Genomic DNA, 122,721 nt, shown 5'->3' with positions numbered 1-122,721 from the left:
TTCCCCCTCTTCAATTTGATCTCCACCGCAGTCCTTCAAACAAAAATACATTTCCTGCTAAGTGGCTTCTTATTTGTCTTTGTCAATCTGAGGTTACTGTGCTGTGTGATGTTTATCTCCTGGGCAACAATGGATTACACCACCGCAAACACTGTCAGCTGCTTTTAATAGTGGGGGGGTTATATTCACTTGTGTGAGGACATTTCTGCAGGACAAATTAAACTGTGTTATGATTTCAATCACTCTCTGGGCAGGTGGCCAGGCCACACCGGGATCTCTCTGGATTCTCTCTCTCTCTCTTTGAGTTATTACAGAAAGCTACAGGCTCCTTTTATGTGAGTCAATCGTCCCTACGTCTCTCTCAGGGGAAATGTGTTTTTACAAGTCATCTCCTGTGTAAAACACCTGTACTGAGCAACAGGCCTCATTGTTTTCCTCTTAGCTGTCGTAAAGACTGAGAGACCAGAGAGACAACGGCGCGGCAGGCTTGCTGAATCACTCACCCTTCCTGGCGCCACCCGGCTGACTGACAAGTTCCTGTCAGAAGCACTCCGTCAGGAGGTATGCCTCCCAAATGCCACCCCTATTCCCTATGTAGTACACTACTTTTTACCAGGGCCCATATGGCTTCGTAGTCAAAAGTAGTGCACTAGGTAGGGATTAGGGTGCAATCCTGGGCGGACTCAGTCGAGGTGTGTTTGACCAGAGATTCCAGATGCTAGTCATTCTTACTACCATGAGTTACTGGTGCTTTGTTCAGCTAAACATTGTTTAGAGAATAGCTTATAATATGTAAATATTGTATTCTATTAAATTCCAGCATTTTCATGAATTGGGATAATTATTTTGATAATCATATATTTAACCCCCCCATGTAGATAAATGTATCTGTATTCAGTGTCAATACTTTCCACTACTCTATATAGCTGGCTGACACTGTATAACCCATACCCTCTATAACCTATATAGCTGGCTGACACTGTATAACCCATACCCTCTATAACCTATATAGCTGGATGACACTGTATAACCCATACCCTCTATAACCTATATAGCTGGCTGACACTGTATAGCCCATACCCTCTATAACCTATATAGCTGGCTGACACTGTATAACCTATACCCTCTATAACCTATATAGCTGGCTGACACTGTATAACCCATACCCTCTATAACCTATATAGCTGGCTGACACTGTATAACCCATACCCTCTATAACCTATTTAGCTGGCTGACACTGTATAACCCCATACCCTCTATAACCTATATAGCCGGATGACACTGTACAACCCATACCCTCTATAACCCATATAGCCGGCTGACACTGTATAGCCCATACCCTCTATAACCCATATAGCCGGCTGACACTGTATAACCCCATACCCTCTATAACCTATATAGCCGGCTGACACTGTATAACCCCATACCCTCTATAACCTATATAGCCGGCTGACACTGTATAACCCATACCCTCTATAACCCCTATAGCCGGCTGACATGACATACTGCAGTGGTCACACAATACATATCTGACTGTGAGGGACATCAACTTCTCTGTATCTTCCAGACTGTCTAAGCACAATGTGACTTAGTTTCATTGCCACTTTCAGTCAAGCTCCTCTATAACCCATACCCTCTAAAACCCATACCCTCTATAACCGATACCCTCTATAACCCCATACCCTCTATAACCCCATACCCTCTATAACCCCATACCCTCTATAACCCCATACCCTCTATAACCCCATACCCTCTATAACCCATACCCTCTATAACCCCATACCCTCTATAACCCCATACCCTCTATAACCCCATACCCTCTATAACCCCATACCCTCTATAACCCCATACCCTCTATAACCCCATACCCTCTATAACCCATACCCTGTATAACCCCATACCCTCTATAACCCCATACCCTCTATAACCCCATACCCTCTATAACCCATACCCTCTATAACCCCATACCCTCTATAACCGATACCCTCTATAACCCCATACCCTCTATAACCCCATACCCTCTATAACCCATACCCTCTATAACCGATACCCTGTATAACCCCATACCCTCTATAACCGATACCCTCTATAACCCCATACCCTCTATAACCCCATACCCTCTATAACCCATACCCTCTATAACCCCATACCCTCTATAACCCATACCCTCTATAACCCATACCCTCTATAACCCCATACCTTCTATAACCCATACCCTCTATAACCCCATACCCTCTATAACCCCATACCCTCTATAACCCCATACCCTCTATAACCCATACCCTCTATAACCCCATACCCTCTATAACCCATAACCTCTATAACCCCATACCCTCTATAACCCATACCCTCTATAACCCCATACCCTCTTTAACCCATACCCTCTATAACCCATACCCTCTATAACCCATACCCTCTATAACCCATACCCTCTATAACCCATACCCTCTATAACCCCATACCCTCTATAACCCCATACCCTCTATAACCCATAACCCGTACCCTCTATAACCCATACCCTCTATAACTCCATAACCTCTATAACCCATACCCTCTATTAACCCCATAACCTCTATAACCCATACCCTCTATAACCCATACCCTCTATAACCCATACCCTCTATAACCCATACCCTCTATAACCCATACCCTCTATAACCCCATACCCTCTATAACCCATACCCTCTATAACCCATAACCTCTATAGCCCATACCCTCTATAACCCATAACCCGTACTCTCTATAACCCATACCCTCTATAACCCATACCCTCTATAACCCATACCCTCTATAACCCCATACCCTCTATAACCCCATACCCTCTATAATCCATAACCCGTACCCTCTATAACCCATACCCTCTATAACTCCATAACCTCTATAACCCATAACCTCTATAACCCATACCCTCTATAACCCATGCCTTTTGACACATAAAAGAGTGACTTGCTTTTTTCCTTCCCGTGTTAGATAGAAATGTTAGTGTTTTCCTAAACGGCCAGAGAATATTGTAAAGTTATGGATTAGTTGTCATGTTTGGCGGGCTGTTATTGATGGCAGGAGAATGTGAAAGTAGCTCTCGACCTGAATGTAAAGATCAGGATTTATTGCCCAGAATCTCTTGAACAATTTTATCAAAAGCCCATTCCACTGTGACATTCTTTTCTCCCATAAATCAACCGTGGGGAATCTATCAGTGGACAGTAGTGAGAGATAGATGAGCGCTGGGATGAGAGGGTCAGCACAGATTTTTCACAGGCCCTCCACGTCAGAGAGCACAGAGCGGTGGCTCAGGCTACTTCTTCACTTTTATGAATTGGTATTTTACTGACTGGCTGCATGGCGGCTTCTCTTTCTGCTGTGGTTTTAATTTGTTTAAAGCTCTTTCATAATACGGAGGGGTCAAAAATCCTAGATAGTTTAGACTTTTTGCACATAAAATAATGTATTGATTGTTAAACCACTGGTGCATTGGGTTCCTGGCTCCTATTCAGATAAACACAAACTTTTGAGAAATGACTCAGAAAAAATGTATCCACCTCTTGGGTATTAATATCCCTGGATATATACTTTGTTGGGTAGTAGACGTACACAGTGTCAAGGATCTTAACAAATATATGTATTGCATTTTACATATATTTTAGACCCCAGGAAGAGTAGCGGTTGCCTTGGCAACAGCTAACGTGGATTCTAATAAAATATCAAATACAACGGAGAGTTCTGAATGCATAAAACAAGGGATATATAAATTGTTTTATCATAGCCAGTTGATTGACATTCTTATCGTCAGGCAGAAATGCTGAAAAGATGAATTGCTCGATGGAAAAGAAGAGCGTACATGTAGGATCAACCCACTGGGGTTGTTTCCACGTCAACGTGGTGTACCACGTCCTTTCAATGAAATGATGTTGAACCAACATGCAACAGACGTTGAATTGATGTACATGGCGAGTGGGAAGGCAGTACTAGGTAAATAACTATGTTGAGGCACGGCCGTTATAATGGTCACATGTTGTTGATGTATATGGCGAGTGGGAAGGCAGTACTAGGTAAATAACTATGTTGAGGCACGGCCGTTATAATGGTCACATGTTGTTGATGTATATGGCGAGTGGGAAGGCAGTACTAGGTAAATAACTACGTTGAGGCACGGCCGTTATAATGGTCACATGTTGTTGATGTATATGGCGAGTGGGAAGGCAGTACTAGGTAAATAACTATGTTGAGGCACGGCCGTTATAATGGTCACATGTGGTTGTATAAATATGCAGATTGATATTGCTCAAATGTACAGTTGAAGTGGGAAGTTTACATAAACTTAGGTTGGAGTCAATAAAACTCGCTTTTCAACCATTCCACACATTTATTGCTAACAAACTATAGTTTTAGCAAGTCGGTTAGGACATCTACTTTGTGAATGACACAAGTAATTTTTCCAACAATTGTTTACAGACAGATTATTTAACTTATTATTCACTGTATCACAATTCCAGTGGGTCAGAAGTTAACATACACTAAGTTGACTGTGCCTTTAAACAGCTTTTGAAAATTCCAGAAAATTATGTCATGGCTTTAGAAGCTTCTGATTGGCTAATTGACATAATTTGAGTCAATTGGAGGTGTACTTGTGGATGTATTTCAAGGCCTACCTTCAAACTCAGTGCCTCTTTGCTTGACATCATGGGAAAATCAAAAGAAATCAGCCAAGACATCAGAAAAAAATTGTAGACCTCCACAAGTCTGGTTCATCCTTGGGAGCAATTTCCAAATGCCTGAAGGTTCCATGTTCATCTGTACAAACAATAGTACACAAGTATAAACACCATGGGACCACGCAGCCGTCATACCGCTCAGGAAGGAGACGCATTCTGTCTCCTAGAGATGAACGTACTTTGGTGCAAAAAGTGCGAAAAGCAAAGGACCTTGTGAAGATGCTTGAGGAAACAGGTACAATATTATCTATATCCACAGTAAAACAAGTCCTATATCGACATAACCTGAAAGGCCGCTCAGCAAGGAAGAAGCTACTGCTCCAAAACCGGCATAAAAAATCCAGACTACGGTTTGCTACTGCACATTGGGACAAAGATCGTACTTTTTTGAGAAATGTCCTCTGATCTGATGAAACAAAAATAGAACTGTTTGGCCATAATGACCATCGTTATGTTTGGAGAAAAAAGGGGGAGGCTTGCAAGCCGAAGAACACCATCCCAACCGTGAAGCACGGTGGTGGCAGCATCATGTTGTGGGGGTGCTTTGCTGCAGGAGGGACTGGTGCACTTCACAAAATAGATGGCATCATGAGGATGGAAAATTATGTGGATATATTGAAGCAGCATCTCAAGACATCAGTCAGGGAGTTAAAGCTTGGTCGCAAATGGGTCTTCCAAATGGACAATGACCCCAAGCATACTTCCAAAGTTATGGTGAAATGGCTTAAGGACAACAAAGTCAAGGTATTGGAGTGGCCATCACAAAGCCCTGACCTCAATCCCATAGAAAATGTGTGGGCAGAACTGAAAAAGCGTGTGTGAGCAAGGAGGCCTACAAACCTGACTCAGTTACACCAGCTCTGTCAGGAGGAATGGGCCAAAATACACCCAACTTCTTGTGGGATGCTTGTGGAAGGCTACCTAAAACGTTTAACCCAAGTTTAACAATTTAAAAGGCAATGCTACCAAATACTAATTGAGTGTATGTAAACTTCTGACCCACTGGGAATGTGATGAAAGAAATAAAAGCTGAAATAAATCATTCTCTCTACTATTATTCTGACATTTCACATCCTTAAAATAAAGTGGTGATCCTAACTGACCTAAGACAGGGACTTTTTACTAGGATTAAATGTCAGGAATTGTGAAAAACTGAGTTTAAATGTATTTGGCTAAGGTGTATGTAAACTTCCCACTTCAACTGTACATGGTTTGTTTGTTCCTTAGGAACATCTAGTTTTTTTTTTTAAATATTACAAAATACACTACATGACCAAAAGTATGTAGACACCTGCTTATCGAACATCTCATTGCAAATTAATGGGCATTAAAATGGAGTTGGTCCCCCTTTTGCTGCTATAACATCCTCCCCTCTCTGGGAAGTCTTTCCACTAGATGTTGAAACATTGCTGCAAAAGCTTGCTTCTATTCAGTCACAAGAGCATTAGTGAGGTCGGGCACTGATGTTGGGCGATTGGGCCTGGCTCCAATTCATCCTAAAGGTGTTCGGCTAGGTTGAGGTCAGGGCTCTGTGCAGGCCAGTCAAGCTCTTCCACACCGATCTTGACAAACCATTTCAGTATGGACCTCGCTTTGTGCACGGGGGCATTGCCATGCTGAAACAGGAAAGGGCCTTCCCCAAAATTATGCCACAAAGTTGGAAGCAAAGAATCTTCTAGAATGTCATTATTTGCCATAGCATTAAGAGTTCCCTTCACTGGAACTAAGGGGACTAGCCCGAACCATGAAAAACAGCCCCAGACCATTATTCCTCTCCCACCAAACTTTACAGTTGGCACCGTGTATTGGGGCGTTATCCTGGCATCCGCCAAACCCAGATTCGTCCGTTGGACCGCCAGATGGTGAAGCATGATTCATCACTCCAGAGAACACGTTTCCACTGCTCCAGAGTCCAATGGTGGCGAGCTATACACCACTCCAGCCAACGCTTGGCATTGCTTGGCATTGCGTTTGGTGAACTTAAGCTTGTGTGCCACGGCTATGGTAACCCATTTCATGAAGCTCCTGACGAACAGTTATTGTGCTGATTTTGCTTCCAGAGGCAGTTTGGAACTCGGTAGTGAGTGTTGCAACCAAGGACAGGCGATTTATAGAGCTTCAGCACTCGGCCATTCTGTGAGCTTGTGTGGCCTACCTGCGTCGTTGTTGCTCCTAGACGTTTCCACTTCACAATAACAGCACTTACAGTTGACCGGGGCAGCTCTAGCAGCGCAGAAATTTGACAAACTGCCTTGTTTGGAAAGGTGGCGTCCTATGAAGGTGCCACGTTGAAAGTCACTGAGCTCTTCAATAAGGCCATTCTACTGCCAATGTTTGTCTATTGAGATTGCATGGCTGTGTGCTCAATTTTATACACCTGTCAGCAACAGGGAATTCCACATACTTTCCACATACTTTTGCATATACTGTACAGTGTAATGTGTACAGGATGTAGTGATTCCCTCCACCATTAGTTGTGGTCTTGAATAAATATCTGTTTGTTAGAATATATAGATTTTCCCCTATTCCCTTTTCTCATTAATTGTGAGTGTATCAAATAATCCTGCGTTTCAAGAACATGGGACACATTGATATGCAACCATTTCAGAAATACTATTGTTCTGACCATGAGATTCCCTACTCACTTTTCCCTTGGTTTGATGGATTTATTACTTTCTCATTACTCTCAGTGCTCTGTTTGTTACGTCTGCACATATAGTCCAACCACCCAACCCTGCTTGATTGAAGGGCTTCATTTCCTATGCGGCCATGTAAAGTAGACGGCTTGAAATAGCACTGTGACCTTGTCTGATCAATTTCCCCCCCTGACAGACAGACACCCCTCACACAGATAGGATTTCTCTGATAGCTTCATCTCATAGGGAGACTTGGTGTGACGTGGTTCTGTACACTGGGTTAATACAGAGTGGCATGTTCATAAACCTAAACTACTCCTGCTACTGTTATCACGTGTAATGTATCATTGTCTTTCAACTTCTGTTTAGGCATAATGCACAGTATGCCACAAAAACTGTGAGTCAGATGTTTCTACGGTAGTCTTCGGAGAAATCCTTGGATAACACTGCAATGGTACACACGTGCACACAAACACACACACGTGCGCACAAATACATACACACACGTGCACACACACAAACAGGCGCGCCCAAACACACACACACACGTGCACACACACAAACAGGCGCGCCCAAACACACAACACACACAAGCAGGTTGACATTTATTGTCATGAATCTTGCCCTGGAGGCAGAACTGAGTTATTTTCCCTAGATGGGCCAGCTGCAAAGTTAATATTGTAAAAATGTATGAAAACAAATTAGGCATAAGGGTTAGCAGAGTGGTTAGGGTTAGGCATTAGGGTTAGCAGAGAGGTTAGGGTTAGCAGAGTGGTAGGGTTAGCAGAGTGGTTAGGGTTAGGCATTAGGGTTAGCAGAGTGGTCAGGGTTAGGCATTAGGGTTAGCAGAGTGGTTAGGGTTAGGCATTAGGGTTATCAGAGTGGTTAGGGTTAGGCATTAGGGTTAGCAGAGTGGTTAGGGTTAGGCATTAGGGTTAGCAGAGTGGTTAGGGTTAGCAGAGTGGTTAGGGTTAGGCATTAGGGTTAGCAGAGTGGTTAGGGTTAGGCATTAGGGCTAGCAGAGTGGTTAGGGTTAGGCATTAGGGTTAGCAGAGTGGTTAGGGTTAGCAGAGTGGTTAGGGTTAGCAGAGTGGTTAGGGTTAGGCATTAGGGTTAGCAGAGTGGTTAGGGTTAGGCATTAGGGTTAGCAGAGTGGTTAGGGTTAGGCATTAGGGTTAACAGAGTGGTTAGGGTTAGGCATTAGGGTTAGCAGAGTGGTTAGGGTTAGGCATTAGGGTTAGCAGAGTGGTTAGGGTTAGCAGAGTGGTTAGGGTTAGGCATTAGGGTTAGCAGAGTGGTTAGGGTTAGCAGAGTGGTTAGGGTTAGCAGAGTGGTTAGGCATTAGGTTTAGCAGAGAGGTTAGGGTTAGCAGAGTGGTTAGGCATTAGGGTTAGCAGAGAGGTTAGGGTTAGGTTCAAATCAGATTTTATGACTTTGTGGCTGTGCCAGCTAGATACCACTCTGCAGAGCTGCCTCCAGAACAAGATTCATGATGAAAAACACTAACCTGCCACACACACACATCCTGACCCATCCTGTAAAATGCAACAGTGGTAAAATGGCTCCAGCAGTGTTGTCAGGTGACATTGTTGGCATACTTGCTTCCTGAGCCAGAGGGGACAGAAGTGGAGTGGTGCACTAGAGGGATGAGTGGGCCGCCTGGTGTCGTCTACCTGTCTGATTTACTGTTCTGCTGCATTTGAAGTGGGACAGGAGGAATTCACTCCACTGCTGTCTCCCTGTGATCAAGGCTGCTAGATCACAGCTCAGGTGAGGCCCCTCGCAGAGCCCATCAACTACTGTCTCTGTCAGACTGACCTGGGTCTCTCACTGCCGCTGGACACTGCCGTGTGTGTGTGTCTGTGTGTGTGTCTGTGTGTTAATCCACAAATCCATGAATTAGAACGCACACACCAGACACACACAAGCACACAAGCACATTAGGATGTGTAGTCCAAAGAGCCAAAACAACCAGATGTGAACTGAAACACCATAGCGGAGCTGTAAAAGGTGAGTGTGTGTAGTGAGAGAGCAGCCTGGAGCGTTTAGTACTGTAGTGTTTTAACCTGCTGTGAACTGGGAGACCAGACAGAGGGGGAGAGCCTGGCGTCAGCCATGTTTCTCTCTGTTGTCAGACCTGTTCTCTTCAGCACTAGAGACACAAGCCAATACATGCTGCTACATCTAGAAGTCTTTCAGAATGACGTTTTCTTACCACTTGGAGCTGTGTGAATTTCCCTTCTGAACGATTAGCTACATAGTTAACAACACTCCCACATGTTCTTAGTGTAGCTACAATGTTTTGGAATTAGGATATGGGATAGCATTACCTGTTCTGAGAACAAAATATTTCACCTGATTCGATTTATAATATGTTTAATCCTATTGCGAAACACAAATTAAATTCCTTCAGAATATTATTGAAATATTATTAACAGATGTACCTAAATGATGTTCTGAAAGACCTCTAAGCTGTTATTTTTCATAAAGACATTTTTTAAAAGAAATATACATAATCATATATATTTCCATTGGTGAATCATTTCCTAAAATGTATCTTCACTCCAAGAAGTTTGTTGACATCCATCATCACATCGTTAAATCTGCCAGCGTATTTTTACAACCTGTTTCTGACAAACCCATCGTAACATGACTCCTTGATTCTTCCGGAGCATTCACACACATTTGGCAATGTATTAGACAGCCAATCAAATCAATCACCAATGGACATATGTTTCCAGACAGCCTGATCTGGGCCACAGTTTGGTTGATTTGACTCAATCAACAGACACATGGGTCGAAGCCTGCAATCTCTTCAGTCTCCCTCCAAACAAGCCCACAGAGAGACGCTGTCTGAGCTGTCTAAACCAGGAGATCAGATCAGCTAATGGCTAATAGACACGTTATTTCATAGTGGGCCGGATGAAAGGCTGTGATTGCAGGGAGAGCATTTCCATTTTTGTCTCCGAGCAGGAATTTCAGCCACACTGATTCAGAGCCGTTAGATACTGAGAGAAAACAGACAGAATACAATCAACAACATCTCTAAAACTTTCACAGGAAATGAACATCTAATTGACTAACTGATTGGGAACAAGATGCTGGAGTAACAGAGCTGAGCTCTCTTAACAACTTTAATAGCAAAGAACGGTGAATAAATTCTGTTTTACCGTAACCAATCAACTGAATGTCCTGTGGATTGTTGGATCATCAGCATTCCTATCGGAGTCATTGTATCTATTTGCATCACAAATATGATGTAGGGGACAGGGTAAATAAGATGATTAACTTATGTGACGTATTCAATCCCATTCATCATGACCTATTTGCTTGTTTGATGCATTTGCACGCAGAATTTTGCTTTATCCTTCTTAACAAATAATCCCCCAAACGCTAAAAAGACAAACAGACCAGATTAAAATAAAAAACATTTCTCAACAGTCTTGATATAATGTGTCTGAATTCATGTAAATGTATAGTAATTTCCAGTAAGTCATTCATATTGATCTAAATTAGTCATGGACTGTAGTGAGACCGGTCTCCAGGCTGCTCCGTCTTTCTCTTGCTCTCTCTCTATCTCTCTCTCTGTCTCTCTCTCTGTTTCTCTCTCTCTCTCTATCTCTCTCTCTGTCTCTCTCTCTCTATCTCTCTCTCTGTCTCTGTGCTGCCTCAGCCTGTCTGTCTACTGAGGGGATATGACATTGGAAATTGCCAAGGGGAAACATTTGGGATTAAAGAAATGACTGTGAGATTGATTAAGAAAAGCAAACACAGTCTTGTAAAAATGGTGGCATAAAGGTGATGCCATAATAACTTATGGTTGGTGGAATTAAGTGATTGCTTTAAGGTCATTTCTTTTGGAGGTCTGTATGTAGGAAATGAGTCTAGAGGCGTGAATTCTTCCTTAATATGGCATGTTTCATCCTAAATCCTGATCATACTACACTGTTGCTACTACAGAATAACTCAAAAAATGTCTCTTCCAGTAGTGAGGGGGATTTTATAATTCTCTTCCAATACTTTATTACTGCTGTGGGTCTATGGTGGGTTAGTGAAGTGTGTAATGCAGGTAGAGACTGATTACAGACGTCTCTGCTGCTTGTCGTTTGGTGTCACCACCACAAAGTGTTACATTACTGCCGTCCTCTGGAACGTATTTTGACACAGGTTTCTAAGCAACTGCTTGTTGTTGTGTTGTACTTTTCCAGTTCATAATGTACACATGTCTGGAATGCTGTTTCAGCCAATCAGCATCCAGGATCCAAATGACGTTTTCTATGTATTTTAAATCTGTATTTGTTACCCCACCCTACACGTCCCCCATACTGGACTCTCTCTAGCTAGCAGTGAGGAGGAGAGAGGAGTGGTGGAAAAAGTACCCCATTGTCATACTTGAGTAAAAATAATGATACCTTAATAGAAAATGACTCAAGTAAAAGTGAAAGTCACCCAGTAAAATACTAGTTGAGTAAAAGTCTAAAGTAAATGTAATTGATAAAATATATTTAAGTATCAAAAGTAAAAGTAAAAGTATAAATCACAACAACAACAACAATTCCTTACATAAAGCAAACCAAACGGCACCACGTTCTTGTTTGTTTAATTTACAGACAGGCAGGGTGTCACGTTCCTGACCTGTTTTCTGTTGTTTTTCTGCTTTTGTTTAGTATGGTCAGGGCGTGAGTTGGGGTGGGCATTCTATGTTATGTGTTTATATGTTGGGTTCATGTTAACTAGCCTGATATGGTTCTCAATCAGGGACAGGTGTTTTACGTTTCCTCTGATTGAGAACCATATTTAGGTAGGCTGTTCACACTGTTTGTTTGTGGGTGATTGTTGCTGTGTCTGTGTATGTCGCACCACACGGTACCGTTTCGTTTCGTTCTTTAATTTATTTTTGTGTGTTCCTTCCTGTTCGTGCGTTCATGTTATATGTTCTCTAGTTCAGGTTTGGTCACGTCGTTTATTGTTTTGTAGTTCAAGTGTTCTTCGTGTTTCGTCTTTGTTTAATTAAATTCATTATGTATTCATCACCCGCTGCGCCTTGGTCCACTCATTCACCACAAGACGATCGTTACACAGGGGCATGGTCCAACACTTTAACCTTTTATTTTATTCCACAGTATTTTTACTGAAGTACTTTACATCACTGCGAGAGAGTGACAGTATATGTAGACCCTGGGATGAATTGGTACCAAATGTATTTTGAGTGAACCATAAATTAGTCTGTCATATCAAAACAGGATTGAAAGCTGGTGATTTTCTTGCCCTGTAACATTGTTAGAGAGAACAACTTGGCCCCTGCCACGAGCAGGCAGCTAGTTTGACATACTCTTAGGGTCTGCTCCTCAGGAGACCAATAGACACTTTATGTGGGGATTTGAGGCACTGACTTGATAGCTCTACTGTACAAAATACACTGTAAAACATTCACACAATATCCGCTCAGAGCACCGAGCAGGAGTTGGTTTTCTAATTAACACCACCGTACCTCAAAAAGAAACTCACTTAACTGAGTGACACCAAGAATTTTCAGGGAACGAACAGAATACCAAGTTGTAATTTTAGCAGGGCTACTGTCACATTCCCAGTGGGTCAGCAGTTTACATACACTCAATTAGTATTTGGTAGCATTGCCTTTAAATTGTTTAACTTGGGTCAAACGTTTCAGGTAGCCTTCCACAAGCTTCCCACAATAAGTTGGGTGAATGTTGGTCCATTCCTCCTGACAGAGCTGGTGTAACTGAGTCAGGTTTGTAGGCCTCCTTGCTCACACACGCTTTTTCAATTCTGGCCACAAATGTTCTATAGGATTGAGGTCAGGGCTTTGTGATGGCCACTCCAATACCTTGACTTTGTTGTCCTTAGGCCATTTTGCCACAACTTTGGAAGTATGCTTGGGGTCATTGTCCATTTGGAAGACTCATTTGCGACCAAGCTTTAACTTCCTGACTGATGTCTTGAGATGCTGCTTCAATATATCCACATAATTTTCCATCCTCATGATGCCATCTATTTTGTGAAGTGCACCAGTCCCTCCTGCAGCAAAGCACCCCCACAACATGATGCTGCCACCCACGTGATTCACGGTTGGGATAGTGTTCTTCGGCTTGCAAGCCTCCCCCTTTTTTATCCAAGCATAACAACGGTCATTATGGCCAAACAGTTCTAATTTTTTATCATCAGACCAGTGGACATTTCTCCAAATAGTACGATCTTTGTCCCCATGTGCAGTTGCAAACCGTAGTCTGACCTTTTATGGCGGTTTTGGAGCAGTGGCTTCTTCCTTGCTGAGCGGCCTTTCAGGTTATGTCGATATAGGACTCGTTTTACTGTGGATATAGATACTTTTGTACTTGTTTCCTCAAGCATCTTCACAAGGTCCTTTGTTGTTGTTCTGGGATTGATTTGCACTTCTTGCACGAAGGTACATTCATCTCTAGGAGACAGAACGCGACTCCTTCTTGAGAGGTATGACGGCTGCGTTGTCCCATGGTGTTTATACGTGCGTACTATTGTTTGTACAGATGAACGTGGCACCTTCAGGCATTTGTAAATTGCTCCCGAGGATGAACCAGACTTGTGGTGGTCTATAATTTTTCTTGTCTGATTTCTTTAGATTTTCCCATGATGTCAAGAAATGAGGCACTGAGTTTGAAGTTTGGCCTTGAAATACATCCACAGGTACACCTCCAATTGACTCAAGTTATGTCAATTAACATATCAAAAGCTTCTAAAGCCATGACATCACTTTCTGGAATCTTGCAAGTTGTTTAAAGGCACAGTCAACTAGTGTATGTAAACTTCATACATTTTCATACAGTGAATTATAGGTGAAATCTTGTCTAGACAATTGTTGGACAAATTACTTGTGTAATGCACAAAGTAGATGTCCTAACCGACTTGCCAAAACTATAGTTTGTTAACAAGACATTTGAGGAGTGGTTGAAAAACGAGTTTTAATGACTCCAACCTAAGAGTATGTAAACTTCTGTCACGTTCCTGACCTGTTGTCTGTTATTTTTTGTATGTGTTTAGTTGGTCAGGGCGTGAGTTGGGGTGGGCATTCTATGTTTTGTGTTTCTATGTTTAGGCCATTGGTAATTAGCCTTATATGGTTCTCAATCAGAGACAGGTGTTTGTCGTTTCCTCTGATTGGGAACCATATAAAGGTAGGGTGTTCACACGGTTTGTTTGTGGGTGGTTGTCTTCCGTGTCTGTATTGTATGTTCGTACCACACGGGACTGTAGCGTTTTGTTTGTAGTCTATTCCTGTTCGTGAGTTCTTCGTGTTTTATGTAAGTTCTCTATTTCAGGTCTGTCTTTGTTCGTTTTGTTATTTTGTAATTATTCCAAGTGTTGTTTCGTGTTCGTGTTCGTCGTTTAATAAATTCATTATGTTTTCTAAACCTGCATGTTGGTCTGATCCCTACTCCTCCTCTTCGGACGAAGAGGAGGAGAACAAGCGTTACAGAACCACCCACCACCGAAGGATCAAGCAGCGGATTAACGGACAGCAGCAGGTGTTCAAGGAGGAATGGACATGGGAGGAAATCCTAGACGGAGAAGGTACCTGGGCAGAACCAGAGGAGTGTCGCCGCCCCAAAGCGGAGCTGGAGGCAGCGAAAGCGGAGAGGCGGCGATATGAGGAGGCAGCACGGAAACAAGGCTGGAAGCCCGCAAGTCAAACCCAAAAATTTCTTGGGGGGCGGCTCTCGGGGTATATAGTTGGGTCAGTCAGGGGACTTGAGCCAACTCCTCCTGCTTTACATAAGGAGCCGGTGAGGGCGGATTTGGAGTAACGCAGAGACAGTAAAGGAGCTAATGGAGAAATTGAAGGAGAAAGATATGAGGGATGTACTGGTTTGGTGCATGAGGCACGGCATCCGTCCGAATGAACGTATTGGTGAGTTAATGTCACTGGGAACAGCTCTCCATACTCGTCCTGAGGTGCGTGCTAGCCGTCTGGTTAAGACAGTGCCTACACCACGCACCAAGCCTCCTGTGCGTCTCCAGAGTCCTGTGCGTCCTGTTACTACTCCCCGCACTAGCTTTGAGGTGCGTGTCTCCGGTCCAGTACCACCAGTTCCGGCACCACGCACCAGGCCTACTGTGCGCCTCAGCAATTCAGAGTCGGCCGTCTGCCCTAAGCCGCCTGCACTGCTCGTCTGCCCAGCGCCGTCTGAACTGCCTGCACTGCTCGTCTGCTCAACGCCGCCTGCACTGCTCGTCTGTCCAGCGCCGTCTGAGCTGCCTGCCTGCCCAGCGCCATCTGAGCCATCCGTCTGCCCAGCACCATCTGAGCCATCCGTCTGCCCAGCGCCATCTGAGCCATCCGTCTGCCCAGCGCCATCTGAGCCATCCGTCTGCCCACCGCCATCTGAGCCATCCGTCTGCCCAGCGCCATCTGAGCCATCCGTCTGCCCAGCGCCATCTGAGCCATCCGTCTGCCCAGCGCCATCTGAGCCATCCGTCTGCCCAGCGCCATCTGAGCCATCCGTCTGCCCAGCGCCATCTGAGCCATCCGTCTGCCCAGCGCCATCTGAGCCATCCGTCTGCCCAGCGCCATCTGAGCCATCCGTCTGCCCAGCGCCATCTGAGCCATCCGTCTGCCCAGCGCCATCTGAGCCGCCCGTCTGCCCAGCTCCATCTGAGCCGCCCGTCTGTCCCGAGCCATTAGAGCCGTCCGCCAGTCAGGAGCCGCTAGAGCCGTCCACCAGTCAGGAGCTTCCAGAACCGCCAGCCAGTCAGGAGCTGCCAGAGCCGCCAGCCAGTCAGGAGCTGCCAGAGCCGCCAGCCAGTCAGGAGCTGCCAGAGCCCGCCAGCCAAGATCCGCCAGAGCCCGCCAGCCAGGATCCGCCAGAGCCCGCCAGCCAGGATCCGCCAGAGTCGCCTTCCAGTCATGAGTCGCCTTCCAGTCATGAGTCGCCTTCCAGTCATGAGTCGCCTTCCAGTCATGAGTCGCCTTCCAGTCATGAGTCGCCTTCCAGTCATGAGTCGCCTTCCAGTCATGAGTCGCCTTCCAGTCATGAGTCGCCTTCCAGTCATGAGTCGCCTTCCAGTCATGAGCTGCCCTCCAGTCATGAGCTGCCTTCCAGTCATGAGCTGCCCTCCAGTCATGAGCTGCCCTCCAGTCATGAGCTGCCCTCCAGTCATGAACTGCCCTCCAGTCATGAGCTGCCTTCCAGTCATGAGCTGCCTTCCAGTCATGAGCTGCCTTCCAGTCATGAGCTGCCTTCCAGTCATGAGCTGCCTTCCAGTCATGAGCTGCCTTCCAGTCATGAGCTGCCTTCCAGTCATGAGCTGCCTTCCAGTCATGAGCTGCCCTCCAGTCATGAGCTGCCCTCCAGTCATGAGCTGCCCTACAGTCCGGAGCTGCCCTACAGTCCGGAGCTGCCACCCAGTCCGGAGCTGCCACCCAGTCCGGAGCTGCCACCCAGTCCGGAGCTGCCACCCAGCCCGGAGCTGCCACCCAGGCCGGAGCTGCCACCCAGGCCGGAGCTGCCACCCAGGCCGGAGCTGCCAGCCAGGCCGGAGCTGCCACCCAGGCCGGAGCTGCCACCCAGGCCGGAGCTGCCACCCAGGCCGGAGCTGCCTCTCTGTCCTGAGCTATCTCTCTGTCCTGAGCTATCTCTCTGTCCTGAGCTATCTCTCTGTCCTGAGCTATCTCTCTGTCCTGAGCTACCTCTCTGTCCTGAGCTACCTCTCTGTCCTGAGCTACCTCTCTGTCCTGAGCTACCTCTCTGTCCAGAGCTACCTCTCTGTCCTGAGCTACCTCTCTGTCCTGAGCTACCTCTCTGTCCTGAGCTACCTCTCTGTCCTGAGCTACCTCTCTGTCCTGAGCTACCTCTCTGTCCTGAGCTACCTCTCTGTCCTGAGCTACCTCTCTGTCCTGAGCTACCTCTCTGTCCTGAGCTATCTAGGGGGGACCGGTGTGAAGGTTCCTAGACCAGGGTTGGGGGCGAGGAGAACAAGCGTTACAACTTCTGACTTCAACTGTATGTATCAAAGCAGTTTCTTAGGAATATTTTGAAGCGAATTTGGAACAGTTTACTGATTCTAAATCTATTATTGTAATGCCCGGGGTGTAGTGGAGGAAGGAGTCAGACGCAGGAGACAGAGAGTTCAGAGTAGCGTAACTTTAATCACCACAGAGGTGAAACACGACGCCACTAAAACCAAATGCCCCAACACACAAGGGGAACTAAATAGTTCCGACAATATAACGTACACGAACCGTGACATACAAGCATGTACAAACAGTACACAAAACAATCCCGCACACCCAGCAGGCCCGCCTGCTGTAATAAAGCCCCACTAATCAACCTAACAACAAACAGGTGTAACCAATAAACACACAAGGAGGGGGAGGAAAAAATCAGTGGCAGCTAGTAGGCCGGTGACGACGACCGCCGAGCGCCACCCGAACAGGAAGGGGTGCCACCTTCAGTAGGAGTCGTGACAATTATGTGATATCTGTCCTACAGTATTTATGATAATATACACTACCATTCAAAAGTTTGGGGTCACTTACAAATGTCCTTGTTTCCCTTGAAAACAGACATGAAATGTTGCAAAATGAATAGGAAATATAGTCAAGATGTTGACAAGGTTGTAAATAATGACTTTTTAATTGAACTAATCATGTCCTTCAAACTTAGCTTCCATCAAAGAATCCTCCATTTGCATCAATTACAGCCTTGCAGACCTTTGGCATTCTAGTTGTCAATTCTTTGAGATAATATGAAGAGATTTCACCCCATGCTTCCTGAAGCACCTCCCACAAGTTGGATTGGCTTGATGGGCACTTTTTATGTACCATACAGTCAAGCTGCTCCCACAACAACTCAATAGTGTTGAGATCCGGTGACTGTGCTGGCCATTCCATTATAGACAGAACACCAGCTGACTGCTTCTTCCCTAAATAGTTCTTGCATAGTTTGGAGCTGTGCTTTGGGTCATTATCCTGTTGTAGGAGGAAATTGGCTCCAATTAAGCGCGGTCCACAGGGTATGGTGTTGCAAAACAGAGTGATAGCCTTCCTTCTTCAAGATCCCTTTTACCCTGTACAAATCTCCCACTTTACCACCACCAAGGCACCCCCAGACCATCACATTGCCTCCACCATGCTTGACAGATGGCATCAAGCATTCTTCCAGCATCTTTTCCTTTTTTCTGCATCTCACGAATGTTCTTCTTTGTGATCGAAACACCTCAAACTTAGATTTGTCTGTTCATAACACTTTTTTTCGGGACTTCCTCTGTCCAGTGTCTATGTTCTTTTGCCCATCTTAATCTTTTCTTTTTATTGGCCAGTCTGAGATATGGCTTTTTCTTTGCAACTCTGCCTAGAAGGCGAGCATCCCGGAGTCACCTCTTCACTGTTGACGTTGAGACTGGTTTTGTGGGTACTATTTAATGAAGCTGCCAGTTGAGGACTTGTGAGGCGTTTGTTTCTCAAACTAGACACTCTAATGTACTTGTCCTCTTGCTTAGTTGTGCCCCGGGTCCTCCCACTCCTCTTTCTATTCTGGTTAGAGATAGTTTTCGATGTTCTGTGAAGGGAGTAGTACACAGTGTTGTACGAGATCTTCAGTTTCTTGGCAATTTCTCGCATGGAATAGCCTTCATTTCTCAGAACAAGAATAGACTGACGAGTTTCAGAAGAAATTGCTTTGTATCTGGCCATTTTGAGCCTGTAATAGAACCCACAAATGCTGATGCTCCAGATATTCAACTAGTCTAAAGAAGGACGTTTTATTGCTTCTTTAATCAGGACAACAGTTTTCAGCTGTGCTAACATAATTAATAACATAATAATAACATAAAGGGTTTTCTAATGATCAATTAGACTTTTAAAATAATAAACTTGGATTAGCTAACACAACGTTCCATTGGAAGACAGGAGTGATGGTTGCTAATAATGGGCCTCTGTACACCCATGATGATATTCCATAAAAAATCTGCCGTTTCCAGCTACAATAGTAATTTACAACATTAACAATGTCTACACTGTATTTCTGATCAATTTTATGTTATTTTAAATGAACAAAAAAAGTGCTTTTCTTTCAAAAACAAGGACATTTCTAAGCAACACCAAACTTTTGAATGGTAGTGTATATGCATGGTCTGAGATGGAAAGCATATAGAACAGAGTAGAATATAATAGAGTAGAGTAGCGTAGAATAAAGTAGAGTAGAGCAGAGGAGAATAGCGTAGAGTAGCGTAGAATAAAGTAGAGTAGAGCAGAGTAGAATAGAGTAGACAATAGTAGAGCAGTGTAGAGTAGAATAGAGTAGAGTAGAGTGCAACAGAGTAGAGCAGATTACAGTAGAGTAGAAGAGAATAGAGTAGAGCAGAGTACAGTAGAATAGGGTAAAATAGAATAGAGTAGAGTAGAGCAGAGTAGAATGGAGTAGAGTAGTGCAGTGTATAGTAGAGTAAAATAGAGTAGAATGGAATAGAGGATAATAGAATATAGTGGAATACAGTAGAATAGAGCAGTGTAGAACAGAAATGAGTTGAATAGAGTCGAGCAGAGTAGAGTAGAATAGAGTAGAGCAGAATAGAGTAGAGTGCAACAGAGTAGAGCAGATTACAGTAGAGTAGAAGATAATAGAGTAGAATAGAGTAGAGCAGAGTACAGTAGAATAGGGTAAAATAGAATAGAGTAGAGTAGAGTAAAGTAGAGCAGAGTAGAATAGAGTAGAGTAGAGCAGAGTAGAATAGAGCAGAGTAGTGCAGTGTATAGTAGAGTAAAATAGAGTAGAATGGAATAGAGAATGATAGAATATAGTAGAATACAGTAGAATAGAGCAGTGTAGAACATAAATGAGTTGAATAGAGTCGAGCAGAGTAGAGTAGAATAGAGTAGAGCAGAATAGAGTAGAGTGCAACAGAGTAGAGCAGATTACAGTAGAGTAGAAGATAATAGAGTAGAATAGAGTAGAGCAGAGTACAGTAGAATAGGGTAAAATAGAATAGAGTAGAGTAGAGTAGAGTAGAGTAAAGTAGAGCAGAGCAGAGTAGAATAGAGTAGAGTAAAGTAGAGCAGAGTAGAATAGAGTAGAGTAGAGCAGAGTAGAATAGAGCAGAGTAGTGCAGTGTATAGCAGAGTAAAATAGAGTAGAATGGAATAGAGAATAATAGAATAGAGTAGAATACAGTAGAATAGAGCAGTGTAGAACAGAAATGAGTCGAATAGAGTAGAGTAGAACAGAGTAGAATAGAGTAGAGTAGAATAGAGCAGATTACAGTAAAATAGATGAGAGTAGAATAGAGTAGAATAGAGCAGATTACAGTAGAGTAGATTAGAGTAGAATAGAGTAGAATAGAGCATATTACAGTAGAATAGAATAGAGTAGAGCAGAGTAGAATAGAGCAGAGTAGTGCAGTGTGCAGTGTGGGGCGGCAGGTAGCCTAGTGGTTTGAGCGTTGGACTAGTAACCAGAAGGTTGCAAGATCAATTCCCCGAGCTGACATGGTAAAATCTGTCGTTCTGCCCCTGAACAAGGCAGTTAACCGACTATTCCTAGACCGTCATTGTAAATAAGAATTTGTTCTTAACTGACTTGCCTAGTTAAATAAAAAAAGAGCAGAGTAAAATAGAGTGGAATAGTGCAGATTACAGTAGAATAGAGTAGAGTAGATTAGAATAACAGATACACATTTGTGAGAGGAGCATCAACAGAGTGTTGAAGGCTTCCCTTTCTGTTCCGGCTACCTGCCGCTCCACACTGCACACTGCACTACTCTGCTCTATTCTACTCTAATCTATTCTACTGTAATCTGCTCTATTCTACTCTCATCTATTTTACTGTAATCTGCTCTATTGTACTCTACTCTATTCTACTCTGTTCTACTCGACTCTATTCGACTCGTTTCTGTTCTACACTGCTCTATTCTACTGTATTCTACTCTATTCTATAGGGAAGTAAAGCCAATAGATGACAGTGACTTTGCATTAACATGTGTCAGATAAGAGACTTTCAAGTGTCTGGTGAGAACTAAATAATTAGCTATTGCTGCTTTTAGCATTTGAATGGGCCCTTTAACTCTGAAAGCTCTCATTGTTTTGAGTAACGGCTCGAGCCCTATACCGTCAGTATCAGTTAAGTCTCCTATTGAAGAGGGAATCAGAAGAGAAACGTTTAAATGAAGGATAAGAGGTCCTGGTCTCTTTGTAGGTCAAGAGGCAGCGGGACCTGTTTTGTTGCCCATCACTAGATTGTCATTTCAATGGATTACTGAAAGGGCAAACAAAGTAATGCTGATAGCACCCTCACATCATGAATAAGATCAAATGTGTCTCACAAGTGCACATAAGCTCTTTCCCCAAACCCTCATCATTGATCCCAGAATAGCAAGATAGGCATTTTGACAATCCAAAATGAAGTGTCAACGTGCTACAGTCAACAGCACCCTGGAGTCAACACTCTAAACAAGCTAATGAAGTGTCAACGTGCTACAGTCAACAGCACCCTGGAGTCAACACTCTAAACAAGCTAATGAAGTGTCAACGTGCTACAGTCAACAGCACCCTGGAGTCAACACTCTAAACAAGCTAATGAAGTGTCAACGTGCTACAGTCAACAGCACCCTGGAGTCAACACTCTAAACAAGCTAATGAAGTGTCAACGTGCTACAGTCAACAGCACCCTGGAGTCAACACTCTAAACAAGCTAATGAAGTGTCAACGTGCTACAGTCAACAGCACCCTGGAGTCAACACTCTAAACAAGCTAATGAAGTGTCAACACGCTACAGTCAACAGCACCCTGGAGTCAACACTCTAAACAAGCTAATGAAGTGTCAACGTGCTACAGTCAACAGCACCCTGGAGTCAACACTCTAAACAAGCTAATGAAGTGTCAACACGCTACAGTCAACAGCACCCTGGAGTCAACACTCTAAACAAGCTAATGAAGTGTCAACGTGCTACAGTCAACAGCACCCTGGAGTCAACACTCTAAACAAGCTAATGAAGTGTCAACGTGCTACAGTCAACAGCACCCTGGAGTCAACACTCTAAACAAGCTAATGAAGTGTCAACGTGCTACAGTCAACAGCACCCTGGAGTCAACACTCTAAACAAGCTAATGAAGTGTCAACGTGCTACAGTCAACAGCACCCTGGAGTCAAAACTCTAAACAAGCTATTGAAGTGTCAACGTGCTACAGTCAACAGCACCCTGGAGTCAACACTCTAAACAAGCTAATGAAGTGTCAACGTGCTACAGTCAACAGCACCCTGGAGTCAACACTCTAAACAAGCTAATGAAGTGTCAACGTGCTACAGTCAACAGCACCCTGGAGTCAACACTCTAAACAAGCTAATGAAGTGTCAACGCGCTACAGTCAACAGCACCCTGGAGTCAACACTCTAAACAAGCTAATGAAGTGTCAACGCGCTACAGTCAACAGCACCCTGGAGTCAACACTCTAAACAAGCTAATGAAGTGTCAACGTGCTACAGTCAACAGCACCCTGGAGTCAACACTCTAAACAAGCTAATGAAGTGTCAACGTGCTACAGTCAACAGCACCCTGGAGTCAACACTCTAAACAAGCTAATGAAGTGTCAACGTGCTACAGTCAACAGCACCCTGGAGTCAACACTCTAAACAAGCTAATGAAGTGTCAACGTGCTACAGTCAACAGCACCCTGGAGTCAACACTCTAAACAAGCTATTGAAGTGTCAACGTGCTACAGTCAACAGCACCCTGGAGTCAACACTCTAAACAAGCTAATGAAGTGTCAACGTGCTACAGTCAACAGCACCCTGGAGTCAACACTCTAAACAAGCTAATGAAGTGTCAACGTGCTACAGTCAACAGCACCCTGGAGTCAACACTCTAAACAAGCTAATGAAGTGTCAACGTGCTAGAGTCAACAGCACCCTGGAGTCAACACTCTAAACAAGCTAATGAAGTGTCAACGTGCTACAGTCAACAGCACCCTGGAGTCAACACTCTAAACAAGCTATTGAAGTGTCAACGTGCTACAGTCAACAGCACCCTGGAGTCAACACTCTAAACAAGCTAATGAAGTGTCAACGTGCTACAGTCAACAGCACCCTGGAGTCAACACTCTAAACAAGCTAATGAAGTGTCAACGTGCTACAGTCAACAGCACCCTGGAGTCAACACTCTAAACAAGCTAATGAAGTGTCAACGTGCTACAGTCAACAGCACCCTGGAGTCAACACTCTAAACAAGCTAATGAAGTGTCAACGCGCTACAGTCAACAGCACCCTGGAGTCAACACTCTAAACAAGCTAATGAAGTGTCAACGCGCTACAGTCAACAGCACCCTGGAGTCAACACTCTAAACAAGCTAATGAAGTGGAGGATGTGTCGAGGTGCTTTCTCCCAGCACTGGGTCTAATGCAATTCAATAGACAACACTATAGAGTCAACACACCCTAAACAACAGTCAGCAAGCAAATGAAATGGAGGAAGTATCAAGGACAAGGTGTTTCCACACATCACTAGATCTACGAAGGCTCCAGCGATACTGTACAGTATAAGGATGCAGCCATGTCCAGACAACTGTAAAGAATAACAACAGACAGCCATGTCCAGACAACTGTAAAGAATAACAACAGCCATGTCCAGACAACTGTAAAGAATAACAACAGCCATGTCCAGACAACTGTAAAGAATAACAACAGCCATGTCCAGACAACTGTAAAGAATAACAACAGCCATGTCCAGACAACTGTAAAGAATACCAACAGACAGCCATGTCCAGACAACTGTAGAGAATACCAACAGACAGCCATGTCCAGACAACTGTAAAGAATAACAACAGCCATGTCCAGACAACTGTAAAGAGTACCAACAGACAGCCATGTCCAGACAACTGTAAAGAGTACCAACAGACAGCCATGTCCAGACAACTGTAAAGAATAACAACAGCCATGTCCAGACAACTGTAAAGAATACCATCAGATAGCCATGTCCAGACAACTGTAAAGAATAACAACAGAAAGCCATGTCCAGACAACTGTAAAGAATAACAACAGCCATGTCCAGACAACTGTAAAGAATACCAACAGACAGCCATGTCCAGACAACTGTAAAGAATAACAACAGCCATGCCCAGACAACTGTAAAGAATAACAACAGCCATGCCCAGACAACTGCAAAGAATAACAACAGACAGCCATGTCCAGACAACTGTAAAGAATAACAACAGCCATGTCCAGACAACTGTAAAGAATAACAACAGACAGCCATGTCCAGACAACTGTAGAGAATACCAACAGCCAGCCATGTCCAGACAACTGTAAATAATAACAACAGACAGCCATGTCCAGACAACTGTAAAAAATAACAACAGACAGCCATGTCCAGACAACTGTAAAGAATAACAACAGCCATGTCCAGACAACTGTAAAGAATAACAACAGACAACCATGTCCAGACAACTGTAAAGAATAACAACAGCCATGTCCAGACAACTGTAAAGAGTACCAACAGACAGCCATGTCCAGACAACTGTAAAAAATAACAGACAGCCATGTCCAGACAACTGTAAAGAATACCAACAGACAGCCATGTCCAGACAACTGTAAAGAATAACAACAGCCATGTCCAGACAACTGTAAAGAATAACAACAGACAGCCATGTCCAGACAACTGTAGAGAATAACAACAGCCATGTCCAGACAACTGTAAAGAATAACAACAGACAGCCATGTCCAGACAACTGTAAAGAATAACAACAGCCATGTCCAGACAACTGTAAAGAATAACAACAGACAGCCATGTCCAGACAACTGTAAAGAATAACAACAGCCAGCCATGTCCAGACAACTGTAAAGAATAACAACAGCCATGTCCAGACAACTGTAAAGAATACCAACAGACAGCCATGTCCAGACAACTGTAAAGAATAACAACAGACAGCCATGTCCAGACAACTGTAGAGAATACCAACAGCCAGCCATGTCCAGACAACTGTAAATAATAACAACAGACAGCCATGTCCAGACAACTGTAAAAAATAACAACAGACAGCCATGTCCAGACAACTGTAAAGAATAACAACAGCCATGTCCAGACAACTGTAAAGAATAACAACAGACAACCATGTCCAGACAACTGTAAAGAATAACAACAGCCATGTCCAGACAACTGTAAAGAGTACCAACAGACAGCCATGTCCAGACAACTGTACAGAATAACAACAGCCATGTCCAGACAACTGTAAAGAATAACAACAGACAGCCATGTCCAGACAACTGTAAAGAATACCAACAGCCATGTCCAGACAACTGTAAAGAATACCAACAGACAGCCATGTCCAGACAACTGTACAGAATAACAACAGCCATGTCCAGACAACTGTAAAGAATAACAACAGCCATGTCCAGACAACTGTAAAGAATACCAACAGCCATGTCCAGACAACTGTAAAGAATACCAACAGCCATGTCCAGACAACTGTAAAGAATAACAACAGCCATGTCCAGACAACTGTAAAGAATACCAACAGCCATGTCCAGACAACTGTAAAGAATAACAACAGCCATGTCCAGACAACTGTAAAGAATACCAACAGACAGCCATGTCCAGACAACTGTAGAGAATACCAACAGACATGTCCAGACAACTGTAAAGAATACCAACAGACAGCCATGTCCAGACAACTGTACAGAATACCAACAGCCATGTCCAGACAACTGTAAAGAATACCAACAGACAGCCATGTCCAGACAACTGTACAGAATAACAACAGCCATGTCCAGACAACTGTAAAGAATAACAACAGACAGCCATGTCCAGACAACTGTAAAGAATAACAACAGACAGCCATGTCCAGACAACTGTAAAGAATAACAACAGACAGCCATGTCCAGACAACTGTAAAGACTAACAACAGACAGGCTTGTTTGCACACAGTAGTTGAAGTCATTTAACAACATCACATTACTAGATTGCTGGATCATCATGGTTCGGTCATCCTGACCGTGATAACCAATCACATCACACCTGCTGGCATGGTTCTGTGAGCAGGTGGTCTACAAATGAGACGACAGGCGTACAGGCTGTACAATAGCTTTTAACAGGTACCTGAGCAGTCATACAGCCATCTGTACAGCCTGGGGTCCTACAGGGTATTTCAAACATGTACATGGACAGAGACTGTGTCCGCATCCCAAATGGCACCCCATTCCCTATATAGTGCACTACATTTGACCAGGGTCTATAGGGTACCCATGGGGCTCTGATCAAAAGGAGTGCACAATATAGGGACTAGGGTGGCATTTGTAACGCAGCCTGACATATTGACAGGTAGTGTAACTTAATGCTGACCCTCACTCTGAGGCAAAAATATGACAGTATTTACAGTATAGCTGCTATAAATCACTGGGGTTGTGTCAGTGAAATGTCTTCTGCAGTGCAGGGCCATACGTGGCCTTACGGGGGGGGGGGACAGATTAGGTGGATTTGTTTTGCCTAAAGTGTTAATCAACCTCTAAACCTGTACAGGAGGTCAACGACAGGGTCAAGGCTGTTTGGGAGTTTTTGGAGTATAGTGTGTCCCTGTCGAGGGTGGTGTGGTTGATCATCTGTTCATCATCTGTTCACTCATAAAAAAAGGGTTCCAAAATGGTTCTCTGGCTGTCTCCATAGGAGAACCCATTCTGGTTCCAGATAGAACTCTTCTTGGTTACATGTAGAACCCTTTTGAGTTTCATGTAGAACCCTCTGTGGAAAGGGGGGGTTCTACATGGAACCGAAAAGGATTCTACCTGGAACCAAAAAGGGTCCTTCAAAGGGTTCTCCTATGGGGACAGTCGTAGAACCCTTTTAGGTTCTAGATAGCACCTTTTCTCTAAGAGTTTAGTTTGGTGATAAAATCAGATGGTGTATAATGGCATCCTTAATACTGTAGCTTTAGCTGTACTGAACATGCTGCTTCCTTTTCCCCACAAATAATCAACTAGTGGCTGGTTTTTAGCTGACTAGATAGAGCAAGAGCTCCTAAAGACAGAGACGGGGAGAGAATACAAAAGTTGAAGACGAAATTAAAAATATTAAGTCAGACTGATAAGTTCCCTGTAACCAAGGACCCAGCAAAGCCACATACTACAGCTGATCTTATCATCTTATCATGATCTTATCATATCATTGAGTCATAGGTACAGATACAGGAACTGCAGAGGGTGTCATAAAGCTTACGTGTCTCTCCTGTCCTGTCACACAGCATTCAACAGAACACAATGATGTCAGCGGTGGCAGACTGGTTTACCTAATTCACTCCTTTCCTCTGTCTCTACCATTAGGACCTTGCCTGAACTTCCATTGAATTGACAAATCTTCACTTGGGGTAACTGGGTCGGAGCTGCGGGGAGCCACAAATTGAATTACATGCACATTTCTCAGTCACAAAGGAGAGCTATCACTAATTAAAACATGTGATTGATGAGACTGACGGTCCATGCTGGAGGAGGATAAATCACGCTCTTCACTTTGCTGCATTGGTTTCTATCTCATCTATCTACAACATTACCCACTGGTTGAGTCAGTGTTGTTTCCCTGTCATTTCAACAACAAAAAACTCAGTCTTTCCTTTTGATGACGTTGAATCAACATGGAAAACTGATTGAAGTCATCAACGTGATGGATTTTGAAGAATTTTCCTCCTTAATTCCCACCCCCCAAAAATATATTTAGGTATTTTATACATGATGATGTGGCTGTTGACACGTTGCTTCTTGAATGCCCAATATCTTAAACACTTGACTGCTGACATGCAACACATGTTGGGACTGTATGAACAGTGGATTAATAAAAAATGAATAAAATGTTGTTGTTTTTTTTTTTTGACTGGGTTTTCCCTTTAAATCTAAATCCAATGACATGGTACACATTTTTGTTGATTTCACTTTTTAATTCATGTTAGTTGACAAAAAGGTAATTTTTAAAATCAAAACTACATCTCATGCATTGGTTTCCATCTCCTCTTCTTGGTCAAAATAGAGCCAAACTACTGAAAAAGGATCACTGTGTATGTGCGGGTGAGTGAGTGCAAGAATTCAGCGCAAAATACACTGAGTGTACAAAACATTAAGAACACCTGCTCTTTCCATGACATAGACTGACCAGGTGAATCTAAATGAAAGCTATGATCCCTTGTTGATGTCACTTGTTAAATCCACTTCAGTCAGTGTAGATGAAGGGGAGGAGACAGGTTAAAGAAGGATTTTTAAGCCTTGAGACAATTGAGACATGGATTGTGTATGTGTGCCATTCAGAGGGTAAATGGGCAAGACAAAGATTTAAGTGCCTTTGAATGGGGTATTGTAGTAGGTGCCAGGTGCACCGGCTTGTGTCAAGAACTGCAATGGTGCTGGGTTTTTCAGGCAGCACACATGTCAAACTCATTCCACAGGGGATGAGTATCTGCTGGTTTCGCTCCTCGTACTGTTTTCGCTCCTCGTACTTAATTGATGAATTAAGGTCACTAATTAGTAAGGAACTTCCCTCACCTGGTTGTCTAGAGATGAATTGAAAGAAATAAACAAAAACCTGCAGACACTCGGCCCTCCGTGGAATAAGTTGGACACCCCTCCTTGTAGAGTCTATGCCCCGATGAATTGAGGCTCTTCTGATAGAAAAATGTATGTATTCTTCAGTGAGACAACAGAAACAAATAAACCAAATATGATTTGAAACTTCTCTTGTGTAGGTTTATACTGAGATAGTTTATAAAGGAGATACACGGGAGAGTCCATTGTATATAATAGTGACCTGCTTTTCTACACCCATGCTCTTAATTATGTTACCCAACAGGAACTCTGACCCAGTAAAAAGGCAAGCTGTCAAACCACCGTCCAGGGACAGCACTTAGTGTGTAATCACTGTCTGTCTAATGGCTTTAGAACTGAGCTAATGGCACACATAAACACATTCACACACACACACACACACACACACACACACACACACACACACACACACACACACACACACACACACACACACACACACACACACACACACACACACACACACACACACACACACACACACACACACACACACACACACACACACACACACACACACACACACTTCCTATTCTCTGTACCTGCTGCTCTCTGATCAATGATGTCTGGATGTGTGTCCTCTGTACCTGCAGCTCTCTGATCTGTGATGTCTGTCTGTCCTGTTCTCTGTAGCTACCTGCAGCTCTCTGATCAATGATGTCTGTCTGTCCTGTTCTCTGTAGCTACCTGCAGCTCTCTGATCAGTGATGTCTGTCTGTCCTGTCCTCTGTAGCTACCTGCAACTCTCTGATCAGTGATGTTTGTCTGTCCTGTTCTCTGTAGCTACCTGCAACTCTCTGATCAGTGATGTTTGTCTGTCCTGTTCTCTGTAGCTACCTGCAACTCTCTGATCAGTGATGTTTGTCTGTCCTGTTCTCTGTACCTGCAACTCTCTGATCAGTGATGTTTGTCTGTCCTGTTCTCTGTACCTGCAGCTCTCTGATCAGTGATGTCTGTCTGTCCTGTTCTCTGTACCTGCAACTCTCTGATCAGTGATGTCTGTCTGTCCTGTTCTCTGTAGCTACCTGCAACTCTCTGATCAGTGATGTTTGTCTGTCCTGTTCTCTGTAGCTACCTGCAACTCTCTGATCAGTGATATATGTCTGTGCTGTTCTCTGTAGCTACCTGTCACGTTCCTGACCTGTTTTCTCTTGTTTTGTATGTGTTTTTTGGTCAGGGCGTGAGCTGGGTGGGCATTTCTATGTGTTGTGTTTCTATGTTGGGTTAAAGGGTTAATTGACCTTGTATGGCTCTCAATCAGAGACAGGTGTTTTCGTTCTCCTCTGATTGAGAGACATACATAGGGAGGTTGTTTCTCACTGTTTGTTTGTGGGTGATTGTCTCCTGTGTTGTCCGTGTCTGTACCATACGGGACTGTTTGGCTGTTCATTCGTTTGATGTAGTCTGTTCCTGTCCGTGAGTTCTACGTGTAGTTATGTAAGTTCATGTTCATGTTTCGTCTACGTCGTTTTCTTATTTTGTAATTTTCCAAGTATTTTCGTATTCGTCTTTGTCTTCCAATAAATTACATTATGTCATCATACCTTGCTGCGTATTGGTCCACCGATCCTTCTCTCCTCTCCTCGTCCGAGGAGGAGGAGGACGACAGCCGTTACACTACCTGCAGCTCTCTGATCAGGGATGTCTGTCTGTCCTGTCCTCTGTAGCTACCTGCAGCTCTCTGATCAGTGATGTCGTTCTGTCCTGTCCTGTCCTCTGTAGCTACCTGCAGCTCTCTGATCAGTGATGTCTGTCCTGTTCTCTGTACCTGCAGCTCTCTGATCAGTGATGTCTGTCTGTCCTGTCCTCTGTAGCTACCTGCAGCTCTCTGATCAGTGATATATGTCTGTGCTGTCCTCTGTAGCTACCTGCAGCTCTCTGATCAGGGATGTCTGTCTGCCCTGTCCTCTGTAGCTACCTGCAGCTCTCTGATCAGTGATATATGTCTGTGCTGTCCTCTGTAGCTACCTGCAGCTCTCTGATCAGTGATGACTGTCTGTCCTGTCCTCTTTAGCTACCTGCAGCTCTCTGATCAGGGATGTATGTCTGTCCTGTCCTCTGTAGCTACCTGCAGCTCTCTGATCAGTGATGTCTGTCCTGTCCTCTGTAGCTACATGCAGCTCTCTGATCAGTTCTGTCTGTCCTGTCCTCTGTAGCTACCTGCAGCTCTCTGATCAGTGATGTCTGTCTGTCCTGTCCTCTGTAGCTACCTGCAGCTCTCTGATCAGTGATGTCTGTCTGTGCTGTCCTCTGTAGCTACCTGCAGCTCTCTGATCAGTGATGTCTGTCTGTCCTGTCCTCTGTAGCTACCTGCAGCTCTCTGATCAGTGATGTCTGTCTGTCCTGTCCTCTGTAGCTACCTGCAGCTCTCTGATCAGTGATGTCTGTCTGTCCTGTCCTCTGTAGCTACCTGCAGCTCTCTGATCAGTGATGTCTGTCTGTCCTGTCCTCTGTAGCTACCTGCAGCTCTCTGATCAGTGATGTCTGTCTGTCCTGTCCTCTGTAGCTACCTGCAGCTCTCTGATCAGTGATGTCTGTCTGTGCTGTCCTCTGTAGCTAACTGCAGCTCTCTAATCAGTGATGTCTGTCTGTCCTGTCCTCTGTAGCTACCTGCAGCTCTCTGATCAGTGATGTCTGTCTGTCCTGTCCTCTGTAGCTACCTGCAGCTCTCTGATCAGTGATGTCTGTCTGTGCTGTCCTCTGTAGCTACCTGCAGCTCTCTGATCAGTGATGTCTGTCTGTCCTGTCCTCTGTAGCTACCTGCAGCTCTCTGATCAGTGATGTCTGTCTGTCCTGTCCTCTGTAGCTACCTGCAGCTCTCTGATCAGTGATGTCTGTCTGTCCTGTCCTCTGTAGCTACCTGCAGCTCTCTGATCAGTGATGTCTGTCTGTCCTGTCCTCTGTAGCTACCTGCAGCTCTCTGATCAGTGATGTCTGTCTGTGCTGTCCTCTGTAGCTAACTGCAGCTCTCTAATCAGTGATGTCTGTCTGTCCTGTCCTCTGTAGCTACCTGCAGCTCTCTGATCAGTGATGTCTCTCTGTGCTGTCCTCTGTAGCTAACTGCAGCTCTCTAATCAGTGATGTCTGTCTGTGCTGTCCTCTGTAGCTACCTGCAGCTCTGATCAGTGATATATGTCTGTGCTGTCCTGTGTCTAACCTCCATCAAAGCATGCTTTGAACTCTCTGCTCTAATTGGCCAGCTAAGCTGAGGCCTTATGTGAGAGAGACCACAATGAACCTCAGGGGTGCTATTTGAGACACAGCCTATTCCCTATGTAGTGCACTATTTATTGCACTACATAATAGTGCACTACATAGTCCCATAGGGCTCCCTGGTCCAAAGTCCAAAATGTACTCTATATAGGGAATAGGGTGTAATTTGGGACACAGACTCAGTAATTATCTATCTATCTATCTATCTATCTATCTATCTATCTATCTTGACTGAATTATAAACAAGGTGACAATCTTTTCCATTCATGTGGGGTTGAGGCCTATAGATTTCCCCAAATGTATATAGCATCTGAATTATGGACTCAGCTCAACTTTAGACCCCTTTTGAGGGAGGAAAGTGGCTGGATAGCTGGAAAAACCTTTCCTGGAATTCTGATTCTTTCATCAATGTGGTTTTTCAGTCCAATTCATCAAAATTGTGTTAACATGGTTGAATGCAATGTACTTTATCAACACAACACTTACATTAATTTACCATAAAGTACCGGAAGTGATTCAAAAGTCAATTTTCAGAGGTGGCTATTAAGTAATCAACAATCTGTACTCTCCTGTAATAACCTATGTCATAACCAGAACAACCTCACTAGTCCATTCTGCCTAATTCTCCTTGCTAGCCTCCTGCCTCTCCTAGGTGGACCATTCCAGTGGTGGCTATCTAGCTAGCCTCCTGCCTCCTACTGTAGGTGGACCATTCCAGTGGTAGCTAGCTAGCTAGCCTCCTGCCTCTCCTAGGTGGACCATTCCAGGGGTAGCTAGCTAGCTAGCCTCCTGCCTCTCCTAGGTGGACCACTCCAGTTGTAGCTAACTAGCTAGCCTCCTGCCTCTCCTAGGTAGACCACTCCAGTGGTAACTATCTAGCTAGCCTCCTGCCTCCTACTGTAGGTGGACCATTCCAGTGGTAGCTAGCTAGCTAGCCTCCTGCCTCTCCTAGGTGGACCACTCCAGTGGTAGCTAGCTAGCTAGCCTCCTGCCTCTCCTAGGTAGACCACTCCAGTGGTAACTATCTAGCTAGCCTCCTGTCTCCTACTGTAGGTGGACCATTACAGTGGTAACTAGCTAGCTAGCCTCCTGCCACTGCTCTTTCTGTCTTTGGACCCTCACAATAATTTGGCACCTCTTTAAAAGCGGCATGCAAGTCTGATCCTGTCAGTGGGGTTGGTTTTGTTCCTGCGGCCAATTAGCGGGTCCTGCCTTAGCCTGCAGCTAAAAGGAGTCTAATGGCCTGGGTATCCACCTGATAGGTGCAAGAGACAACTACCCACTGGGCTTTCATTTCACAGGAGGGAGTGGAGGAGGGGGAGACTTCTGAGCTTTTCACCATTACACAGGACTTCATTGTGACTGCTGGCCGTTTGATCTTAAAATAATTTACTTAATGATCTCACCGCGGGAGCAATTGGTGCTGCTCGATTAGTCTGCAAGGTCTAATGGACATGGGAAGAAATAGGAGGAAGGAGGGAGGGAGGGAAGGAAGGAGAGAGGGAGAAAGGGGGGACAGCACAGTGAAGGGCTAAATGCTTCCATTTTGAAACCTTGGGGAGCGATATTTTCTAGCGTCATGGAGAGACTGAGCTTGTGACTGTGATCAGGGCTTCCAGGTACATTTCTCTTCTTCTGAAAATAAATGTTAATGTTTTTTAAATATCTAACAGGAAGACAATGTGTAGAGTCAAAGCAGTTTATTAATGATCAGATTGAAAATATTGGAAATATGTGGCTTCCAACCTGGGTAAAAATAATCACCGTTTAGAGAAGATCACCAAAAACCATGACCTGTGTGGTGTCTAACCTGGGTAAAAATAATCACCTTTTAGAGAAGATCACCAAAAACCATGATCTGTGTGGTGTCTAACCTGGGTAAAAATAATCACCTTTTAGAGAAGATCACCAAAAACCATGATCTGTGTGGTGTCTAACCTGGGTAAAAATAATCACCTTTTAGAGAAGATCACCAAAAACCATGATCTGTGTGGTGTCTAACCTGGGTAAAAATAATCACCTTTTAGAGAAGATCACCAAAAACCATCATCTGTGTGGTGTCTAACCTGGGTAAAAATAATCACCTTTTAGAGAAGATCACCAAAAACCATGACCTGTGTGGTGTCTAACCTGGGTAAAAATAATCACCTTTTAGAGAAGATCACCAAAAACCATGACCTGTGTGTTGTCTAACCCTGACATAATACATTCCACATTGACCTGTAGAACATGTCTTTGTTTGATGGTTCCCTGCCCTGTTCCAGCCCAATACATTGTCAGAGGAGGATCTTGGTTGGGTTTTGTCAGGCTACAGCGATAGTGAATCACGTACGGTAATGAGGGGGATAACTAGTACACCGGCGCCCCCGTTATTAAAATAATTACATTTATGATCAGGATTTCCCCTGACGATTCCCCCCGTTTTATGGAATTGAATGAACAGCAATTAAGTTTAATGGGGAAGTTTAGAACTCATTTTAGTTCACAGGGGCAAATTGAATTAAGAGCGCCACATAATTGCAATAACACTGATTCGTCTCCCTGTTAACAAGGAACACCGGATGACTTAATAGAATATTAAAACACTGTAATTTAACCTTTCGCTGTGTTGTACATACAGTGTGTCTAACTTACCGGTAGGATCCGGTCTTTTCTTCAGGAGCACTGCAGAGCTGGTAATGAATACTTCCACCTATAGAGACACACAAAGGAATCACTATTAATAAAGACTTCTCACCTTTATTGTGCAACGCATAAAGATAATATTATTTTACATTCATTACAGCTGGGCTAAGAGCAAACATTTATTCAAACGTGAAAGGAAAAACAAGAGAGAGAAACATAGAAGATGATGACCTCAAGCACTAGGCGTTTGGGGTCACGGAGGAGAGAAGAGTTGAAAAGGTCATTGGACTAGTACTGTCCAATGAGGAACCTGGAACTATGTATCTGCCACGGGGCCAGAAAGGCCTTCTAACTGACCCCTGTCCTTGGTCGGAACAGGCAGAGGGAAGGGGGAAGGGTTGGAGAGACGCACCCATTACAAGATGGTTGGACTCGGGTAAATTGGTGCAGTTTATAGCAATCCCTCTGGCAAAGAAAGAAGGAGAGAGAGGGGTGGGGGTGGGGTCTAACATAGATGACTGTTATTAAATCACTGAGGAAAGTTGTTAGCGCACGTCAAGTTGTTTGCAACATGTCATGACAAAACCCAGACTCACTCAACCCATTCATTTGCACTAAAGTCTCCACAGTCACATTTTCTGAATGGAATTTTTTTGATAGGCACATAATCTGATGACATCACATTTGATCGACATTAATGTAATGTGGAAGTTGCCAGTTGACTGACTAGGTTACCGTAGCAATAATTCATAGACATTGACAACGATTTATAAATCAAAATGGTTTGCCTGCACAAAGGGGTTGTTTTATGGCAATGTACAGAAAAATGTGAACGTGTGTACATTTTTGTACAATATTGTTCTGTTTCACAGTTGTAATATCTAGGCTGCTATAAGGACTTAATAGACTAAGAAAGTGGAACAAGTTCATTAAAAAAGAAAAGGATAAGTCAACAACACAGTAACAATAAGTCAACAACATAGTAACAATAAGTCAACAACACAGTAACAATAAGTCAACAACACAGTAACAATAAGTCAACAGCACATTAACAATAAGTCAACAACACAGTAACAATAAGTCAACAACACAGTAACAATAAGTCAACAGCACATTAACAATAAGTCAACAACACAGTAACAATAAGTCAACAGCACAGTAACAATAAGTCAACAACACAGTAACAATAAGTCAACAGCACAGCAACAATAAGTCAACAACACAGTAATAATAAGTCAACAACACAGTAACAATAAGTCAACAACACAGTAACAATAAGTCAACAACACAGTAACAATAAGTCAACAACACAGTAACAATAAGTCAACAGCACAGTAACAATAAGTCAACAACACAGTAACAATAAGTCAACAGCACAGTAACAATAAGTCAACAGCATAGTAACAATAAGTCAACAACACAGTAACAATAAGTCAACAGCACAGTAACAATAAGTCAACAGCATAGTAACAATAATTCAACAGCATAGTAACAATAATTCAACAACCTAAGCACACAAATGGTGCAGATTTGTTTTTTTATCACACATTATGAAACTCACACATTGTTTTTTTAAAGTATTTTGAACTGTGACTACTTCACCTATAGAATATTGTGGATGTTTCCATAAAATATATGTACCTCAGTGAAATATTGCAGTAGTCTTCTGCCAAAACACTCATTCACAAAAACAATCGTAAATCTTACAACAAAGCCGGAGGGGAATTTCACCACAATGGAATCTTTATTTCTCAACGCCAATTCTCCAGTTGAAGCTAAAGAGCTAAAAAGACCTAGCTCTGCTTTGCATGACAAAAGGGATGTGCTCTCCAAGCTTCAATTACCTTTTAAAGTAGACACCAAAGCAGCATAAGTGGTGGAGAGGGCAAACACTAGAGCTGTGGAAAAAACCTCTCTCCGTTTTGCCTTCTTGATTTTATGTTGTGACTTTCAATACAAATCGGGGGCAAAGGTCAGCTGGGTTACTCCATAAAGAGAGGAGAAGCTAAGCGGTATGTTGAACACTAGCCTACACTGCTTATCAACAACACTGCTTGTCTAGTTCTGGAGGTGTAACATATTTATTCTCCAAACTAATTATCTACAGTATGTAGACAGGCACTCTTTGATATAGTTACCGATTGGTGATGAACTGTGCTGGACTTAGATCCAATTTTTATGTTATAAAAACAAATAACAAATGGTCATTTAACTGTGTTGATTATGTGATATAATTTACAGAAGCTGAGTTGATCCCAGATCATCATTTTATCTGATTGGTTGATGTATTGTTGATCCCGGATCGTCATTTTATCTGATTGGTTGATGTATTGTTGATCCCGGATCGTCATTTTATCTGATTGGTTGATGCATTGTTGATCCCGGATCGTAATTTTATCTGATTGGTTGATGTATTGTTGATCCCGGATCGTCATTTTATCTGATTGGTTGATGTATTGTTGATCCCGGATCGTCATTTTATCTGATTGGTTGACGCATTGTTGATCCACAGACAACTAAATAAGGACGATCCAGGATCAAGCCTCTCTTGGAGAAATCAGGACGTTCCCTACTACATATAGCGATGTATATACAGCTGAAGTCAGAAGTTTACATACACTTAGGTTGGAGTCTTTAAAACTAATTTTTCAACCACTCCACAAATTTCTTGTTAACAAACTATAGTTTTGGAAAGTTGGTTAGGACATCTACTTTGTGCATGACACAAGTAATTTTTCCAACAATTGTTTACAGACAGATTATTTAATTTATAATTCACTGTATCACAATTCCAGTGGGTCAGAAGTTTACATACACCGAGTTGATCGTGCCTTTAAACAACTTGGAAGATTCCAGAAAGTGATGTCATGGCTTTAGAAGCTTTTGATATGCTAATTGACATCATTTGAGTCAATTGGAGGTGTACCTGTGGATGTATTTCAAGGCATACCTTAAAACTCAGTGCCTCTTTGCTTGACATCATGGGAAAATCAAAAGAAATCAGCCAAGACCTCAGAAAAAAAATTGTAGACCTAAACAAGTCTGGTTCATCCTTGGGAGTAATTTCCAAATGCCTGAAGGTGCCACGTTCATCTGTACAAACAATAGTACGCAGGTATAAACACCATGGGACCACGCAGCCGTCATACCACTCAGGAAGGAGACGCGTTCTGTCTCCTAGAGATGAATGTACTTTAGTGCGAAAAGTGCAAATCAATCCCAGAACAACAGCAAAGGACCTTTTGAAGATGCTGGAGTAAATAGGTACAAAAGTATCTATATCAACAGTAAAACGAGTCCTATATCGACATAACCTGAAAGGCCGCTCAGCAAGGAAGAAGCCACTGCTCCAAAACCGCCATAAAAAAGCCAGACTACAGTTTGCAACTGCACATGGGGACAAAGATCGTATTTTTCCCCCCGGATGAAACAAAAATAGAACTGTTTGGCCATAATGACCATCATTATGATTGGAGGAAAAAGGGAGAAGCTTGCAAGCCGAAGAACACCATCCTAACCGTGAAGCACGGTGGTGGCAGCATCATGTTGTGGGGGTGCTTTGCTGCAGGAGGGACTGGTGCACTTCACAAAATAGATGGCTTCATGAGGATGGAAAATGATGTGGATATTTTGAAGCAACATCTCAAGAAAGTCAGGAAATTAATACTTGGTCGCAAATGGGTCTTCCAAATGGACAATGACCCCAAGCATACTTCCAAAGTTGTGGCGAAATGGCTTAAGGACAACAAAGTCAAGGTATTGTAGTGGCCATCCCAAAGCCCTGGCCTCAATCCTATAGACAATTTGTGGGCAGAACTAAAAAAGCATCTGTGAGCAAGGAGGACTACAAACCTGACTCAGTTTCACCAGCTCTGTCAGGAGGAATGGACCAAAATTCACCCAACTTATTGTGGGACGCTTGTGGAAGGCTACCCAAAACGTTTGACCCAAGTTAAACAATTTAAAGACAATGTTTCCAAATACTAATTGAGTGCATGTAAACTTCTGACCCACTGGGAATGTGATGAAAGAAAGAAAATCTCAAATAAATCAATCTCTCTACTATTATTCTGACATTTTACATTCTTAAAATAATGTGGTGATCCTAACTGACCGTAGGGACCTATATGCATTTTAAACATGTATTGTTCCACCTCCCGGTACAGGTAGGCCAGAAGGCACTAATCCTTGTGATGTTGCTGTGCCTAAAGACCACGAGGTGTGCATATTCAAACTTTGTACTGGGGCTCCAGCTCCTCAACACCTGCAATCCCCTCACCATTGAGCGCCCTGCAAACCGCAAGGAACATAAATCACTGTTTGTGAGCGGAATATCTCATCGAGGGCCAGCATTCCACAGCTTGTGCTGCGATTAGAAAATCAAAAGGGCACACGCTCTGACAAATGCTTCTACGCAAGGCCCCGAAGGAAGCCCGGAGTGTTGAGAGTCAGCCAAGGAGGCTCGCTCAGCTCTGTCATTTATAATGGGGTAGGACTGACAGCCGCCCCCAGGACATTACCGCTACAACCTCCAAACCACAGTGCCATCCCAATAACTACAAATGATGGCCCGAACAGCAGCGGAAGAGAAGAGCTCGGGCTAATTGCAGGAAGCAATGTGACACCATGTCATATCTTCATTATCTTGTTGGCTTTCTGAGATACATATATATAAATATATATGTTTTGATCGTGACGATGCCTATGTATGTTCATTGAAACGTTTTTCATCAGTTGTTTTACATGGTAATGCAGCAGCATGTTATGCATGGTGTGGTTTGTCTCTGTCTGTGGATGGATCTGATCTTATGATGATACTGGAGGGTTCGGAGATGATAGGAGTCAACAATGTGATTGAAAATGATTGTTTTGTGTGCCCACTGTCCAATCCATCTGTGGGTGCAAAGCTGTGATAAGTATAGTATCTAAGTCTGTAGTAAAGTCCTACTGTATCAATCACACATTTGACAAGAACGTGAACAACGATGTAGGTAGGGAACATGCAAAGACATGACTCAATCCTCTCCACCAGCGACCCAATATTGTCCTGTATGTTATAGTAAAATAACTCTTCCTATGGCCCAATATCGTCCTGTATGTTATAGTAAAATAACTCAGCTACGGCCCAATATCGTCCTGTATGTTATTGTAAAATAACTCTTCCTATGGTCCAATATCGTCCTGTATGTTATAGTAAAATAACTCAGCTACGGCCCAATATTGTCCTGTATGTTATAGTAAAATAACTCAGCTACGGCCTAATATTGTCCTGTTAGTTATAGTAAAATAACTCAGCTACGGCCCAATATTGTCCTGTATGTTATAGTAAAATAACTCAGCTACGGCCCAATATCGTCCTGTATGTTATAGTAAAATAACTCAGCTACGGTCCAATATGGTCCTGTATGTTATAGTAAAATAACTCAGCTACGGCCCAAAATCGTCCTGTATGTTATAGTAAAATAACTCAGCTACGGCCCAATATCGTCCTGCATGTTATAGTAAAATAACTCAGCTACGGCCCAATATCGTCCTGTATGTTATAGTAAAATAACTCAGCTACGGCCCAATATCGTCCTGTATGTTATAGTAAAATAACTCAGCTATGGCCCAATTTCGTCCTGTATGTTATAGTAAAATAACTCAGCTACGGCCCAATATCGTCCTGTATGTTATAGTAAAATAACTCAGCTACGGCCCAATATCGTCCTGTATGTTATAGTAAAATAACTCAGCTACGGCCCAATATCGTCCTGTATGTTATAGTAAAATAACTCTTCCTATGGTCCAATATCGTCCTGTATGTTATAGTAAAATAACTCAGCTACGGCCCAATATTGTCCTGTATGTTATAGTAAAATAAATCAGCTACGGCCTAATATTGTCCTGTATGTTATAGTAAAATAACTCAGCTACGGCCCAATATCGTCCTGTATGTTATAGTAAAATAACTCAGCTACGGCCCAATATCGTCCTGTATGTTATAGTAAAATAACTCTTCCTATGGTCCAATATTGTCCTGTATGTTACAGTAAAATAAGTTACCTACGGCCCAATATCGTCCTGTATGTTATACTAAAATAACACTGGAGAGATTTAATTTGCATTTATGGAGTGAATAATTACACAAGTAAGTCAGGTTAAGTCTGATTGACAGAGCCATTGTCTCCGTGGGCCTCACTTCATTTGGACTCCTCCACAGTGACCCCATGCAGGTCTTATGACCACAGGGGTAGCGCCAGTCTCAGAGGATGCTGATTAAGTGGGATAAACCATCCAGCCCTTCAGACACAAGTGGACTGGGAATCCTCAGGAGTCCCAGTCCCGGCCCCACAGGTCTCCTCCACAGTCTGGTCCCCCTACGCCACCCCACCCCTCCTCTCCCCTCCGTGTACTACGCCACCCCACCCCTCCTCTATCCCTCTCTTGTGTCCCACCCCTCCTCTCCCCTCCCCCAGTGTACTACACCACCCACCCCACCCCTCTACCCCTCTCTTGTGTCCCACCCCTCCTCTCCCCTCCCCCAGTGTACTACACCACCCACCCCACCCCTCCTCTACCCCTCTCTTGTGTCCCACCCCTCCTCTCCCCTCCCCCAGTGTACTACACCACCCACCCCACCCCTCCTCTACCCCTCTCCTGTCCCACCCCTCCTCTCCCCTCCCCTCAGTGTCCCACCCCAGACCTCCTCTCCCCTCCCCTCAGTGTCCCACCCCTCAGTGTCCCACCCCACCCCTCCTCTCCCCTCCCCTCTGTGTCCCACCACTCCCCTTAGTCTAAGTCCTCCACACCCCTCCACACCCACTACACACACCAAACACTCCCCTGTGCACTAACGGTGCTACCATGGGTCACTGTGCAGGACCGGCAGGCCATGTCTTGGAAGGGTTGCTGTACAATAAATTATATTAGGCTATTACTTATGGCTCCATTTGATCAAATATTTTGCCAAGTTTATGGTCTCGCTGTTTAAACACACATACACACACTTTTTCTTGGGTTTTGAGATACAGTTTTCAGTATTTAATTTGATAAAAGAGAGCGACATGGAGTGATGTGAAATTCTAAGCGAATAAGATATGCATGTATCTTTCAATATTCTAGACTATTAAATAGTGAAAAATGGTTTTCTGTGACTCACATTAACGGACAATATACTGGTTAGGTCCTAATTATAGAATATTATGGCTTTAATATACTTAGCTTATTTTGATTAAATATTAAATTATAATTTGCTGACATTGTTTGGTGGGATATACCTGCAATAAAACAAATTTTGAAAGCCTGTAAATAAATACTAAAACCTGACATTGTTTGGTGGGATATACCTGCAATAAAACATATATTGAAAGCATGTAAATAAATACTAAAACCTGACATTGTTTGGTGGTATATACCTGCAATAAAACATATATTGAAAGCCTGTAAATGAATACTAAAACCCTTGAAGGCCCAATGCAGTGAAAAAAGTGATTTCCAGTGTTTTATATTATTCCACACTATGAGGTTGGAATAATACTGTTGAATTGTGAAAATGATGACAATACCCTTTTAGTGTAAGAGCTGTTTGAAAAGACCACCTGAAATGTCTAACTGGTGGAATGGAGTTTTGGTCTGCCTGGTGACATCACCAGGTGGTAAATTAGTTAATAGACCAATAATAAAGAAAGTTCCAAACCTCTCTGCCAATAACAGATCATTTTCTGTAACGACTGACGCTCTCCTCATCCTCGGATGAGGTGAGGAGAGAAGGATCTTCAGACCAAAACGCAGCTTGTGGGAAATAAGCCATCTTTATTATAAACACGATGGCAACACGAAACGAAACAAAACAATTTCAAAACTACAAAACAAGAAAACGACGTTGACGAAACCTGAACATAAACTTACATAACTAAACATAAACTTACGTACAGGAAACAGACGACATCGAAACGAAACAAACAAACGCTACAGTCCCATGTGGTACGAACATACATACGGACACAGGAGACAATCACCCACAAACAAACAGTGAGAATGCCCTACCTAAATATGACTCTTGATTAGAGGAAAACGCAAACCACCTGCCTCTAATCAAGAGCCATACCAGGCAAACCAAAACCAACATAGAAACAAATAACATAGAATGCCCACCCAACCTCACGTCCTGACCAACTAACACACATAACAACTAACATAAATAGGTCAGGAACGTGACAATTTTCAGTTTTCCCCTCCCACTCAGACAGTCCGAGCAAATGATTGCTTGAGAAAGCTCTTTTTGTTTATTTTTCAACATTTTAATGTAAAACAATCACAGTAAGGTACTTAATTGTTACCAAGAAATGTTTTGATATTGAGATAAAAACGGCTGAATTGGATATTTAAGCAGCAGACATATGTCCAAACTATCAACTGTGCACGTTTAACACAAAACCATGGGATTATACCACAATAGTCAGGTAATGGGTGTCCTTAAATCTTTTGTATATTAACAGAGGAACACTTAAAACAAGCCTTTCAAGATAAGCGCCGGCTGTTGTACTGGAGCTTTACTCTGTCCCCCAGGACAGCGTATCCATCAACAGATGCCCTCGGGTGTGGGATAACAAATTTGTTCATTCGGGGGTTTACATAACACAGCAGTAGCCTCATGGGAAACCTGCATGGGGCCGGATTTGACATGCTAGTCTCTTTGCTGTAACACAATTCCAGCGGTATAAGAAAAAAATACGTGTTTGTTTGTTTGTTAGTTTATCAATATGGATAATTTTTTAATAAATGCATCGTTGATTTTAGACTATTAGGTTTGATGTGGGCTCATATCTGCATTCATATCTATCGAGATGTTTTGCTTGTTTTTTTTGTTGGTCTTTATAGACCCATTTAAAAAATAATATATAATATGGGGGTATGTAAGGAATTACATGATAAAATAAATAACCTAAATAAATGAACAAATGGATACGCCAACATTAGTTTATACTAATAAATAATACTCATTCAGGTTGTTTGTAGGACTATTGACTTTATGCTGTTCAAATTGTACGATATTCACTTATTTAGCATTTCAAAATACATCCTACATTTCTACATTACTAAAGTTACACAACCTGTGCGTGTAAAGATCAACTATTTCCATCGATAGCTATGGGCTTGCCGACAGCCACATAGCCGTTACCATGTTAGGCTCCACTTTGAGATTGATGGAATAGCGTACAACTATGTTTGTGTTGTGTTGTAGGCCTATCCGTCGGCCCTATTCATGTCATCACTGACGTTGTCTTTATTCATTCACACATGACACAGTGATGCAGTTTATTATGGTATACGTTTGGCCTACATTTGACTGCATTTTAGTGGCACTGCTGGAGTATAGACGTTTGCCTAATTGCTGTAAAAAATAGACGAGGCTACTGAAAAACACAACTCCTCAATGTTGAAATCGCACAATCTGATCTAATAGGCCAGTTCTTGTCAGGATGACATGTTAAAAACTCACCGTTGTATTTCACTCTGTTGCATAATGCGAGGGGAACCCAGAGGCATGAAAAAGTCAAGCGTTGTCTTGAGAGAAGTCTGCTAAAAGAGACAAAGCAGTGCCCTCTGCAGGACATGATAGCTAACCTACCCAATGCAACGTCATAGTTCTACATAATCAAATGTATAATCGTCTTGAGAGTCAAAAAACTGTAGGCTTTTATTTCCCTTCTGACGTGGTGACATGCCGTTCATCAAGAATAGGCCAATTTTATTTCGCAAAAATTAATCACTGACATTTGGAGAGCACATTTCTTCCAACTACACTAAAGTTTGTTATTATTTTAATTCATTTGATTTCAGTGATTATTTTTTGCGATTCAACTGTTTTGTCACTTAAAAATCGAGTTAAAACCCATGAGACAAAGCCCCCTGATTCTCGAGACTGTTCAACACCCAGAACGTAAATAGAAAGCTCATAAAGAAAACAAGGTCATGCGCAGTCTATCCCGCTGGAGAAGAACACTTGTGTGAAAGGCCGATGTGCCCTTGGTAGGCTGCCTATATCCTGCAGGGGGCATCCTTAACATGCTGTCTTACTCTAGCTATCTAGCCAACATCAAAGGTGAGGGTTGGTCTACTCAACACTACCACGTGTTGAGTAGAACCGAGTTGGGAAAACCCTGGGGTAGTAGGTAGCCTACTCTGTAGCCCAGGGGTAGGCAACCCCGTTCATGCAGTGCCACAGGTATTGCCGGATTTTGTTCCAACTAGGCACCACACCTGACCAACTGAGCTAAATGATCAGTTCAGTGGTTGCCTAAATTCAACACACCTGGTCTTCCAGGTTGGTTAAATCAAACAGGTGAAGTGGTTGCAGCCCTCCAGGACCAGGGTTTTCTCCCCCTAGTGTAGCCTGTGCAAGAAAGGAAACACAACATAGGTCAGGTTGCTGTAATCTGGAAGTAGTAATGTTAATAATAAGGAACTGTAGGCAAAGTTGACAAAATGTCTGTCATTATTTGCAGGTAATTGCATTATTGGCCACATCTTAAGAATTTAAGGAGACAAGTTCCCACATTCGTCATCCTCCTATACAGGACTCTTTATAATTCACAGTGCTGCATTTGGAGATAATGGCAGAAACACATTTTCATGTTTGCATGATTCATAATCGCATTATGAGGGGTGAAGGTTCTTGGGTACATTTGTCTTTGTGTTGTGGAAATTGATAATCAATATGGTTATATTAACCTTAGTGATCATCAATATAACTCTGAAATGCATCGGCTTATGGGTTGCTAACCTTATCTAAATATATTACATTTCAGCACAATTACTATATGGATGGACTCACCACATGCATGTCTACTAGTTCTGCACTCACGTGCTAGTCGGAAGTCTGAAATGACACTTCTCCGCTCCTCTCCTTATCTACCCTGACCAGTGTTTGGGCTTTAGAAGGCTGGGATGAGTTCAGCCCCTGTCACAGGACTGTCTGTTGCCATGGACATTGGACAGCATTGTACACACAAACCCCTAAAATGGAGATGATCACCCCCTGGGCCCCATAGTCCCAAAGGACAACACCTAGGTCTACAGTTGGGATCATCAGTTCAATACAATACCATTTTATTGCATTTAACAGTCCGATCTAGATGTTGAATATTGTCCAAACACAATTCTACATCAATGCAGGTGAATTTATTAAACAAATTTACCCTGGATTGCAATTTAGGTTATTCCACTACCTACATTTGCAATGCTCTTTCTGTAGTCAACTAGTAATTCTTATCAAATATTGTCAGGGTTGGGTACAGTAGGTTACTTTCTAAATGTAATCTGTTACAGTTACTAATTACTGTACCTGTCCAAAATTGTAATCAGTAACGTATATATCGTTATATCTTTACATTAATATATATAATTTATAAGTCCAAAAATGTATGTAGCAACTACAGATTGCCCCTTTAAGTCTATCAAAAGTGTGCAAGTTTGACCATGTGTCCATTAGGTCTATGGATGTACTTTTTTATCAGCATGAATTAGATTGAGCAATATAAGCCAGTGGTGTAAAGTACTTATATAGTACCTTAAAGTATTTTTACTTAAGTATTTTTTTTGTGTATCTGTACTTTACTATTTATATTTTTGACAACTTTTACTTTTACTTCACTACATTATGTACTTTTTACTCCATACATTTTCCCTGACACCCAAAAGTACTCATTACATGTTGAATGCTTAGCAGCACAGGGAAATGGTCCAATTCACAGCCTTATCAAGAGAACATCCCTGGTCATCCCCACTGCCTCTGATCTGGCGGACTCACTAAAGACAAATGCTTTATTTGTAAATTATGTCTGAGCGTTGGAGTGTGCCCTTGACTATACATAAATAAAAACAAGATAATTGTGCCGACTGGTTGGCTTGATATAAGGAATAAGAAATGATTTATATATTTTTTTACTTTTGATACTTAAATATATTTAAAACCAAATACTTTTAGACTTTAACTCAAGTAGTATTTTACTGGGTTATTTTCTCTTTTACTTGATTCATTTTCTATTAAGGTACCTTTACTTTTACTCAAGTATGACAATTGAGTACTTTTTCCACCACTGATAAAAGCCCCACTTTTATTCCATAGGCTGGGATCCGCACTATGCAGATGTGCACGAGCGCATTTCTTCACTGGCTGTCCACTGGTTTCAAAAACAACGATATATAGGCAGTTTAAACTTCTTGAATTCAACCATTATTGGGTTCAAATACACATTTAGATTTCCACAACAACCACAACCTATAAGGCGTAAATAGCTAAATGAGAGAGCAGCAGTGTGATTCACATCAATGCGCTATGTAGATATCAACAATAAGTGATATCCGTATCACCGTAGACTACACCACTGCTGTCATCCTTACCGCCAAGCGTTTGTTCAAGTTGTATAATCTTTGGATGCCGACAGCAGTCGCACCAATGGAAGACATAGCTTGGACTGTAGCCTACAAAAGGCTGTTGCTGCTCTTTTCCCGCGATCCATCAAACACATGTGGTGTGTCATCATAGTGGCCTCTGAGTTGTGGTCAGACTCGCTCAGGTGGTACCACCTTCAATTTGACATGTTTTTCAATGCTGATTTGAATGTCATTGAGAAAACAGAGGAGTGTCAAATATTTTTTTCGTAAACATCTTCAAAGTAATCCTCGAAGTAATCATCTAGTTTTTTCAAAAGTATCTGTAATCTGATTGCAATATTTTTGCTAGTAATGTAACGGATTACAGTTTCCATTTTTGTTATCTCTTACATGTAAAATATTACATGTAATCCGTTACTCCCAGAACCCCGAATATGGTATGAAAAGACCTACAACTACTGAGCAATTTGGGAAGATTTGTTTTTCCAGGAGTGGTTTTCTCTTTGAAGATACAAGGGAGTTTGAGCATCTGTATAATCGTCGGCAAGGAAACGAGACGCTACACCGCCCCCTAACATTGTACTGCAAAGGAACATCTCGCGCAGGAGCGCATGCATACCTCTCACGTCAATCATGACTAGTTCGTCAAATAGTGAGAAACTGTTACATACTTTCCCGCGGATTGAAGTAGCGCTAAATAGTGACACAAGTTTGAAGTTTAGTGACGAGGAATTGTCAGGAAGAAACATGTCTGTTGAGGAGAATGTTCCCTCCTTTTGGGAGGATGACAGAGTAAAGTTTATAAAAACAAACGTTTTGTCGGATTTTGGAAGTGAGGCAGGAAACCTGGGAGAAGAAGTGTGTTACAGTCGAGGATAGCCAGACAGTTCTGAAAGGTGTCTTCGAAAAGCAAAGTATTGTTTTTTACTATATCATCGACTGGTGCTCCCCGAGGTAAGGCCGACAGGTTACTTAGTAACTTTAGTACTTGAATGTGTTTTTACTGCTGTAAACACATTATTGTTTTGGGTCTATGAGCAAGGAGACATTGTCAATTATTTTATTGTAAATTAGATTTACTTGACTATTTTTTTTTACAGTGGAACATTGTCTTGGCTACTGCCTGTAATTTCTAACTCATTTGTAAATCAATCTTTAGGCCTTACCTGCTCCTAAAAACAAATAATGTTCTGTTCTCAAGAAGAGAGCTGTGTCCATCATTGCTGAAAACTGCAGGAACCTTACTATTTGGCTTGGTCTCCAGTGTTTTTTTTTGACCCAGTCACCAATCCAAATTACAATCAGTCAGTCCACTAAATAATTCTGACCTGAATTATGTTAAATAATTAAACAACTAGCATGAAATAAGGTTAGACCTACATTGATAGATTAAAGGGAATATTTGTCGCTGCTTGTTTATACCAAAGACCAATCAAGAGAGATTTTCTCTATTTGGTCAAGGTGACAAAATATCCACATGTAGTCATCGTATTAAGATGTAGTCAATGACTACAGTACATGCGTGTTTATCCCAAAGACCAAAGACATGAACCGATAGAGAAAGTCTACTTTTACTAATCTAGTTTGTCAAGGTGTGTGTGTGTGCCACTACTGTCCAACGAGAAGAACCATCAGACGTGGCCGCATTTGATGTCACAAGACGTGGTTGGCCATTCAGAGAACATGAGGAACAAGGTGTCCATGGTCAGGGGACAGTTCTTTGGGAAAACAGTCCTCCCCATCCCAACTGCTACAGCCAGGATAGAGGGCTCTCAAAGGAACATCAGAAGGTTCTCTGGGAAAACGGTCCTTCCCATCCCAGCTCCCCAGCTGCTTCTGAAGGGTCTGAACCCAGAGCCTAGTGCTGAGCTGCTTCTGATGGGTCTGAACCCAGAGCCTAGTGCTGAGCTGCTTCTGATTGGTTTGAACCCAGGGCCTAGTGCTGAGCTGCTTCTGATGGATCTGAACCCAGAGCCTAGTGCTGAGCTGCTTCTGATGGGTCTGAACCCAGAGCCTAGTGCTGAGCTGCTTCTGATGGGTCTGAACCCAGGGCCTAGTGCTGAGCTGCTTCTGATGGGTCTGAACCCAGAGCCTAGTGCTGAGCTGCTTCTGATGGGTCTGAACCCAGGGCCTAGTGCTGAGCTGCTTCTGATGGGTCTGAACCCAGAGCCTAGTGCTGAGCTGCTTCTGATGGGTCTGAACCCAGAGCCTAGTGCTGAGCTGCTTCTGATGGGTCTGAACCCAGAGCCTAGTGCTGAGCTGCTTCTGATGGGTCTGAACCCAGGGCCTAGTGATGAGCTGCTTCTGATGGGTCTGAACCCAGAGCCTAGTGCTGAGCTCCTTCTGATGGGTCTGAACCCAGAGCCTAGTGCTGAGCTGCTTCTGATGGGTCTGAACCCAGGGCCCAGAGCTGAGCTGCTTCTGATGGGTCTGAACCCAGAGCCTAGTGCTGAGCTGCTTCTGATGGGTCTGAACCCAGAGCCTAGTGCTGAGCTGCTTCTGAAGGGTTTGAACCCAGAATCCAGGGCCCAGAGCTGAGCTGCTTCTTAAGAGTCTTAACCCAGAACCCAGTGCTGAGCTTAACTTTTGGACCTCCAGGAAATACCATATACTCAGCATATCCCAGCAGGTACAGTGTCCCTCATATGAGATGCCATATTTCAACATCTGCTCTCTGGACTTCTTTGTGGAGAACATGAAGTGTAACCGGTGTGAAATGGCTAGCTAGTTAGCGGGGTGCACGCTAATAGCGGTTCAATTGGTGACGTCACTCGCTCCGAGACCTTGAAGTAGTTGTTTCCATTGCTCTGCAAGGGCTGTGGCTTTTGCTTCGCGGGTGTCAGTTATTGATGTGTGCAGAGGGTCCCTGGTTCGGGGCAAGGAGAGGGACGGAAGCAAAACTGTTACACAAGCAGTCTCACAATGTGAAAGTTTGACTACACTTTAGGACATTGTAAAGCTCTACAGAGACTAGGGTTGCAAAATTCCAGTAACTTTATTCAAAATTCCCTGTTTTGTCAGTAATCCGTTTTGGATGATTCCCGGATTTCCTGTTTATTCTGGGAATTTTCCAACAGAGATTTCTGGAAAAGCAGGGAATTTGGGGAGATCCACAGGAATGTTGCAACCCTAGTAGACATTTTAAAAGACTGCAATACAATACAAATACTAAATTTGTCACTAAATTAGGTGATTTCTAATTCAGTTTCTGCTTGATTTTCCAGATTGACTACTATGAAGCTGGAGGACTTTAGAGTGTTTGGGGAATGGTTCAGAGTAGATATCAAGTCATTCAAGATGAGTCTTCCGAACATCATTAAGAAGTGGAGCTGGATGTTCAAGGAACATCTTATGACATCACTGACAGGTGAACGTCTGTTCATTTATCTAGCAGAATTCAATGTGTGCTCCTCCCAAGTGTGTGTTGTTAGGAGGGGTTGGGTTCAGCAGCAGAAACATTTACATCGTAACAGCAAAACAAAAAACCTACATTGTTTATTGGTGGATTTCTGATCAGGAGAAAAACATTGTTTATTGGTGGAGCTATGATCAGGAGAAAAACATTGTTTATTGGTGGAGCTATGATCAGGAGAAAACATTGCACACACTTCAGAGGCTATTTACTGTTTAAGACTTGATCTCTAGTCAACACTATCTACTGTTTAAACATTCCATCCATGGTTCCCCTACCCTCCCAATCTGGATGAGCTGGAGCAGTTTGTGCGGGCCACAGACGAGGGGTTGAGGCAGGCTGTGTCTGAGGGCGACCATGGTGTCTTAGTGGAGGTGATGGGACACCTGCTGGCAGTCAGGGACAGACAGGTGGTCACAGACAGGCTGTTTGACCTGAATAACACCATAATATAACACCAGAGCTGTGGAAGCCCTCTCCTCTCCTCTCTCTCTCTAGGATAATACCATAATATAACACCAGAGCTGTGGAAGCCCTCTCCTCTCTCTCTCTCTAGGATAATACCATAATATAACTCCAGAGCTGTGGAAGCCCTCTCCTATCCTCTCTCTCTAGGATAATACCATAATATAACTCCAGAGCTGTGGAAGCCCTCTCCTCTCCTCTCTCTCTAGGATAATACCATAATATAACTCCAGAGCTGTGGAAGCCCCCTCCTCTCTCTCTAGGATAATACCATAATATAACTCCAGAGCTGTGGAAGCCCTCTCCTCTCCTCTCTCTCTAGGATAATACCATAATATAACTATATACTATATACTATATAACTAATATAATAATAAATATGATGTCTTCTAATTGCAGTCGCTGTACTCATAATATACAGGAGAACGATCGCCTTACGGCGAGAATAGCTGTGCTACAAGCCCAGCTTCAGACGCAATCGTTAGGCAAGGGTAATTTCAGTGTAAATTTCTTTTTGATACTGTTGCAAAGCTAACTAAAAAGCAGCATTCCCCAAGAGAGGATGGCTTTCACTTCAGCAGTAATAAATTAATGAACTTCTTTGAGGAAAAGATCATGACCATTAGAAAGCAAATTACGGACTCCTCTTTGAATCTGCGTATTCCTCCAGGGCTTAGCTGTCCTGGATCTGCACAGCTCTGCGAGGGCCTGGGATCGGGAGAGACACTTAAGTGTTTTAGTACTATATCTCTTGACACAATGATGAAAATAATAATGGCCTCTAAACCTTCAAGCTGCATACTGGATCCTATTCCTACTAAACTGCTGAAAGAGCTGCTTCCTGTGCTTGGCCCTCCTATGTTGAACATAATAAACAGCTCTCTATCCACCGGATGTGTACCAAACTCACTAAAAGTGGCAGTGATAAAGCCTCTCTTGAAAAAGCCAAACCTTGACCCGAAAATATAAAAAACTATCGGCCTATATCGAATCTTCCATTCCTCTCAAAAATTTTAGAAAAAGCTGTTGCGCAGCAACTCACTGCCTTTCTGAAGACAAACAATGTATACGAAATGCTTCAGTCTGGTGTTAGACCCCATCATAGCACTGAGACTGCACTTGTGAAGGTGGTAAATGACCTTTTAATGGCGTCAGACCGTGGCTCTGCATCTGTCCTCGTGCTACTAGACCTTAGTGCTGCCTTTGACACCATCGATCACCACATTCTTTTGGAGAGACTGGAAACCCAAATTGGTCTACACGGACAAGTTCTGGCCTGGTTTAGATCTTACCTGTCGGAAAGATATCAGTTTGTCTCTGTGAATGGTCTGTCCTCTGACAAATCAACTGTACATTTCGGTGTTCCTCAAGGTTCCGTTTTAGGACCACTATTGTTTTCACTATATATTTTACCTCTTGGGGATGTTATTCGAAAACATAATGTTAACTTTCACTGCTATGCGGATGACACACAGCTGTACATTTCAATGAAACATGGTGAAGCCCCAAAATTGCCCTCGCTAGAAGCCTGTGTTTCAGACATAAGGAAGTGGATGGCTGAAAACTTTCTACTTTTTTAACTCGGACAAAACAGAGATGCTTGTTCTAGGTCCCAAGAAACAAAGAGATCTTCTGTTAAATCTGACAATTCATCTTGATGGTTGTAAAGTCGTATCAAATAAAACTGTGAAGGACCTCGGCGTTACTCTTGACCCTGATCTCTCTTTTGACGAACATATCAAGACTGTTTCAAGGACAGCTTTTTCCCATCTACGTAACATTGCAAAAATCAGAAATTTTATGTCCAAAAATGATGCAGAAAAATGAATCCATGCATTTGTTACTTCTAGGTTAGACTACTGCAATGCTCTACTTTCCGGCTACCCGGATAAAGCACTAAATAAACTTCAGTTAGTGCTAAATACGGCTGCTAGAATCCTGACTAGAACCAAGAAATTTGATCATATTACTCCAGTGCTAGCTTCCCTACACTGGCTTCCTGTTAAGGCAAGGGCTGATTTCAAGGTTTTACTGTTAACCTATAAAGCGTTACATGGGCTTGCTCCTACCTATCTTTCCGAGTTGGTCCTGCCGTACATACCAATACGTACGCTACGGTCACAAGACGCAGGCCTCCTAATTGTCCCTAGAATTTCTAAGCAAACAGCGGGAGGCAGGGCTTTCTCCTATAGATCTCCATTTTTATGGAACAGTCTGCCTACCCATGTGAGAGACGCAGACTCGGTCTCAACCTTTAAGTCTTTACTGAAGACTTATCTCTTCAGTAGGTCATATGATTGAGTGTAGTCTGGCCCAGGAGTGTGAAGGTGAACGGAAAGGCTCTGGAGCAACGAACCGCCCTTGCTGTCTCTGCCAGGCCGGTTCCCCTCTCTCCACTGGGATTCTCTGCCTCTAACCCTGTTACAGGGGCTGAGTCACTGGCTTGCTGGTGCTCTTTCATGCCATCCCTAGGAGGGGTGTGTCACTTGAGTGGGTTGAGTTACTGATGTGATCTTCCTGTCTGGGTTGGCGCCCCCCCCTTGGTTTGTGCTGTGGTGGAGACCTTTGTGGGCTATACTCGGCCTTGTCTCAGGATTGTAAGTTGGTGGTTGAGGATATCCCTCCAGTGGTGCGGGGGCTGTGCTTTGGCAAAGTGGGTGGGGTTATATCCTTCCTGTTTGGCCCTGTCCGGGGGTTTCTTCGGATGGGGCCACAGTGTCTCCTGACCGCTCCTGTCTCAGCCTCCAGTATTTATGCTGCAGTAGTTTATGTGTCGGGGGGCTAGGGTCAGTTGGTTATACCTGGAGTACTTCTCCTGTCTTATCCAGTGTCCTGTGTGAATTTAAGTATGCTCTCTCTAATTCTCTCGTTCTCTCTTTCTCTCTGAGAACCTGAGCCCTAGGACCATACGTCAGGACTACCGGGCATGCTGACACCTTGCTGTCCCCAGTCCGCCTGGCCTTGCTGCTATTCCAGTTTCAACTGTTCTGCCTGCGGTTACGAAACCCCTACCTGTTCCAGACCTGCTGTTTTCAACTCTTAATGATCGGCTATGAAAAGCCAACTGAGATTTATTCCTGATTATTATTTGACCATGCTTGTCATTTATGAACATTTTGAAAATCTTGGCTCTCTCTAATTTTCTCCTTCTCTCTTTCTTTCTCTCGGAGGACCTGGGCCCTAGGACCATGCGTCGGGACTGCCGCCCGTGGTGACTCCTTGCTGTCTTCAGTCCGCCTGGCCTTGCTGCTATTCCAGTTTCAGCTGTTCTGCCTGCGGTTATGGAACCGCCACCTGTCCCAGACCTGTTGTTTTTCAACTCTTAATGATCAGCTATGAAAAGCCAACTGAAAATTATTCATGATTATTATTTGACCATGCTTGTCACTTATGAACATTTTTGAACATCTTGGCATAGTTCTGTTATAATCTCCACCCGGCACAGCCAGAAGAGGACTGGCCACCCCTCATAGCCTGGTTCCTCTCTAGGTTTCTTCCTAGGTTTTGGCCTTTCTAGGGAGTTTTTCCTAGCCACCGTGCTTCTACACCTGCATTACTAGCTGTTTTGGGTTTTAGGCTGGGTTTCTGTACAGCACTTTGAGATATTAGCTGATGTACGAAGGGCTATATAAAATAAAATTGATTGATTGATTGATTGATTGAACTCCAGAGCTGTGGAAGCCCTCTCCTCTCTCTCTCTCTAGGATAATACCATAATATAACACCAGAGCTGTGGAAGCCCTCTCCTCTCTCTCTAGGATAATACCATAATATAACACCAGAGCTGTGGAAACCCTCTCCTCTCCTCTCTCTCTAGGATAATACCATAATATAACTCCAGAGCTGTGGAAGCCCTCTCCTCTCTCTCTAGGATAATACCATAATATAACTCCAGAACTGTGGAAGCCCTCTCCTCTCTCTCTCTCTCTCTCTAGGATAACACCAGTGTGTTGCTGGTACCTTCAAAACGGTCCTATTAAGGCTCCCCATCCCCATTCATTCACTTGTGTATATTTATCTATGCAGTGCAGTGTGGAGGGACAATGACCAAGTGGAGGGAGATAAACATGGACCAGATAGGCGCAGAGCTCTGGAGGTTTGTCAAGGTGACATCATCTACCTACCTAACGCATCAACACACACACACACACACACACACACACACACACACACACACACACACACACACACACACACACACACACACACACACACACACACACACACACACACACACACACACACACACATCACCCTCCCCATCTCTTCTGCAGTATATTCTGTCATTATGCCCTATGTGTTAGCAAACAACTAGATGCCTTAGTGTTGAACCTATCAGTTCGACGTCATCACTATCAACCCTCTGTTTGTGTAGGACATCTGTGAACTGTACAAAGAGGCCCGTGTGAGGGACGTGTATCGTGGGTTAGATCTCTGTGTAGAACCTGTTGACGTCACTGCGGGCTGTCAGCGAGCTGCAGAACCATGCCATACGGCAACGCCACAGGGCTCAACTCATCATCACCACCAAGGTGACGGAGGGAACTAGCACTGATCTGACAAGAGATTCAATAAATAGATATGTGTCCCAAATGGCACCCTATTTCCAATCACTTTATAGTGCACTACTTTTGATTCGGGCCTATAGGGGTCTAGTCAAAAGTAGTGTACTATAAATGGAAACGTGTGCCATTTGGGACACATATCACAGGCTAGGATAGATCCATGCATCCCAATAGATCAATCCATTCATAAAACATGCTGTAGAAATGATGGCTGGATGAATGACATTTCTATGGGGAATTTCTTATTTTTCTGGGGTGCTTTGTCCTTGACCATTTTCCCTCCATGCATTACATGTCCGGCTAGTGGTGTGGCTCTTTTTAAATGTTTGAACATTTTGTCCATTTAACAGACGCTCTTGTCCAGCGTGACTTCCAGTCAGTGCATTCCAATGAGGTGTTGTGGTCATGGGTGTGAAAATGGAGAAGCATGACTTGATAATGAGGATAATGTTACTGATAGGAGGCGTGATGATAAACGCAGTTCTACCTTCCTGTCTGTGAAGGGGGACTTCACCATGACACCATGACAGACAGCATCACCCTTGGAAGACCTGATGGCACTGCAGCTTCATCTGTTTGAAGAGGAAGTTCGTAACATAGTGGATCAGGCAGTCAAGGAGATGGCCATTGAAGGTCTTGCGTTAGGAATTCTCCATCTATTTACTGCACTGTGATATAGTAGGAGTTTTATAACAGACACGATTCAAATGTTTTGTCACTGGCAAATCTGGTGCATTCCATGAGGAGGAGATGCAATGCAGGACGTAATGCAGCTGGTGGCCACACCAGATACAGACTTACTTTTCCCCCTTTGTTCAGGGACACTATTCAATTTCTGTTAGTCACATGTCTGTGGAACTTGTTCAGTTTATGTCTCAGTTGTTGAATCTTATGTTCATACCAATATTTCCACATGTTAAGTTTCTGAGAATAAACACAGTTGACAGTTTGAGGACGTTTCTTTTTCTGCTGAGTTCATTACACCATTAGAAAGAAATACTTTTAAGTTTCACCCTTTTGTTAATTGTTGCTCAAGTTTCTGAGAATAAACACAGTTGACAGTTTGAGGACGTTTCTTTTTCTGCTGAGTTCATTACACCATTAGAAAGAAATACTTACAGTGTTGTGATGCAAAAATCCTAGCAAAATGCTTGGCGCATAGAATAAAAAAAGTTTTGTCAGATATTATTCATCCTAATCAGACAGGTTTTTTACATGGACGATACATTGGAGATAATATAAGGCAAGTACTGGAAACAATGGAACACTATGAAATATCGGGGACACCAGGCCTGGTTTTCATAGCTGATTTTGAAAAGGCTTTTGATAAAGTACGACTGGAGTTTATATATAAATGCCTAGAATATTTCAATTTTGGGGAATCTCTTATAAAATGGGTAAAAATTATGTATAGTAACCCTAGGTGTAAAATAGTAAATAATGGCTACATCTCAGAAAGTTTTAAACTATCTAGAGGAGTAAAACAAGGTTGTCCACTATCGGCATATCTATTTATTATTGCCATCGAAATGTTAGCTGTTAAAATTAGATCAAACATTATTATTAAGGGATTAGAAATCCAGGGCCTAAAAACTAAGGTGTCATTGTACGCTGATGATTCATGTTTTCTTTTAAAACCACAACTAGAAACTCTCCACGGCCTCTTAGAGGATCTAGATACATTTGCTATCCTCTCTGGATTAAAACCAAATTATGATAAATGTACCATATTACGTATTGGATCACTAAAAAATACACATTTTACATTGCCATGTAGTTTACCAATTAAATGGTCTGATGGTGATGTGGACATACTCGGTATACAAATCCCAAAAGAAAGAAATGATCTCACTCCAATAAATTTTTATAGAAAGTTAGCAAAAATAGATAAGATCTTGCTACCATGGAAAGGAAAATACCTGTCTATTTGTGGGAAAATCACCCTGATTAACTCTTTAATCATATCACAGTTTACCTATTTGCTTATGGTTTTGCCTACACCTAGTGACCTGCTTTTTAAATTATATGAACAAAAAATATTCAACTTTATTTGGAACGGCAAGCCAGATAAAATTAAAAGGGCCTATTTATATAACGAATATGAATTCGGAGGGCAGAAATTATTAAATATTAAAGCATTAGACCTCTCACTAAAGGCATCAGTCATACAAAAGTTATACTTAAATCCAAACTGTTTCTCTAGTAGATTGGTACGAATGTCTCATCCTATGTTCAAGAAGGGCCTTTTTCCCTTTATTCAGATTACACCTGCTCACTTTCGGTTGCTTGAAAAGGAAATAATTTCCAAAATATCTTTATTTTTTAAACAAGCCTTAGAAAGTTGGTTGCAATTTCAGTTTAATCCACCTGAAAGGACGGAACAATTAGTACAACAAATCTTGTGGTTAAATTCAAATATAGTAATTGATAAAAAAACTGTATTTATCGAAGAAATGTTTAAAAAAGGTATAATTTTTGTGAATGATATCATAAATAGGACTGGTGGAGTAATGTCACACATGCAGCTAACACAGACATATGGAAATGTCTGCTCTACCCAAAATTACAACCAATTAATTGCGGCATTACCACAAAAATGGAAGAGGCAGGTGGAAGGGGATAAAAGTAAGGAACTTGTATGTCGGCCTTATATTAAAGAACATAAATGGTTAAAGAAAAGTGTGATAAATAAAAACATATACCAATTTCATTTAAGGACCAAAAAACTTACAGCTGTGCCATATAAATTGCAAAATAGTTGGGAAGAGATTTTCGATGTACCCATTCCATGGCACATGGTTTATGAATTGATACGCAAAACAACGCCGGATTCAAAACTTCGAATTTTTCAATTTAAATTATTGTACAAAATTCTTGCAACTAATAGAATGTTATATATATGGGGGATACAATCTTCCCAGCTCTGTAGATTCTGCTGTGAGGAGGCAGAGTCATTAGACCATTTATTTTGGTATTGTCCGCATGTAGCTCGTTTTTGGTCACAGGTCCAGGAATGGTTGAAGAATTGCAACATTTGCGTAGAACTAACGCTACAGATAGCAATACTGGGGGATTTGAAAAGCCATAGTCAATCAATCAATAATATAATAATTGTTTTAGCAAAACTGTTTATTTTTAATTTACAATCCGTGGAAGCTATGAGAATAGGAAGATTCAAATCTTTTGTGAAGCATCACAGCACAGTTGAAAAATATATGGCAAATAAAAATCCGAAATGGATGATGTTGGAAGATAGATGGGAAAGGTTGAGTGGAGCTGAAGGGTGGGACTAATAACAAGATAAACAATGTAGGGCATACGGGATCTGTGAAATGTGTATAGGTGCGGAGCTATTGTGAAATAGCACAGTTACAAGTGGAAATCAAACTGGATGGACAACAGAAATAGAGGAAGGACTAAGAACAAACAAGAGAGAACTATTATAAAGTAGACTGTGTCTGTAAAATGTGTATAAGATGTATAAATTGAAGGTAAAAACAGAAATGTTTATCAGTTTACTCCAATTGGGGGATCGGTGGTAGGGTTTGCGGGGAATAATAATAAAGGTATACTCTTTAAAAAAGTATGTATGTCTATGTAGGTATGTGTATGTATATATGTGTATATGTATGCATACGTGAATGGATATATATATTTACCCAAAAAATATGGGGGAATGGAAATGATGCAGACAATTACATTGGAAGCAACATTCTTTCCGCAATATTAAGCTGATCCACCCCCCCCCCCCCCCAAAAAAAAAGAAAGAAATACTTTTAAGTTTCACCCTTTTGTTAATTGTTGCTCAAAATTAACCCAATTATTCAGACATATGGAAAATCTTAAACAGTATCATCCACAATGGGGCAAAACTAAATTCAACTAATGAGCAACATAAAATAAAAAAAACGGGAAAATAATTTGGAGAAAATCTGATAAAGTAAGATCCCAAACAAATATTCCCAAACAAATATTACAGAACTGCTTCTCTCTTTTGATGCTTATTTTGTGGGTGGACACATCGAAGTGTACCTCCTATTTTTAAAGGTGGCAAAGCGGTCAATGACACTATTGTGGCTTAGTGGCACAAGCACTTCACCCTCAATGGACATGGCTGCAAGACTTGCAAGCCTTTTCTGACCCATTGTCTTACGTAACCAGGAGTGCAGCCGGCGCAGTGCACTAAAGGACCTTTCACAGGAGCAGCTGCTCACAGGAACTGTGAGGGCAACCTGAATGATTTCCTTCAGAGAAGGAAACACATCATGCAGGAGGTTATGTACAACAAGCATATCTTTGGGAGGACGTCCAGCCTCTCTGTTCCGGGCAAGAACGTTTCTGGCCACCGACTCTTCTGTTTTAACATCAATACCGCAGTGCTTGGCAAACTCAGTTTTAAGCATGATGTATCTAGGAAGTTTTTTTGAGTTGGGGCTGCATGCCTGTATGCCTTTGAGCAAACCTGTATCTACAGTCGAGAATCCAGAATGGTTCTGTCATAAAGTTCTGTGGCAAATGCATCTGTGCGTTTGCCTATCAGTGTGTCACATACAGCTTGTTTGCCAAAACAAGCTTCTGCCAGGTCTCCAGTCTCTTTCTGGAGGAACTTGTGTAATCCCTCAGTTATAGAAAGAAGGGACTGATCATCAGTAGCAAATACACGGTGGAGAACTTATGAAGCTTTGTTCTCAGACCAACAGCCATGGGGGATCCAATGGCAGATAGACAGTCAACAATAGCAGTTAACTCATATTTACAATAACTCAAGGCTTAATAGGTGATTAATCAGTTTAAGTTTTAATTTGTTTGTTTGAACTGGTAAAATCTTCTTTCTCAACGGATTGGCCTTCGGCAGAGCTGCTGGCACTGGCTCTCTTGAAGAATTTCCGTATATCCATTTAATGTTAGTCGTTAGCTAGTTCACAGTTGAAAAATTGAGTATAATACAATGACATTGTGATCAACACTATGTCACCTTCTCTACACATGACCTACTGATAATTGTGTTGCAATGACCTACTGAATGAAAGCAATTGAGTATGAAAAGATATGTGCATGATGTTACGTCATCTGTCTCATTTATAGCCTGGCACAGATAGCAAAACTACATTAAATTCAACATTAACTAGATATCATCGCCACATAACTTATGTTGAATTTAAAAGACACCGTTAACGTTACCGTTAGCTCGCTCGCAACATCTGTTACACTGTAACTTACAGGCAGCCTCACTTAAAAACGTATTGGTTAACAAAGCTTTCATTATGTGTCACGCCCTGACCATAGTTTGCTTTGTATTTTTCTATGTTTTGTTTGGTCAGGGTGTGATCTGAGTGGGCATTCTATGTTGTATGTCTAGTTTGTCTGTTTCTGTGTTTGGCCTGATATGCTTCTCAATCAGAGGCAGGTGTTAGTCGTTGTCTCTGATTGGGAACCATATTTAGGTAGCCTGTTTTGTCATTGTGGGTTGTGGGTGATTGTCTAGGTGTAGTGTTTTGTGTCAGCACTATTATTCATTAGCTTCACGTTCGTTGTTTGTTATTTTTGTATAGTTCGTTCAGTGTTCTCTTTTTAAATAAATTATCAAGATGAACACTTACCACGCTGCATATTGGTTCTCCGATCCTTCCAACTAGGGAGACTCAGGAGACTCGCCACCTGAGTCTCCCTCCTGTCCAGTGCCCCCTGAGTCTCCCTCCCGTCCAGTGCCCCCTGAGTCTCCCTCCCGTCCAGCGCCGCCTGAGTCTCCCTCCCGTCCAGCGCCGCCTGAGTCTCCCTCCCGTCCAGCGCCGCCTGAGTCTCCCTCCCGTCCAGCGCCGCCTGAGTCTCCCTCCCGTCCAGCGCCGCCTGAGTCTCCCTCCCGTCCAGCGCCGCCTGAGTCTCCCTCCCGTCCAGCGCCGCCTGAGTCTCCCTCCCGTCCAGCGCCGCCTGAGTCTCCCTCCCGTCCAGCGCCGCCTGAGTCTCCCTCCCGTCCAGCGCCGCCTGAGTCTCCCTCCCGTCCAGCGCCGCCTGAGTCTCCCTCCCGTCCAGCGCCGCCTGAGTCTCCCTCCCGTCCAGCGCCGCCTGAGTCTCCCTCCCGTCCAGCGCCGCCTGAGTCTCCCTCCCGTCCAGCGCCGCCTGAGTCTCCCTCCCGTCCAGCGCCGCCTGAGTCTCCCTCCCGTCCAGCGCCGCCTGAGTCTCCCTCCCGTCCAGCGCCGCCTGAGTCTCCCTCCCGTCCAGCGCCGCCTGAGTCTCCCTCCCGTCCAGCGCCGCCTGAGTCTCCCTCCCGTCCAGCGCCGCCTGAGTCTCCCTCCCGTCCAGCGCCGCCTGAGTCTCCCTCCCGTCCAGCGCCGCCTGAGTCTCCCTCCCGTCCAGCGCCGCCTGAGTCTCCCTCCCGTCCAGCGCCGCCTGAGTCTCCCTCCTGTCCAGCGCCGCCTGAGTCTCCCTCCTGTCCAGCGCCGCCTGAGTCTCCCTCCTGTCCAGCGCCGCCTGAGTCTCCCTCCTGTCCAGCGCCGCCTGAGTCTCCCTCCTGTCCAGCGCCGCCTGAGTCTCCCTCCTGTCCAGCGCCGCCTGAGTCTCCCTCCTGTCCAGCGCCGCCTGAGTCTCCCTCCTGTCCAGCGCCGCCTGAGTCTCCCTCCTGTCCAGCGCCGCCTGAGTCTCCCTCCTGTCCAGCGCCGCCTGAGTCTCCCTCCTGTCCAGCGCCGCCTGAGTCTCCCTCCTGTCCAGCGCCGCCTGAGTCTCCCTCCTGTCCAGCGCCGCCTGAGTCTCCCTCCTGTCCAGCGCCGCCTGAGTCTCCCTCCTGTCCAGCGCCGCCTGAGTCTCCCTCCTGTCCAGCGCCGCCTGAGTCTCCCTCCTGTCCAGCGCCGCCTGAGTCTCCCTCCTGTCCAGCGCCGCCTGAGTCTCCCTCCTGTCCAGCGCCGCCTGAGTCTCCCTCCTGTCCAGCGCCGCCTGAGTCTCCCTCCTGTCCAGCGCCGCCTGAGTCTCCCTCCTGTCCAGCGCCGCCTGAGTCTCCCTCCTGTCCAGCGCCGCCTGAGTCTCCCTCCTGTCCAGCGCCGCCTGAGTCTCCCTCCTGTCCAGCGCCGCCTGAGTCTCCCTCCTGTCCAGCGCCGCCTGAGTCTCCCTCCTGTCCAGCGCCGCCTGAGTCTCCCTCCTGTCCAGCGCCGCCTGAGTCTCCCTCCTGTCCAGCGCCGCCTGAGTCTCCCTCCTGTCCAGCGCCGCCTGAGTCTCCCTCCTGTCCAGCGCCGCCTGAGTCTCCCTCCTGTCCAGCGCCGCCTGAGTCTCCCTCCTGTCCAGCGCCGCCTGAGTCTCCCTCCTGTCCAGCGCCGCCTGAGTCTCCCTCCTGTCCAGCGCCGCCTGAGTCTCCCTCCTGTCCAGCGCCGCCTGAGTCTCCCTCCTGTCCAGCGCCGCCTGAGTCTCCCTCCTGTCCAGCGCCGCCTGAGTCTCCCTCCTGTCCAGCGCCGCCTGAGTCTCCCTCCTGTCCAGCGCCGCCTGAGTCTCCCTCCTGTCCAGCGCCGCCTGAGTCTCCCTCCTGTCCAGCGCCGCCTGAGTCTCCCTCCCGTCCAGCGCCGCCTGAGTCTCCCTCCCGTCCAGCGCCGCCTGAGTCTCCCTCCCGTCCAGCGCCGCCTGAGTCTCCCTCCCGTCCAGCGCCGCCTGAGTCTCCCTCCCGTCCAGCGCCGCCTGAGTCTCCCTCCCGTCCAGCGCCGCCTGAGTCTCCCTCCCGTCCAGCGCCGCCTGAGTCTCCCTCCCGTCCAGCGCCGCCTGAGTCTCCCTCCCGTCCAGCGCCGCCTGAGTCTCCCTCCCGTCCAGCGCCGCCTGAGTCTCCCTCCCGTCCAGCGCCGCCTGAGTCTCCCTCCCGTCCAGCGCCGCCTGAGTCTCCCTCCCGTCCAGCGCCGCCTGAGTCTCCCTCCCGTCCAGCGCCGCCTGAGTCTCCCTCCCGTCCAGCGCCGCCTGAGTCTCCCTCCCGTCCAGCGCCGCCTGAGTCTCCCTCCCGTCCAGCGCCGCCTGAGTCTCCCTCCCGTCCAGCGCCGCCTGAGTCTCCCTCCTGTCCAGCGCCGCCTGAGTCTCCCTCCTGTCCAGCGCCGCCTGAGTCTCCCTCCTGTCCAGCGCCGCCTGAGTCTCCCTCCTGTCCAGCGCCGCCTGAGTCTCCCTCCTGTCCAGCGCCGCCTGAGTCTCCCTCCTGTCCAGCGCCGCCTGAGTCTCCCTCCCGTCCAGCGCCGCCTGAGTCTCCCTCCCGTCCAGCGCCGCCTGAGTCTCCCTCCCGTCCAGCGCCGCCTGAGTCTCCCTCCCGTCCAGCGCCGCCTGAGTCTCCCTCCCGTCCAGCGCCGCCTGAGTCTCCCTCCCGTCCAGCGCCGCCTGAGTCTCCCTCCCGTCCAGCGCCGCCTGAGTCTCCCTCCCGTCCAGCGCCGCCTGAGTCTCCCTCCCGTCCAGCGCCGCCTGAGTCTCCCTCCCGTCCAGCGCCGCCTGAGTCTCCCTCCCGTCCAGCGCCGCCTGAGCCGTCCGTCTGTCCAACCTATTCAAGTAAGTAAATACATTTCGAAAATGTAAAAAAATTATGCATTATTAGCTACAGTGCAGGCTAACTCAAATGAGCTGCTAAATGAGCTAGCTAAGTTAGTTGGCTAGCTAGCCAATTTCACATACTGTATAGATAGCTAAGTGAATGAAATATCACCATCTGCCTAACTTCATAGTAGCTAGCTATCTTGATGTATTTATCACTGTAAAAAAAAACTCCAAATGCATTTGTAGGAAGCTAGCTAACAGCCATGTAGGAGGGTAAAAGGATAGCAGCCCCAACTGTCAGTGAGAGAGTAGGCTATTCTGGATAGGGCAGGAGCTTTTGTGTAGTTCCTGTCCCTAGAAGTGAGGACGGAGATAATAGTAACATAATATTCAGTGCGGTGTAATTTGACTAGAATGAAGTCTGTTTCTTGTGAGGTTTTCTGTCCTCAGTTAAAGAGAGCTATGAAAGCCTGTCTACATATGAAGAGGTCCTAATGGAGAGCAGTGGTTCTCAGTCTTCGTCCTGGGGACTCAAAGGGGTGCACATTTTTGTTTTTGCCTTAGCACTGCACAGGTGATTCAAATGATCAATTCATCATCAAGCTTCAAGTGGTATTTATGTATTAATTTGTGATGCTATCCTTGATATGATCGTGTTATTGTCACATGCTACACATGCACATATGTGTGCCCATGCATCTATCAATCCAATGTTATCATGATTTGTTATCAGGGACATTATACTTTAGTAATCCACAATGACCTGGTGATGTAAAAGTCTAATAATTACATTTGTCTTCCATATTCCTACAGATACCTTGTAACTGGAGATTCCTTCAAAATGATTGCTTACAGTTACTGTGCAAGGTTGGGTGACCAGGGCCATCTGGGACTGCCTCCTGGAGGAATGCAGGTGTGTGAAAGCTACCTGTGTCCTGCGTAACTTCCTGAGGATAGACACGAGGACCAGGAGGGGATCTGCAGCTCGCCGTCGTGTGCCAGAGGAGAAGTCTGCTGTTCTGCAGGATGTTTCTGTCACGCCCTGACCTTAGAGATCATTTTTATGTCTCTATTTTGGTTGGTCAGGGCGTGAGTTGGGGTGGGCATTCTATGTTTTTGTTCTATGTTTTCTATTTCTGTGTGTTTGGCCGGGTGTGGTTCTCAATCCGAGGCAGCTGTCTATCGTTGTCTCTGATTGAGAACCATACTTAGGTAGCCTTTTCCCACCTGTGTTTTGTGGGTAGTTGTTTTCTGTTTTGTGTTGCTGCACCTTACAGGACTGTTTCGTTTCGTTCACTCTCTTTGGTGTTTTTGTTATTTCAGTGCTCAGTTTATTTATTAAATTAACATGAACACTTCCCACACTGCGTTTTGGTCCACTCCTTCTTCCCAGGACGATCGTGACAGTTTCAAAGATGGGGTCCAACAACGCAGCAAGAGAGGCAATCCGTGTGCGGGAGATCTGCACCTCCTACTTCTTTGACGAGGCTGCTGTTCCCTGGCAACACCATAGACTACACTGTGCACAACCAAAGGCTCTTTTACAGAGCCATTCACTTTGCAAAATGAGTATTCTTCCGTTTACTTAGCTATGTCAACTGCAGTTATTAAAATCCCAGTTTCTCTCCCTTTGATTTATACTTATCAGGTGAGGGGGCTATTTAGGTACGGGTGGGACGTCTGTACAAAAATAAAACAGGCTATTTTAAATCACCCATATTGAAAAAATTTTGAACAATTAGACACCCTATAACCCACACACTCATGTATCAATCTGATTGATGGATTGTGTTGTGCAGTAAGCAGGCTCAGGTGTATAACTGTGGCTCGTTCCACCTTCAAAGAATAGGCAAGAGGGCCACCCATGGAGAATAGTAAGACTATTCATTATTTCTATAACTACGCTATATTGTTTGTTCGTTCATGTTTTTCAGCATAAAGTACTCTGCAGACACTTTCCCTTTGTCTTTTACACCTCTCTCGCTGCCTCCTCTTTCTTCCTCTGTTTTTATAATGCACAACAGAAGTGCATTGAAGTACAGATTGAACTTGTATTTATAATGCTTGTATTTAAAACACTTGGATAATTAACTTCTTTCAATAAAGCGTTTCACATTCTCTACTGGTTGAAATGAAGTCTCATTGCATGAGGTACTACACCTATCCTGTTATCAGATCAATGCAGATGAAGGGCATTAGATACTGAGATGAATTGGTTTTAGAGTATTTACATGATGAACAGGAAGAGTATTGTGCTGTTTTAAAAAAAATTGATTTCTGTATGTTTGAAGTACAAATCAGCCTTTAACTAGTTAAATCCTCTTACTGGTCTATTAGTTACAATGTGTAACCATTGATGTCCCAGGCCCAGGATTGGTAAACACTGCTGAAGTCTATAATTGTAATACATACACAGCATCGCCACATAAGACACAGCATCATACAAAGACTGGAATGTGATACTCCTGGTATTGGATATGACTGAAAAATTATCTCAAAGACATTCATACCTGAACTGCACCTTTATTGGCCAAGGTAGAGTACATGATCAGTGAATATATTAAATGTACAGGCTACAATGTTGGGATCTCATGCATGGTAATAACTACATGTATACACCACTTGCATCCTTGGCACAAAGTTATTATATTCCACTCAATCCATAGGCTTCATTAATGTCATTCAGACTGTTTTGAAGTTGATACAACTGGCTATGATAGCTGAGGTTCATAGCTAGGTTCTGAACTAATATGTATACCAAATGATTGGGTCCGTACACAGATCGGCTAGATAGCTAGCTACACATCCATAGGCATACAGATATTTTTATCCTCCACTTCACAATAAGCAAGAACATAGCTAGCTACGCTATTTCATCTATCTGCATTGCATGGCAAATATCTGCAAGGCAAGCTTACAAAATTGTACATTCAATTTGCAGTAAATGTTTCAGCTAGCTAGATCCTTTACATCCACTGTTTCACAAGACGACAGCTCAAAGACTACAACATGAAACGGGTGACGTGTGGCTCCATGTAGGATCCTTTTGATTTAGATCCAATATTGTCAACACAAAACATTTTGTTGTTAGAGCTCAACATAGATTGTACAGGTGCATTAACCATTTTAATGGCTGTCAAACTTGAAATGATGAAAGTTGTAGGCCTCAATCTTCCTCTGCTAGAAGACACAGACCCAGTAGTTATCATACCTTTCCATCCCATTATTACCTCCCAGAGGTATTATATTCTCCATCAGTCTCTGCAGCTGTAGTGGAGGTGGGGACAGGGACAGGTGGAGGTGTTGAATGTGGCTGTCAGTCAGAAACATGGACACCTGCTCTGTTATCTCCTTTCATAGAGAGCTGCTGAACTGACCATGTCTGAGGCCCAAATACCACTCTGTTCACTATGGCTATAGGGCCTCATAAGGCTTGGGTAGTAGTGTCCACAGGGAATAGGGTGTGATCTGGGACTCAGACGGTGTGTCTGTAGAGCCGTGTTGGGAGGCTCACAGAGAGTTGTTCTATATCAGTGTTGTCACTGTCGTCAGCAGTATGTGGTTAAGGTTAACACGTCCTTGGCCGTGACGGGCTGTTTGAATAATCCCCCCCCCTGCATCCCAAATGGCAGCCGATTTCCTGTATAGTGCACTACTTTTTACCAGGACTTCCATAAGGCTCTGGTCTAAAGTAGATCACTATAGGGGATAGTGTGCCATTTGAGAAGCAGCCCCTGCTCCTCTTCAACCTACAGACCCACTGCTGATTAGATCTCCTGACATACTAGACTGGTGATGAATGTAAGCTGCTGTCCCCTGGTGTTTTACACCACATAGGAGACTGCTGAGATTACTTCTCACTGGCTTTCTACTGTTACAAGATTTTACAATACGCTCTTCGCATGCACTGTCTATGGACACATAGATGCACGCACGCACACACACACACACACACACACACACACACACACACACACACACACACACACACACACACACACACACACACACACACACACACACACACACACAGTCTTGTGCAACTAATTTTGTGGGGACACACAATTCAGTCCCATTCATAACCCTAAACCTAACCCTAACCTGTACCTTAACCCGAAAACCTAACCCTAAACCTAACCCTAGCTCCTAACCCTAATTCTAACACATTCTAACCATAACCCTAACCCCTTAGATATTGTATTTGACCTTGTGGGGACTAACAAAATGTCCTCAGTTGGTCAAATTGTTGTTTGTTTACTTTACTTGTGGGGACTTCTGGTTCCCCACAAGTATAGTTAACACGTCCACACACACACACACGCACGCACGCACGCACGCACACGCACACACAGACACAGACTCCCTCACCCTTCAAGTCAAACACTTTGATCAATGAGGTGTGTTCTTATTTTACCGGTATTCTACTCCAGAGGTACAATGACCTTCCTATGTGAAAGCGGTGTACTGCCTGATGAAAATGTAAATTTAAACATCTATCCATCTATTAGTTTATCCATTTGTTTTGTAGATATATTTTCCTTAATTATTTTCCTCTACCACCCCTCCCCTAATTGGAGTAAACTAATGGACAACAATTAGGTTTCTACTTCCAGCTTATACATACTATATACATTTTACAGACACAGTGTATTTTACAGTAGTTCTCTTTAGTTTGTTTTTAGCTACACTCAACCCCTCCCATCTGTCTCTGAAGACAATCCAGTTTGGTCTTTGGCATATATTTTTCCAATGTGCTGTTTTTCAAAAGTTCCGAACCTTTCTATTCTCATAGTTTCTACAGATTGTAATTTTTTTTGTTTTTTTGCTAAGGGGTAATATTATATTATTGATCAATTGACTGTGACTTTTCACATCACCCATCAGTGCTATTTCCAGAGTTATCTCCAGGTAAATGTTATATATATATATATATATATATATCTATATATCCAGGTAAATGTTAAATATATATGCTTTAATATTTAATCATTTCTGCCCTCCGAATTCATAATCATTATATAAATAGGCCTGTTTAATTTTGTCTGGCTTTCCGTTCCAAATCAAATTGAATATGTTTTTACAGGTGAGCAACGGGTAGGCTTTCTACTGGCTGTCTCAGCTGAGGCATCGCTGGGACGAGCAGCAGAGACACTGCATGGCTAACATCTGTGATGTTCAGTTCTTCTACTCCTACCAATACCCGGGGAACACCCCTCGTCTGGTCATCACCCCCTCATTGACCGGTCAGTACCTCAACCTAACCCTAGCTTCATGTCCAGTTCAACCCTAGCCTCAACCACAACCCTAATCCTCAACCCTAAATCTAACCCAGTCAAGTCATCAGTCCCCTCACAGACTGGTCCATAACTCTCCCCCTAAATCTGCACTGTCATCTCTCAGCTTATTTTGTTAATCTTGTCATTAGGTTTATTTCATGTTTACAACTGGGTTGCTATCAATGCTGATTAGAATACACAATGAAAGCTGGTTAGGATACCAAATATTATCTCACTGTACTTTTATTTTGTGTCCTAAAGAAAGTTATTATTCAGTAGTCAGGGATAGAGAGCTGTGATTAATGACCACTTTGTTGTTCTCAGTGTGTGATGTTGTTGTTGTTGTTGTTGTGGTGGTCATGTGTAGGTGCTACATCACTCCGACCCAGTCTCTCCACCTGACTAAGAGTGGGGCCCCGGCAGGTCCTGCTGGCACTGGGAAGACTGATACCACCAAGGCCCTGGGAGGGGCCCTGGGCATCATGGTGTACGTCTCCAACTGCTCTGAACAGATGGACTACAAGGTTAGAACAAGGTCACATTTTTTGTTTTCTTGTCTTGACTTGTTTTTCAGTTGGAATATCACCAGTCACCACCTCCACAATATTGTGTTTTCATATTCATTGATGTTCAGTAGTTCTCCCTCTGCGCTTGAATAGTTCCTTGTGTATGTTGTATAGCACCCAGGTGGTGTTTGTAATGGTGTCATCCCCTGTCATGTCCAGTCTATAGGGAACATCTTTAAGGGCCTAGACTGGAGCCTGGGGCTACTCGATGAATTCAACCGTATCTCTGTGGAGGGCCTGTCAGTGGTGGCTGTGAAGGTCAAAACCATTCAGACTGCCATCCGCAACAATAGGAAGAGGTGGGGACTGTTTTTATCACCCTGAACACAGGGTTGTGTTCAGTAGGGAGAATATGTTTTCAAATGGGGAGGTACAAGCCAAACTTTTTCCTTTTTCTGTTGCAAAACATTTTGATACGGTTTACCCTATTGAACATGACCCTGGTTCTTTGATTTACACACAACACTACAAATCTGGATTGATTGTTGATGTTAATGTTTCTTAACCTTCTGTGTACAACACCAAGAGAAATTCCAAGCAACATCTGTTGCATGGCAATACTGTTTTCTGATTCAGATCACAACCGGAATACCATGTTATATAAAAATGATCATCAGACACAACTGATAGTAGGGATCTTCATCACCATGAACCCAGGCTACGCAGGCAGGATGGAGCTACCTGAGCTAGATCCATTCTCTCACCATATTATCCTCTCTTCAGGTAGAGCTAGCTCCATTTGGGGAGGCAGGTAGCCTTGTGGTTAGAACGTTGGGCCAGTAACCGAAAGGTTGCTAGATCGAATCCCCGAGCTGACAAGGTAAAAATCTGTCGTTCTTCCCCTGAACAAGGCAGTTAATCCACTGTTCCCCGGTAGGCCGTCATTGTAAATAAGAATTTGTTCTTAACTGACTTGCCTAGTTAAATAAAATGAACGTTCTCTCACCATATTATCCTCTCTTCAGAGAGCTAGCTCCATTCTCTCACCATATTATCCTCTCTTCAGGGAGCTAGCTCCAATCTCTCACCATATTATCCTCTCTTCAGAGAGCTAGCTTCATTCTCTCACCATATTATCCTCTCTTCAGAGAGCTAGCTCCATTCTCTCCCATATTATCCTCTCTTCAGAGAGCTAGCTCCATTCTCTCACCATATTATCCTCTCTTCAGAGAGCTAGCTCCATTCTCTCACCATATTATCCTCTCTTCAGAGAGCTAGCTCCATTCTCTCACCATATTATCCTCTCTTCAGAGAGCTAGCTTCAATCTCTCACCATATTATCCTCTCTTCAGAGAGCTAGCTTCATTCTCTCACCATATTGTCCTCTCTTCAGAGAGCTAGCTCCATTCTCTCACCATATTATCCTCTCTTCAGAGAGCTAGCTTCATTCTCTCACCATATTATCCTCTCTTCAGAGAGCTAGCTCCATTCTCTCACCATATTATCCTCTCTTCAGAGAGCTAGCTTCAATCTCTCACCATATTATCCTCTCTTCAGAGAGCTAGCTCCAATCTCTCACCATATTATCCTCTCTTCAGAGAGCTAGCTCACTACAGAAACAGGAGATAGACTAGTGTCCTGTCCAGGAAGTGTACTAGTACATCAAGCTGCCTCACTACAGAAACAGGAGATAGACTAGTGTCCTGTCCAGGAAGTGTACTAGTACATCAAGCTGCCTCACTACAGAAACAGGAGATAGACTAGTGTCCTGTCCAGGAAGTGTACTGGTACATCAAGCTGCCTCACTACAGAAACAGGAGGTAGACTAGTGTCCTGTCCAGGAAGTGTACTAGTACATCAAGCTGCCTCACTACAGAAACAGGAGATAGACTAGTGTCCTGTCCAGGAGGTGTACTGGTACATCAAGCTGCTTCACTACATTTCACATTCTTAAAATAAAGTGGTGATCCTAATTGACCTAAAACAGGGACTTTTTACTCGGATTGAATGTCAGGAATTGTGAAAAACTGTGAAAAATTGTGAAAAACATATTTGGCTAAGGTGTATTTAAACTTCAGACTTCAACTGTATGTATTGTAGTACTTTTTATTAATAAAATTACAAACTCATTAAATTGTAGCTTGTGGTTCTGTTTTCGGCTGTGTGTTTTGGTATTAGTGCTTGAACCCCCCCATGTCTTCATCCCAGGTCTTGACCCCGGCCAGTAATCAACGTGTTCCTCTCACCCCGTCCTTGAGGCTGGTGTTTCAGATCAGTCACCTGAGGACAGCCATTCCTGACACTGCTTCCAGAGTAGTCATCCTATACGTCAACCCACAGGACCTGTGCAGGTGTCTGTCTGTCTGTCTGTCTGTCTGTCTGTCTGTCTGTCTGTCTGTCTGTCTGTCTGTCTGTCTGTCTGTCTGTCTGTCTGTCTGTCTGTCTGTCTGTCTGTCTGTCTGTCTGTCTGTCTGTCTGTCTGTCTGTCTGTCTGTCTGTCTGTCTGTCTGTCTGTCTCTCTCTCTCTCTCTCTCTCTCTCTCTCTCTCTCTCTCTCTCTCTCTCTCTCTCTCTCTCTCTCTCTCTCTCTCTCTCTCTCTCTCTCTCTCTCTCTCTCTCTCTCTCTCTCTCTCTCTCTCTCTCTCTCTCTCTCTCTCTCTCTCTCTCTCTCTCCTCTCTCTCTCTCTCTCTCTCTCTCTCTCTCTCTCTCTCTCTCTCTCTCTCTCTCTCTCTCTCTCTCTCTCTCTCCTCTCTCTCTCTCTCTCTCTCTCTCTCTCTCTCTCTCTCAGAGATGTTTTTTTCTGCTCATCTCTTGTCTCCTGGCTGCAGATTGTGTGTGTTGCTCTCTGTAGCCTCACTCTTTAGCCTCTCTCTGTAGTCGCTTTCTGTAGCCTCTGTTGTCTCTCTGTAGCCTCTCTGTAGATTATCTGTAGCCTCTCTGTTGTCTCTCTGTAGCCTCTCTGTAGCCTCTCTGTTGTCTCTCTGTAGCCTCTCTGTTGTCTCTCTGTAGACTCTCTGTAGCCTCTGTTGTCTCTCTGTAGCCTCTCTGTTGTCTCTCTGTTGTCTCTCTGTAGCCTCTCTGTAGCCTCCTTGTTGTCTCTCTGTTGTCTCTCTGTAGCCTCTCTGTAGTCTCTCTGTAGTCTCTCTGTTGTCTCTCTGTTGTCTCTCTGTAGACTCTCTGTAGCCTCTGTTGTCTCTCTGTAGCCTCTCTGTAGACTCTGTAGTCTCTCTGTAGTCTCTCTGTAGTATCTCTGTAGCCTCTCTGTAGCCTCTCTGTAGCCTCTCTGTTGTCTCTCTGTAATCTCTCTGTAGTCTCTCTGTAGCCTCTCTGTTGCCTCTCTGTAGATTCTCTGTAGTCTCTCTGTAACCTCTCTGTATCATGTAATTAACTAGCTGCACAGCCAGAGTTCTGGAAAACCTCCCGGTTACAGTTGATGTTTTTAATGTCGCCTACAGGGGAATAATAGCTTTACAGCTTTACCTCCTGTTGCAACTTTACCTTCCTGTTGCAACTTTTCAAAGAACATCGGAATACACATTTCAGCGAGAAAGACACCAGCCTTTAAAAAGCAATGACAAGAAATGAACAATGTGGCCATATTAAAAATGTCTGAACGCATCAGCGAGCATGAGAGGGTAAAGCCACACATCATGAGGTCATAGTGGGGGTCCCTAGCTAGGACGGAACAAAGCCCTGCCACTGTGTCTGATTACCATCTAGCACACCGCATAGCAGAGGGTGTGGGTGTAAAAGCACAGACTCTAGACTCTCAACCCACACTCTATTGCCTCCTCCCAGTCCTCCTGCCCACAGCTGCCTGCCTGCTGCCTGCCACCTCTGGCTGAGCTGTAATTAGCAGGGTTTTGTTCCCACCTAACAACGCTATTATCCCCGAACAGTGGCGGTGTACACGGGAGACATAAGATATTATCAATTATGAACAACTCACTGAGTTGGTGTCGGTCAATACATGGCTTTCAAAGTGAGTGATATAACCGTGCTGTAACCATTTCTTTGTTCACACTTCACTCTTTTCTACGGCTGCTGTACTGTAGGCCGCTCTGGTGCACATGGCTGAGATGGAGCATCTGAGGTACTTTATGGATCTGTTGCTGGAGAGGGGCCAACCCCCGATGCTGGTGGGGAATGCAGGCGTGGAGAAGAACTTCTCTGGTCAGGAATCAGGTAGACCACCTGACAGACATCGACATGACCACTGAAGTACCCCTCAACTAATACTGCACCTCCCTCATGCTGCAGAGTGAGTGACACAACATTGGGTTCTTTCTTGACTTAAGCCCTTGGCTCCTATTAGGAGCATAGGCCATTGACCAACGTCCTCCATCTCACTTGGTTCTGGTCAAGTTCTTCCTGTGTTGAAGCTGTGCTTTAAGGCAACAAGCTGTGATGATGAAATGCTTCACGTGTAAGATATGCGGTTGTAAGATCGAGATCTCCAATCAGAACAGAACAGCAGCACCATCTGCTGGTGTTACTAGGAGAACGAGTAGAGATGCTGAGGTGACAAAGAAAAGTGATCTGTACCATCCAGCAGTGTTTCCCAACCCTGGTCATCCAGTACCTCCAACACTACACAGTGTTGTTGTAGCCCTTGACAAACACACCTCATTCAACTCATTGAGGGCTTAATGATTAGTTGACAAGTTGAATCAGGGGTGCTTGTCCAGAGTTACAATAAAAACATGTGTTGTTGGGGGTACCTGAGAACCAGGGTTGGGGAACACTGCCATATAGGCCAGGGGTATTCACCGCTTACCCTATGAGATCCAGAGCCTGCTGGTTTTCTGTTCGACCTGATAATTAATTGCACTCACCTGGTGTCCCAGGTCTAAATCAGTCCCTGATGAAAGGGGAATAATGAAAAACTGCAGTGGAATTGGCTTCGAGGTCCCGAGTTGAGTTTGAGGGGTATAGGCCAGTACTAGTTTGATCATTTAACAATTCCACTTGTACATCTTCTGAAAGGGCCAACAGGAAACACTTTGGTTGTTGCTGATGTAACAGCACTCATCAAAATATAGTTTATCAGTGACTTGTGGTGTTTTGGTAACTGTGATATCTGATGTGACCAGGACGTTTTGGTAACTGTGATATCTGATGTGACCAGGACGTTTTGGTAACTGTGATATCTGATGTGACCAGGACGTTTTGGTAACTGTGATATCTGATGTGACCAGGACGTTTTGGTAACTGTGATATCTGATGTGACCAGGACGTTTTGGTAACTGTGATATCTGATGTGACCAGGACGTTTTGGTAACTGTGATATCTGATGTGACCAGGACGTTTTGGTAACTGTGATATCTGATGTGACCAGGACGTTTTGGTAACTGTGATATCTGATGTGACCAGGACGTTTTGGTAACTGTGATATCTGATGTGACCAGGACGTTTTGGTAACTGTGATATCTGATGTGACCAGGATGTTTTGGTATGCTCTCTCTAATTCTCCCGTCTCCCTCCCTCCCTCCGATCACACAGGCGAGAAGCCCTGCACACTGTAATGCCTCTTATACCCTCTTTGATTGTAAGATCAGAATCAAATGTTGCACTTCCATTTTATCAGAAGTGTGATTTGTTTTGTGTTAGTTTTGTATAATCAAGCTGTTGCCCCACTCTTTCCTACTGCAGGTATGACAGGTAGAAGATAACCCTAAATGAGATCCACCACTGTCAGTATGTTGCCTGTATGAAACCTACCTCTGTGAATGCTAGACTCCAGGTACTAACTAGGAATGCTAGACTCCAGGTACTGACTAGGAATGCTGGACTCCAGGTACTGACTAGGAATGCTAGACTCCAGGTACTGACTAGGAATGCTAGACTCCAGGTACTGACTAGGAATGCTGGACTCCAGGTACTGACTAGGAATGCTGGACTCCAGGTACTGACTAGGAATGCTAGACTCCAGGTACTGACTAGGAATGCTAGACTCCAGGTACTGACTAGGAATGCTGCAATCCAGGTACTGACTAGGAATGCTGGACTCCAGGTACTGACTAGGAATGCTAGACTCCAGGTACTGACTTGGAATGCTAGACTCCAGGTACTGACTAGGAATGCTAGACTCCAGGTACTGACTAGGAATGCTGCACTCCAGGTACTGACTAGGAATGCTGGACTCCAGGTACTGACTAGGAATGCTGGACTCCAGGTACTGGCTAGGAATGCTGGACTCCAGGTACTGACTAGGAATGCTGGACTCCAGGTACTGACTAGGAATGCTGGACTCCAGGTACTGACTAGGAATGCTGGACTCCAGGTACTGGCTAGGAATGCTGGACTCCAGGTACTGGCTAGGAATGCTGGACTCCAGGTACTGGCTAGGAATGCTGGACTCCAGGTACTGACTAGGAATGCTGGACTCCAGGTACTGGCTAGGAATGCTGGACGCCAGGTACTGGCTAGGAATGCTGGACGCCAGGTACTGGCTAGGAATGCTGGACGCCAGGTACTGGCTAGGAATGCTGGACGCCAGGTACTGGCTAGGAATGCTGGACTCCAGGTACTGACTAGGAATGCTGGACTCCAGGTACTGACTAGGAATGCTAGACTCCAGGTACTGACTAGGAATGCTAGACTCCAGGTACTGACTAGGAATGCTAGACTCCAGGTACTGACTAGGAATGCTAGACTCCAGGTACTGACTAGGAATGCTGGACTCCAGGTACTGACTAGGAATGCTGGACTCCAGGTACTGACTAGGAATGCTAGACTCCAGGTACTGACTAGGAATGCTAGACTCCAGGTACTGACTAGGAATGCTGCAATCCAGGTACTGACTAGGAATGCTGGACTCCAGGTACTGACTAGGAATGCTAGACTCCAGGTACTGACTTGGAATGCTAGACTCCAGGTACTGACTAGGAATGCTAGACTCCAGGTACTGACTAGGAATGCTGCACTCCAGGTACTGACTAGGAATGCTGGACTCCAGGTACTGACTAGGAATGCTGGACTCCAGGTACTGGCTAGGAATGCTGGACTCCAGGTACTGACTAGGAATGCTGGACTCCAGGTACTGACTAGGAATGCTGGACTCCAGGTACTGACTAGGAATGCTGGACTCCAGGTACTGGCTAGGAATGCTGGACTCCAGGTACTGGCTAGGAATGCTGGACTCCAGGTACTGGCTAGGAATGCTGGACTCCAGGTACTGACTAGGAATGCTGGACTCCAGGTACTGGCTAGGAATGCTGGACGCCAGGTACTGGCTAGGAATGCTGGACGCCAGGTACTGGCTAGGAATGCTGGACGCCAGGTACTGGCTAGGAATGCTGGACGCCAGGTACTGGCTAGGAATGCTGGACTCCAGGTACTGACTAGGAATGCTGGACTCCAGGTACTGACTAGGAATGCTGGACTCCAGGTACTGACTAGGAATGCTGGACTCCAGGTACTGACTAGGAATGCTGGACTCCAGGTACTGACTAGGAATGCTGGACTCCAGGTACTGACTAGGAATGCTGGACTCCAGGTACTGACTAGGAATGCTGGACTCCAGGTACTGACTAGGAATGCTGGACTCCAGGTACTGACTAGGAATGCTGGACTCCAGGTACTGGCTAGGAATGCTGGACTCCAGGTACTGACTAGGAATGCTGGACCCCAGGTACTGACTAGGAATGCTGGACGCCAGGTACTGGCTAGGAATGCTGGACTCCAGGTACTGACTGGGAATGCTGGACTCCAGGTACTGGCTAGGAATGATGGACTCCAGGTACCGGCTAGGAATGCTGGACTCCAGGTACTGACTAGGAATGCTGGACGCCAGGTACTGGCTAGGAATGCTGGACTCCAGGTACTGACTAGGAATGCTGGACTCCAGGTACTGGCTAGGAATGCTGGACTCCAGGTACTGGCTAGGAATGCTGGACTCCAGGTACTGGCTAGGAATGCTGGATGCCAGGTACTGGCTAGGAATGCTGCACTCTAGGTACTGACTAGGAATGCTGGACTATAGGTACTGACTAGGAATGCTGGACTCCAGGTACTGACTAGGAATGCTAGACTCCAGGTACTGACTAGGAATGCTAGACTCCAGGTACTGACTAGGAATGCTAGACTCCAGGTACTGACTAGGAATGCTGGACTCCAGGTACTGACTAGGAATGCTAGACTCCAGGTACTGACTAGGAATGCTAGACTCCAGGTACTGACTAGGAATGCTAGACTCCAGGTACTGACTAGGAATGCTGGACTCCAGGTACTAACTAGGAATGCTAGATTCCAGGTACTGACTAGGAATGCTGCACTCCAGGTACTGACCAGAAATGCTGGACTCCAGGTAGTGACTAGGAATGCTAGACTCCAGGTACTGACTAGAAATGCTGGACTCCAGGTACTGACTAGAAATGCTAGACTCCAGGTACTGACTAGGAATGCTAGACTCCAGGTACTGACTAGGAATGCTCGTCTCCAGGTACTGACTAGGAATGCTAGACTCCAGGTACTGACTAGGAATGCTAAACTCCACATACTGACTAGGAATGCTAGACTCCAGGTACTGACTAGGAATGCTGGACTCCAGGTACTGACTAGGAATGCTAGACTCCAGGTACTGACTAGGAATGCTAGTCTCCAGGTACTGATTAGGAATGCTAGACTCCAGGTACTGACTAGGAATGCTAGACTCCAGGTACTGACTAGGAATGTTGCACTAAAAATGGCTTTCATTGGAGAATCTCCATTTAGCATGTGTTTGAGTCCAAGACTATGCTTAACCTGTGTCCAGGAAACCAGCCCCTACAGTCAATCAATCAATTGAATGTATTTATAAAGCCCTTTTTACATCAGCAGTTGTCACAAAGAAACCTAGCCTAAAACCCCAAACAGCAAGCAATGCAGATGTAGAATCACGGTGGCTACGAAAAACTCTCTAGAATGGCAGCAACCAGGAAGAAACCCGGATCTGAGGGGTGGCCATTCCTCTTCTGGCTGTGCCAGGTGGAGATTATAAGAGTACATGGCCAGATTACTCTTCAAGATTTTCAAACGTTCATAGGTGACCAGCAGGGTCAAACAATAACCACAGTGGTTGTAGAGGGTGCAACAGGTCAGCACCTCACGAGTATATGTCAGTTGGCTTTTCATAGCTGATCATTCAGATCATGTCAGGGTTCCATAGCTGCAGGCAGAACAGCAGAGACTGGATCAGCAGCACGCCAAGGTAGCAAGTCTGGTGAACAGGTCAGGGTTCCATAGCTGCAGGCAGAACAGCAGAGACTGGATCAACAGCACGCCAGGGTAGCATGTCTGGTGAACAGGTCAGGGTTCCATAGCTGCAGGCAGAACAGCAGAGACTGGATCAGCAGCACGCCAAGGTAGCATGTCTGGTGAACAGGTCAGGGTTCCATAGCTGCAGGCAGAACAGCAGAGACTGGATCAGCAGCACGCCAAGGTAGCATGTCTGGTGAACAGGTCAGGGTTCCATAGCTGCAGGCAGAACAGCAGAGACTGGATCAGCAGCACGCCAAGGTAGCATGTCTGGTGAACAGGTCAGGGTTCCATAGCTGCAGGCAGAACAGCAGAGACTGGATCAGCAGCACGCCAAGGTAGCATGTCTGGTGAACAGGTCAGGGTTCCATAGCTGCAGGCAGAACAGCAGAGACTGGATCAGCAGCACGCCAAGGTAGCATGTCTGGTGAACAGGTCAGGGTTCCATAGCTGCAGGCAGAACAGCAGAGACTGGATCAGCAGCACGCCAAGGTAGCATGTCTGGTGAACAGGTCAGGGTTCCATAGCTGCAGGCAGAACAGCAGAGACTGGATCAGCAGCACGCCAAGGTAGCATGTCTGGTGAACAGGTCAGGGTTCCATAGCTGCAGGCAGAACAGCAGAGACTGGATCAGCAGCACGCCAAGGTAGCATGTCTGGTGAACAGGTCAGGGTTCCATAGCTGCAGGCAGAACAGCAGAGACTGGATCAGCAGCACGACAAGGTAGCATGTCTGGTGAACAGGTCAGGGTTCCATAGCTGCAGGCAGAACAGCAGAGACTGGATCAGCAGCACGACAAGGTACAGTAGCGTTGGAGTGTAGCCCAATAACAAGGCATAGCCTACAGTCGGGAACGAGCAGCAAATATGTCAGTGCACAAACAGCATACAGAAAAAAAGGCCTTATGCAATATTTCAAATAGTCTGCCATCACAGGAAAACATGTTGGAAAGCAAATAGCTGCTGCTGAAAAGAGAAGACTATAATCTGTCTTCTGTAGGCTACCAAAATATTTGATCAACATCCAAATATTGTTTTACAAAGTAAAATACGAGAGAGAGGCTTTTGGCACGAGCGCATATGCCATCACCAGCAAGTGAGCTGCGCATCATTGGGTGAGTCAGTGAAACTGGAAAGCATTTTTTGGACTGTAATTTTCTCTCGTACTGTAGCCTAGAATATGTCTCCACACTCCTAAGCCTAGGCTGATGGATTCAAGGCAAGGTCGTTTTCATTGATCTCAGATTCCTCAATTGTCAATGTCAAAGTAGCCTTTAATTTCTATAATTTGTGCGGTATTATGGTGCTTTCAAGACAACTGGGTACTCTGAAAAAAATCGAGGTCGAATCATGAATCATGTTCTGAAAGTCGGAGGTCTAGAAAGAGGCCAGAGTTCCTCACTTGGAATTCCGAGTTGGATGACCGTTCAATGCGAATGTTCCCAGTCAGAGCTAATTTTTTTCCCGATTTCCCAGTTGTCTTGAACACATTGAAGTCGGAGATTTCCCAGCTCAATTCCCAGTTGTTTTGAACGTGGCATTAAAAAACGTTATGCCAAAGTCTCCAGTCATGTAGAATTGCATGAAATGTGTTGATAAAAGGCCCAACACTTCCCAGACCCTAGGCCACCAAAATAAATCCCACGTGTGCAACCTCTGTGTGCATCTACTCTACTGCTCTATGCCTCTAATGTGATGATATGCAACACTTTATTATAAAGGGGATTTTTGTTTTTACCTCAGAGCTCCCCAGGTCAGCACTCACTTCCGATTTACAAATGAAGCACTGCTTATATCAGTACACTCGTAACAACTTAAGCATGAAACAACTTCTACTCGATCAGAATAAACCTCATGTAGCAAATAAGACATCATTTTTTGTTGTCGACCAATTTCGACACAGTCATTGACCTCCATACAGAAACTCCTTGCATGGTGGGCGAAACATAAAAAAATGCCACATGCTGGAGGAAGACAGTTTTTCCGCTGAGTTGAGCCTCTCTCTTCCTCTTCCATAACCAAATAGCTAGCTACCTTTGTTTGCCTGTTCCTTAGCTAGCTAGCTTTCAGCTGACAGGTGTTAGCTAGCCACAGAGACTATCTACTGGACAAGCAAGCTAACGCTAGCTATGTAATGCTAGGTAATCAAAATAGCTGTTTGCATTTATTGATTAACCTCAGTTTGAATACCACCATACAGTTAGCTGTGTGATTTAACATTGATTTATGGTTAGGGTTCGATTTAACATGTTACTGCAGTGGGCTAAATCAGGGTCACACAGTGTTTCTTGGTAGTCTTCAACAGATCTACTTTGAAACAGAAGTATACACCTCACACACTGTATGGGCTTTAAATAAAAAAGACACTGTACCATGTCAGTTATAGAGTTGAAATGTATTACATTTTGAGTTTGCATCCCAATATTACACTTTATATACACCACAGAAGACTGAAATATAACAAAACCATTTGACATAAAAACACTGGATTTTTTTGTGGTTGATTGATTTATAATGTTTTATTTTCAGAATTATGAAAAATATTAATAACATTCCACCCATGAGACCACTAGAGGGTGATTTGAGAACTTGTTCTCAATTTGCCTACCTGGTTAAATAAAGGTTAAATAAATAAAATACATTTTTAAAAATGGGTCATTTGACTGCAGGAAAGGGTTTTAACCACACTGCTAACCTAACCTTAAATTGAGCCTAAAAAGCTCATATTTGCTTTCATGATTTTTTTAAATAGACAATTCTGACTTTGCAGCTGGCCTATCTAAGGGGAAATCGCTCAGTTCTGCCTCCAGGACAAGACTCATGACAATAAATGTCAACCTGCTCTGATTACACCTCTACACAATCAGATATACCTTAAAGCAGTCAGGTATGTATTCACCCCACCACTGTTCCTCCTGACCAAGGTGCTATTAGGGCCCAGGACTAGCAGTCATCTGTCAATGTGTTTGGCTGTATAGCACAGCAACATCCATCTCCGACTAACACTGCTGTCACACCTATTGATTACCACCTAAATACATCTGTTTCAAAACAAAGTTTCCAGAACAGCTTGAGCTGGACCACTTTGGGATGATCGGTTTTTGGTAGCTAAGCAATGTAATCGAAAAGGCTTCATTTGAGTGCAACACCTAAAATTTATCATTTTCTGTGTGGAATTAATTTGGTGTTGAAATAAAATAAGATCTTAGGATACATACAGATGCTCTTAATACAAAACATGGTATTTAATGTACGGTGAGTATTGGGACACGTAGCAAAGTGGGAGACTTAAGCTTTCTAATGGATATCTTTAAATGTGCACAATAACACAACCTACAATTAATGCCTGTGTGTTGGTGAGAAAGTATGTGATGATAAACCATTGGTTCAGTGGGTACGACGTCATCATTGTGGGCGTGGCACCCCGTGTAATGACCTGCGTCTCCAGAGGCATAACAGTCAAATGACATAAGCATTTGGAGGTAAATAATGTGAAGGTTATAAAAAAACGAAGAAAGGATATTCAGTGTCTCATTACAACATATTTTGTATGTAATTGTGAATCAAAATGACTGTAAATGGTTTTCTTACTAATCTCACCTAATTTTGAATGTTGACTTTTTGACAGTGTCCCAGTATGCCAATGTCCTACTGTGAAACTGGGACATCCTGTTACTGTCAAACTGGGACATCCCATTACTGTCAAACTGGGACATCCCGTTACTGTCAAACTGGGACATCCCGTTACTGTCAAACTGGGACATCCCATTACTGTCAAACTGGGACATCCCATTACTGTCAAACTGGGACATCCCATTACTGTCAAACTGGGACATCCCATTACTGTCAAACTGGGACATCCCGTTACTGTCAAACTGGGACATCCTGTTACTGTCAAACTGGGACATCCTGTTACTGTCAAACTGGGACATCCCATTACTGTCAAACTGGGACATCCCATTACTGTCAAACTAGGACATCCCATTACTGTCAAACTGGGACATCCTGTTACTGTCAAACTGGGACATCCTGTTACTGTCAAACTGGGACATCCCGTTACTGTCAAACTGGGACATCCTGTTACTGTCAAACTGGGACATCCTGTTACTGTCAAACTGGGACATCCTGTTACTGTCAAACTGGGACATCCTGTTACTGTCAAACTGGGACACTGCTCTAGGTCATTTTAATTTAGATTTTTTGGGGGGGGATTATGAAATGCATGCTTTTGTAACAGAAATACATTTTCTAAATAGGACCAAATGTTCAATTTCATTAATCAAATCTGCTATCAGATGGCTTACAAGCGAAAGCTAGCATAGCTGCATATTAACTTCAAAAAAACTACAGGATTGGTGGGTTCCCTGTGGGACGGTTGAGCTAACACAGGCTAATGCGATTAGCATGAGGTTGTAAGTAAGAAGAGCATATCTGATATTGGCAGAAAGCTTACAGTCTTGTTAATCTAACTGCACTGTCTAATTTACAGTAGCTATTACAGTGAAATAATACCATGCTATTGTTTGAGGAGAGTGCACAGTTATGAACATGAAAAGTTATTAATGAACCAATTAGGCACATTTGGGTAGTCTTGATACAACATTTTGAACAGAAATCAATGGTTCATTGGATCAGTCTAAAATGTTTGTCTGAAACACAACACACTGAATGTTGCCTTTATCTGCTACTAAAAGCCATAAGCCATGGCACAATATATCCAAGGTGCCACCGTATCAAAGCTGATACTGAATTAACAACAAATTGGAAAACTGGGCTAGTGTAACCTGAGGGATGAACCCAGGCTTAATGCTGGAGAAACCAACGTCTTGACCATTAAACCAAGAGGAAATTCCCTATTGGCCCGAGGGCCAACACTGATTTTGAAGTCACAGGCGGGGCTACTCATCACAATGAGCATCCGCGACCAACTCAAATCTGCTACACTAGCAGGCACCAGATTTGCTTTGAAGGCCACGTTTTCTCAGACGACATAACATGTGTCAAAATGGATCATAGCAATTGCAGATCTACTTTTATCTAAAATGAACAAACATTCACACTCTCTTAATGCCAAATGGTGGACTATTCCCCACATAGTACACTACTTTTGACCAGAGTCCTATGGATCCTTGTCGAAAGTAGTGCACTACATTGGGAGTAGGGTGCCGTTTGGCGTACAGGCCATCTCTGAGATTATTAAAACAATATATATTTTACCTAGGCAAGTCAGTTAAAAAGAAATTCTTATTTTCAATGACGGCCTAGGAACAGTGGGTTAACTGCCTTGTTCAGGGGCAGAACGACTGATGATGATCCGTGAGGCTGAAGGAGGAAAGATAAGAAACGTGATTTATAATAACAAATGACCAAAAATGGAGATCACAACCATTTGTACCTGTATTGTTTAGCAAATGACTTCCTTCTTCAGCACTAATTGCAGCGATCACTTATGCGGCGTGGCGAACTGTCACGTCGGCCTGCGTGTAATTACACCGAGAACAACGCTTCATTGCCCCCCTAATGAATTCTCTGTGTAAGCACATACAGGTTAGTGTTTAGTTAACATAATGAAGGACATTCGTTTTTGGGGGGGCAGAATCTGAGGAGATAATTGGTTGTGACCAGAGTAATAGGAAGAGAAAAACACATTACGTGTTGTTAGTGTGAATGAGGGGCACAACAGTATAATAATGACAGGATTCTTTCTTTGTGTGTTGGAGATAATCCCCAACTGATAGGTTGGGCTGTGTGAGTGGAGATACACCCCAACTGATAGGCTGGGCTGTGTGAGTGGAGATACACCCCAACTGATAGGCTGGGCTGTGTGAGTGGAGATACAGTGATATGATAGGTTGGGCTGTGTGAGTGGAGATACAGTGATATGATAGGCTGGGCTGTGTGAGTGGAGATACAGTGATATGATAGGTTGGGCTGTGTGAGTGGAGATACAGTGGTATGATAGGTTGGGCTGTGTGAGTGGAGATACAGTGATATGATAGGCTGGGCTGTGTGAGTGGAGATACACCCCAACTGATAGGCTGGGCTGTGTGAGTGGGGATACAGTGATATGATAGGTTGGGCTGTGTGAGTGGAGATACAGTGATATGATAGGTTGGGCTGTGTGAGTGGAGATACAGTGATATGATAGGCTGGGCTGTGTGAGTGGAGATACAGTGGTATGATAGGTTGGGCTGTGTGAGTGGAGATACTGATATGATAGGTTGGGCTGTGTGAGTGGAGATACAGTGATATGATAGGTTGGGCTGTGTGAGTGGAGATACAGTGATATGATAGGTTGGGCTGTGTGAGTGGAGATACAGTGATATGATAGGCTGGGCTGTGTGAGTGGAGATACAGTGATATGATAGGTTGGGCTGTGTGAGTGGAGATACAGTGATATGATAGGTTGGGCTGTGTGAGTGGAGATACTGATATGATAGGTTGGGCTGTGTGAGTGGAGATACAGTGATATGATAGGCTGGGCTATGTGAGTGGAGATACAGTGATATGATAGGTTGGGCTGTGTGAGTGGAGATACAGTGATATGATAGGTTGGGCTGTGTGAGTGGAGATACAGTGATATGATAGGTTGGGCTGTGTGAGTGGAGATACAGTGATATGATAGGCTGGGCTGTGTGAGTGGAGATACAGTGATATGATAGGTTGGGCTGTGTGAGTGGAGATACAGTGATATGATAGGTTGGGCTGTGTGAGTGGAGATACAGTGATATGATAGGTTGGGCTGTGTGAGTGGAGATACTGATATGATAGGCTGGGCTGTGTGAGTGGAGATACAGTGATATGATAGGTTGGGCTGTGTGAGTGGAGATACAGTGATATGATAGGTTGGGCTGTGTGAGTGGAGATACTGATATGATAGGTTGGGCTGTGTGAGTGGAGATACAGTGATATGATAGGTTGGGCTGTGTGAGTGGAGATACTGATATGATAGGCTGGGCTGTGTGAGTGGAGATACAGTGATATGATAGGTTGGGCTGTGTGAGTGGAGATGTGAAGATACACTATTTGACCAAAGTATGTGGACACCTGCTCATCGAACATCTCATTCCTAAATCATGGGCATTAATATGGAGTTGGTCCCCCTCTTTGCTGCTAATTTCAGCATCAAGTCTTCTTTGAAGGCTTTCTACTAGATGTTGGAACATTGCTGTGGGGACTTGCTTCCAATCAGCCACAAGAGCATAAGTGAGGTCGGACACTGATGTTGGGCGATTAGGCCTGGCTCACAGTCGGCATTTCAATTCATCCCAAAGGTGTTCGATGGGGTTGAGATCAGGGCTCTGTGCAGGCCAGTCATGTTCTTCCACACAGATCTCGACACACCATTTCTGTATGGACCACCCTTTGGGCAGGGGGGAATTGTCATGCTGAAACAGGAAAGTGCCTTCCCCAAACTGTTGCCTCAAAGTTGGAAGCATAGAATTGTCTACAATGTCATTGTATACTATAGGGTTAAGATTTCTCTTCACAGGAACTAAAGGGCCTAGAACAAACCATGAAAAACAGCCACATACCATTATTTCTCCTCCACCAAACTTTACACTTGGCATTATGCATTTGGGCAGGTAGCCTTCTCCTGGTATCCGCCAAACCTAGTTTCGTCCGTCGGACTGCCAGGTGGTGAAGCGTGATTCATCAATACAGAGAATGCATTTTCACTGCTCATTTCCACTGCTCCAGAGTCCAATGGCAGCAAGCTTTACACCACTCCAGCCGACACTTGGCATTGCGCATGGTGATCTTAGGCTTGTGTGCGGCTATGAAGCTCCTGACGAACAGTTGTTGTGCTGACATTGCTTTCAGAGGAAGTTTGAAACTTGGTAGTGAGTGTTGCAACAGAGGACTCGGTTTCAGCACTCGGTGGTCCCGTTCTGTGAGCTTGTGTGGCCTACCACTTCGCGGCTGAGCCGTTGTTGCTCCTAGACGTTTCACAATAACAGCACTTACAGTTAACCGGGGAAGCTCTAGCAAGGCAGAAATTTGACAAACTGACTTGTTGTAAAGGTGGCATTCAATGACAGTGCCATGTTGAAAGTCACTGAGATCTTCAATAAGGCCATTCTACTGCCAATGTTTGTCTATGAAGATTACATGGCTGTTATACACCTGACAGCAATAGGTGTGGCTGAAATAGCAGAATCCACTCATTTGTCCACATCCTTTTGTATATACAGTGTATGATAGGAATGGAAATTATTTCCTTTTTAAGTATGGAATATTTCACTGCATATGAATGGAACATTTACTAACTGGACTTGTTTTGCTTATCGAAATAACTTGTATTACTATTTAAAAAACACACATTTATGTAATTGATCAAAATATATTGTCTTAATACAAATCTCATATCTTGGATGAGTTTCCAATTGACACGAATTGACTCTTCGCTAAGCCCCACCCCAGAATTTGGGGCAACCAATCGTGGCGCACGTCAGACAAGCTCACGTTTTAAACGTATGGAAGCCACTGAGGGCATTGTAAAGACTGAGCAAAAACTAATTGTTTAAATGGCTAATAACAGTGCACAAGGAGTACTTGCTACTGTGATTCCTGAAATGCAGAGCCTGTATGAGTATTTTTCGAATGCTACATTGTTTGCTAGCTCAGCTGGTTATCTACTGTAGCTCCCAATCTAAGTTACATTGACCACCCAACATTGCTAACGCTGGCTAGCTAGCCAGTTAACATAACTTGTTTTTTTCTAAATGTATGTTGACTAACTTAGCAATGTTATGAATATAACTCTCATCTACTGTTGACATCAGGATATGATTTGAGAGCAGTAGTTAGCCACAAAAGTGGTTAGTAGTAGGGGTGGGCCGAGTACTTGGACAAAATGAGTATTGTAACGGATATTGAGAATTTTGCGAATACGATTATGACAAGTCTTTTTGTTGTATTATCCTTGGTCAGCCAGCACGCATCTCTCTTTCACTCAAACAGTGTGAAACGCTATGTGCTCTAAACAACTATTAGCTTGTTCTATCTTTAAAGAAACATGTGGGGTATTGGTTGAGGCTGGTGCAACGATTGAATTGGATTAGAAAATGCCGCTCTCATTTCCCCCGACAGAAATACGTGCGGCTCTTAATCACTCACACAGTGAGGGGCACAAGTCCCCCCTTCTCAAAACTTCCGTGACTAGTCATTGTTGTTCTAGCTATCAATCTAGTTATTTTCTGTAGACTTTTCTGAGGCCATATGGTTGTTTGTCTGTCTACTTGGCGCTGTTTAGAAGGTTACTGCTTTGTCTGTCTGTATAAATATTCCATTGCTGACGACGTCTGTCGTTATGTCTTGATCTAAGTCCACGCTTGCTTGCTATTTTAAATTTTTTTCTCGCCCAGGCATGTTTCCTGAGCGACAGATCTTTAGAAAATAAAATGAAAATGAAGACCTAAATCTGTGTCTGGAATAAATACGGGCCGCATTAGCCTACCTTCATCTAAATCTGTGTCTGGAATAAATACAGGCTGCATTAGCCTACCTTCATCTAAATCTGTGTCTGGAATAAATACAGGCCACATTAGCCTACCTTCACCTAAATCTGTGTCTGGAATAAATACAGGCCGCATTAGCCTACCTTCATCTAAATCTGTGTCTGGAATAAATACTGGCTGCAGTAGCCTACCTTCATCTAAATCTGTGTCTGGAATAAATACAGGCCACATTAGCCTACCTTAATCTAAAACTGTGTCTGGAATAAATACAGGCCACATTAGCCTACCTTCATCTAAAACTGTGTCTGGAATAAATACAGGCTGCAGTAGCCTACCTTCACCTAAATCTGTGTCTGGAATAAATACAGGCTGCAGTAGTCTACCTTCATCTAAATCTGTGTCTGGAATAAATACAGGCTGCAGTAGCCTACCTTCACCTAAATCTGTGTCTGGAATAAATACAGGCTGCAGTAGTCTACCTTCATCTAAATCTGTGTCTGGAATAAATACAGGCTGCATTAGCCTACCTTCATCTAAATCTGTGTCTGGAATAAATACAGGCCGCATTAGCCTACCTTCATCTAAATCTGTGTCTGGAATAAATACAGGCTGCAGTAGCCTACCTTCATCTAAATCTGTGTCTGGAATAAATACAGGCCACATTAGCCTACCTTAATCTAAAACTGTGTCTGGAATAAATACAGGCCACATTAGCCTACCTTCATCTAAAACTGTGTCTGGAATAAATACAGGCTGCAGTAGTCTACCTTCATCTAAATCTGTGTCTGGAATAAATACAGGCCACATTAGCCTACCTTCATCTAAATCTGTGTCTGGAATAAATACAGGCTGCAGTAGCCTACCTTCATCTAAATCTGTGTCTGGAATAAATACAGGTTGCAGTAGCCTACCTTCATCTAAAACTGTGTCTGGAATAAATACAGGCCACATTAGCCTACCTTCATCTAAAACTGTGTCTGGAATAAATACAGGCTGCAGTAGTCTACCTTCATCTAAATCTGTGTCTGGAATAAATACAGGCCACATTAGCCTACCTTCATCTAAATCTGTGTCTGGAATAAATACAGGCTGCAGTAGCCTACCTTCATCTAAATCTGTGTCTGGAATAAATACATGTTGCAGTAGCCTACCTTCATCTAAATCTGTGTCTGGAATAAATACAGGCCGCATTAGCCTACCTTCATCTAAATCTGTGTCTGGAATAAATACAGGTGGCAGTAGCCTACCTTCATCTAAATCTGTGTCTGGAATAAATACAGGCCGCATTAGCCTACCTTCATCTAAATCTGTGTCTGGAATAAATACAGGCTGCATTAGCCTACCTTCATCTAAATCTGTTTCTGGAATAAATACAGGCCGCATTAGCCTACCTTCATCTAAATCTGTGTCTGGAATAAATACAGGCTGCAGTAGCCTACCTTCATCTAAATCTGTGTCTGGAATAAATACAGGCTGCATTAGCCTACCTTCATCTAAATCTGTGTCTGGAATAAATACAGGCTGCATTAGCCTACCTTCATCTAAATCTGTGTCTGGAATAAATACAGGCTGCATTAGCCTACCTTCATCTAAATCTGTGTCTGGAATAAATACAGGCCACATTAGCCTACCTTCATCTAAATCTGTGTCTGGAATAAATACAGGCTGCAGTAGCCTACCTTCATCTAAATCTGTGTCTGGAATAAATACAGGCCACATTAGTCTACCTTCATCTAAATCTGTGTCTGGAATAAATACAGTCTGCATTAGCCTACCTTCATCTAAATCTGTGTCTGGAATAAATACAGGCCACATTAGCCTACCTTCATCTAAATCTGTGTCTGGAATAAATACAGGCTGCAGTAGCCTACCTTCATCTAAATCTGTGTCTGGAATAAATACAGGCTACATTAGCCTACCTTCATCTAAATCTGTGTCTGGAATAAATACAGGCCGCATTAGCCTACCTTCACCTAAATCTGTGTCTGGAATAAATACAGGCCACATTAGCCTACCTTCATCTAAATCTGTGTCTGTAATAAATACAGGCCACATTAGCCTACCTTCATCTAAATCTGTTTCTGGAATAAATACAGGCTGCAGTAGCCTACCTTCATCTAAATCTGTTTCTGGAATACATGCAGGCTGCAGTAGCCTACCTTCATCTAAATCTGTTTCTGGAATACATGCAGGCTGCAGTAGCCTACCTTCATCTAAATCTGTTTCTGGAATAAATACAGGCTGCAGTAGCCTACCTTCATCTAAATCTGTGTCTGGAATAAATACAGGCTGCAGTAGCCTACCTTCATCTAAATCTGTTTCTGGAATAAATACAGGCTGCAGTAGCCTACCTTCATCTAAATCTGTGTCTGGAATAAATACAGGCCACATTAGCCTACCTTCATCTAAATCTGTTTCTGGAATACATGCAGGCTGCAGTAGCCTACCTTCATCTAAATCTGTTTCTGGAATAAATACAGGCTGCAGTAGCCTACCTTCATCTAAATCTGTGTCTGGAATAAATACAGGCTGCAGTAGCCTACCTTCATCTAAATCTGTTTCTGGAATAAATACAGGCTGCAGTAGCCTACCTTCATCTAAATCTGTGTCTGGAATAAATACAGGCTGCAGTAGCCTACCTTCATCTAAATCTGTTTCTGGAATACATGCAGGCTGCAGTAGCCTACCTTCATCTAAATCTGTTTCTGGAATAAATACAGGCTGCAGTAGCCTACCTTCATCTAAATCTGTGTCTGGAATAAATACAGGCTGCAGTAGCCTACCTTCATCTAAATCTGTGTCTGGAATAAATACAGGCTGCAGTAGCCTACCTTCATCTAAATCTGTTTCTGGAATACATGCAGGCTGCAGTAGCCTACCTTCATCTAAATCTGTTTCTGGAATACATGCAGGCTGCAGTAGCCTACCTTCATCTAAATCTGTTTCTGGAATACATGCAGGCTGCAGTAGCCTACCTTCATCTAAATCTGTTTCTGGAATACATGCAGGCTGCAGTAGCCTACCTTCATCTAAATCTGTGTCTGGAATACATGCAGGCTGCAGTAGCCTACCTTCATCTAAATCTGTGTCTGGAATACATGCAGGCTGCAGTAGCCTACCTTCATCTAAGTCTGTGTCTGGAATACATGCAGGCTGCAGTAGCCTACCTTCATCTAAATCTGTTTCTGGAATACATGCAGGCTGCAGTAGCCTACCTTCATCTAAATCTGTGTCTGGAATACATGCAGGCTGCAGTAGCCTACCTTCATCTAAATCTGTGTCTGGAATACATGCAGGCTGCAGTAGCCTACTTTCATCTAAATCTGTGTCTGGAATACATGCAGGCTGCAGTAGCCAGCCATGTATTAGGCTATTTATTTGACTATTTCGTTGATTATTGAATAGGACTAAGTAAGTAAATAATGTGCATTTTCATCTGTCGGGGTAATTTATCTTTGAACAATGTGTGTGAATGAGTGAAGGAACATAATGATGCACTCTAAGTGATAGAGCAGTAATGTAGACCTGAGGTATGGCCTTTACCGGCAATTAAAGCGCACTTCCGGGTTTTCTGATCGCCAGTAAATCCGATTACGAGTATTGAGTGTGATAAAACGGATACAATTAGAAAAACGAGTATGACGAGATCGGCACACTCCTAGTTATTAGGTTTGGCTGCATGGTGACAGTGCATTCAGAACCCTCCAGTGGCTAGACACACTACAACCTTCATTTTACCAGGTTCCTGTGAAGCAACTGTAATGACAGTCCACCACAACCACCCGATTAAACTATCGGATGCCACAACATAACCAACAGTTTGAGATCATTGTGAGGGGATTTTGCCAGTGGTTCGTATGGGGAAACGGGCTTCCGGGAAAATGTTGACTGAGGTTGCAACAGTAACCAAGGGGGGGAGGGATTTAGTGAAGGGTAAATTAATTCCGGAGTAAATCCTGATTCCTCCAACCTGGATTTGTGAAAAACCTGGGGATTTTTGGAAGGTTTTGGGAATGTGAGTATTACTTTGGTGTTGGCTTCCATGTATTTGTAGAGCACGTTTACAGAGATGACCAGGTCTCCTGTGTTGAGGGGTAAGATCTGTTTCAGCCCTGGGGATCAAACTTCCTGCGCTCCGTCACACAGGCATGGAGGTAGCAGAGGGAGAAGAAGAGATCGTTGAACACCTGCTCCCGAGAACACATCTCCAGGGTATCCTGTAAACAGAGACAGAGAGAGAGCAATAGCTATCAAAATCAAATGTTATTTGTCACATGCACTGAATACAACAGGTGTAGGTGAAAAGCAGCTGCTCTAAGTGAGCTTCTCTACAGGTGAAAAGCAGCTGCTGTAAGTGAGCTTCTCTACAGGTGAAAGGCAGCTTCTGTAAGAGAGCTTCTCTACAGGTGAAAGGCAGCTGCTGTAAGAGAGCTTCTCTACAGGTGTCACGCCCTGGCCTTATTATTCTTTGTTTTCTTTATTATTTTAGTTAGGTCAGGGTGTGACATGGGTAATGTTTATGTTTTGTTGGTTTTGGGAGTTTATTTGGTAAAGGGGTTATGGGGTGTAGTAGATGGTTTTGTGTTGAGTGTATATGTCTAGCGTTGTCTATGTTGGTTAGTTATCTAGGAGAGTCTATGGTTACCTGAATGAGTTCCCAATTAGAGACAGCTGATTTCGGTTGTCTCTGATTGGGAGCCTTATTTAGGGTAGCCATAGGCTCTCATTGGTTGTGGGTAATTGTCTATGTAGAACGTTTGTAGCCTGTATGTATGTGCACAACGTTTGTAGCTTCACGGTCGTTTTGTTGTTTTGTTAGTTTGTAAAGTGTTTTTGTGTCGTGTTCATCTTCGTGGTGTTAAATAAAGAAGATGGCTTATTTTCCAACTGCTGCATTTTGGTCCGTCAATCCGCCACACGATCGTGACAGAATTACCCACCATAGGACCAAGCGGCATGGAAGGCGGCAACAGGACCTACCCACAAAGGATTTCTGGACATGGGAGGAGATACTGGATGGTAAGGGGCCGTGGGATCAACCTGGAGAATATCGCCTCCCTCGTGAAGAGCTGGAGGCAGCGAAAGCCGAGAGGAGGCGATATGAGGAGGCAGCACGGAGACAAGGCTGGAAGCCCGTGAGTACAACCCAAAAATTTCTTGGGGGGGGCCTTAAAGGGAGTGTGGCGAAGTCAGGTAGGAAACCTGCGCCTACTCCCTGTACTTACCGTGGAGAGCGAGAGTACGGGCAGACACCGTGTTACGCAGTAGAGCGCACGGTGTCTCCTGTACGCGTGCATAGCCCGGTTCGGTACATTTCAGCTCCACGTATCGGCCGGGCTAGACTGAGCGTTGAGCCATATGTCATGAAGCCGGCCCAGCGCATCTGGTCACCAGTGCGTCTCCTCGGGCCGGCGTACATGGCACCAGCCTTACGCATGGTGTCCCCGGTTCGCCTACATAGGCCGGTGCGGGTTATTCCACCTCCCCGCACTGGTCAGGCGACGGGGAGCATAGAACCAGGTAAGGTTGGGCAGGCTCGGCGTTCAAGGGAGCCAGTACGCCTGCACGGTCCGGTATTTCCGGCGCCACCTCCCCGCCCCAACCCAGTACCACCAGTGCCTCCTCCACGCACTAGCTATATGGTGCGTGTCTCCAGCCCTTTACCACCAGTGTCTAAACCACGCACCAAGCCTCCTGTGTGTCCCCAGAGTCCTGTGCGTCCTGTTGCTGCTCCCCGCACTAGCCCTGAGATGCGTGTCTCCAGCCCGGTGCCACCAGTCCCGGCACCACGCACCAGGCCTACAGTGCGCCTCAGCCGGCAGGAGTCTGCCGTCTGCACAGCGTTGACTGAACTGCTCGTCTCCCCAGCGCCATCTGAGCCATCCGTCTCCCCAGCGCCATCTGAGCCATCCGTCTCCCCAGCGCCATCTGAGCCATCCGTCTGCAATGAGCCTGCAAAGCCGCCCGTCTGCCATGAGCCTGCAAAGCCGCCCGTCTGCCATGAGCCCACTGAGCCGTCCGCCAGACAGGAGCCGCTAGAGCCGCCAGCCAGACAGGAGCCGCTAGAGCCGTCCGTCAGACAGGATCTGCCAGAGCCGCCAACCAGAGAGGATCTGCCAGAGCCGCCAACCAGACAGGATCTGCCAGAGCCGCCAACCAGACAGGAGCAGCCAGATCAGTCAGCCAGCCATGAGCAGCCAGATCCGTCAGCTAGCCATGAGCAGCCAGATCCGTCAGCTAGCCATGAGCAGCCAGATCCGTCAGCTAGCCATGAGCAGCCAGATCCGTCAGCTAGCCATGAGCAGCCAGATCCGTCAGCTAGCCATGAGCAGCCAGATCCGTCAGCTAGCCATGAGCAGCCAGATCCGTCAGCTAGCCATGAGCAGCCAGATCCGTCAGCTAGCCATGAGCAGCCAGATCCGTCAGCTAGCCATGAGCAGCCAGATCCGTCAGCTAGCCATGAGCAGCCAGATCCGTCAGCTAGCCATGAGCAGCCAGATCCGTCAGCCAGCCATGAGCAGCCAGATCCGTCAGCCAGCCATGAGCAGCCAGATCAGTTAGCCAGCCATGAGCAGCCAGATCCGTTAGCCAGCCATGAGCAGCCAGATCTGTCAGCCAGCCATGGGCAGTCCCTCAGTCCGGAGCTGCAGTCCCTCAGTCCGGAGCTGCAGTCCCTCAGTCCGGAGCTGCCATTCCTCAGTCCGGAGCTGCCCCTTACCCTGGAGCTGCCCCTTACCCTGGTGCTGCCCCTTACCCTGGTGCTGCCCCTTACCCTGGTGCTGCCCCTTACCCTGGTACTGCCCCTTATCCTGGTACTGCCCCTGACCCTGGTACTGCCCCTTACCCTGGTACTGGTCCTTAGTCCGGAGCTGTCCCTTAGTCCGGAACTCCCCCTTAATGCAATGGGGTTAATGTGGAGGGGGGTCGTTTGGAGGAAGCCTAGGAGGTGGTTAGGTACTGTGGTGACGTGGGGACTACGACCAGAGCCGGAGCCGCCACCGTGGAGGGGAGCCCACCCAGACCCTCCCCTAGACTGTGTATGGTGCGCCCGGAGTTCGTGCCTCAAGGGGGGGGTTATGTCACGCCCTGGCCTTATTATTCTTTGTTTTCTTTATTATTTTAGTTAGGTCAGGGTGTGACATGGGTAATGTTTATGTTTTGTTGGTTTTGGGTGTTTATTTGGTAAAGGGGTTATGGGGTGTAGTAGATGGTTTTGTGTTGAGTGTATATGTCTAGCGTTGTCTATGTTGGTTAGTTATCTAGGAGAGTCTATGGTTACCTGAATGAGTTCCCAATTAGAGACAGCTGATTTCGGTTGTCTCTGATTGGGAGCCTTATTTAGGGTAGCCATAGGCTCTCATTGGTTGTGGGTAATTGTCTATGTAGAACGTTTGTAGCCTGTATGTATGTGCACAACGTTTGTAGCTTCACGGTCGTTTTGTTGTTTTGTTAGTTTGTAAAGTGTTTTTGTGTCGTGTTCATCTTCGTGGTGTTAAATAAAGAAGATGGCTTATTTTCCAACTGCTGCATTTTGGTCCGTCAATCCGCCACACGATCGTGACAACAGGTGAAAGGCAGCTGCTGTAAGAGAGCTTCTCTACAGGTGAAAAGCAGCTGCTGTAAGTGAGCTTCTCTACAGGTGAAAGGCAGCTGCTGTAAGAGAGCTTTTCTACAGGTGAAAGCAGCTGCTGTAAGAGAGCTTCTCTACAGGTGAAAGGCAGCTGCTGTAAGAGAGCTTCTCTACAGGTGAAAAGCAGCTGCTGTAAGTGAGCTTCTCTACAGGTGAAAGGCAGCTGCTGTAAGAGAGCTTCTCTACAGGTGAAAGGCAGCTGCTGTAAGAGAGCTTCTCTACAGGTGAAAGGCAGCTGCTGTAAGAGAGCTTCTCTACAGGTGAAAGGCAGCTTCTGTAAATATTAACTACTGTTGGGCACTGAGTTTTCCCTCACTGCATGACCTTGACCAGGAAAAACTCTGAACCCTGCTCATTTCACAAGGCATCACTCGTACAGTATGAGTTAAATTCTATAGCTACAAAGCAACTTTTATTAATCATCCATTTGTTTGCCTCTGACCTGGATGAAGTTGTGGAGGGCAGCGTGCAGACTGGCGTGCATACCGGTGGGTGGCTCGTTGGTGATCTTGATGGCGTCCTCCAGGATGCCTCTGGGGATGACGTGCTGGTCAGGGCTGGGCGCTGGCTCCCCGCTGATGAACACAAGGTAGTCATGGTGTCCGCCCCGGTCCTCTCAAGGAAGGCTTCCAGAGCGGGCAACCAATGCGTCACCAGTTGCACTTTTTGACCGAAACAACACACACACACACACACACGCACACACACGCACACACACACACACACACACACACTATACTGTATTTATTGTATTTTATGTGTTCATTAACGTTTCTTAATGAGGGGAAATGTTTCTAGAAACAAGACCTAAACACTTTTGTTCTAGCCAAGTACCGAAGCAGCTGACCTAATCTAATCACGCTTTAGATTGAACCAAATTTATTGAATCAAATTGATTGAACCAAATTGATTGAACCAAATTGATTGAACCAAATTGAACCAAATTGCCTTTGGTTCCCTGGCTCAGATCAAGCAGGCAGATAATCATGTTGAATCAGGTGCTCTATTCTATTGTCGCTGGCTGGCTGCTGGAACAACATCATACAGTCACAATGACCCTCCAGACTACCACTAGTCTAGTCTGGCTGCTGGAACAAAATCATACAGTCACTAAGACCCTCCACACTACCACTAGACTAGTCTGGCTGCTGGAACAACATCATACAGTCACTATGACCCTCCAGACTACCACTAGTCTAGTCTGCCTGCTGGAACAAAATCATACAGTCACTAAGACCCTCCACACTACCACTAGACTAGTCTGGCTGCTGGAACAACATCATACAGTCACTATGACTCTCCAGACTACCACTAGTCTAGTCTGGCTGCTGGAACAACATCATACAGTCACTATGACCCTCCAGACTACCACTAGTCTAGTCTGGCTGCTGGAACAAAATCATACAGTCACTAAGACCCTCCACACTACAACTAGACTATTCTGGCAGCTGGAACAACATCATACAGTCACTAAGACCCCCCAGACTACCACTAGTCTAGTCTGGCTGCTGGAACAAAATCATACAGTCACTATGACCCTCCAGACTACCACTAGTCTAGTCTGGCTGCTGGAACAACATCATACAGTCACTAAGACCCCCCAGACTACCACTAGTCTAGTCTGGCAGCTGGAACAACATCATACAGTCACTATGACTCTCCAGACTACCACTAGTCTAGTCTGGCTGGCTGGAACAACATCATACAGTCACTATGACCCCCCCAGACTACCACTAGTCTAGTCTGGCTGCTGGAACAACATCCTACAGTCACTATGACTCTCCAGACTACCACTAGTCTAGTCTGGCTGCTGGAACAACACCATACAGTCACTATGACCCTCCAGACTACCACTAGTCTAGTCTGGCTGCTGGAACAACATCATACAGTCACTAAGACCCCCCAGACTACCACTAGTCTAGTCTGGCTGCTGGAACAAAATCATACAGTCACTATAACCCTCCAGACTACCACTAGTCTAGTCTGGCTGGCTGGAACAACATCATACAGTCACTATGACCCTCCAGACTACCACTAGTCTAGTCTGGCTGCTGGAACAACATCATACAGTCACTATGACCCTCCAGACTACCACTAGTCTAGTCTGGCTGCTGGAACAACATCATACAGTCACTATGACCCCCCCAGACTACCACTAGTCTAGTCTGGCTGCTGGAACAACATCATACAGTCACTATGACCCCCCAGACTACCACTAGTCTTGGCTTCCTTACTGTATTACTGTGTACAGCAGGCTGCCCAATTCCTGTCCTGGGGGGCCCAAACACTTCTGCTTTTCATTCTCTCCTTCTAATCAAAGGGAAAGACCTAGTCAGTTGTACAACTTAATGCCTCCAACTGAAATGTGTCTTCCGCATCTAAGCCAACTCCTCTAAATCAGAGAGGTGCGGGGGGCTGCCTTTATCGACCTCCACGTCTTCGGCGCCCGGGGAACAGTGGGTTAACTGCCTTGCTCAGGGGCAGAACGACATATTTTTACCTTGTCAGCTCGGGATTCGATCCAGTAACCTTTCGGTTACGGCCCAATGCGTCAGGGACTAATTCAGACCTGGGACACCAGGTGAGGGTAATTAACTGCCAGGTAGAATGAAAAACCAGAAGTGTTTGGGCCCTCCAGGACTGGAATTGGGCAGCCCTGCTATACACTGTAATACAGTATTCAGAAAGTAGTTTGAACATCTGAGTGCCAGAAGCCCAGGGTACTGTCTGCACTTTGTGGACTATTCTATTCTGTTCCCTACCTGCAGGATGACCCAGTGTCTGCTGTTTTCTACCTGCAGGATGACCCAGTGTCTGCTGTTCCCTACCTGCAGGATGACCCAGTGTCTGCTGTTCCCTACCTGCAGGATGACCCAGTGTCTGCTGTTCCCTACCTGCAGGATGACCCAGTGTCGGCTGTTCCCTACCTGCAGGATGACCCAGTGTCTGCTGTTCCTTACCTGCAGGATGACCCAGTGTCTGCTGTTCCCTACCTGCAGGATGACCCAGTGTCGGCTGTTCCCTACCTGCAGGATGACCCAGTGTCTGCTGTTCCCTACCTGCAGGATGACCCAGTGTCGGCTGTTCCCTACCTGCAGGATGGCCCAGTGTCTGCTGTTCCCTACCTGCAGGATAACCCAGTGTCGGCTGTTCCCTACCTGCAGGATTACCCAGTGTCGGCTGTTCCCTACCTGCAGGATGACCCAGTGTCGGCTGTTCCCTACCTGCAGGATGACCCAGTGTCGGCTGTTCCCTACCTGCAGGATGACCCAGTGTCGGCTGTTCCCTACCTGCAGGATGACCCAGTGTCGGCTGTTCCCTACCTGCAGGATGACCCAGTGTCGGCTGTTCCCTACCTGCAGGATGACCCAGTGTCTGCTGTTCCCTACCTGCAGGATGACCCAGTGTCGGCTGTTCCCTACCTGCAGGATAACCCAGTGTCTGCTGTTCCCTACCTGCAGGATTACCCAGTGTCGGCTGTTCCCTACCTGCAGGATAACCCAGTGTCGGCTGTTCCTTACCTGCAGGATGACCCAGTGTCTGCTGTTCCCTACCTGCAGGATGACCCAGTGTCGGCTGTTCCCTACCTTTAGGATGACCCAGTGTCTGTTGTTCCCTACCTTTAGGATGACCCAGTGTCGGCTGTTCCCTACCTTTAGGATGTCCCAGTGTCTGCTGTTCCCTACCTTTAGGATGACCCACTGTCTGCTGTTCCCTACCTGAAGGATGACCCAGTGTCTGCTGTTCCCTACCTTTAGGATGTCCCAGTGTCTGCTGTTCTCTGCCTGCAGGATGACCCAGTGTCTGCTGTTCTCTACCTGCAGGATGACCCAGCGTCGGCTGTTCCCTACCTAAAATCAAATCAAATCAAATTTTATTTGTCACATACACATGGTTAGCAGATGTTAATGCGAGTGTAGCGAAATGCTTGTGCTTCTAGTTCCGACAAAGCAGTAAAAACCAACAAGTAATCTAACCTAACAATTCCACAACTACTACCTTATACACACAAGTGTAAAGGGATAAAGAATATGTACATAAAGATATGAATGAGTGATGGTACAGAACGGCATAGGCAAGATGCAGTAGATGGTATAGAGTACAGTATATACATATGAGGTGAGTAATGTAGGGTATGTAAACATAAAGTGGCATAGTTTAAAGTGGCTAGTGATACATGTATTACATAAAGATGCCAAGATGCAGTAGATTATATAGAGTACAGTATATACATATACATATGAGATGAGTAATGTAGGGTATGTAAACATTATATTAAGTGGCATTGTTTAAAGTGGCTAGTGGTACATTTTTACATAATTTCCATCAATTCCCATTATTAAAGTGGCTGGAGTTGAGTCAGTATGTTGGCAGCGGCCGCTAAATGTTAGTGGTGGCTGTTTAACAGTCTGATGGCCTTGAGATAGAAGCTGTTTTTCAGTCTCTCGGTCCCTGCTTTGATGCACCTGTACTGACCTCGCCTTCTGGATGATAGCGGGGTGAACAGGCAGTGGCTTGGGTGGTTGTTGTCCTTGATGATCTTTATGGCCTTCCTGTGACATCGGGTGGTGTAGGTGTCCTGGAGGGCAGGTAGTTTGCCCCTGGTGATGCGTTGTGCATACCTCACTACCCTCTGGAGAGCCTTACGGTTGTGGGCGGAGCAGTTGCCGTACCAGGCGATGATACAGCCCGACAGGATGCTCTCGATTGTGCATCTGTAAAAGTTTGTGAGTGCTTTTGGTGACAAGCCGAATTTCTTCAGCCTCCTGAGGTTGAAGATGCGCTGCTGCGCCTTCTTCACAACGCTGTCTGTGTGGGTGGACCAATTCAGTTTGTCTGTGATGTGTACACCGAGGAACTTAAAACTTTCCACCTTCTCCACTACTGACCCGTCGATGTGGATAGGGGGGTGCTCCCTCTGCTGTTTCCTGAAGTCCACAATCATCTCCTTTGTTTTGTTGACGTTGGGTGTGAGGTTATTTTCCTGACACCACACTCTGAGAGCCCTCACCTCCTCCCTATAGGCCGTCTCGTCGTTGTCGGTAATCAAGCCTACCACTGTAGTGTCATCCGCAAACTTGATGATTGAGTTGGAGGCGTGCATGGCCACGCAGTCGTGGGTGAACAGGGAGTACAGGAGAGGGCTCAGAACGCACCCTTGTGGGGCCCCAGTGTTGAGGATCAGCGGGGTGGAGATGTTGTTACCTACCCTCACCACCTGGGGGCGGCCCGTCAGGAAGTCCAGGACCCAGTTGCACAGGGCGGGGTCGAGACCCAGGGTCTCGATCTTGATGACGAGTTTGGAGGGTACTATGGTGTTAAATGCTGAGCTGTAGTCGATGAACAGCATTCTCACATGGGTATTCCTCTTGTCCAGATGGGTTAGGGCAGTGTGCAGTGTGGTTGCGATTGCGTTGTCTGTGGACCTATTGGGTCGGTAAGCAAATTGGAGTGGGTCTAGGGTGTCCGGTAGCTGCAGGATGACCCAGTGTCTGCTGTTCCCTACCTGCAGGATGACCCAGTGTCTGCTGTTCCCTACCTGCAGGATGACCCAGTGTCTGCTGTTCCCTACCTGCAGGATAACCCAGCGTCGCCTGTTCCCTACCTGCAGGATGACCCAGTGTCGGCTGTTCCCTACCTGCAGGATTACCCAGTGTCTGCTGTTCCATACCTGCAGGATTACCCAGTGTCTGCTGTTCCCTACCTGCAGGATGACCCAGTGTCGGCTGTTCCCTACCTGCAGGATGACCCAGTGTCTGCTGTTCCCTACCCGCAGGATGACCCAGTGTCTGCTGTTCCCTACCCGCAGGATGACCCAGTGTCGGCTGTTCCCAATCTGCAGGATGACCCAGTGTCTGCTGTTCCCTGCCTGCAGGATGACCCAGTGTCTGCTGTTCCCTGCCTGCAGGATGACCCAGTGTCTGCTGTTCCCTACCTGCAGGATGACCCAGTGTCGGCTGTTCCCAATCTGCAGGATGACCCAGTGTCTGTGTTGAGAGGCCTTCTGCAGGGCCTCTGTCAGTCACCCCTTCCTGACCCAGAGACATGTTGTGTAGTGTCCCCAGCTCTATGGAGAAACCCAGCTTCAAACCCACAACACAGGGCACAAGACACTCAGAATATCTCTCCACAGTCCCCACGTGCTTCTTATCATCAGGATGTATCTGAATCAGGTGGTTACAGTGAGAACAGGACTGGAGTCTGCTGCTCAACCCAGTAGCTCTCTAGGAGGAGGGTTGGCAGCCCGGTGTTAGTGTAGTGTTGTGGAGCCAGGTTCTCCACATTGTTGAGCAGGTCCACTCCAGGAGAGAGGATGCAGAACACCGGGGTGGAGGGGCTGCTCTTCAGCTTGGCAGCGTCCACATATCTCACTCCCAAGCTCTCCTCCACAAAGCTCATGTCACAGTTCAAGTCACAGATGTAGTTACCTACACACTATGGGACTGATAGAGGTGAAATACAGTATGTTACTATCATTTCCTTACTGGCAAAGCTTGAAGTGCATAAAACTGTTGCATTTCATGCAGGGGCCACACTTCCTCACCAGAAATGAAAGAATACTGTAGAATATGTAGTGCTGATGTTTCAGTCCCAAATGGAACCCTTTTCCCTACATAGTATGCTACTTTGACAAGAACCCCATGGGCCCTGGTCAAAAGAAGTGCACTATATAGGGAATAATAGGGGGCCATTTGGGACACACATGATGTCTCACCTGAGGGCTCACCTGAGGGCGTAGGTCATTCTGTCAGGGCATATCGCTCTCAGCATAATGAGTTTCTGTAGGGAGCTTTTATTCTTCCAGTCCTGAGGAACCCCCTCTCTCTCAGGACACTCTGAGTCTACCATCTTCCTCCTTGGCTGAGCCCTTAATGTTCCGGTCCAACCCCCCAGAACTCATCCAGGGCAGACAGGGTCTTGGGAGATCATCAACATCACACCACCCTAAGCTGTTAATGTCCCAGTGCAGGCTCCCTATTCTCTATGGGCCCTGGTCAAAAGTAGAGTACTACATAGGGAATAAGCTGCCAGTTGGATCGCACACATAATGTGCTACTGTACTTCTTAGTGCACTCATTTTAGTGCACTCTATGGGGAATAGGATGTGATTAGTGCACTCTATGAGGAATAGGGTGTGATTAGTGCACTCTATGGGGAATAGGGTGTGATTAGTGCACTCTATGGGGAATAGGGTGTGATTAGTGCACTCTATGGGGAATAGGGTGTGATTAGTGCACTCTATGGGGAATATGATGTGATTAGTGCACTCTATGGGGAATAGGGTGCGATTAGTGCACTCTATGGGGAATAGGATGTGATTAGTGCACTCTATGGGGAATAGGATGTGATTAGTGCACTCTATGGGGAATAGGGTGTGATTAGTGCACTCTATGGGGAATAGGGTGTGATTAGTGCACTCTATGGGGAATAGAATGTGATTAGTGCACTCTATGGGGAATAGGATGTGATTAGTGCACTCTATGGGGAATAGGATGTGATTAGTGCACTCTACGGGGAATAGGGTGCGATTAGTGCACTCTATGGGGAATAGGATGTGATTAGTGCACTCTATGGGGAATAGGATGTGATTAGTGCACTCTATGGGGAATAGGGTGTGATTAGTGCACTCTATGGGGAATAGAATGTGATTAGTGCACTCTATGGGGAATAGGATGTGATTAGTGCACTCTATGGGGAATAGGATGTGATTAGTGCACTCTACGGGGAATAGGGTGCGATTAGTGCACTCTATGGGGAATAGGATGTGATTAGTGCACTCTATGGGGAATAGGATGTGATTAGTGCACTCTATGGGGAATAGGGTGTGATTAGTGCACTCTATGGGGAATAGAATGTGATTAGTGCACTCTATGGGGAATAGGGTGTGATTAGTGCACTCTATGGGGAATAGGATGTGATTAGTGCACTCTATGGGGAATAGGGTGTGATTAGTGCACTCTATGGGGAATAGGGTGTGATTAGTGCACTCTATGGGGAATAGGGTGTGATTAGTGCACTCTATGGGGAATAGAATGTGATTAGTGCACTCTATGGGGAATAGGATGTGATTAGTGCACTCTATGGGGAATAGGATGTGATTAGTGCACTCTACGGGGAATAGGGTGCGATTAGTGCACTCTATGGGGAATAGGATGTGATTAGTGCACTCTATGGGGAATAGGATGTGATTAGTGCACTCTATGGGGAATAGGATGTGATTAGTGCACTCTATGGGGAATAGGGTGTGATTAGTGCACTCTATGGGGAATAGGGTGTGATTAGTGCACGCTATGGGGAATAGGATGTGATTAGTGCACTCTATGGGGAATAGGGTGTGATTTAAGGTGCAGCCTTGGAGATGTGTGTTACCCTGACGATTCCCCAGGCTTGTGGGGACAGGAACGAGACAGGGCTGGCTACGCTGGGCTCCACTGGGAAATACAACAGGAAATCCAACTCCTGGGCCTCAATCTGCCCACGGGTCAGCAGAATCTGGTGAGGAGAGACAACAGAGATATAACAACAGGTATAGATTAGAAAAGGGGATTATTCAGATCAGAACTTCTATCCTGTCAATAAAGTATTTGATCAAACAAGAGTATGGCCTCGGCAACCAGAAACATTCATCTGAAACAGAGACATGTGAAGCCACGACCAGGCGAATGACAACCTTACTATAGACACTTTCTCACAGTGGAGTTGACAACAGTTGGCGACAGGCAGGTGGCCATGACAGTTATTAGCATTCTGCCGTCAGGCCACACCCGCTGTCAGAGGTACCAGTCTGAACAGCTTTAGCCAGGCCAGGTGGGAAAGCTAATCAAAAGCAGCGTATGGTCCTTCTGTCCCTTTGACGGCCTCTAATTGAAGCTAATGTGGGGCCAGAATAAGTGCTTTGATTTATGAGAATGACAGGGGGGGCCAGCCTTTTGGGGCGGCCCCGGGCCACTTACCTGGAAGGCATTGTGTGACAGGAAGGTTGACTTGTCTCTCTGGAAGAGGCTCCGGCTGGTGTAGAGGAATGCTGAGTAGGTGACGGCCTCGGGTCAAGGAGAGCACTCTGGCCCTCACGTCCTCGTCCCACTCTGATCGCTCTATCGCTTTGTGGAAGACTGTGTTGAAGGTCTGGAGCACAGGTACAGAGAGAAAGGTACAGGGAGAAAGGTACAGGGAGAAAGGTACAGGGAGACAGGTACAGAGACAGGTACAGAGACAGGTACAGGGAGAAAGGTACAGGGAGACAGGAACAGAGAGAAAGGTACAGGGAGAAAGGTACAGGGAGACAGGTACAGGGAGACAGGTTCAGGGAGACAGGTACAGGGAGAAAGGTACAGGGAGAAAGATACAGGGAGAAAGGTACAGGGAGAAAGGTACAGGGAGAAAGGTACAGAGAGGAAGGTATAGGGAGACAGGTACAGGGAGGAAGGTACAGGGAGAAAGGTACAGGGAGAAAGGTACAGAGAGGAAGGTACAGGGAGACAGGTACAGGGAGGAAGGTACAGGGAGAAAGGTACAGGAAGACAGGTACAGGGAGAAAGGTACAGGAAGACAGGTACAGAGACAGGTACAGAGACAGGTACAGGGAGACAGGTACAGGCAGACAGGTACAGGGAGAAAGGTACAGGGAGACAGGTACAGGGAGAAAGGTACAGGGAGAAAGGTACAGGGAGAAAGGTACAGGGAGACAGGTACAGGGAGACAGGTACAGGGAGACAGGTACAGGGAGACAGGTACAGGTAGAAAGGTACAGGGAGAAAGGTACAGGGAGAAAGGTACAGGGAGAAAGGTACAGGGAGACAGGTACAGGGAGACAGGTACAGGGAGACAGATGCATGGAGACAAATACAGGGAGACAGGTACAGGGACACAGGTACAGAGAGACAGGTACAGGGAGACAGGTACATGGAGACAGGTACAGGGAATCAGGAACAGAGAGACAGGTACAGGGAGACAGGAACAGAGAGACAGGTACAGGGAATCAGGAACAGAGAGACAGGTACAGGGAAACAGGTACAGGAAGACAGGAACAGAGAGACAGTAACAGAGAGACAGGTACAGGGAAACAGGTACAGGAAGACAGATACAGAGAGACAGGTACAGGGAGACAGGTTCAGGGAGACAGGATCGGGGAGACAGGATCGGGGAGAAAGGTACAGAGAGACAGGAACAGAGAGACAGGTACAGAGAGACAGGTACAGGGAGACAGGTACAGAGAGACAGGTACAGGGAGACAGATACAGAGAGACAGGTACAGGGACTCAGGTACAGGGCGACAGGTACAGAGAGAAAGGGGATTTCATAGGTCCATAGTGTGATTAACTGTTCTATTACACCCCAGGGAGTTTCCCCCATGTGTCTCAACCAGCTAGGAGAGTAGTGAGTGACAACACAAACACTTGACAAGTATGACTCCAGATATTAAACACCCTAAAGGAGAACTGGTACATGGCGTTGTAAGATGTTATAATCACCTTGAGGGAGAACTGGTAAACGGGGTTATAAGAGGTTATAATCACCTTGAGGGAGAACTGGTACATGGAGTTATAAGAGGTTTTATTATCACCTGGAGGGAGAACTGGTACATGGGGTTATAAGAGGTTTATAAGAGGTTATAATCACCTGGAGTGAGAACTGGTACATGGAGTTATAAGAGGTTTATAAGAGGTTATAATCACCTGGAGGGAGAACTGGTACATGGAGTTATAAGAGGTTTATAAGAGGTTATAATCACCTGGAGGGAGAACTGGTACATGGAGTTATAAGAGGTTTATAAGAGGTTATAATCACCTGGAGGGAGAACTGGTACATGGAGTTATAAGAGGTTTATAAGAGGTTATAATCACCTGGAGGGAGAACTGGTACATGGGGTTGATTCTGTGCAGGTTGTAGAAGATGAAGTAGAACAGAGAGGTTCTCTGGGCAGCAGGGCGGTAGAGCTCTCTGGCCTCGTTGATCTTTGTCTTGATCTCTCTGGCCTCCACCACCTGTGTGTATGTGTCAGTTAACACAATGAGCTATGAACTAGGGCCTCAAGTCATGCTCCAGATTTCTCCCCATTTCAGCGTAGCCAGAAGTACATTTCATTTGCAGCTAACACAGTGAAATGGAGCGTGCATTGCTCTACTAACTAGACTATAAAACAGTAGGCCTATATAATAACACATGGAATTTAAGTCTTGACGCTAGTAGACATCCTAAACCACAGCTACTTAACTCCCAGATACTACTGTACATCAGAGAGGCTGAACAGTATTTGTTTCCCGTGTTGTCCTAACACCAGTGATACTAAACTACAGGCTACTGCATGAAACATTTGACCTGGTTATCATGAACATAATTATACACTAAGATAGACGCAATAACTAAGATAAGATAGACTTTATTAGTCCACATGGGATGGAAAAATGTCTTCTGCTTTACCCCCAACACCTTCGATACACACACACACACACACACACACACACACACACACACACACACACACACACACACACACACACACACACACACACACACACACACACACACACACACACACACACACACACACACACACACACACACACACACACACACACACACACACACACACACACACAGACACACAGGTGTGAAAGTTAGCCGGTACGGCATCCGGTCCGCTACGGCAAAATAGATTGTGGGGGTACTTTGTATGCTAATAGCTAATACCCATAGACCTCCAGTCATTACGCTAACGCCATGTTAGCATTGACTCGCAAAACTACCTCTAACTTCCTTCATACTGAACACAGAGACATAAAAATGGTATCCAGGAGTTTATCTGACTGGGGAAGTAGACACAATCCCAAAGTATCCCTTTAAACCAGAAGCCCTCTGCTCAGAAATCCTCATGTTCTCCAAACTTTGAAAGGTTTAAAATGTATCCAGGAGATAATCTATAGTCTCCCCAAGCAGCCAATACAGTATTTATCTGTTCCTCCATTTCAATTCAATTAGCAGAGGCTCGACAAACCCGACCCGGTGGCTTTTCATTTTTCACTAATTACCCTTCCCATGTCAGGCAACGGGCCCCATTTTTTAGGGCTCAGGTTTCCCATGGCCCGGATCTTGTTACACTCTATATCTTCACAAGCAAAAATGAATGTACTATTGATAGAACCATTACTCCACCAAATGAAAGTCCTGGGCTGATGGATTGGCTTGTAGTCCTCCGTCAGCCATGAAAGGAAATAATTAGTATTCATTACTTCACACTCTACAACATTCCAATTATTAATGAACTTCAGCTGTGGTGCCCCAACGTATCCATCACGGCCATCACAGCATGTTGTATTAATCACAAGCAGAAACAAGCGCAGGTCATCTACAGCGGATGCATTTATAATCAGATTTACCACAGGGATGAATTGTCACGGGTCGGCAGACAGCAGCACTGTGTCTGTTAGGAGTTCAATACATGTCCAGTCTCAGATGTTCAATAATATTCACACACACTTTGGTTTCACAGGGAAAGGAAGGAACAAGAAAGATGTGTGTTGATGGTTGGAAAGAGGAGGTCGATTTATAGTATTTGTATTTTTCCGTTTGCACCGTAGATACTTCCTGTTACATTGTGATATGTTGTTCATTTAGAGGATTGAAGTCAGATAATCATAACACCGGTGGTGTGGAGGTGAATTAATATGCTTGGGGATTGGATTATTTGCTCCATTGGTTCGAAGGGACTCAGTGTAATAGATTGAAATACATCCACAACCATTTCACATCATAGTGGATTCATCATTCTTTCCATAACCTACGCTACGGCAAATGACCAAATCAACTACAAACTATAGGCTTACGTAGCCCAATGATAGACCTATGTAGCCTATTAATAAGCCTATGTAGCCTAATGATCTGTATTGGAGATTGTCCTGGATACACTCCTGACCACTGTTGAGAGTGGTGGTGGTGTTGTGTTGTTCCCATTCGTTTTCAGAGAGGGAAAGGTCCCTTACCCACAAGAGAGGCTGGCTGCCCACTATTCAGGGCTAACCACTGAAGAATAACTGCTCAGTATTCACCACATAAAGACTATGAGCAGGCCAATGAACATCTATCACCAGGCGTCAGAGGGGCGATCCATACGTCTGCCTCAGGGATTCAGAACACGCAATACAAATTCATCTATAATCTAAAGAGCAAGGAGCAATCATATCCCAGTCAGTCATGTCTCTGGAGCTGTCCACCGCTCAGTGAGACTCCAGCGTCAGTCAGTCATGTCTCTGGAGCTGTCCACCGCTCAGTGAGACTCCAGCGTCAGTCAGTCATGTCTCTGGAGCTGTCCACCGCTCAGTGAGACTCCAGCGTCAGTCAGTCATGTCTCTGGAGCTGTCCACCGCTCAGTGAGACTCCAGCGTCAGTCAGTCATGTCTCTGGAGCTGTCCACCGCTCAGTGAGACTCCAGCGTCAGTCAGGCAAATCCTCTGGCATTGTCTGTGTCCCAGATGGCACCCTAGTCCCTATGTAGTGCACTACTTTTGACCAGGGCCCATAGGGTTGTGCACTATATAGGGAATAGGGTTCGCAGCCATTCGGGATCGCAGATATTGTCTAATACTGTCCCACAGGCCCATATTTAGACACGTTGGGATAGTATTGACTTGTATATCAAAAGGGATATACAACCATGGATCGATTAGTAATGTGTAGACAAGACTGGTTACAGGCTTTAGGCACAACTATAGAATAAATAGCTTTTGCAGAGAAAGCACAGTGCACAGTATGGTGATTGTATAGGGCTACTCTGTCTTAATGACAAAAACCTCACTGTTTGTCTCCGCCAGGGCTGGTTTCCTGGACACAGTTTAAGGCTAATCCTAGACTAAAAAGCACTTTCAATGGATATTATCAGTTGAAAGTGCTTTTTAGTCCAGGACTAGAGTTAATCTGTGTCTGGGAAACCGCCCCACCTAGAGATTTCATTGGTGGATTCCTGAGCCAGTAGATCTGTATAGGGACAGGTCAAACCAAGGACCATTGTCACTGCTTGACTTCCTTCCTTGATGGTGTTTCTCCCCAGTAGTGGCTCCAGGACTGGGTCAACTCTCTCCTGTAGGTTCTCAATCAGAACAGTCCCTTGTGTTTATCTCCCCAGTAGTGGCACCAGGACTGGGTCAACTCTCTCCTGTAGGTTCTCAATCAGAACAGTCTCTTGTGTTTATCTCCCCAGTAGTGGCTCCAGGACTGGGTCAACTCTCTCCTGTAGGTTCTCAATCAGAACAGTCTCTTGTGTTTATCTCCCCAGTAGTGGCTCCAGGACTGGGTCAACTCTCTCCTGTAGGTTCTCAATCAGAACAGTCTCTCCATAGGCAAGGGCTCGCTCTAACACATCCAAATACCTGTAGAGAATGATGATGGTAACACTTTAGAGAAAATACATATGAATTATACTTTATAACATCCTGTATAATAACTTATAATACACTTACAATTGTATTATAAGGCATTATGAAGGATGTTATAAAGCATTAAACGTACAGTAAGTATTTCATTTAAAGTGTAACCAGAATGATTCACTGTGTAACGAACGCCGTCGGGAGAAGGAGAAGACCAAGGTGCAGCGTAAAAGTATTCATAATACTTTTAATAAATACGAATACTAGAACAAAAAACAACAAAACAACAAACAAACAGTTCTGCAAGGTGCAATACATAAAACAGAAAACAACTACCCACAAACACAGGTGGGAACAGGCTACCTAAGTATGGTTCTCAATCAGAGACAACGATAGACAGCTGCCTCTGATTGAGAACCACACACGGCCAAACACAAAGAAATAGACAACATAGAACACCAGACATAGAATGCCCACCCCAACTCACGCCCTGACCAACCCAAAATAGAGACATAAAAAAGGAACTAAGGTCAGGGCGTGACACACTGGAACAGGTAACTTGAATACTTTTTTACATTTTGTAACCGGCAAGCCTGAAGGAAGACACATGGATGGGTGGAGTGAAGAAGTTGGCTGTCAGAAGTATTACAATGTAAATGTATTTTAATCCGCCTGTCTGCATATTTCAAGACATGGCATATGAGGGTGCAGTGAGATAACCCATGGATTGGATGATACTTTTCTCATCAATCAATTTGAAAAAACCATACAGTGCACTCGGAAAGTATTCAAACCCCTGGACTTTTTCCACACTTTGTTACGTTACAGCATTATTCTAAAATGGATTCAATACTTTATTCCCTCATCAATCTACACACAATAACCTATAATGACAAAGCAAAAACAGGTTTTGGAAAAAATATATACATAAAAAAAATGAAATATCACATTTACATAAGTATTCAGACATTTTGCGATGAGACTTGAAATCAAGCTCAGGAGCCTCCTGTTTCCAATGATCATCTTTGAGATGTTTCTACAACTTGACTGGAGTCCACCTGTGTGGTAAATTCAACTAATTGGACATGATTTGGAAAGGCACACACCTGTCTATGTAAGGTCCCATAGTTGACAGTGCATGTCAGATCAAAAACCAAGCCATAAGGTCGAAGGAATTGTCTGTATGGCTCAGAGACAGGATCGTGTCGAGGCACAGATCTGCTGGAAAGGTACCAATCATTCTTAAATAGAAGAAGTTTAGAACCATCAAGACTCTTCCTAGAGCTGGCTGCCCAGCCAGACTGAGCAAGCAATCGGGGGAGAAGGGCCTTGGTCAGGGAGGTGACCAAGAACCAGATGGTCACTATGACAGAGCTCCAGAGATCCTCTGTGGAGATGGCAGAACCTTCCAGAGACAACCATCTCTGCAGCACTCCACCAATCAGGTCTTTATGGTAGAATGGCCAGACGGAAGCCACTCTTCAGTAAAAGGCACATGACAGCCTGCTTGGAGTTTGCCAAAAGGCACCTGAAGGACTCTCAGACCATGAGAAGCAAGATTCTTTGGTCTGATGAAACCAAGATTGAACTATTTGGCCTGAATACCAAGCATCACATCTGGAGGAAACCTGGCACCATCCCTACAGTGAAGCATGGTGGTGGCGGCATTATGCTGTGGAGATGTTTTTCAGTGGCAGGGACTGGGAGGCTTGTCAGGATCGAGGGAAAGATGAACGGAACAAAGTATAGAGAGTTCCTTGATAAAAACCTGGTCCAGAGCGCTCAGGACCTCAGACTGGGCAGAAGGTTCACCTTTCAACAGGACATTGACATTAAGCACGCAGCCAAGACAACACAGGAGTGACTTCGGGACAAGTCTCTGAATGTCCTTGAGTGGCCCAGCCAGAACCCGGACTTGAACCTGATCGAACATCTCGGGAGAGACCTGAAAATAGCTGTGCAGCAGTGCTCCCTATCTAACCTGACAGAGCTTGAGAGGATCTGCAGAGAAGAATGGGAGAAACTTCCCAAATACAGGTGTGCCAAGCTTGTAGCTTCATACCTACGAAGACTTGAGGCTGTAATCGCTGCCAAAGGTGCTTCAACAAAGGGTCTAAAGACTTATGTAAATAAGATATTTCTATTTAAATTGTAATAATTCTGCAAAAATCTCAAAAAATCTGTTTTCACTTTGTCATTAGAGGGTTATTGTGTTTAAATTAATGAGAAAAATGTATAATTTAATACATTTTAGAATAATGCTGTAACGTTACAAAATGTGGAAAAAGTCAAAGGGTCTGAATAATTTTCAAATGCACTGTAGCTGATAATTAGTAGTGACCAGTGATTAGCCTGGTCCCATCCTGTATCTACTGTCCAGACACCAAATCTCCTATGGTTATCATACCCTACTGTATATGTTTGGCTAAAGTACAAACAGACTGGACCACTTGGATAGACACTGTCCAGTGATACAAAACAAACCCTTGTGACCATCAATGTTCCAAGTTCAACTTGCTTCCCTTCTTTGCTTCCCTTCCCAACTTGCTTCCCTTCCCCACTCTGAAATCTCTACTATCATTAATGAAATGTGTCAAAACAACGGCGTCCCTCTCTCACTCCATCTGCTGGAGCTGCTCCACCCTGAGCTCTGGCCCACAGCGGCTGCGGATCCACTTGATGCCCTGCTGCTGGGGGTGCATCATGAGTGGCCAGCACTCGCCGGTGGTCAGGATGGCAGCGTTCTCTGTGGACATCCTATCGTTTGGCAGGCCCTGGTTGTGCCAGGCAGCCACGGTGGCATCATCTGTAAGCATGAGGACAGGGTCCAGGTCGTCTGTCTGGGGGATGGAGACCTGGAACACACAGAGAGACAGACAGATGGAACCCTGTTCACCATATAGTGCACTAAATAATAAATAGGGTGGCATTTGGAACCGACAGCAGTGAGGCGGTGATGTCACTCGGTTGGCTGTGTGTGGGGTACCGACTGTACAACTATGCAGGCCGATAGGGAGAGAGGCAACAGTCTTTCACCAAGATTAATTTCCAGGCGGGTTATCCCTAAATTTACATCCAAAATCAAAATGTTCAAATAAAATCAATTAAAGACCATGAATAAAAACAGTTTAGAACATATCTACACGATAAAGGATAAAGGAGCAGCTTTATAAAGCCCCGCTGGTCAAAAGTAGTGCACTACACAGGGAATAGGGTGCCATTTGGGATCTTACCCGTTGTGACTGTACGAAGGGTATCCAGGCTTCGTAGAGCTGTTGGTGTCGGTAGGGCCTGGTGAAGTGACCCACGTAGGAGACCGAAGCTGAGGTGAGGAGAACATCACCACACAGAGTCTTCTGCCTGGGACCACCTCTCCTTTTCTGACTGGGACACACATACACCAAGCATGACAATATACACCACCAAAAGCAGTATGAAACGTAGTCTACAGTGTATGTATAAAATCACTTTTAGAATAAACTGGAAACTTGGTATATCCTGTTAGGCTGGCTGGCCCGACATCGGTACACTTATGACAACATCCAGCTCAATTGCAGGGCGCGAAATTCAAAATCTATTTTTTTTTTATATTTAACTTTCACACATTAACAAGTCCAATACAGCATTTGAAAGATAAACATCTTGTGAATCCAGCCAACGTGTCCGATTTTTAAAATGTTTTACAGCAAAAACACCATGTATGTTTATGTTAGTTCACCACCAAATACAAAAGAGGACAGACATTTTTCACAGCACAGGTAGCATGCACAAAGCCAACCTAATGTCACGTTCCTGACCTATTTCTGTTAGTTTGTTATGTGTTAGTTGGTCAGGACGTGAGTTTGGGTGGGCATTCTATGTTTTCTGTTTCTGTGTTGGTTTATTGGGTTGCCTGGTATGGCTCTTAATTAGAGGCAGGTGTTTGGCGTTCCTCTAATTAAGAGTCATATTTAGGTAGGCGTTTTCACAGTGTTCGTTGTGGGTGATTGTCTCCTGTGTCTGTGTATATGTTTGCACCATACCGGACTGTTTGCGGTTTGTTCGTTTTATGTAGTCTGTTCCTGTTCATTGCGTTCTTCACGTTATATGTAAGTTCGTCGTTCAGGTCTGTCTGCATCGTTTATTTGTTTTGTTTGTTTATGCAAGTTTAGTTTGTTTTTCCGTCGTGTTCAATAAATCATGTCATTTCACTACGCTGCGCCTTGGTTCGATCACTGCTCCTCCTCTTCGGATGAAGAGGAGGAGGACAGCCGTTACACCTAACTAACCAAGATCCAACCAAACAAACCTAGAAACAACTTCCTCAGATGACAGTCCTATAACATGTTACACAATAAATCTATGTTTTGTTCGAAAAATGTGCATATTTGAGCTGTAAATCAGTTTTACATTGATGCTACCATCATAGCTACAGTCAGAAATAGCACGGGAGGAGCCAGAGTAAATACAGACACCAACGTCAACTACCTAATTACTCATCATAAAACATTTCAGAAAAATATATGGTGTATAGCAAAATGAAAGACGAAGATCTTGTGAATACAGACAATATTTCCGATTTTTTTAAGTGTTTTACAGCGAAAACACAATATATCGTTATATTAGCTTACTGCAATAGCTAACACACAACAGCATTGATTCCAAGTAATCGGTAGCGATAGCACAGTTCGACAGATATATGAAATAGCATCCCAAATTGGGTCCTTATCTTTGTTGATCTTCCATCAGAATGTTGTAAAGGGGTCCATTGTCCAGAACCGTCTTTGTTTGGATCCAGAACGAACTATTTCCCTCTTGAATTAGCAAGCACACTGGCCGTGCGGCGCTAACCTCTCCTTCTTGAACAAATTCTTCCAACGCATCACGTCTAAAGTCCCGAATAAATTTCAATAATATAATTAAACTATATTGAAAAAACATACTTTAGGATGATATTGTGACATGTATCAAATAAAATCGAAGCCGGAGATCATATTCACCTATAACGACGGTTTTCCAGGAGGCAATTCCAGGTCCAACTTCGCACCTTCGAAAAAAAAATAATGGCGGACCTCTCACTCCAAGATGATGTATTTAATCCCAGAACGAGATATTCAAGTCATTTCTGCTCTCACTTCCGCATGACACCCAAGGGAAGGTGTATGACGTGTTTCTATAGTCCCAAGTGACATGCCCTTTTATAGACAAGCTCTTGAAAAAAGACCTCGCTTTTGGAAATCTCACTTCCGGATAGGAAATGGGCTGCAGAAAGAGTTCTGGTTCACTTAGAGAAATAATTCAAACGGTTTAAGAAACTAGAGAGTGTTTTCTATCCAATAGTAATGACAATATGCATATTGTACGAGCAAGAATTGAGTAGGAGGCCGTTTGAAATGGCCACCTCTTTCCAGGTTACTCAATGCTGCCCCTTGCAGCCATAAGAAGATATGCATTTAACTTCAAAGCACCTCAAATATTTCAAACTCTGGGATGAAAGGTTCGTCTAGGCTGAAATGTGTTTCCCCACCCAGTCTACCGGGCCAAACTAGAAAAACCTAAAGCTATAAAGTATACAAAACTAATTCCACCAAACTGGCTTTGAAAGTTTTCCTGCACATTCACTCAGCATCTATTTAGCGTCCATTTAATCCTTCCATAGTATGACCAGCTGTGACAGCCTGAACACGGTAAATAGTATGACCAGCTGTGACAGCCTGAACACGGTAAATAGTATGACCAGCTGTGACAGCCTGAACACGGTAAATAGTATGACCAGCTGTGACAGCCTGAACACGGTAAATAGTATGACCAGCTGTGACAGCCTGAACACGGTAAATAGTATGACCAGCTGTGACAGCCTGAACACGGTAAATAGTATGACCAGCTGTGACAGCCTGAACACGGTAAATAGTATGACCAGCTGTGACAGCCTGAACACGGTAAATAGTATGACCAGCTGTGACAGCCTGAACACGGTAAATAGTATGACCAGCTGTGACAGCCTGAACACGGTAAATAGTATGACCAGCTGTGACAGCCTGAACACGGTAAATAGTATGACCAGCTGTGACAGCCTGAACACGGTAAATAGTATGACCAGCTGTGACAGCCTGAACACGGTAAATAGTATGACCAGCTGTGACAGCCTGAACACGGTAAATAGTATGACCAGCTGTGACAGCCTGAACACGGTAAATAGTATGACCAGCTGTGACAGCCTGAACACGGTAAATAGTATGACCAGCTGTGACAGCCTGAACACGGTAAATAGTATGACCAGCTGTGACAGCCTGAACACGGTAAATAGTATGACCAGCTGTGACAGCCTGAACACGGTAAATAGTATGACCAGCTGTGACAGCCTGAACACGGTAAATAGTATGACCAGCTGTGACAGCCTGAACACGGTAAATAGTATGACCAGCTGTGACAGCCTGAACACGGTAAATAGTATGACCAGCTGTGACAGCCTGAACACGGTAAATAGTATGACCAGCTGTGACAGCCTGAACACGGTAAATAGTATGACCAGCTGTGACAGCCTGAACACGGTAAATAGTATGACCAGCTGTGACAGCCTGAACACGGTAAATAGTATGACCAGCTGTGACAGCCTGAACACGGTAAATAGTATGACCAGCTGTGACAGCCTGAACACGGTAAATAGTATGACCAGCTGTGACAGCCTGAACACGGTAAATAGTATGACCAGCTGTGACAGCCTGAACACGGTAAATAGTATGACCAGCTGTGACAGCCTGAACACGGTAAATAGTATGACCAGCTGTGACAGCCTGAACACGGTAAATAGTATGACCAGCTGTGACAGCCTGAACACGGTAAATAGTATGACCAGCTGTGACAGCCTGAACACGGTAAATAGTATGACCAGCTGTGACAGCCTGAACACGGTAAATAGTATGACCAGCTGTGACAGCCTGAACACGGTAAATAGTATGACCAGCTGTGACAGCCTGAACACGGTAAATAGTATGACCAGCTGTGACAGCCTGAACACGGTAAATAGTATGACCAGCTGTGACAGCCTGAACACGGTAAATCACGCCTGCCGTTTCTTCACAAGGGCCCATGGGGCCAGAGTATGTGGCATAATAAATTCCCAGACAGTTAAAAATCACTATAATTTTACCCTAATGCATTATGGGTTGTCTGTAATATCACTCAGTCTTGGGGTGAAGCGTTTTTAATTTCCAACAGCTGTTGAGCCTGTGAGGTAAGTTAATGATTAAATATAGTCTGATGTATTAGTCTAAACACTGTGGCTTCCAGATCAATGCCACAAAGACATATCATTTATCTTGATATGTGGAAAAGCCAAGCTGTCCCATGCTAGCCACATTTGTTTTGTTGAATAAGAAAGTAGAACGTATGAATATGGCCACGGCAGAAAAACATGGCTCCTATTGGATTTCACGTTAACAGACCGATGTAAACATGTCTGGATCCCCACAGGACCACGTTGTTTTAAGATGCAACACCTGGACACACACACACACACACACACACACACACACACACACACACACACACACACACACACACACACACACACACACACACACACACACACACACACACACACACACACACACACACTTCTTCAGGCCAGTCTGCTGCCCAGCTTGAGTGTACGGTCCATGCAGCCTTCCTGCCATCTCTCTTCTCCACTGGGCCGTGGGCCAGACAGAGACAGTTGCCCAGTTTAATGGTGCGTTTGCTGTGGTCCATCCCACTCTCCCTCTCCATCCTCCCTGATCCCCAACAGGCTGGCTAGCCAGACCTGAAGCTCCATCCCCTCCACCACACTACAGCCAGACACAGCCACATCACAGGGACATTATAACAAGTCCTCATCCAGATTACTGATGCACTTCTGTCAACCCCACCTCCTGGTAGACAGCGTGCCTCGGACTCTGTGACCAGTCACTTCTATGCCAGGTGAGACACACTGATCCCTGATACACACTATATGGCCGAACCGTGCGTTACTGGCTCAGGTATTTTCTTTTCCCATTGTCCTTTCCAGCATGGTTCCAGAAACTATGGTGGATGTGTAACCACTATCCGGCCAGAGCAGCTGGGTTTGGCTCTATAGTGTGTATCAGGCATGACAGGACTGACCCCCACCCCAGCCCCTCCTCTCTGTACCTCCAGGCCCTTGACCAGCTGGTTGGCCTGCTCGATAGTCTGGTTGGTGTGGGTCACTTCCTCCTGGCACTGGACCTTGTGATCAGCAGCCTTCTCAACCTGGACTGTGAGGCTCTGTAGGTTGATATTCAACCCCTGTTAGAAACACCACAGAATCACAGATTAGATCGGCTTCATGACAAGACAAGGCTGAGCGGCATATGGTCATTGTGAGAGCTGGAGATTTCAAACCAGCGTGGTGAATGATAATATAACACGTCTTACTTCCAGTTTTATCAGCTGAAAACTGTTGTTCTGATTACAGAAGCAATACAATTGGCCTTCTTTAGACTAGTTGAGTATCTGGAACATCAGCATTTGTGGGTTCGATTACAGGCTCAAAATGTCCAGAAACAAATAATTTTCTTCTGAAACTCGTCAGTCTATATGTATGTAGTGATGATCCATGGCATGAAGCCTCCAGTGATTATCCATGGCACGAAGCCTCCAGTAATAATCCATGGCCCGGAGCCTCCAGCGATAATCCAGGGCACGGAGCCTCCAGCGACGGTCCCCAGTCCGGAGCCTTCAGAGACGGTCCCCAGTCCGGAGCCTTCAGAGACGGTCCCCAGTCCGGAGCCTTCAGAGACGGTCCCCAGTCCGGAGCCTTCAGAGACGGTCCCCAGTCCGGAGCCTTCAGAGACGGTCCCCAGTCCGGAGACTGCAGCGACGGTCCCCAGTCCGGAGCCTGCAGCGACGGTCCCCAGTCCGGAGCCTACAGCGACGGTCCCCAGTCCGGAACCTGCAGCGACGTCCCCAGTCCGGAACCTGCAGCGACGTCCCCAGTCCGGAGCCTGCAGCGACCTCCCCAGTCCGGAGCCGCAGCGACGTCCCCAGTCCGGAGCCTGCAGCGACGGTCCCCAGTCCGGAGCCTGCAGCGACGGTCCCCAATCCGGAGCCTCCAGCGACGGTCCCCAGTCCGGAGCCTCCAGCGACGGTCCCCAGTCCGGAGCCTCCAGCGACGGTCCCCTGTCCGGAGCCTCCAGCGACGGTCCCCTGTCCGGAGCCTCCAACGGCGGTCTGCAGTCCGGAGTCTCTGGCGGCGGTCCCCAGTCCGGAGCCTTCAGAGACGGTCCCCAGTCCGGAGCCTTCAGAGACGGTCCCCAGTCCGGAGACTGCAGCGACGGTCCCCAGTCCGGAGCCTGCAGCGACGGTCCCCAGTCCGGAGCCTACAGCGACGGTCCCCAGTCCGGAACCTGCAGCGACGTCCCCAGTCCGGAACCTGCAGCGACGTCCCCAGTCCGGAGCCTACAGCGACGGTCCCCAGTCCGGAACCTGCAGCGACGTCCCCAGTCCGGAACCTGCAGCGACGTCCCCAGTCCGGAGCCTGCAGCGACCTCCCCAGTCCGGAGCCGCAGCGACGTCCCCAGTCCGGAGCCTGCAGCGACGGTCCCCAGTCCGGAGCCTGCAGCGACGGTCCCCAATCCGGAGCCTCCAGCGACGGTCCCCTGTCCGGAGCCTCCAGCGACGGTCCCCTGTCCGGAGCCTCCAGCGACGGTCCCCTGTCCGGAGCCTCCAACGGCGGTCCCCTGTCCGGAGCCTCCAACGGCGGTCCCCTGTCCGGAGCCTCCAACGGCGGTCTGCAGTCCGGAGTCTCTGGCGGCGGTCTGCAGTCCGGAGTCTCCAGCGGCGCTTTGCAGTACGGAGCCTCCGGCGATGATCTACGGTCCGGAGGCCCCGGTGACGATCCCTGCGCCGGAGGCGCAACCGAAGTAGGGGGAGCCTAAAGCGGGCGGGGTCTGCACCGGAGCCCCCACCGAGAGTAGATGCCCACCCGGACCTTCCCCTATAGGTTCAGGTTTGCGGCCGGTGTCCGCACCTTTGGGGGGGGGGGGGGGGGGTATTGTCACGCCCTGACCTTAGAGAGTATTTTATTTCTCTATTTTTGGTTAGGTCAGGGTGTGGTTAGGGTGGGCATTCTATGTTTTCTATTTCTTTGTTGTTTTTGCCATGTGTGGTTCCCAATCAGAGGCAGCTGTCTATCGTTGTCTCTGATTGGGGATCATATATAAGTTGTGATTTTCCGTTTGGGTTTTGTGGGGAGTTATTTTCTGTTTAGCTGTTTTTCTTGCCTGACAGAACTGTACGCTTTAGTTTTTTCTACTTTGTTATTTTGTTGCGGTGTTCAGTTTTATTAAAAATCATGAACGCCTACCACGCTGCACCTTGATCTCCTTCTTCATCCGACGAGTGTCGTTACACCCTGACCTCAATCCTATAGAGAATTTGTGGGCTGAACTGAAAAAGCGTGTGCAAGCAAGGAGGCTTACAAATCTGACTCGGTTACACCAGCTCTGTCAAGAGGAATGGGCCAAATTTCAGTCAATTTATTGTGGGAAGCTTGTGGAAGGCTACCCGAAACGTTTGACCCAAGTTAAACAATACTATTTGAGTGTATGTAAACTTCTGACCCACAGTGAATGTGATGAAATAAATAAAAGCTGAAATAAATAATTCTCTCTATTATTCTGACATTTCACATTCTTAAAATAAGGTGGTGAACCTAACTGACCTTAAACAGGGCATTTTTACTAGGATTAAATGTCAGGAATTGTGAAAAACTGATTTTAAATGTATTTGGCTAAGGTGTTTGTAAATTTCCGACTTCAACTGTAGACAATCGATAAAAAAGACAGCCGTTTCCGGCTACAATAGTCATTTACAACATTAACAATGTCTACCCTGTATTTCTGACCAATTTGATGTTATTTTAATGGACCAAAAATTTGCTTTTCTTTCAAAAACAAGGACATTCCTAAGTGACCACAAACTTTTGAATGGTAGTGTACATGTGAATAAAACATTTGATTCATGATTTAACGATATTCTATCAATGGCATTCAATGATATTATAATAATATATCCCATTTAGCAGATGCTTTTAACCAAAGTTACTGACAGTAGTACATTTTGGTATACTGTCATTGCAAGCGCCGTGCTGTACTAACTGAGCCACACAGGACCATATAACCTGACATTCAAACTATCTTCATGATACACATCAAAGCTATATTTCAGACTGCTCTCTGTCTGACCTAGTATCTGACCATGTGGATGGCCCAGCTGCGGCGGCGGTGGACTTGGTCCTGACCAGGTCAGGGTGAAACTCTGGGTTCCTCAGGTACTCCTGCTTCACCACCACCAGACATAACTTAGCGATGTGCTCCTTGTAATACGACACCAGCGCCTGCAGGAGGTTATCACCTGGAAGCCACAGGGAGACATGTTTGCATCAAGATACAATACATATTCATGTAGAAAGGGGGATTTATTGTTGTCAGTCAAGTGGAACTAACACCGCTTTTGACTGAAAAACATGTCTTGCACATGTTGATGATGTCACAAGGCAGACTATTGTCGGATTGGTTGATGGACTAGTTGAGCCAACATAATAAAAACAATCCAAGAACATGAATCTTTGAGCCCAGAGGATCGTACAGTACAGTGGCGCTGGCTCCATTCAGAACTATATTCAAAGAGCCATCATCCAGCTGAATTGTGAGGTTGAGACATGCAGGGTACATACAGTGTCAAGGCCCAGACCCAGATTACACTGGCATCCCTCAGACAGACAATGATGTGATTGACACAGTGACAGGTAGTAACCTTGGTTACCTTGCCCATAAAGGCCCGGGCTGCCTTCCAGCTCCTCGGCTTGGGAACGAAGCCACACGGAGCCAGCAGCACCATCACCGCCATGTTGATCACCGCCGCCGGAGGGATTGACAAACGATTTCTGCTCCGTCAGATTCACTTGGAGACAGATACAATGTACCACCAGGTAGTTATTGTGGAAAATCATTTACCTGGCTTTATGACAGTTGAATAAATCAACCAAGAACCATATACAACAAACCAAAATGATCATTAGCTTGATGAGTGATTTAGACAGTAAGTAACTGGTTCATTTACAGGGTACCTGGTGACCTTATTAGATATGTGGCTTAGCTACAATTGCTCTATAATCTATGACATGATTTCAGTATTGTACCTTGTTAAGAGTGTCCAGCCTGCA

The 122,721-nt window shown here is 45.0% G+C and overlaps 1 protein-coding gene and 3 pseudogenes across 1 annotated transcript; 2 read left to right on the top strand and 2 right to left on the bottom strand.

Annotated features, from left to right (window-relative positions):
• The first annotated feature begins 47,705 nt into the window (after nt 1-47,705).
• Nucleotides 47,706-56,633, top strand: LOC129856914 (dynein axonemal heavy chain 11-like). Its single transcript, XM_055924673.1, has 5 exons — nt 47,706-48,081; nt 50,352-50,494; nt 55,031-55,110; nt 55,380-55,536; nt 56,073-56,633. Exons 2-5 carry the CDS (start codon nt 50,362-50,364, stop codon nt 56,147-56,149), a joined length of 447 nt encoding a protein of 148 aa, XP_055780648.1. The 5' UTR covers nt 47,706-48,081; nt 50,352-50,361; the 3' UTR covers nt 56,150-56,633.
• Nucleotides 56,634-69,121: 12,488 nt separating this feature from the next.
• On the top strand, nt 69,122-70,148 carry LOC129856767 (dynein axonemal heavy chain 9-like; annotated as a pseudogene).
• A 3,702-nt stretch (nt 70,149-73,850) lies between these two features.
• Nucleotides 73,851-108,239, bottom strand: LOC129856766 (dynein axonemal heavy chain 11-like; annotated as a pseudogene).
• Nucleotides 108,240-113,134: 4,895 nt separating this feature from the next.
• On the bottom strand, nt 113,135-122,508 carry LOC129856765 (dynein axonemal heavy chain 11-like; annotated as a pseudogene).
• Nucleotides 122,509-122,721: the final 213 nt, after the last annotated feature.

Source organism: Salvelinus fontinalis, chromosome 6, assembly GCF_029448725.1.
Source record: "Salvelinus fontinalis isolate EN_2023a chromosome 6, ASM2944872v1, whole genome shotgun sequence".
Taxonomy (NCBI): Eukaryota; Metazoa; Chordata; class Actinopteri; order Salmoniformes; family Salmonidae; genus Salvelinus; species Salvelinus fontinalis.
The sequence above is the reverse complement of the archived record's forward strand: the minus strand, read 5'-3'. Positions and strand labels throughout refer to the sequence as shown.

Coding starts and splice junctions, on each gene's coding strand:
- LOC129856914 (XM_055924673.1), top strand. CDS start 50,362: ATGAAGCTGGAGGACTTTAGAGTGTTTGGGGAATGGTTCAGAGTAGAT. Junction 55,111..55,379: donor AGCTCTGGAGGTTTGTCAAG/GTGACATCATCT, acceptor CTGTTTGTGTAG/GACATCTGTGAACTGTACAA. Junction 55,537..56,072: donor AACTCATCATCACCACCAAG/GTGACGGAGGGA, acceptor CTGTCTGTGAAG/GGGGACTTCACCATGACACC.